The sequence below is a fragment of the Aulostomus chinensis genome, chromosome 2 (genome assembly GCF_037954235.1).
Source record: "Aulostomus chinensis isolate RoL2024-O1b breed Wild chromosome 2, RoL_Achi_v1.0, whole genome shotgun sequence".
Lineage (NCBI taxonomy): Eukaryota > Metazoa > Chordata > Actinopteri > Syngnathiformes > Aulostomidae > Aulostomus > Aulostomus chinensis.
The window spans coordinates 1,940,410-2,059,319 of NC_141321.1; the positions used below are offsets into that span (position 1 = coordinate 1,940,410).

Sequence of the window (118,910 nt, forward strand, 5' to 3'; positions counted from 1 at the left end):
ACACATCTAAAAAACAACATCAACCAGAGACGTCTTTGGTCCTGTGGACCGACCCAGAGTCCAAGTCAAGTTGATCCACTTCCTGTTCTGATCATGTGATTCTGAGAGGAACCAAACCCCAGTTTCTCCACTTGCTGACAGCAACATGTCCTGGAACGTCTGACCAAGAACTCATTTGCTGCTTCAAAGCCCATCTTTTCCTTCAAGTAGGAATTTCCAAACTCAATCCTAGTTTTTCCACTCACTTTGATCCAGACATGACAAACCAGGCTCAACAGCTCATCAAACCCTTCTTCAGAAACACAGCACATCAAGAGGAGCATCTTTGTTCAGAACCAAAAATCCTCTCAGAAAATGGATTCCTTTCTACCTGCACAACACCAGATGAAATCTATTGTTTCTTCCACGGCTCCTTTCTCTTTCCTCTAAACTGTTCAACATTTTTGTGAGTTTCAGATTTATTGATGACAACATCCAGTCAGTAAAGCTGAGCTTTTCTTTAATCCAACATGCAGCAGAAAACAGACCAGAGAACTGCAGCAATCAAAACTTGGAGCAACATCAAATCAGCAGCCATCAATGAAGAACCCAACCTGGAGGACCTCTGATGATGAAAAGATGGATCTCATCTTTATTGATTCACCCAGGAAATCTTTTTCTTCCCCTCAAACGGATAAGCAGCATAGAAAATGGAGGGATCTTTTTACTGCACATGAACGCAACACGAAGGACACCGGAAGCCAAGATTTTCAGCTGAGAAAAGCACTTTTACAAACTTCCAAGTTTTAAGTTGCTGGAGTTCCTTCATTGGAGGCATTCAAAGTGGAGGTTTTGAAGATTCCAGGTTTTGTTTCTGTCCTGCGTCTGCTTGGTTTATAGATGGAGTTGAAATGACAACAGACTGAGAGCTTCTGCTCCTGTAGGTAGCAGCTGCTGAGGTTCATTGGTTTAATTTAGGCCTTTTAATGATTAGGAAGGGTTTTCAATGCAGCATCAAATATTATCAGACAAACAAATCCTAAACCTTCTCAAACTGAAGCTGATTTTCTGACCAATATCAAGCCTGAGCGGATTCACTTTGATTCAAATTTGACATCATTCACTCAGTGGCGGCCGCACTCAGATGGACTCAGATGGGAGGACCGGTGCACTACGGGCCCCCCATCATCTTCATAAAAACCCATTACTGGGTTGTTGTTTTTTTGTTTATCAGTGTGTGTTGTCAAAGTCACACACACACACACACACACACACACACACACACACACACACACACACAAACAGACACAGAGACACAAGTGAAGGACAGGAACTGGTAAGAGAAGGTTTACGACGTTTCTTTAGCAACAAGTCTGAGCCATGTGTAGTAGCATGGCTACTAAACCAGTCAGGTTTTGTGTCAGGTTGGATTTATTGGACCAGAATTGCTCCTCTGTGTGACTCCACATGGCCCCGGCCCTGAGTTAGTGAGTGTGGTCCATTCTAATCTGATGTGCAAGCTGCAGCGAACAGTAAACACTTCATTAAAATGTGGCAAAGCCTGACAGGAGCTCTTCCTGTTTGTTGTAATCCTGAGAATAAATGCAGGATTACTCAACAACAAGGAGGCTCAAAATGATCATCAGAAAGCTGCACCAGTTACATAATGTGTTCCAGGGGTGAAGGGGGTATCAGGTCAAGTGCCTTCCACTTCTAACGCGCTGATGGTGTCTGTCTCAATGTGGAACACACATGAGGGGAGGGAGAGAACAGAGGAAAACAACGGGGAAAACAAAAATGTAAACTTGTGGTTGTTTCTGATCAAAATCCTGTAAATCTGTGTAAACCCCTTTGTATTCTGGTGCCGTCCTCCAAACTGGACATATTTTATCTTTTGGATCTGATCTGAACTAATACAATATACAGTACAACAGTGGCAGTGAAGGAGAGCTGCTCAGGGTTGGCGTGAAGTCAGGACAGTCATAAAATGGTCCCCTGCCTCCACCTTGTGGATGCCAGCTGGAACTGCAGTCAAAGGTTCTGACAGAGGGAGACGATTGTACACCAACCCTCACTCTGTCACTGGAGGAAGCCATCGATCCCGATTAATGCAGATGACATGATGCTAATGCTTGTAAAGGTTGAAGGTCGGCAGTGACCATGGCAGATGATGGGATGGTTGAAAACCTGCAAAGACAAAGTGGAGACGACCAAACACATCATAAGAGCCCGTAAACATCAGAAGAAACCAAATATACAAAGACAAACCCCAAGATTAGATTCTGAACTCATTCACGTAGTGATGAGGAGACACAAACGCAGAAATAACTTCTCCACATGACAGGCGACTGCAGATTTCAATCAGACTGTCATCACGCAGAGGAAAGACGCGTTTCCTCGTTGCCAAGCGCAGACGCAACTTCTCTGTGTCCAGGATTCACTTCTGTCATTGCTGTTTGTTCACTGTTTAGGATTTCTTCCTCCATCAACCTGCTTCTGTTGGGAAAGGAACAAATCAGCAGACAGCTGCAGGTCAGCTGATCCGGTGCTTGGACACGGCTGAATGAAGCTGGGCTTTATTTTCTTCTCCATCGGATCACCGTCAGGCTGCAGATCGATAGAAACGTAGACCAGGTGCTTCCTTCAAAGTCACAGCAAGAACTGCAGCGTCCCCAGATCACCAGTCCCACTGTCAGGTCATTCAAACAGGAATCAACTAAACCCAACCGTCATCGGGCCTCAAAGAAATACCACTCTTAGAAGAATTAGGATTCTATTGTGATGAGATGTCTCAGAATCAGACTGAGTGTGTGCTTCTTCACAGCCATGATGAAGGTTCTGGTTCGTCCTGCAGTTTGCATAGACAGTAAGAACAGATAAGATTCATGGTGGGAGGCCAGCATTGCATCAGTTAGTGGGGTCATAAGGGAATAAAGGGTCTAGAGACGGTCTGGAAGATGTCACCTTGATTCAAAGACCTGAAGCTGGCCGTTACTGGGAGGACTGGAAAGATGTGTGATGATGTCTGTGGAGTGTGTGAGGAAACAGGAGGAGGCAGAAACGCCCAGGTGTGAGGGACATAAACTCAACTGTTAGCGCTCCAAAGTCAGCCTTTTCTTTGAAAACTTCACGTGTGTGTTGCATTGTAAAACACTCCCTCTTTACAAGAAAATACATTCAACTTCAATTCTTCAGATCCAGTCTCTATCATTAAAAGGTCTTTAAGAAGAAATTCTTGTGACAAACACTCCCCCTTCATGTCTGTCCTACGCAGACGTCTGTCTGATGACGTCACCTGCACACACACACACACACACACACTCTCTCTCTCTCTCTCTCTCTCTTCTTGTCTTTTCATTTGATCTGGAACTCTTCTCTACTCAGGACAACGAGTGATTCAGAGTGTAACTTGTGTGACAGTGACTCCAACCAGCAGTCAGCTGCTCTACATTCCAGTCAGCCAGCATCAAGTCAGTGGCACTAGAAGCTCAATCTGACACTGTTATGGAAAAAGTTCATTTAGTCTTCTGATCAAAACATCTGAAGCTGAACCCGAGGGTTTTGAAACAATTTTCAAAGAAACAATAAATGCAGCAACTTCTGATCAGTGACTTCATTTCTTGAAAGCAATTCAACAAATAACACATTCCTCCATGTTAAGCTGCACCCACATCTGGTTTAACTCCCACCCATTTCCAGGTGAAGCCCCGCCCCCTCCAGGTGCAGGTATGGATACAGATCATTCTGGTGGTTGTACAGATACAGACAGTGTTGGACTCGCTCATCCCTACTAATTATTCAGGCTCCTGAAGATATGATCTTGGAAAGTGCAGAGAAAAGTTCAGCAGTTGGCTGAAGAGCCAGTGAGGGAGGAGCAGATGACTTTGGCTGGAACTCTTCTTTTACTGGTTTACTGGTTTGACTGGTGGAGCCTTCAGGCTGCGTCTCATGACTGAGGCTTGGTGGAGCAGAGATGTTGTTGGTGTCCAGAACCATGAGGATCCAAACCACAGGCCTGTCACTCACTTGTTTCAGGCAAGGTTGAGTCAGGAGTAGAGCTTCATGCTCCTCAGCATTAGAAGAACTAACGGTCTCCATATGTGGGACTTCCAGAATTCTGTCCACCAAACCACTGTCACTTTTCAACTCCGAGACGTGGAAGGACACGATGAGGACGAGGACCCAGCAGCCCAACCAAGTGCAACAATCCATAAGACAGCAGCCAGCAGCAGAAGAGCAGCAAGAAGGAACAGCAATAGAAGATTCTCTTTGGAAAGGTGTTTCAGTCTGTTTCCACTGACCCCTGGATGCCAGCAGGTCTGAGGAGACCTGCACTCAGGTGACCCATCTTCTCGGAGCCCCTGACCTCCATGGATGGGGTCGTTCTCATGGCGTACACTTGTTCTGCTAGCTCGTCCTTGATCTTCTTGATGTGAGTCGGAGGCCCCCTCCTCTGTTCAAAGATGGACGTTCTAGTTTGACACGAACGGCTTCTTTCACTCCTCTTTCAAACCATCTGTCCTCCCTGGCTAGAACACACACCTTGTGGTCTTCAAAGGAGTGCCCCTTCTCCTTGAGGTGGAGGTGGACTGCTGAGTCCTGGCCTGTGGTTGAGGCTCTCCTGTGTTGCGCCATGTTTCTGCAACTGTATCACAGAACTATGAGGTCCTTTGTGTCTTTGTTATGAAATCAAGAGAAAAATCTCTTTGAAGGGCAAGACTTTCCTCACTGCAATCATGTTTTTATTGCATATAAAATTGGAATGTGATGATCTCAAAGGTTTGTTTGCACATAGTTTGCAAATTCAAAACCTTTGCAGGAGTCCACCATGTTTTGTTTGTGTCTCGGTCCGTGTCTTGATTTCCTGTTTTATTTTGTGGTTTGTGTCCTGTCTTCCCGTGCGTTCCCTTTTTTCTTGGTCTGCCTTTAGTTCCTGTTTTAATCTGAAGTTCAGGACTTGTCTTCCTGTGTGCTCCCTGCTGTGACCGCCTCATTGTCTCACCTGTATGATTGCACCACCTGTGTCCTTACTTCATGTATTTCACCTCTGTGTTTCCTGTTGTCTCTGCTGGCTTCATTGTCTTAGTCGGCGTCATGGTCGTTCTCCACGTCTCCCCTAAGGCCTTAGTTTTCAGTCCTGTGTAGAACTTTGTTTGGTTTGTCCTTTGAACTCGTCCAGGACTTCAGCCTGTTGACCCTTTTTGTTGATACTTTGTTTTTTCCTTCCTTTGAACTCCCAGTGTTGTGTTGTACTTCACCATTTTGAATTAAAGACTTTTGTTGTCCTCCCCTTGGCTGCTTTTGGGTCGCGTTCCCACATAAATCTGAGACAGTTTGCTATTTGAAAGGGTTTGCTTCCCCAGACACTGAGCTATTTTATCTGATCACTTTTTTTTTTTAAATTGCAGGTCAAATGAATTTCTAACAATCTTAAAGTTTTATTTGCAAATCCAACGGTTTTCTGGACCAAGCATGGATTCAGTCACGACGGTGGTCACCAACTCTGACATCGAGCTGGTGTCTCCTCTCTTGTGAGAGGTCATCCACCTGTGTGCCGCTGTCTCTGCACCGACACAGCAACCTGGGCTGCAGTGGCACCAAGAGTGGGTCAACAATAAAAGCAGGTTGCCCATGGACAGTGCATCTGCTGCCACCTCGACCGCCAATACCGTTTCAGATGTCATAAGAAAACAGATCATTGAGGCTCCTGTAGTTGTTGTTTATCACTCTTCATTGTGCCCATGGTGTACGTTGACTGGGAGGGCCGGGGGTGACCTTCTGAAGTGGTTCTTGTGTGTGATCCATCATTTTAGAGTGAGAGGTGACCAAGGAGTGGAAAATGAGGGAAGAGTGCGATGCAGGTTTACTAGAAGAGGCTGTGGACGGGGAAGTTTCCTGTCAGGAAAGAGTGTGCAGAATCACAGGGATACATTTTTAAAATAATATTCAATAGAATTAATCATGTCAGATGTTCCTTCCACAGAGTCACAAGGTCCAAATATACTGGACAAACTTGAGGGGATTTTGATGGGTTTTTAACAGAATAGAGACGTTGGGATGGCAGTTTCAAACCTGTACCACCAGGTTCTTCATAGCCTTGGGGATGAAGGTCTACTAGATCCTTCTGACAGCATCCACCTGTTCTGTGCCCAGCATGTATGTCTTCCACGTCTGCAGAGGGATCTCCATGGCTTCAGGGGGGTTGGGATCATCACCCTCTCAGAACAGAGCAAAATATGTCCCCACAACAACGGTGGACAATGGGACTCCTCCACAATGCTGTTGATGCTCCAGACCTGGCAGAGGTGCTAATTACAGTTTTTTTTTAATTAGGTAGGTGATGCTTCAAATGACTAAAATGCAATATATTCACAGCATATAACTACCAGCACTTTGAACATGGTGACTTCTACATAATATATTTGATAGAGAGTTGAAAAGTTTTGGCTTGCATCTCTTTGGCCACGTTGGGGGAAAACAGAAGAGCCGATACTTCATGCATCAGCATAGCATCAGCTCTGTTCACATGGAGGAAGCTCAGAAGCTGCTGGCCTTAGTAGTTTGACTTCATGTCCTCCGATTTTATAACCGATTTTTAAATCTGCTTTTTTTTAACGTAGGAAGTGGAGGATCTTGATTTCAACACTGCCAGTGAGCCAGACACCACCAGTTCTGGAGGGATTCTTCCACTTGTTCATTGGGCCCTCAGTGAGCAGGATACGGCAGGCCTTAGGGCCGCTGTTGATGTTACAAAACCATCACGGACGAGACATTTATTTTACTGCGTCGACCTATAGACTAAATCATCCATCCTACATGCTAACGTTGTGGGTTTAACCGGTTGAACACCAACAAATTTGACAAATGGGTTTTAAATGTTTATTTGTTGAGGCCAATTACTTCCAAACCTGAATTTTTGTCTTGTATGTTCAGGAGTACAGTTATGACAAGCTCTTAGAATGCACATGCAGTACTACTAAGAGGCAGTAGTAGTTTTTAAAAAGAGAAGGGAGTCACAGTAGCAGTTGGAGCTAAACTTCTAAGTTGAACTTCAACCCTGAAAACAGAGGCAGTTCATGGAATTTAACATTGTTGAATTCATGGCCGAGATGAAAAGCTTCCTTCAGAAGCTCTTTGAATTGGTCCTCGGACCTCAAATGCCTCACAGGTCGCACAACAGTCTTGGTACATGCTGACACAACAGGGGAACAGACTTTGTGATGCCCAAAGCCTGCATTGCAGACATGGTGAAACTTGACTGTTCCAGCAAAATCCTTCTTCTCTGATGGAAGGAGTGGGATGTGACCTTGGCCTGTGGTCCACTGCAGAATAGGGCTGCAACGATTAGTCGACGTTGTCGACAAAAATCAATAATCGAAATAGTCGACAATGGAATTCATCGTCGACTATTGTCGCCAGACGCGTTTTTCCAACAGAGTACGGTATCTCACTTGATTATAATCTCTGCCGAGAGTCGCGCATGCGCAATAGCGTCTCTGTCTCTGAGCGGGAACATATAGGAACAGCAATTCTGTGTGCACAGATGGCCATTGATAACCATTCTATGGTAGCAGCCAGTAATAAGGAGGCCACAGGCATTTACACCCAGGGCCTCCAACCTGGAGCCCACAGTGTTTATCTGCTCACAGCAGAGGGAGGGCAATCACAAGCAGCCGTATCAAGGAGGAACACGTCCGGGTAAAAGCACGAGTCCATCAAATGAATGTCTTCTGGAGAATATGGGTCCTGGGTTTGAGTCGGTGATGGAGATTCTGAACTGTAATCCTGGTGACAGACGGTCACCATTTTCCCACGGTGTCAGTTGGAATGAGTCGGCAGCAACGTTGGCCCCTTGGCGCTGTTTTCTAGAATCAGACTGTTGATGCTGCCTGGGGGCTGGCTTGATTTTGTCTCTACCCATTTCCCTTTTCCTTTGACTCACCAGCAATTTCTCCACACATTTCTTCTTCAGATCCTGCTTCATTTTTTCATCTCTGGCTTTCTCCTTCACTTGCCTGCAACATGCAAAACTACCATGACTTTGTGGTGCTGGGTCTCTCAGAGCTTAACCTTTCCCAATCAAAATATCTGTCTGAATGCAACAGGAAAAACTCGGCCTCACATGGGTCACTCCCAGGCCACTCGGCCTCTGGTCATGGGTACATTCATATTTGACTGTATCATCCTGACCTGATTGCAGCAGCCTTTGCCTCTTCTCTCTTGCAGGCATCGAGGGCCCTCTTTTTGATGCTCTTCTGCTGCTGCTGCTGCTGCTGCTGCTTCTCTTTCTGCAGCTTCTGCTTCATCGCTTCCTCTCTGGCTTTCTCCTCCACTTTCCTGGAACATGCGAAACAACCATGACTTTGTGGTGCTGGATCTCTCAGAGCTCACCCTCTTCAAATGAAAGCATCTGACACATTGCAATCAGAACAGCTCTTCCTCATATGGGTCCCTCCCAGCCCACATGGGCTCTGACCCTAGGAATGGCGATATTCATGTTCCATGTTATTATCCTGACCTGGCTGGAGCAGCCTTTGCCACTTCTCTCTTGCGCGTCATATTCTTCAACCTCTCCTGCTCCTGCTGCTTTTCTTTCTTCAGCTTCTGCCTGAGACGCTCGTTTTTCTCTATCTCATCTTTTTTCTGTTGTTCCTTCAGGTGGAACAGCCGCTTCCGCAGCTCGGACAGGGACATCTCTTCCATGAGATCCTGGCCTGCAGGCTGGCATGGGACACAAGGGAAAACCATGACACATGGAAGGAAGTGTGTGAACTGTGAGAAGACACCAATCCTTTCTTTCACTTACCTCAGTGCCATCAAGAGCCTTCAGTCTCTTCTGGGGAAGTGAACTAATAGTGAGGATTTCACCAATTACTCTAAATTTCAGGATGAGCTCTGCTTGTGCCTCCTCCAGTGCTTGACGAAGTAGCTCTTGATTTTTCTTAGTGACTTCTTTCACTGTGGTATTTGCATAGAAATTCTTTGAATGAAAAGGATCTCTTCAACAAATGATCATACTTGTTCATACTACGTGAAGTCTAGCAGCTTACCAATACTTTGCTTTGATTTTGTCAACTTCTCCTCTGCCACTCTGTAGTTCTTTTGGCGCTCTGCCACCTGTCGCACCAAGTCTCTCATTCCTCTTTCCTCCTGCAGCCTCTTCTTTGCGTATTTCTGCATCAACTGAGCAGCCAAAAAGATACAAACACAAGGAGCACATTTTTACATGAAAATCCCTTGTTTTAAAAAGGTGTTCAGAGAGCAGAAATGTTCTGGCTAATCCTCCTTGTGTTTGTGTTGTGTAACCTTCATTTTCACCAACTGTCTACTGGTCTTTACCCACCTCTTTTTCCTGGAGTTGAGGAGCCTTCTGGTCCCTAAATGGCTCCTTGGTGGTGATGTGCCCTCAATTATGATCACCTGCCCCCTCCAACAGGCACTGAATTCTGGGTCAACACACAGAGAAATTACTCTTAACACAGAGTGGTTTACAGAAATCTCAAAACCAGACAATTCAGTTCCACATAGCAGCATCCACACTGGCCATCCCATCCATTACTGGTATTATTGGACCAGCCAGCATGTAGAATTCCCTCAGACAAATCACAGGCTTCAGCTCAGTCCAGCAGTGTCCTGTAGAGAACTCTGATCATATTGAGGAGCCTCCTCAAACAGGTTGAAGGTAAACTACATGCCATACCTCTGGAATTCCTCTTCTGCCTGACGGTTCTCGATCACCTCTTTTCTCAGGGTGTCTGCTTTGGTGGTCTTTAAGGTGTTGCTGCCTCTCTAAAGGAATCAGACCTTTTTGGTTAACTGATGCATGGGAACAGTTATCATACTGAGGAAAGAAATTACGTAGTGGGAGCAGGTATGAGGAGAGTCCAAGCCCTGCACAATACAAACCCAGCAACCAGTGGACCTGCAGGCCCACAGGTAGAAATATAACCAATGCCAATATGGTTGCTTGAGGCTCAACCTGTCACCTTTACCTGTCAGACTACAATTTTCTTTTTTTTTTTACTTCTTCCTTCATCTCTTTGAACATTAAATCCATTTTTCACTTTTTCAGAATTACTGGTTTTTGATTTGCTTGAGCTTTGGCAAGGATGTAGTTTTTTTTGCCTGTTCATATATGTACATGTTCTCATTTTGGTGTTTTCAAATATTTTCAAAATAAACTACTTAACCAAAATGAACTAAAAACCCAACTGATATTGACATATTAATAAGGTCTTCATCAGAAAATGCTAAATTACCAAAGAGGTCAAACTCATTCCAACCACAATTTGTCAATTGCATGACTCTGATCTGACCTGTCCAGGGTGAAACCCGCCTCAGCCCTGAAAGCTGCTGGGATAGGCTCCAGCCCCCTCCCCCGTGACCCTTAACAGGATAAGTGGAAGAAGATGGATGGATGGATGGATGAATGACCCTGACGCAGTTCAGAATCTGGTCATTTGTGAATCAAGAGCGAGCGTGAAAGCACAGTGATTGACGCAGTGACTCTGATGTCAAAGCACACGTGCGTGTATGTACATATTTCAGCTCTTGAGCTCCATGTTTCTGTCTCACAGGATCTCTTGACAATCATTCAAGCCTTTCAGATATCATAATTTTTGTAGGGGATAATAAAAGGGGATGATAATAAGCTGAGTTGTACTTTCTTCTTTTGACAGTTGTGCTTGTTGATCTTCTGTAGCATCTCAAGCTCGTTTGAAACATTGTTCTGGCTTTTTAGTATCTAGGAAACCCAAATCTTTTGAATGGTGTATCAAATACAGCGTCTACTAATATACAGTCTCATGCAGGCTCTTTTACCGTATGACTGGCATTTTTACCCATGAAAAGCAACACACTGTAAAAACGTAGAATTCCTAAACAACCCACACAATGGTGAGCGAGGAGAAAGGACACTTTCAGCCATTCATGAAATGGTGAAATCCTGAGCCCTCAATAGGAGGTGAACACATGAGTGCTGGGTTTCCTCCCTGCACAGCTGTGGCTGCTGACTGGACAGCTGGAGAATGACACTGATAACTGTGCTTCACCTTTCAGAATCTAGCATGTGGTCATGGCATGTACGTGTTGGCTGAGCAATGAGAGAGAAGTACATGTACACATCTAATTGGATGGAAATATTCAAAGGCAATAAATGGGTCTTACTGGTCTGGGATTTTGCCGCAGTGGGATGAGATTTGGCACTGGTTTGGGATGGGTGAGAGGGACCCCCTGGGGCTCAGTGGGGGTTTTTGGCTTCAATGTAACCCAGCTAAAAGCTGGTGGAAGAACTAAACAAGAAAAAAGAGAATATGAAAGTCATTTACTTTGGGAAATAAATATATGTTGTAATAAAGCAGAGCTCCACTCTCAAGAGAAGAATAAATTCATGGAATTCCAACTTGAATGAGACGATCTTTATCTTGAGAGCTCAGGGAGCCTTCATCAGATCAAGAGCCAAGTGCATTGAAGCAGGAGAAAACAATTCCTCATGTTTTTGTCATCTGGAACAAAGCAGACAGCAGAGAAATTCTCTTCCAAGTCTAATGATTAATGGGACAGAAAACCAAGATTTGAGGAGTACAGAAAAAGAGGTCTTCTCCTTTTCTTGCCATCTGTATTCTCTAGTTCCTCTGCAGTCGATGCTGATATCCTGTTTGATAAGATGGAGAACTTTCTCCCTTGTGTTGACGACTCCTTTAGAGATCTGTGTGAGTTGGACCTCACAATGGAGGAGCTGGACACAGTTCTTTGGAAAATGGCCTTCAACAAACCCCAGGGACAGATGGGCTCACAACCAACTGTTAGCAATGCTTTTGGAGGGATGTAAGATGTCGACTATTTGAAGCCTTAAAAGAATGTTTAGAGAAAAACACTTCATGTCAACCATGAAACAGGGGTTCATCACTTTGACCCCTAAACCTGGAAAAGACAAACCAAGATGAGATCATCTTCGACCGATCCCTCTGCTTCATACAGACTATAAGATTCTTCAAGGTGCTGCTGCTGCTGGCTGGAAGAAGGCATCTCTTCTAGAATGAGTGAGACCCAATCCAGCTTCCTGAAAGGCAGCTTCATTCACAAGAACATCAGACTTGAACTGGAGCTGCTTGATGACAGTCACATGGTTCAAGACAGGGGCTTTATTTGATTTGAGGATTTTGATGAAGCGCTTGATTCTGTTGAGCACACATTTATTTTAAAAGCATGATCTCATTTGGGTTTTGGAAGAAGATTTCTAGATATGATTGGGATGTTACATCATGGAATCAACAGTTCTGTAGCTTGAGGTCATGGCACTTGTCCCAGATTTGAGATTAAGAGGGGCATCCGGCAGGGGTGCGGCAGCTCCCCATGATTGTTCATAATGGTTGCTGAAATATTCTCTCTTCTCATCAAAAGTAGTCCCACTGAAGGGTTGAGTGGTATGGACGGACAAACTGGAACAAGTCAACTGGCAGATGACACAACTTTGTTTCTACAAAATGAAGATCAACTTCCCTCAGCACTGCAGTCCATCAATCAATTCTCAAAAGCCTCTGGCTGACAGTTGAATCTGAACAAAATGTGAGGATACTGACTTGTCTGAGCTCAATCACATGAGTACAATAAAATAGGCTATTAAAAAGTACACTTTACTCAGACTTCATAATGAATGTAAAGAAAAGACACGTTTCAGTAACACAAATTCAGTTTGTTTGAGTAGAAACTATTGATAGGACTTGAAAATACATGAAGAGGTTAATGTATACATTAAATGCTGCAGGCATGACAGTAGAGCCGCTGTCTTCACACACGGTAACCACTTATAATGACTGCTCCTCCTGGTGGACTGATAAAGCAGTGCAGGTAATTTCCACAAACGGCACTTAGGGGCGTTACGACTCGGCCCCGCGCCAATGACGTCATCGCGGGGGATCTCATTACAGTCACGGACCTGCCTACTGCCGAGCAGGGACCGTCACGGACCGGTCAGGGCCCCAGCACGAGATTGCGCCAAATTAGAGGCGGCCAGATCTGTATAACATAAAGATTAAAAAAGAGAGTCAATATTTGGGGATCGCTGTCTCTGAGGATAAAACAACAACTGAAAATATGAATATTTGCAGCAACGTGGCCAAGTGTGAGGCAATTCTGAACAGGTGGCTGCAGAGAGACGTCTCAATTTTTGGGAGAGTTTTATCATCCAGAATGGATCGTCTGTCCAGACTCATTTACCCTGCTTTTTCCAGCATGGGCAGCATGGTTCAGGGGTAGCGTGGCCGTCCAGAACCAAAGGGTCGCTGGTTCGATCCCCGACCCCGGTGACCATGTCGAAGTGTCCTTGAGCAAGATACTGAACCCATAATTGCTCCTGATGAGTAGGTTGGCGCCTTGCATGGCAGCCTCCACCATCAGTGTGTGAGTGTGTGTGTGTGAATGGGTGAATGAGATGACACTGTAAAGTGCTTTGAGTGCTGCTGAGGTAGAAAAGTGTGATATAAAATTGAGTCCATTTACCATTTAACCATTTCCTTCCCCATCTCAGCAAGAAGAATTAAGAAGAGAAATACTGTTAATTTGAAGTTCAAAGAAAAGAGAGCCCTTAAATTATTTTCTTAATAGAAACATTTCAGTTATTATGAGATGGCCCCTGAGATTTATTGATTTTATTTTAGTTGTCTTTGTTTATGAGTATCATTTTAAGTTTGAGATGTACATTGAAAATGCTCAACCCCAGGCAAAATGTATGTGACGTTGAGTGACACTTTGTGCCTCGTTTGTTTGTATATTTCAATAAAGGAAAAAAAAAAACTCTGATGACACCGGAAGATATTGTTGCCTCTTCCGGGTCATCCGGGTGTCACAGGTGACGTTGTTGGTGTTAGTGCTCGGATTGCGCGTGCGTGAAGGGAACATGCAGTGCTTTAAGCACCGCCCTCTGGCGGTCAGCAGGGACGAAACAGAACTGCAGCACCGGATAAAACAACATGCAAGCTAATTGGCGCTTATGTCCGCGATTCTACTTCAAAAGTCAACGCCCATGGAAGCCCTCGTAGCGTTAGCTTCCATGAGTCAACATCATGTCTCTACACAAGGATGATATTCAAACATATCAAAAGAGCGCCAGACCCCGACCACACATTCAAGTTAATTAGCTTAACTGTACCTGAGGGCGCCGTCATCCTGATTATCCAGCAGCAGACTTCGCTCGGCTCCGGGACCTGTTCAGACACGTGTGCGCATGCGCTCCTCAGGTATCTGTGGCGTTTCACGTGGGTTCCCCACTCAACTCAGAAAATCTGCTCAAACCTGAAAAACCTTTGCTGTGTGACATAGAAAATCCTATTTGGGACAACAATGGGAAACATTTGTTGGGCAGACCAGTGTTTGTAGATTGTAGATGGAAAGCTTTATTTCTGAGTCTGTTTACTTTGAAAAGTCTCATTAGATCGAAGCGAAGTAAAATCTGGTCAACTGGACGTAAGTTTATCTTGAAGACGTTTCACCTCTCATCCGAGAGGCTTCTTCAGTTCTAGTGAAGAGTGTGGAAACTCCAGCTTATAAACCTATGTGGGAGTGGTCAGTGCTATTGTGGTGGAAACGACCCTCCCGAGACTCACCTGGCCTCCCCAAATGACAGTCGTTGTGAGGTGTCAGGGAGTTTCAGGGGTGGTCGGTAGGGAGTTTCACCGACCACTCAGATGCTAATGGGCTGTGCTGGCATCAGCCGTTCCACATGGGTCTTTCAGCTGAGCTCTTTGGGGAAGTTTTGAAAGGACTTGGTTGTAAATAGGTGAAAGGAAATGTCGCAGTCCACCTCCTCTGTTCAAAGATGGTTTCTCTATCCTGACGTGGATGGCTTCTTTAACTCCTCTTTCAAACCATCTGTCCTCTCTGTCGAGTATTTGGACATGGTCGTCCTGGAAGGAGTGGCTTTCCTCCTTGAGGTGGAGGAAAACCGCTGAGTCCTGTCCTCCAGAGTTGGCTCTTCTATGTTGGGCCATGCGCTTGTTGAGGGGCTGTTTGGTTTCCCCTATGTAGAGATCCGTGCAGGCCTCACTGCATCTGACAGCGTATACCAGATTGCTTTTCTGGCTGTGAGGGGTGGGATCTTTGGGGTGAACCAGTCTTTGTCTCAGAGTGTTGTCTGGTTTAAAAGACACAGGGATGTGGTGCTTATTATAGATTCTCCTTAATTTCTCAGAAACCCCTGCCACATAGGGGATCGCTATGTTTTTTCTCCTGCCTTCTTCATCTTCCCTCCTCCTGGAGCTCTCCTCCTTTCTGGACCTGGAAGAGGATTTTACAAAGGTCCAGTCTGGGAAGCCACAAGTTTTAAGTGCTCTTTTCAGATGCTGCTGTTCTTTTTTCCGGCCTTGGACGCTGGTGGGGATGGTCTCCGCTCGGTGTTGCAGCGTCCTGATGACACCTAACTTGTGCTCCAGAGGATGGTGAGAGTCAAAAAGCAAGTATTGGTCAGTGTGGGTGGGTTTCCTGTACACATCCACCCTCAGGCTCCTGTCCTCTTGAATGTAGACGTCGCAGTCCAAAAAGGGCAGATGGTTGTCTTTCACATCCTCTCTGGTGAACTTGATGTTGACGTCTACCGAGTTGATGTGTGCTGTAAACGGTTGTACCTCCTGAACCTTGATCTTCACCCAGGTGTCATCAACGTATCGGAACCAGTGGGTGGGGGAGGGTCCACTGAAGGAAGTCAGGGCCCTCTGTTCCACCTCTTCCATGTATAGGTTGGCCACGATAGGAGATACGGGAGAACCCATGGCACAGCCGTGTTTTTGCCTGAAAAACTTCCCTCTGTACTGGAAGTAGGTTGTGTTCAGGCAAAGGTCCAGAAGTTGGCAGATTTGGTCCGGATTGAGGTTGGTCCTGTTGCTGAGGGTGTTGTCCAGCTGTAGGCGTTTCTTCACTGTTTCCACAGCCTCCACGGTAGGGACGCAGGTGAACAAGGAGGTCACATCGTAGGACACCATGGTCTCATCTGGGTCCAGCTTGAGTTCTCTAACCTTGTTCACGAAGTCCATGGAATTCTGGACGTGGTGGGGGGTTTTCCCTACCAAGGGGGCTAAGATGATGGCGACGTGTTTGGCGATGTTGTACGTCACGGAGTTTATGCTGCTGACAATGGGTCGGAGCGGGGCACCTTCCTTGTGGATTTTGGGGAGGCCGTAAATCTGTGGAACTGCGTCTCCGGGGTACAGGCGGTGATACTCCAAGCGGTTGATGATTTCCCCCTTTTGCAGCTTCTGTAGGTGTTCCACCACTTTCTTCTTATAGCTGCTGGTGGGGTTGCGTTTTAAGGTCTCATATGTGTGAATGTCACTGAGAAGAGAACTGATCTTATTCTGGTAGTCAGTTGTGTCAAGGACCACCGTGCATCTTCCTTTGTCAGCCGGAAGGATGGTGATGTTCTCATCTTTGCTCAGTGCATTCAAGGCCTTCCTTTCCTGGACCGAGAGGTTGGCAGAGGGGACCTTCGCTTCGGAGAGGGCCGCTGTGACCTTGAGTCGTAGTTCATCTGCTTCTGTGGTGGAGAGGTTGTTCTTCTTGATGGCGGATTCTGTGGCAGTGATGAGGTCCACAGTCGGGAGATAGTTGGGCTGTCCCCAGGTCACCTCCTTCGTTGGGACAGCCCAACTATCTCAACATCAGAAGAGCAAGGAGAGGCAGAAAAGGAAATTCGCGCGCCTCCAGTCTCGCCTCGACCGGGAACGAGAAGCAGAAGGCCCAACCCCAGCGGACTCACAGGACAGGTGGATAAGGAACTTATCCAACAGGGAGCTCACCAGTCCTGAGAAACGCGTCCTTGCCAAAGGAATGAACTTTGCTGTCACCCCGAAACATCTCCCGATGGTGGACCTCATCACTGCCACAGAATCCGCCATCAAGAAGAACAACCTCTCCACCACAGAAGCAGATGAACTATGACTCAAGGTCACAGCGGCCCTCTCCGAAGCGAAGGTCCCCTCTGCCAACCTCTCGGTCCAGGAAAGGAAGGCCTTGAATGCACTGAGCAAAGATGAGAACATCACCATCCTTCCGGCTGACAAAGGAAGATGCACGGTGGTCCTTGACACAACTGACTACCAGGACAAGATCATTTCTCTTCTCAGTGACATTCACACATATGAGACCTTAAAACGCGACCCCACCAGCAGCTATAAGAAGAAAGTGGTGGAACACCTACAGAAGCTGCTAAAGGGGGAAATCATCAACCGCTTGGAGTATCACCGCCTGTACCCCGGAGACGCAGTTCCACGGATTTACGGCCTCCCCAAAATCCACAAGGAAGGTGCCCCGCTCCAACCCATTGTCAGCAGCATAAACTCCGTGACGTACAACATCGCCAAACACGTCGCCACCATCTTAGCCCCTTTGGTAGGGAAAACCCCCCACCACGTCCAGAATTCCATGGACTTCGTGAACAAGATTAGAGAACTCAAGCTGGACCCAGATGAGACCGTGGTGTCCTACGATGTGACCTCCTTGTTCACCTGCGTCCCTACCGTGGAGGCTGTGGAAACAGTGAAGAAACGCCTACAGCTGGACAACACCCTCAGCAACAGGACCAACCTCAATCCGGACCAAATCTGCCAACTTCTGGACCTTTGCCTGAACACAACTTACTTCCAGTACAGAGGGAAGTTTTTCAGGCAAAAACACGGCTGTGCCATGGGTTCTCCCGTATCTCCTATCGTGGCCAACCTATACATGGAAGAGGTGGAACAGAGGGCCCTGACTTCCTTCAGTGGACCCTCCCCCACCCACTGGTTCCGATACGTTGATGACACCTGGGTGAAGATTAAGGTTCAGGAGGTACAACCGTTTACAGCACACATCAACTCGGTAGACATCAACATCAAGTTCACCAGAGAGGATGTGAAAGACAACCATCTGCCCTTTTTGGACTGCGACGTCTACATTCAAGAGGACAGGAGCCTGAGGGTGGATGTGTACAGGAAACCCACCCACACTGACCAATACTTGCTTTTTGACTCTCACCATCCTCTGGAGCACAAGTTAGGTGTCATCAGGACGCTGCAACACCGAGCGGAGACCATCCCCACCAGCGTCCAAGGCCGGAAAAAAAAGAACAGCAGCATCTGAAAAGAGCACTTAAAACTTGTGGCTTCCCTGACTGGACCTTTGTAAAATCCTCTTCCAGGTCCAGAAAGGAGGAGAGCTCCAGGAGGAGGGAAGATGAAGAAGGCAGGAGAAAAAACATAGTGATCCCCTATGTGGCAGGGGTTTCTGAGAAATTAAGGAGAATCTATAATAAGCACCGCATCCCTGTGTCTTTTAAACCAGACAACACTCTGAGACAAAGACTGGTTCACCCCAAAGATCCCACCCCTCACAGCCAGAAAAGCAATCTGGTACACGCTGTCAGATGCAGTGAGGCCTGCACGGATCTCTACATAGGGGAAACCAAACAGCCCCTCAACAAGCGCATGGCCCAACATAGAAGAGCCAACTCTGGAGGACAGGACTCAGCGGTTTTCCTCCACCTCAAGGAAGAAAGCCACTCTTTCCAGGACGACCGTGTCCAAATCCTCGACAGAGAGGACAGATGGTTTGAAAGAGGAGTTAAAGAAGCCATCCACGTCAGGATAGAGAAACCATCTTTGAACAGAGGAGGTGGACTGCGACATTTCCTTTCACCTATTTACAACCAAGTCCTTTCAAAGCTTCCCCAAAGAGTTCAGCTGAAAGACCTATGTGGAACGGCTGATGCCAGCACAGCCCATTAGCATCTGAGTGGTCGGTGAAACTCCCTAACGACCACCCCTGAAACTCCCTGACACCGCACAACGACTGTCGTTTGGGGAGGCCAGGTGAGTCTCGGGAGGGTCGTTTCCACCACAATAGCACTGACCACTCCCACATAGGTTTATAAGCTGGAGCTTCCACACTCTTCACTAGAACTGAAGAAGCCTCTCGGATGAGAGGTGAAACGTCTTCAAGATAAACTTACGTCCAGTTGACCAGATTTTACTTCGCTTCGATCAACAAGGGGAAAAGTGACAAACTGTTTTTGCTTTTTTTTTTTTTTACTCGGGCCTGAGCCTGGAGGTACTCTGGGGTGAAGACCCTATTATTGGGGCCTGAGCCTGGAGGTACTCTGGGGCGAAGACCCTATTATTGGGGCCTGAGCCTGGAGGTACTCTGGGGCGAAGACCCTCTTATTGGGGCCTGAGCCTGGAGGTACTCTGGGGCGAAGACCCTATTATTGGGGCCTGAGCCTGGAGGTACTCTGGGGCGAAGACCCTCTTATTGGGGCCTGAGCCTGGAGGTACTCTGGGGCGAAGACCCTATTATTGGGGCCTGAGCCTGGAGGTACTCCGGGGTGAAGACCCTATTATTGGGGCCTGAGCCTGGAGGTACTCCGGGGCGAGGACCCTCTTGTTGGGGCCTGAGCCTGGAGGGACTCCGGGAACTCTGGCAAATCAGTAAGTGATTCAAATCATTGGAACACGTGCATTTTTTTAGAGACGTGCATTTTTATTTTCTAAAGCTTGAACGTTGAATCATGCTGAGTGTTTTTACAAATCTCTGTATTTTTAAATACACGCATTTTGACACGTGAAGCTTGGAACATTGAAGAAAGCTGAATAGAACTCAGACATTTCTGAGCTCTGATGAACCTTTTATACTTTTGTCTTGTGCTTCAGGATTCAACCGAATATCCAGAGGTCCCAGTCGAGTGAAACGACTGTCCAGACCCTGATAACCAAAGACAGAGTACAGAAAGGAGGACAGCAGACGCCTCACCAGAGACAGGTCATGAGAGCCAGATGTCCCTCTCATCATCTGGGTCTAGGGAACCACCCAGACCTGTTGAGGAACACCGGCAGCCCAGATTTATCCGCAAGTACATCTTCAGAGATGTTGATGTTAACCTGCACTGTGGGAGACCTGCCTACTGGAACCTGGACAAGGAGACAGAGTAAAATAATCTTCATTCACATTGTAAGTTGGCAGTTTGGTATCATGACACGGTTCATGATCGCCTGGTACGGTATCAAAGAGTTCATCAAGCAATGACCTCTGTCTTTGTCTCTGTCTATTTTTGTATTTTACATTTTGTTTATATTTATTTTTGATCATTAAAAATGGATCCTGTAAAATGATGGCCTCCAGTCCTGTTTCATGGTTCTGTATCAGAAGTGATTTGGGTCTTGATTGTGTTTTATTTACATTTCTAGAGGAATTATCTGAATGACTTTGGTTTTTATTGTCTTAAATACATTTCCAGGTTAATGATCTTGTTCATTTTTTTACTCCATGGAACCCCCAGTCCATGGGGACTCGTTCTTCCCCTCACTAGAAGAGGTCCAGATGTATGAACATGATGATCAACAAAACTGGTGATGAAGGGAACTTCAGCCAATCTCAGGTCCCACCACTGTTTTTTCATCTCCGCGGGGGTCCAGCCCTTCAAGGTCTTCTGGATGGCCTGTTGTTTTTCTTGTTCCCTGATTCCCATGTGATTGTCAGCCTCAGCTGGACGAGGCGAATGCAGCATTCAAAGAAATTGGAACTTTATTGAATCCAGACGTTGGACTTAAAACTGCCACTCTTGACAGTTGAGCTGAGAAAATTGTTGAGTGCTGTAAGGCAGCAGTTGCTTCCTCTAAACTGTGCAGGTACCGGTGCCAATGTACGTATCCGATACCATAATTACATAGGAGACATGTGCTCCTTTTAGTGAATTGATGTGTGACTGAACTTTAAGTGGACATTTCATTGTTTTCCTCCGAGATGTGTTTAACCATGCACTCATTGTTCTGATGGTTTTGTTAGTAGTTGTGTGGATCGGACTGAGCAGGAAAAGTGGTTTGAAAACATCTCAAGAATTCTAAATGCACTGAAGCTGGAAATGTAAAGAAGTTCTGTCATATTAAGACCTCAGTGAAGAAGGGTTGAGTAGAAAGTTGTTGAAGTAAACAAAGGCTGTCCCTCCATGACAGTTCTGTTCTGTATGTTTCATGTTTTGGGGAGAAATCAAAGTTGTTCTGAACCCAACTCATGCAGGTGGTGTTGATGAACAAGACAAACATTTCCAGTGTTTTCAGTTGGGAGTCCAAAGTTGTAAGAAAGTTCCATCTGGACTTGATCCTAGAAACGGTGGAACAGGAACACAAATACAGGGTGTTGATCCAACATGTTTGTCCCAAGTTGGAAGGACATTCTGCTAATATGCTACATGGAGCCTTCAAAATGGAGCTGGACGTCATCCTGGTAACTGAGGAGCAGTGACACTCATTCATCATGTTAATTCAACAGATTTACATTCAGGTCACTCCGCAGAGTTGTTTCTTGTGAAATGAGATCATTTTATTGAGCTGGAAATCATTTCCAGAAGTTTATTCATTCTGAGAACAAGTTCTTTGTTGAGTGAACAGATACAAAGTACGGTGTGTTGTTGAAGCGTCTTAGATCTCAAGAAAGGATGCGTCTTCTGAAGTCTGGTCTTCAGACGATGTGTCTTGTAGGTTGATGTGGGGAGTCCCTCCCTTTGTCTTCCAGCCTCTTTAAAAAGCAGATTCAGCCTATGAAGTTGTAGCACCTGTGCTCTTCTCAAAAGCCTCTCCTCAATCCCAGTCTCACAGAAACACTTGGACCCATTTTCATACAGGTGTCACTCTGTGGTGTCCTTCATCTTTTTAGAAAGCTACTGAGTAGAGTTTCAGAAGCAGGTGCAGTGACATCTTGCTTCACTGGCCACCAAGTCCCTGTCCCCAATGTGCAGAAGCAGACTCTCCTCTTTTCTTCCTTCGGCTGCAAGAAGCAACTTCCCAGCTGTGAGTGTTTCACCATGACTCTGTTTTTCTTCAATCCTTTTGCAGGTGTATGATTCATGTTTGTATTTCTCACTCTGTAGATGAAGCATTGTACTGGCAGAAGGTGTGGTGCCGCTTGGATATGCGGAGGTCAGAGGTGTGGGATCTTAGAGCCCAGTCTTTGCTGCAGTTTCCTCACCAGCCTCTGTTTCTACCCCCGGCACTAAAAAACAAGAAGCAGACAACACACTTAGGCTTGGCTTCCATTGGTAACAGATTCAGTGGCAGCTCAGTTGCATTCTGGCCCCATCTTGGATGGAAATCACAAACACCTCTCAAAACAATGCAGTCTGGTTCAACACCACTGCAAACTTCGTACACTCCCAACAATGAACATGATTAAATCACTACTTGTGACAGTGTCAATCAAACATCAACTTTATTGTCTTGACAAAGGCAGAATTGATGGCAGCGCTAAAGGGATCAGGTTAGATGGTCCAGGTGGACCTGATGGGGTGGCCAGTGAGTGGTGATTGAACAGTGGGAAGCAACTGGAAAAGAAGACAAAATGACAGATTTTCAATAGAATAAATGATCTGATGTGGGAAATCTGTTTGCTGCAGGGGGCTGAAGGGGAAACATCCAGCAAGACAGTTGCTATGACGCCCCCCCGCCCCCACACACACACACAAATGTAATATGCATGATGTTACTGTGTTTTGATGCTGATTTCTGTTCTCCTCCCTCTCAGATTAACAGCTGAAGTTGAAGATCTACATTGACGTGAGCTTCTTTTCTTCCCTCTTTCTTCTCCTCTTGTTCAGCCTCTTTCTGAAATAAAGGCTCCTTTCCACGTCTTTTCTGGCCTCCTTTTCTGTCTGTTCCATTTGGAAAGTGGCTGTAGCGTCTCTGTGACAGCCACTGTTTGCTGGAATCACAGCAGCTTCCTGAACTGGGAGGTTCACAGTGATGACAGTCAGTGACTTCAAAAGACAACCAATGAACACATTTAGTCAAAGCTAATTTCCATTTTCAGTCTCTTGGCAAGTTCAAGTCATCCACATCATCCATTGGTTATATAGTGGGACAACAAACCCTGGTTGTTAGCTTCAATCTCTGCACTGCCTCTTCTGCCTCAACAGCCTCTCTAGTCCCAAGGTCTTTCCACCAAAAAACAGCAGAAATCAATCCCTCCATCCTGTGGATGTAAACGGGGTTCAGGACCATGGCTTTCTAAAATCTGCTTCCAGCACTCCACTGTTGTGGATCTGCTAGCAAACACTTCCAACCACACAGGGGCCATGGATGTGCTCATTTTTTGCGAGGTCATGCTCATTTTTGTCATGATTGACAGGTGAAAGAAAAACTCACCAGACCTCAAATGTTGGAAATCAGGGATATTTATTGAGTGGAAAATTCCCAATGACATTGAGGACAGCGTTGATGTTCCAGAAGACTGAGGTTTCCAAAGAAGGGATGACAAGACTCCATCTACATGCTACATTTCCCTCCTTCCCTCCAGCTTCATGACCAAGTTTGTAGACCCTTTGATTCATTTGACTTCATCCTACAGAGACATGAACACATGAATGTCTCTGTTTGATGCTGTACTCCTGTATCGCTGGCTGCAGTGGCTGGGCTAAGACAGGAAAAAAAGCTGGCAAATTTCGAGGCTTGTCATTGGACAGTAACTACAATGACGTTATCCATGTAGGACCCCGAGTAGAGCTGCCCGCTCGGTTTGCCAGGCCCAGCAACTCAGACAAAGTTACTGATAAACATAAAATGTGCAAGAGGTAAGAGTGCCAACAATTTTTTGCTTCATTTGTTGAAAAATGAAGACGTTGTCCACAAAAATGAGCTTCTCCCTCGGTGGGGATCGTCTAAATACACAAAACCTGCCCTCGGCCCACCGCCTCTCTGGCTGGACCTCAGAGTTCTCACTTGGGCTTCTCTTATCTGATTTGAATCTCTGTCTCATACCCAGTGCTAATTTGGGGGTTCTGACTTTGAGCTCTAGCTTCTGACTTTAGTCTCTGACTGCTTCCATCACCACGTGTGGAGGGGGTGTGGCCATGGGTTGTGCGATGATTGGCAAACGGCAAGTTTGACACAGATGGCATGAATGGTTGAGACCTTTGAGAAAACCCATGAAGAAATCCCTTGCTTTTAGAGACAGAGATCTTAAGCCCAGTTCTCCAATTGTGGCTCAGTTCCAGTGACAGTTTTCTAACAGTGTTCTTGTTGTTCCCAGGTCCAAGCCAGGCACCACAACGAGGTGGAGGGGGAGCTGGAGTCTATCCCCGCTACCCTCAGCAAGAGGCGGGGTTCACCCTGGATGGGTCGCCATCAATCAATTTGATTGGCTCGGCTGTTGATGACGCTGCTGTGGTTTTAACTACATCAGCTGTGCACCAATGATTTATCTTTTTTTTTTAATTAGAATTTTAATCGAGGGCGGCACGGCGACACAATACTTGCAAAGTGTACCTGAGTGGCTGATCTGTATGTATGAAGGAGTGAACAAGTGAACAATCAGTGTTTAAAAGAAGTTTGAAACTTGTTTCTTGTCACAAAAACAACAGAAAAACACATCCTGATTGAGTTTGTGGTCATTCATGCGTGAAAGGGTTAATCTGGAACTGCTGAAGTGAGTCAACTCACCAGCTGATGTCCTAGTGGACAGGGTGGATGTTGAATTGAAGCAACAGTGTGAGGGTGGTCCTCCACCTTAAGAAGGCAGTTTGAAAACTTGGTTTTGGGTCAGAGTTAGAATTCAGTTGTGGTCGGGGTCAGGTAAGCAGTCGTGGTGGTGAGAGTGAGAGACGAGGGGAGGCACATCAATGCAGGTCCTCATAAAGATACAAGGGTCATTGTGTGTGTGTGTGTGTGTGTGTGTGTGTGTGTGTGTGTGTGTGTGTGTGTGTGTGTGTGTGTGTGTGCGCGCGCACCAGTGATATAGACACAACAGATGGTCGTGGCGTGCTCATGGTGTCACTTGGTGGCTTCAGCTGTTCCTGTGCTTTTGTGATCACATGACAATGTCAGCAGCCAGGTGACACTGGAGTCATGTCACTCTCAAAATGAGCAAAAAAAACCCAAAACAAGTCGATCAGGAGAAGAAAGAACTGAACATGGACGAATGTATTTTTTCTCCTGTCTGTCCAGCTCCAAGCCAGCATGAAGGAGATGCTCTGAAACCATGACATCATCCACTATGATGGGAACAGTAGAACCCTCAGAACTCAGAGGTGCCTGAGAGAGCAAATGTAGGACCACTCAGAGCCCAGCACAGTTTTAGGAAGAACAAGAGCCTTTTTGAAACGATGCTGAAGGAGAGAAAGAACTGAGGTTTTGTTGAGGAGGAACATTTGACTCCCTCATCAAACTCCACTGAGCAGAAGTGAACCCCTGATTAAAGCTTTGGTGAGACAGCTGACAAATGACAGCAGACATGCAGAGAGCATCTCACTGGCTGCTGCTGATCACTGCTGCACTGACAAAGCCCAGCTGGGAGTCGTCTGATGTCTGACCTTCAGCTTCAGACCCTCCATGGCCACAGAGCTGAGGTGAGGTGGCACCACCTGGTCCATGGTCTGAGGGGACACGCCCGGTCCAGGGTCTGAGGGGACCCGCTGAGATCAATGACAGTGTTCTGTGTCACTGACATCAGTGAACACTCAGCATGTAAAAGACTTCAGGGCCTCTTTAGACTCCACCCATCTACCACCGTGTTTACTCTGCAGAGGACAATGGCTTCACCTTCCGATTCTCTCCTGAAATATGATCGTAAATTTAAGATTGATAGGAAATCAGGAAGCAGATCTTCCCAGGTGTCTGTGGACTCGACCGAAGAGAACCTCAACTTCATCTTTCCTCCCAAGGAATGGATGGACGGAGGGCAGCTGCTGGTGCAGCAAGTGTCCGCTGACCCCAGCACGGAGGCAGAGGTGGTGAACCTCCAGGAACGACTGGACAGGAAGCTGAAGGAAGGGGAGGCCTCTCAAACAGGCATCTGCCCTGTCCGCAGGGAGCTGTACAGCCAGCTGTTTGATGAGCTGATCAGGCAGGTGACCATCAGCTGTGTTGAGAGGGGTCTCTTGCTGGCACGGGTCAGAGAGGAGAACAAGAAAACCGTGGACTCCTACCAGAAGCTGCACAAGAGCTTGGTGAGCTTTGGAGTCAGGAGACAACTGCAGGCTCACCAAGAAAACACTGACCTGGAGAAAAGAATCTCTGAGCTCCGGAAGGAGAAACAGGACCTGACAGAGCAACTAAAGACACTCAGAGCTCAGTCCTCTGAAAATGAGAAGAGGGAAAATGAAAGACGTCTGGGAGAAGCAGAGAGGCGTGCAAAGGAGATTCAGCTCCTGAAGGAGTCCAATGAGCAGATCAAGGCCCAACTGTTCAAGATCATTCTTCCAAAGAAGTCACTCTGACAAATCGATGATGTCACAGAGCGTCAAAGAGCTCCCAAGAACCAGAGCTGTGCTCCATATTTGATGTTGAAATTCACATGAAATAAGGAGGCGCTGGAGACGCTGTAACGTCAGAATCAGACACCTGGTGAGGGTCTCTACCTGCTGGTCCAGCTGTCAAGCTGATACACAACAAGGGGATTTCCCAAGAAGTCGGTGTGTTCCTTTAAGTATGTTCCTGGGGCCCTGCCGCTCCCCCAGGGGGTCGCACCCACATATGGGTGGGGTTTGCTAACCTCGGCCCATCCTCGGGCGGGCTGGGCCCTGGCACAGTGTCCTGGACTGTCGCCACTCCGGACAAAGGGAGGATGCTGGGGGACGTCTGAGGGATGGGGGCTGACCTCCTTGATACTGATCAAACTGGGGCCCTGACCACGGGCTGCTGGCTGGGGGTTCCGCTGTGCACTGGGGGCCTGAGCCCTCCCTGCCCTCGCACAGCACGGTGGTGGGCCCTCTGCCCGGATCTCCAGACAGTGCCCCTTGGTGCTCCAATCTGACACCTGGATCAGAGAGGCTAGACTCCCTGTCGGCTGGTTGCAATGGTGACGGGGTGGTCAGCGGGGCCAGTCTGGAAGTTGGCCCCCTGCATGTCTGGCCCATTCCTCAGCCCCTCTCATTGCCTCTCTGTCCCATCACATCACATCTTATGTGTCACTAGGCCTTGAGGGGCTGGACCCCCTCATTTTAATCACATCGTAGACATTTAGGCTTTGGGGGAGTGCATGAGGATGTACTGGGAGACTGCTGTCTGCAACCGGCGGGGCTCCCATGCCCTGGGTGCCTCCGCCAATTTTAACTACATTCTAGTCATCCACATCATCACATCTACATTCCCATGCACGACACGCACCCTGCACACATGTTGGGATGGGGGGGGGGGGGCAGCTGGGACAGGGAGTGGGTCCAGTGCTGCCTCCTTTGCTAACTGCACCATTGCAGGCCTGGGGGCCAGGCCGGGGCTCTTTTGGGGGGGGGGGGTGTTGGTCCTCTTCCCGGCGTGGTGGTTGGGCTGGGGTTGGTCACGGGCCCTGCTGTTGTGCAGTGGATCGCTCGCTGGCAGTTTCACTAAGTCTGAGGTGCCCTGGACCGTATCAGCATCTATGGACTACTCACCCCCTGTATGGAGGAAGATGAGAGTATGATTGTTTTGTCCGGGGGTGGCGGTCCTGGGCGTGCGTCCCTTCGACTCACCCCGGCGGGTGGGCTGGGCCTCTCGGGGGAGTGGAGGGTCCCGGCTGGGTGGCTGGTGGTGCCCTATAGCCTGAAGCCCGCCTGCTCTGGGGGGAGGGGGAGAGCAGGGGATGAGTAGAGGGGATGGGGATCGTGGGTTGGGGGGGGGGGTAGCTCTGTTCGGGGGCGGTGGGCCGGGTCGTTGTGGTGGGCTGTGGCTGCCCCGCCTGGGTGTGGGGTGTGGGTGGGTGTCAGCCTTGCCGCTGGCGGACCTCTTGGGGGGCTCTGGTCGGATCTCGGGCCAGGGGGGCCCTGTGCCCCTGGGCTCTGCTCATGCTGTGAGCATGCTGCTTTGTCTCCCCCCTCCCCCTTGTCTTCCCTATCCTGTCCTTGTTCTCTCTTCCTATCCACTCCTGAGCCTCAGTCCGGTCGCTTCATCAATGAACCAGTACCATTCCTAATAAAGTTAAACACAAATGGCAATAGGAGGAGTTTATCAGATTCCTCCTATGCAGGATAAAACTGCTTCAGTACAACAAGGCACCAGGAACATTGATGCTGCTTGCCCCAGCTGCTGAACAGGACAGGTTTAAAAAAATAAATAAATCAATAAATAATTCTGCACTAAGGAGGGGTAGATTTTTCATGTTTGTTTCAATCCAATTAAAAGACCGTCTGCCAATCACTGAAATGTCTTTTGTTGTTTACCTGGATTGCTCTGACACCTGCAACCTTGACTCTTCCCTGCCAAGGGCTCTGGTGCCTGTACTTTGAAGAATCCTGACTCTATGCTGCATCACGTCGTCCCACATTCACCATTGAATGCTTTTATTCTTTTTGCCACAGGATTCAGGCATTTTGTGATTAGAAAACTCTTTAAATGCTTGTTTTTAATATCTGCTTCCTGCTTTTTCTCTGTACTATATAGCAAGAATGTCCTCATTTCTTTTTCCTAGATACAGCAAGGTTAACACCATCTTTTTCTGGTGTTTGTTTTTGAAGGGAGGCACCACTACGTTATTTGCCAATGCCGTTTGTACGGTTTCTTTCTTCTTCTCTTATTTTGAAAGTGTTTCTCCTGCTGTCAGAAGCAGATTCGTCTCTTAGGCGCTAACTCCTCTCCAGCTAAGATGTGTTTCTGCTGGGTGTTTGGTGATCTGATGCCTCACCTTGACATAATTCACATGGTTTACACCTTAAAGCAATGATTAACAACGGTTTCATTATTAAACGCACGGCTACAAAAACAACCTTCTCACTTCCATCCATTGTCTTCCGCTCATTCTTGTTAAGGGTCGCGGGGGGTGGAGCCTATCCCAGCGGCAACGGGTGAGAGGGAGGGTTCACCCTGGACAGGTCACCAGTCCATGGCAGGGCCAACACATAGAGACAGACAACCATTCACACCTACGGTTAATTTAGAGAATCAATCAGCCTCGTCCCCTTTTGATGTCTTTGGACTGTGGGAGGAAGCTGGAGTACCAGAGAGAACCCACACAGAAACAGGGAGAACATGGAGACTCACACAGAAAGATCCTGTGCCCAATCCGGGACTCGAACTCAGAGCCTTCTTGCTGTGAGGCCACAGTGCTGACCACTGCACCACCGTGCAGCCGATCTTCTAACTTGAGAGGGAAAAATAGCTTCTCACCTTTGTCCAGGTAGTTCAAGTCAACTCTGTAAGCTAATAGTGATTCCCGCCGAGCGCAGCGATGTGCAAGAAGATGAGGCAGAACGTCTCACCAGGCACCCTGGAACCTCCTGTACTGATGGAGAAAAAAACGGGACCTTTGTAGTCGTTCAGAAGATGAGGAGATCCTGGTTCATGGAGTTGCATTGAGGTTTTAAACCTTTGGCTGCAAGAAGAACCACAACGTGGCATCCATCAAGGATGAAGCCACCCTCATGGGTGGTGGTTTAAAATGACATTAAACTGCTCAGATAATGTTGGACATCAGTTCTGTGGTCCACATGGAAAATCCTGTGAGCCTCAAGTGTTTCTGTGTTCAGAACAAAATACCAGCCTAACACAGCAGTGGAGAGTTCAGAGAACAAATGGACTGCATTCACACTGCAGAGCTGAAAACGTATTCACTGCCAAGCATCAATGCGGTGGCAGCATTCACCCATGCAGTCACTGAATCACAAAGGTTTCTCTCTGTTTTGATCATTTAGAAATCGTCATTGTTGACGCTCCAGTTTTTGCTTCTCTAAAAGAAAAACCAGCGTCACAAATGGGATTCATGTTGTAGCCTGACTGTTGCTGTTTGCCTGAAGGTTTTCTTCTCTGCTTCCTCTTCATCAACTGTTCCTGTTTGCACATCCGTTCATTTTTCTACAAAAGGGAAACTCACCATGAAGTTCCATCCTCCTACAGGCTGCTAGCATGGATGCTGTCCACAGGAACGTCACATTTTTGCCAACAATCAGTGTTTAGTTCGTTTTGTTGTCATTAGTACATTTCTTTTCAACTGAATATACAAAACTGTGTCATTGCAGCTCCAGAAACTCCATGCTGTTGGCTACAAACCAATACGTCTTCTTGGAAAGAAGAAGAAGGAGCAAACCAAGTGTGAGATCCTGACCCCTCGCTGCAGACGTGCTGCCTTTGCCAAGTAAAAATAAAGTAAGAAGAGTAAAGAAGAGTAAAAATAGGCTCATTTTATGAGTACCTTAGTGTGTATAGATGTGTGTGTGTGTGTGTGTGTGTATCCACAATATCCACCCATGTATGTCAGTCCCAGTTTAATAATCTCATGTATGTGGCACCATTCACATGTAAATGATGTCTAGAATCCATTGGAGTGTCCAGTTAAAGGACTCAGCTCAGGCTTTCAGGGCAAATGTCCATTCACTCACATCAGAAACACCAGGACATGAAAGCGTCCATCACAAACCTGGGGGTAAAGATGGACCCTGACCTCAACTTGGCAGCCAGATCGCTTCTGTCATTAAATCCAGTTTCTACCACTGGAGGCAGCTAAAATAAAACCGGTTCTCTCTAGGCAGCATTTGGAGAGAACGGAAGCTCAGAGGGGATCGTGCCTTTGCTGTTGCAGCCCCAAACTCTCAGCAGTAACGACTTCCTTTCTTTCTTTACTGAAAAGATTGTGAATATTAGAACGAAGATTGCCAGTAATGGAGGACAGACTACAGTCCCCATAGAAGCACCTCCCAGACTTGGTGCATACTTGGACAGCTTCGCCCCCATTGACCTGTCAGAATTAACTTCTGCAGTCGGTTCCTCCAAGTCAGCCACTTGTCTGCTGGATCCCATCCCAACAAGCCTCCTTAAGGATGCCTTCCCTCTAGTCAACACTTCTATATTAAATCAAATTAATCTTTCCTTAGTCACAGGTTATGTGCCACAGGCCTTTAAGGTGGCTGTCATCAACCCTTTACTTAAAAAACCTTCTCTTGACCCAGATGTGTTAGCCAACTATAGACCGATATCCAACCTCCCCTACATCTCCAAGATCCTTGAGAAGGTTGTCCTGGAGCAGTTACATGAACATCTGCACAGCAACGAGCTCTTTGAAGCCTTCCAATCTGGATTCAGGGAACACCATAGCACTGAAACGTCACTGGTCAGAGTCTCGAATGATCTTCTTATAGCTTCAGACAGAGGTCTTGTCTCTGTGCTTGTCCTTTTGGACCTCAGTGCTGCATTTGACACCATCGACCACAGCATCCTGCTACAGAGACTAGACCATGACATTGGGATTAAAGGAACTGCCCTAAAATGGTTTAAGTCCTACTTATCTGACAGGTTTCAGTTTGTTAATGTTAATAATGACCATTCGGAGTATAGCAGAGTTACATATGGTGTACCACAGGGTTCAGTTTTAGGACCGATTCTCTTCACTCTTTACATGCTCCCATTAGGTGACATAATCCGGAAGCACTCGATCAACTTCCACTGTTATGCAGATGACACACAACTTTACTTGTCGATGGAGCCAGACGACACAAGCCAGTTTACTCATCTGCAAGACTGCCTGAAAGACATTAAATCCTGGATGTCTTCTAACTTCTTAATGCTCAATTCAGATAAAACTGAGGTAATCATTTTTGGACCTAAACACCACAGGGACACACTCTTGAATCGGATCTCTACTCTAGATGGCATCACCCTAACTTCGAGTACATCTGCTAGGAACCTTGGGGTCATTTTTGACCAGGACCTTTCCTTCAGCTCCCACATAAAGCATGTGACTAGGACCGCCTTCTTCCATCTGCGAAGTATCGCTAAGATTAGGAATATCCTTTCCCAGAGTGATGCTGAAAAACTGGTGCATGCATTTATCACTTCTCGGCTGGACTTCTGCAACTCTCTCTTGTCAGGATGTCCTAAATACTCTCTAAAGAGTCTCCAGCTGGTCCAGAACGCTGCAGCGAGGGTTTTGACGGGAGTTAAGAAGAGAGAACACATCTCTCCCACTTTAGCTTCTCTCCACTGGCTTCCTGTAGGATCTAGAATCGACTTCAAAGTCCTTCTGCTAACTTATAAGGCTCTCAATGATAAAGCTCCATCCTATTTGAAAGAGCTCATTAGTCCCTACTGTCCGACCAGAGCACTCCGCTCCCAGAATGCAGGTCTTTTAGTGACTCCCAGTATCAATACAAACAGACTGGGAGGTAGAGCTTTTAGTTACCGGGCTCCTTTACTGTGGAACCAGCATCTCTCCATGGGTCAGAGAGGCAGACACTTTAACTACGTTTAAGTCCAGGCTTAAGACCTTCCTCTATGACAGAGCCTTCAGTTAGGACTGGTTCAGGTAGCTCTGAACCATTGATAGCTATGCTGCTATAGGCTTAGACTGCTGGGGGACACATCAGGTTACATGGAGCCCTTCCCTCCTCTCCTCTCCTCTCCCCCTCTCTCCTCCTCTCCTCCCTGCACATTTTTGGAACTGTCATTACCATTACTTGTTGCACTTTGTAGTTTGGCCTTGGTGTCTCGCAGTCTCTCTGTGTTTCCACAGATCCACCAGAGCCCCAACCGCCGCCTGCATCGCCCCCCCCCCCTCTTATTCCCTACTGTTACACCGGCCTGCGCTCCCCTTCCATGAACAAGTCTGCCATCCAGTCCCCCATCAAGCTGGCTTGCTCTCCCTGCCTCCCCTACCAGAAGCTTCCTTCTTCAGCTGTTATTAACATTTCCGTGTTTCCCACATTTTGTATTGTAAACTGTTTTCTTGTCTGTAACAACATCTACTGCACGTCTGTCCGTCCTGGGTGAGGGATCCCTCCTCTGTTGCTCACCCTGAGGTTTCTCAGATTTTTCCCTGTTAAAAGGGTTTTCTATGGAGTTTTTCCTCAGTCGATGTGAGGGTCTAAGGGCAGAGGATGTTGTTATGATGCCATGTGAAGCCCTTTGAGACAAACTGTTTGGGAAAACGGGCTATACAAATAAAATTGCCTTGCCTTGCCTTGCCTTGCCCAAACTCTGGAATAAGCTGACTCAGCATATCAGACAGGCCTCTTCTCTGTCTGTTCTTCAATCCCATCTAAAGACCCACCTCTTCTCCTTGGCTTTTAACACTCAGGAGGAGGTTGACTTCCTTTTAGTTTATGGATTCTATTTGCTTTTATTTGATTGTACAGTGTTTTCTCTCTCTTTATTTTTATCTCATCGATTTGACTTTTTGTTTGATCTTCTTTCATTCTGTTTCATCCTACTGACTTCATTGTTTTATTGTGCTTCCGTTGTGTTACTTCATGTATTTTTATCTGGCTGTACTGCACTTTGGAACCCTTGTGTTTGTTTCAGTCGTGCTGCTTCAATCAAATGGATTGGATTTGAACAGGGAAGACAACTGATTAGATGAGGAATTTCCAGCTGCTCATCATAATATGAGCCCAGCTGATGTCACATCCCATCAGCTTCCCATCTTTGCTGTCACAGCTGCTGATGTTGTCCTACATGACAACAACATTTATTACCTGGTGCTTGTTGTGAGCCCCAATTATTCCATCATTTCCTTGAACTTTGAGATGATGGAGTCCAACCCTCCTGATAAAGTCTGCTGAATATTTCATCAGGTCTTTCTCACCATCACACGTAGCATCAGAGAATGGGATTCACCAGGATGGCTGCTTGTGGATGTGGCACCTTGAGAGTTTCATCACTGGAACGACTGGTTAAGATGTAGAAATTGTTAGTTCTCACTGATCAAGTTGGAACCTGATCAAATGTGTAGATTTTTCTAAGAGTAGAAACGTGAGCCAACACTGGAGTCAGTAACAGTTGGTACAATGATGAAGGGGAACTGTGCTCTTTCATGTCAATGCCAAACAGCCAGCAGGACACTGTAGGGAATCGAACCCCATCCCAGTAAACCAGGAGCACCATGACCAGTGTCTGTTTTTGCTTTTTGACACCACATGGAAGGGAAAGCAAAACCTGCAGTCGCAACAGCATCTGAGTGGTAGTGTGTTCTATTATGATGGAGGTGGAAGAAATGTTGGTCAGTGAGGATCATCTTAGAATCAGAGTTGGAGGTTGGAGTTTGGGGAGAGCAACATGTTTGATTGAAATGCTGTTGGACTGCAGGAAACGAAACCTAGAGAACAGAAATAGAGAGAGGAAAGGGAGAAGCTGCAGGAGGAGAGAGAAGGAGAAGCTGGAAGAGGGGGAGTGGGAAGAGGTGGATGAGAAGGAAGAATGGGAGGAGGAGGAGAAAGGAGATGATGAACAGGAGGAGGAGGAAGAATGGGAGGATTAGGAGCTGGAGGAAGAAGGGGAAAAGGAGGATGGAGCGTAGTGAGGAGACGAGAGAAGAAGAGGAGCTGAAAGTGATGAAGAGGGAGGGGAAAAGGGGGGCTGAGTTGAGCAGGAGGAGGAAGAGTCAGAGGAAAGGGAGAAGGAGGAGGAAGGGGAGGAAAGAGGATGAGTTGAGCAGTGGGGAGGACAGAGGAGAATATTAGTGGAGCAGAAGAGGTAGAGAAGGAGGTCAGAGGAGGAGGAGGAAATAGGAAGCAGGGGAAGTGGGATGGGGAGGAAGATTAGGAGGAGAAAAAAGTGGAGGACAATTGGAGGAGGTGGAAGAATGGGAGGAGGAAAAAATAGATATAGAGTGTAAGGAGTTGGAGGGACATAATGAGGAAGAATGGGTGGAGGAGAAAGAAGGATGATAAACTGGAGGAGGGGGTGGAAGAAGGGCAGGAGGGAGAGGATGAGGAGACAGAAGAATGAGGAGGAGGAGAAATAGAATGAAAAGTGGGAGGAGGGGGAAGTGGAAGGAGAGCAGTGGACAGGTATTGAGCAGGAGGGTGGGAAGAAGAGAGGGAGGGAAGAGGAGGAGATGAGAGGAGCAGAAGAGTCGGGAAAGGGAAAGATGGGAGGAGGTGGAAGAAAGGAAGCAGGGGGAATGGGATGAGGAGGAAGATTGGGAGGAGAACAAGGAGGATAAGTGGGTAGGTGGTGGAAGAATGGGAGGAGGAAAAAAATAGATGAAGAGTAGGAGGAGGTGGAGGGGTAGGACGAGGGAGAACAGGTGATGGAGAAAGGATAATGAATGGGAGGTGGGGATGAAAGAATGGTAGGAGGGAGATGAAGTGGATGAGTGGGAGGAGTGGAAAATAGACAAGGAGTGGGAGGAAGAATGAGTGGAGGAAAAAGAGGATGATGAATGAGAGGAGGGGGAGGAAGAAGAGGAGGATGCATGAGGGGAGAAGAAATAGTAGGGTGAAGAGTGGGAGGAAGGGGAGGAGAAAGAGTGTTGAACAGGTGTTGAACAGGACGGAGATAAGAAATGAGGGGGAAGGAGGGAGGGGAGAGAAGTAGATGAGTGGAGCAGCAGAGACGGGAAAGGGAAAGGTTGGAGGAGGAGGAGGAAAGGAAGCAGGGGGATGAAGGGATGAAGAAGACTGGGAGGAGAAGGAGAAAGATAAGTAGGAGCAAGAGGATGATGAATGGGGGGAGGAGAAAAAAGATGAAGAGTGGGAGGAGGTGGAGGGGTAGAAGGAGGAAGAATGGGTGGAGGAGAAAGAGGGCAATGAATGGGAGGAGGTGGAAGAATCATAGGGGGGTGAGGAAGAGGAGGAGTAAGAATGGGAGGAGGAGAAAATAGGTGAAGAGTGGGAGGACGTGGAAGAATGGGAGGAGGAGAAAATAGATGAGGAGTGGGAGGAGGTGGAGGGGTAGAACGAGGAAGAATGGATGGAGGAGAAAGAGGACGATGAGGAGGTGGAAGAATTAAACAGTTGTGAGAAAGAGGAGGAGGAAGAATGGGAGGAGGAGACAATAGGTGAGGAGTGGGAGGACGTGGAAGAATGAGAGGAGGAGAAAACAAAAGATGAGTTGGAGGGGTAGAACGAGGAAGAATGGATGGAGAAGACAGAGGATGATAAATTGGACAAGGGGGTGGAAGAATGGAAGCAGGGGGAGGAGGAAGAAAAATTAGAGGAGAAGGACAAATAGGAGTGAACGGGAGGAGTGGAGCAGGAGTGATGGGAGTAACAGTGAGGGGAGGAGGGAGGGGAGAGGACGAGAGGAGTGGAGCAGAACTGAGGGGAGAAATGGCGAGGGGAGGAGGGAGGGGAGAGGACGAGAGGTGTGGAGCAGAATGGAGGGGAGAAACGATGAGGGGAGGAGGGAGGGGAGAGGACGAGAGGAGTGGAGCAGAACTGAGGGGAGAAATGGCGAGGGGAGGAGGGAGGGGAGAGGACGAGAGGTGTGGAACAGAACTGGGGGGAGAAATGGCGAGGGGAGGAGGGAGGGGAGAAGACGAGAGGTGTGGAGTGGCAGAGACGGGAAAGGGAAAGGTCGGAGGAGGAGGAAGAAAGGAAGCAGGGGGAATGGGATGAAGAAGACTGGGAGGAGAAGGAGGAGGAGAAGTAGGAGCAGGAGGATGATGAATGGGAGGTGGAGAAAAAAGATGAAGAGTGGGAGGAGGTGGAAGAATAATAGGGGGGTGAGGAAGAGGAGGAGGAAGAATGGGAGGAGGAGAAAATAGGTGAAGAGTGGGAGGACGTGGAAGAATGGGAGGAGGAGAAAATAGATGAGGAGTGGGAGGACGTGGAGGGGTAGAACGAGGAAGAATGGATGGAGGAGAAAGAGGATGATGAATTGGACAAGGGGGTGAAAGAATGGAAGCCGGGGGAGGAGGGCGAAGAATGAGAGGAGGAGGAGAAATGAGAGTGAATGGTAGGAGTGGAGCAGGAGTGATGGGTGTAACAGAGAGGGGAGGAGGGAGGGGAGAGAACGAGAGGTGTGGAGCAGAATGGAGGGGAGAAACGGCGAGGGGAGGAGGGAGGGGAGAGGACGAGAGGTGTGGAGCAGAATGGAGGGGAGAAACGGAGAGTAGAGGAGGGAGGGGAGAGGACCAGAGGAGTGGAGCAGAACTGGGGGGAGAAATGGCGAGGGGAGGAGGGAGGGGAGAGGACGAGAGGAGTGGAGCAGAATGGAGGGGAGAAACGGCGAGGGGAGGAGGGAGGGGAGAGGACGAGAGGAGTGGAGCAGAACGGAGGGGAGAAACGGCGAGGGGAGGAGGGAGGGGAGAGGACGAGAGGTGTGGAGCAGAACTGAGGGGAGAAACGGCGAGGGGAGGAGGGAGGGGAGAGGACGAGAGGTGTGGAGCAGAAAGGAGGGGAGAAACGGCGAGGGGAGGAGGGAGGGGAGAGGACGAGAGGAGTGGAGCAGAACTGAGGGGAGAAACGGCGAGGGGAGGAGGGAGGGGAGAGGACCAGAGGTGTGGAGCAGAAAGGAGGGGAGAAACGGCGAGGGGAGGAGGGAGGGGAGAGGACGAGAGGAGTGGAGCAGAACTGAGGGGAGAAACGGCGAGGGGAGGAGGGAGGGGAGAGGACGAGAGGTGTGGAACAGAAAGGAGGGGAGAAACGGCGAGGGGAGGAGGGAGGGGAGAGGACGAGAGGTGTGGAGCAGAACTGAGGGGAGAAACGGCGAGGGGAGGAGGGAGGGGAGAGGACGAGAGGTGTGGAGCAGGCTGGAGGGTCAAAGGAAGGACAGGAAGGGGGCGATCTCACCTGGGATCCTTCAGGTGCCGCCCTCCTGAGCCTCCGACGCTGTGAAGATGGAAACAAAGTGAACATCAGACTAGAGCTGAACATCCAGGACACATGAAGACTATGGAGACATTTAGAGCAACAAGAGGAAGTCTGATGATGACATGAAGAACAATAATAATAATAATAAAAATCACAATCATAATCCTAATCATCATAATAATGATAAGCCGTTTCAATAAAAGTTTTAAGTTGCTGGAGTTCCTTCATTGGAGGCATTCAAAGTGGAGGTTTTGAAGATTCCAGGTTTTGTTTCTGTCCTGCGTCTGCTTGGTTTATAGATGGAGTTGAAATGACAACAGACTGAGAGCTTCTGCTCCTGTAGGTAGCAGCTGCTGAGGTTCATTGGTTTAATTTAGGCCTTTTAATGATTAGGAAGGGTTTTCAATGCAGCATCAAATATTATCAGACAAACAAATCCTAAACCTTCTCAAACTGAAGCTGATTTTCTGACCAATATCAAGCCTGAGCGGATTCACTTGGACTGGTCTACCAACAAGTGAGCTGCTAGCTTGAATGAAGCACTTCAACGGTAGGTTCCACTCATTCAGCAGAAACTGAACTCCTTATTTCGACAATAACTTTCACATTCAAGAATTTCATGTTTTATCAGAAAACTTGAGTTTCAAACAAAAAAAGCCTTCATATTCCAAGGAAAGCGCATCGGCGAATATGAACAATTTCGAAGCCTCGACAGTGACACAGAGAAACAAACCACAAAAACAACGAATCAACATAAAAACACAGAATTTCATCAAAACATGATCAAGCTCACCGGTGCCATGTTGGAAGCCACGAAATTCCTCTCAAAGTCGTTCTGTTCGCTTGAAAAAGTGAGGTTTGTGTAAAGATGTCTGTCAGCAGCTGAGAGCGAACTGACGCACCTGCGACTTTGCTCACGTGACGACGTTTGTTAACGGTCGTGTCGTATCGCGAATGACGCGCTTGGAGACCGAACATAGCAACCAGAGTTCGTCATCCTCTTCTTCTTCTTCTACGCATGTAAAAGTTGTAGTCTCGCGTTGACTGCGTCTGATAGGCAAATAAAGCTCAACAAATACCTGAGAATCACGGAAGAATATCTGACGTTCCTCAAGTGTTACATTTAGGATTCACTCGCTTTTCCAATCACCAGATGCTTTAAATAGCTATTTTATTGAATCACATGGAAAGTAGGAAGCTTTTTTGGGAAAGAAGCAAACACAACTTAACACAACTTGTTTCAGGTGCAAGAGGCAGCACCTGAAACAAAGTGGCTGTGCAGGGGGAGTTGTTAGGAGGAGTCAGACTGTAAGGCTCTATTTGTTTGGTGAGTGATGATGGAAATAAGAAGACAAGATTTTCAGGTTTGTTTTTAGACCCAAACTCCTTGATAACACAAAATAAATTGCTTTTATCTTCCATATTAGGAGCTGTGTTTTTACAGTGACCTTGTGACCTTTAGTGTGTCTGTTACTGGGCTCCATGTAGAGAGTCACTGCACTGAACTTGTGCTGGAGGTCTGAGTCCCTTTAAGTCAGGATCATAATTTCTATCTGGCCTCACAAAGTCCCTGTTACTAATGAAAACCCTTGGGTGGGAATCTTTCATCAGTTGAGGTCAATAATCTCAGCTGAACCACATCTTCCACCATCTCTCACTGTCTGTCTGATTGTGAGAGTCTGAGTGTCACGTACCACGGTTGGTGAAGCCTCCAGATATCAACCTACTGGAGTTCATTCTCTGTCTGGATTCGTCCACATGTATGACTTGATATTCAAAGCTAGCATGATCCCATGTTAATGAGCTCTGACTCAATGGAAAGGTGAAGTCTGACCTTTCCAGAGACACCAAGCTTGGTAATGTTGGACTTTCTGGGCCCAAACAGCCCTGGGAGAGTTGCCTCAGCTTTCAGCTGAATTCAGGGAGCAAAAAGCAGCAAAAACCTTCCTAAATCTGAACCTGGAGCAAACACAAGTCTCTGGTGCTTTCTCCCTGGACCAAGAGCAGAGAGAAAGTTCACAACTGAGAGATAAAACTGGAATAAATAGGAGGAGAAACTGAATGAACAATTAAGAGGGATAAAGAGGGGAGAATACGTCGTTAAATGAAGAACATTTATTTAAAGAAACATTTTGTATAAAAAACATTGATATTAAAAACATACATTAAACCATTACACTACAAATTCAACATTTTATTACCAATTAGCACTGAAAATGTTTTTATTATTTAAAACCAACAACAAAAAGCACTTTGGAATGAAAGGATAAAAAGTCAACTAATAAAACAAACAAACAACTGAAGGAACTTTCAAAATAAAAAAAAGGAAAAAAAAAACTAAATCTCAGTGAGATTCAATAAAAAAAAAACAACCAAAGAAAGTGAGTCAACTTTTCCCTTCCAGTTTGTTTTGAAATAAAGTTCATCTTAATTCTGTCTCCTCTCTTCTAATGGGGAACAAAAGGAGAACTTCAGAAAATAGACCTCTGGTTGTGGACCCTCCAGGGGCAGACCACATAGGGACAGCAGGCCAACAGAGCCACACATCAACAGTTCAAATAAGCAACTGGACTGAAAATGACATCAGACACATTAAACCACTGAATATAGAAAGCTCAGCCTAGACAGTCAGCGTGTGGTGGTCTTTAACCTCCTGGTTCAAAACCCTTGATCCTGCGTGACCATCATACACAGCTAAGAAGGACCAGTCGGTCCCACCAGGACCAGGTAGTCCCAGCATCATCTCTACCCACCATCCCTGCACAGAGCTCAGTCCATGGGGGGGTCAGGTTTAGGGTGAGGGTCCATCCTGGGGTCCCGGTCCACCACCTGAAGGTCAACTTAACCCTCCGTGATCCTCTGGACCTCCCCTCCTGGGGTTGAACTGGCCCAGCTGGCTCATGTCACTGTGTATCCTGGAGAGCCGATCACACTGGCCATTCACGCCACCTTGGCCACTGGAGCAAGAGACAGGCAGCTGGGTGAGATGGGGAGGAAGTGGCTCAAACTGCCTTCTGGCCAGTTCCTGCTTGTCAGGCGTCACCATGTGGTCGCCAGCCAAGTCCACATCAAGACCTCCCCTGCAGATGATTGAGAGATCCAGATGTCATCATGGGGTAGGGTTAGGATGTTAGGAGTCCAGGGTTACAACATGGGACCCCTGCCATCTCCTCCAGTGTCCACAGCAATGTCCCTGCTCTCAGGAGAGAAAAGGCTGCATGGTCCTTCCAGCCCTGGAGCCCCAAATCCTCCCAGTCCCAAAGAGGCTGGTGAGTGTGACAGCACCTTTGTGGCTCCACAGTCCAACCATGATTCTCCACTGAAGCTTCATATTTGCTGGTCTTTTCATTTCTTTTTTAATATTTGAAGCAAACAAAACAAACTAAGGGCTCTTTCAAATGAAAGGATCAAAATGTGCAATGAAAATAACATCAGAACAAGATTCAACAAGTCAACAAAAGATGGTGCGCCAACTGAACATAAAAAGGAAAAGCAACCTTTCAACCTGAGAGGGCCAAGAAAACCTAGGAGCTGAAGGAACAGTTTATGGAGCAAATGACAACAAATAACAAGACACTGTGTTCTTGACCCAAGGGTCAACAAAGGCGGACCTATTCAAACACAGACCAGGCCTACAGTTCTCAGTGAGAGCCTTCATGCTGGTTTTAATATCCTACCTGCATGTTCCTGTCAAACCAAAAGGCTGAGCCCCATTGACAAAGGCCTGAACAGGGGGGTCTTCTTTTGCATGGAAACTATTTGGAGTTCCAGATTTCAACTTTCTTCCAATTCAAACTTTCTGCTTTCACAAAAGAGTAAAGTTTCCATTCTTCTGTCCTACCAGAGTGCACCGGCCAGCCTGTGGGGCTGTGACAGGGGAATAACCCAGGTTCAAGACTGGAAGCTGAGCTGTGGCTGAATGCATCAGTCGGTCCTGAACACTGCAGTCTGATGAAGACCATTCAGTCAGGAGCACTTCTGAGCTTCTTGGCCCTGCTGGTCCTCACTGGAAGAAAACTCCTATTAAATGTATTCGCTGATGGGTTTTGCCATTTTGACAAACGCTCAAAGGAATGTTTCCTAGCAACAATATGACAATACTATTGGTTGGCAATGCATCCTGGGAAATAGAAGTCTTTCAAACCAAAAGTGCTGAATCCCAACTTCAACCCTGTTTGTACAGGATTCCTATCACCTGGGACCTCTAGGATTGTAGTCATTGCAGGGGAGGCCTGCGATCTTCATCTGGTGCCAATGCGCCGTGTCTGGAATTTGGAAAGTAAAAATTCCAAATTCCTGCCATATTTTGCCAAACACAGACGTCCTGTGCTGATCTGCATCTCAGTGTTTGTTGTTGGAATTGCACGCCTTCTCTCTCTCTTTCCAGATGGAAACTTTGATTTGCAGTTTTGACAGCTTTTTAGGAGCAATTTGTAAATTACCAGATGTCCCCAGGTAGAGAGAGAGAGAGACAGAGAGAGAGAGAGAGAGCAGTACTTTACTGAGGCCTGGTTCAGGTTTCAAACACAGTGTTGAAGGAGGAGTTTTGGCCTCTCCTTCTGCCCAGGATGGTTCCACCTCAGTGGACAGGTTAACAAAACACTCATCAACTTAGTGTCCAGGTCGTGATGGCGACTGTCCAAAAATACTTTCAAAGGCTCAGAGCTCAGCACCGATTAATACCATCAACATCGTTCCTGCAGCTTTAAATGAGCCACATCGCTGACGTTCCTGCACTTTGATGTTTTGGAAATCTGCAAACCTCCTGAAATATTTGTTGACAGCTTCTGTGTTGTACTTCTACCTCTACAAGAGGACCTCGGAGTATCTGGGGGACCCTGGCCTCTACGAGGACTCACCGTGGCTGCGGGACATCTTCGCCCAGAGCACACAGTGATGTCACTACCACACAGAAGCATGAGTCCAATATATGTGTAGTACCACAGGCACAACAAGTACATTTGGTGAGTACATCCTAGTTTTATGGTACTGGAGATGTAGAGGGAAGTATCAATTACTACAAATTCATTCATACATTGATGTATTTGATGTTAGAAACACTGTTCGACAGAAGATACTTTCCATGTCTCAGCACGTTACAAATCCTATCAAATCAAACATGAACACAGGAAATAAGGACCCATCAAATCCACAGTAAAATCCTCCTCCCTTCTGGAGAGGATGGTGACAAATTCTGGAGAGACCTTGTCACGTACGGGGTGTTTGGTGGGAAGATGAGACCCAAGTGCAGACAGTAGGGATGGTGCAAAAAGAGGTTTATTAGGAGCCGGAGGCTTGAGGCCGGAGGCTTGACGTGAGGCAGGAGGCTTTGACGAGACGAGACAAAACTGTGACTGTGACGACGACAAATGATGACAAATGAAAACAGCAAACACCGACAAATGCAGACAATGACCCAACCAGGAACTAAGGAGACACACAGGTTAAATACAAGAGGGGAAACGAGACACAGGTGGTGCAATCACCCAGGTGAGACACATGAGGTAATCACAGGAGGGAGGTCAGGAAGACAGGACATGACTACAAAATAAAGCAGGAAGCACGAGACAGGGATCGTGACAGACCTTTTATCACCTCAAAGTTGGAACTTCATGATTGAAGGTTTTAGTTTGGACCCCAGAGGAAACACACCATTGATCTTTTTCAGTTATTTTTTATTCAAGCCCCTGCTGTTCTGAGCCCTGGTTCTGAGCCGAGCCCTGAGGTGACGGCGGTGGACCTGATCCTGCAGCTCTCTCACCTCCTCCACAAGTGAACTGTTCTGCAGGTTGAACTGTAAACCAAGAAAACACATCAAATGTTCCCTTCACACAGGAGCGGATGAAGAATGATGACACCTCAACAATGGGGCTCATCAGAACTCATGTTGTCCAGATGTCAGTTGTGTTTGTGTGGCTGACGAGTTTGTGGTCAGGGACGTTGGAGATGAAGGGCCAGGTAAGGCCAGCAATCTGGATCAGAACAGCTCCAAGTCAGACTGCACCTTCAACATTTCTTGAATGCAGAGCCAATGTGGTTGTTCCTGAACCAAACCTTTTGCTTCTCAAAATAATCTGATGCCTCAAGAACAGAGACACACTCTAATTATCAATGAAGGATAAAATGGTCCCTGAGCGTGCAGAGTCTGATGCAGTCATGACGTCAGGCCAACTCACCCTTTTGGCGCGTTTGAAGAACAGGTCTGCTTCTTCCTGTCTGTCAGACTGAAACATAAAAGAGCAAACAGTGTCATCATGAGCTTCTCTCTGCTCTGGGACCACTGCCACTGGACCGCTGCTGCTGGCCTCTGATCTGAGAGTTCCACTGAAGCTGGATTTCATCCAAAAACACAAAAGTCTCTGAAATCAAACGACTGGTGACTGTGGACAGATTCTGTCTCAGGTCAGGGTCCACTGAAGACCACTGACCATGCAGGACCCAGACTGCCACCGTTTAGTCACGCTTGACCTCCACCACTGGAGCCAGAGAACTACATTTAATAACTAGAAGACAACCAGACAGCACAGATTGTCCCTCCAACAAGACCAGCCAGACCCAAAGTAAATCAGGCAGTGTTGAGCAGAGCCTCACGACTCCCGTGTGGTTCCTCTGAGTGACGAGGGGCACGAGTGGGCTTGGTTTTTTCAGTCATTCCATATATTTTTAATATCTCATGCTATATCAGCTGTGACATGCAAAACAACAGGTGGGAGTGACGACTGCAGGACTAATCCTTATTTTCTGGATCACTTATGTCCATCATTTGACATCAATGTCCTTCTAGAATTGTGGACATGTTTGATGTTGTGTTTGTGTTCAGGAACGCTGGTCATTCTGAGAACTGGAGAGGACGTAGTGGGGGTCAGACATGTGAGTGCCTGCCATGTTTGTGTGACTCTGGCAGCCACAGAGGAGTGAAGACCTGAAGCTCTGTCCCCAGATTTGCTGCAAAACTGACTTTATTTGGAACATTTTGTTCTATTTTTCATTTTTTGCAGTGGAATGTTGAGGAGCTGCTCTACTGGTCTGGAAGCTCATCATCACTCACCCTGAGGCAGAGGAGAGACAAGTGAGCACAGACTTCTGCATTCTGGTTGTTCAAACGGTTGGCCTCCATCAAAGCTTCCTCAGCTACACACAGCTCCCCCAGCTACGCACACACAAACACACACACACACACACACACACACACACACACACACACACACACACCAGGTTTACCAACAAAAATCCTTCATCTCCCTGGGCACTATGGTAATCATTTCCATCGTCATGGTGCAGGAGGGGTGGTTACCCGGTAACAGGTGATGCCCAGGCCCAGCCAGGTCAGACAGGATGGAGACTGTTGACAAGCCTGCAGGTAGGTGGCAGTGGCTTGATCAGACTGAAAGTTATCAGAACAGAAAGATCCAAATGATCATATGGTTTCACTTGAAGCCTGCTGTTACACTCATCCACACAGTTACAGTGCTTCATACACACGCACAAACACACAGACACAAACACACAGACACACACAGGCGCGCGCACACACACAAACACACACACATATACATATATACATACATCCACATATATACATTTTTACATCCATCCATCGTCATCTTCCGCTTATTCCTACACATTAAGGGTCGCGGGGGGGCTGGAGCCTATCCCAGCGTCAACGGGCGAGAGGCGGGGTTCACCCTGGACAGGTCGCCAGTCCATCGCAGGGCCAACATAGAGAGACGAACAATCATTCACACTCACATTCATACCTACGGTCAATTTAGAGTATTCAATCAGCCTAGTCCCCAATTGCATGTCTTTGGATGGTGGGAGGAAGCCGGAGTACCAGAGAGAACCCACACAGACATGGGGAGAACATGGAGACTCCACACAGAAAGATCCCGTGCCTGAGCTGGGACTCGAACCCGGAACCTTCTTGCTGTGAGGCCACAGTGCTAACCACTGCACCACCGTGCAGCTACATTTTTACAATTTGTTTTTATTTTTGTATGCTACTGCAAAGTTTCAGATGCTTTTTGGCATGAAAAAGCCAAAAATAACCATCACTGTGACCTGGGAGGCCAGGAAGTCCGGCCCCAAGAGGCTTCAAGTTTTCTTAGGCATGAGCAGCCAAAAGCGTCATGTAATGGCATGTTTAACACATGTATATACCAGATTTCTTTCATAAAACCTCACTTTATTGCCTCAAAATGGTGTAACAAAGACAAAGAATGTCATTTACTGTCTATTCTTTCACAAAATTCTAAAATATTCATGAAATTGTTTTTTTTTCCCACAAAAACCTCATATTTTCAAGTATTTCAAACCTAATTTGAGAGACCTGAACAAGTTTGTGATCTCTGCTTGGACAACAAGAAGGAACAGGATGCTGGCCAGGTACCATATCAGCGAGGAGTACATGGCAGCCTTTTGTGAGGACCCTCCACAGCATGCTGCTCTTCACTGGGATGGCAAGATGTTTCCAGACATCCTGGGCAGTGAGCCTGGGACTACATCAGAGACTTTTGCTGTGCTGGTTTCCGGGCCACCAGATCATATTGAAGGAAAACTACTGGGAGTGCCAATAATAGACAGCTCAAGGGGAACAGCGCAGGCAGAGGACTCCATGGACTTGCTGGAGACGTGGGGACTTACTGGAGTGACTGCTGCCCTCCTATTTGACACCACGTCCAGGAACAGTGGAGGACACCGTCGTGCTGCCAAGCTTCTGGAGGAACAACTGGACAGACAGGTGTTCTACCTGGCATGTAGGCACCACATCCTGGAAGTGCTGGTTGGTGCTGTCTGGGAGAAGCTGTTTGGTCAGGTCAAGAGCCCAGAAAACCCCTGGTTTAAGCTATTCAGGGAGGCATGGACTGGCCTGAGCACCGATTCCCCTAAAATCCTGACCATCAGAGGGAAATGGCTCAGTGACAAGAGAGTGTACTGTTTGGAGCTACAGGAGATGCTGAGATGGGAGAGGCCACCCAGAGCTGATTACCGGGAGATGGCTGAGCTGACAATGGTAGTTCTTGGGGACACACCTCCTCCTGGGATCCATGGGAGTCGGCCAGGAGCCATCCACCAGGCCAGGTGGATGGCCAGAAACATCTACTCTATGAAAATGGTGATGTTTTCTGGGCAGCTAGCATGTGATAAAGAGACTGGGACAAAGTTAGAACAGCTCATCAAATTTCTGTCATTGTTCTACACACCAATGTGGATGAACTCAACATTCACCCCTGATGCTCCGGTAGAGGATCTGCAGTTCTTCAAGGACATGCTGCACTTCAAGAAAACTGATCCTGACATTGCTCAAGCAGTCCTGGTGAAACTAGACAACCACAGGTGGTGCCTTCCTCAGGAAGAAGGTCAGCATGTTTTATTTGATCTACAACTGGATGTTTGTAAATTATTTGTATTCCTGGTTTGTGGCTCAAGAGTGATTAAAATGCTTCATATTGCTACCAAATATGTTCCTCTGTCTTGTATATCAGCAGTTATCATGAAAAATGGTCTTGAAAAAAGCTGTTTTCATGACGCTTTTGGCTGCTCATGCCTAAGAAAACTTGAAGCCTCTTGGGGCCGGACTGCCTGGCCTCCCGGGTCAAAGTGATGCTTATTTTTGACTTTTTCATGACAAAAGGAATCTGAAACTTTGCAGTCGCATACAAAAATAGAAAAATGTCATTTTTTTGAAGAACCCTAATATACATACATATACATACATACATATATACATACACACACATATATATATATATATACATCCAAACACACACACACACACACACACACATATTTATGTACATCTGTCTGACCTTCCCCTCCTGGAGGCAGATGGAGCCAAGGCGGAGGAGAACAAGGTGAGAGTCTGACGGCTGCTGCTGGAAGCTCAGGCTCCTCTCGTAACTCTCCCTGGCCTCAGTGAACAGCCCGGCCAGGTAGTGGCAGTGGCCGTTCAGAGCCCACACGTCTGCATCCTGCTCACAGGTCCACACCACATGAGTTTCAGCAGGTTTGGTAGAGCCTGGTTTACCATACGGTTGCATGGCTGCTCACATTCTCAGTACCAGGACCAAAGAAACTAACAGGGTTGTGTCTCATTCATTAACGTCCACCAGGACTCACTGAGAGAACGTTTGCCTTCAAAGACACCACGTCTAAGATACAAGCAAGTTAGCATCAATAGAAACGCTCCTGCTGTCACTCAGGGACCTGGACTAACGACCTTCTTATTATTTGGAGGGTTGGGTAATTACGTCATCTAATTACAGTAAATGAGCAGGAATTATAAAAGTATGTGTTTGGTGAGCATCATTATCAATAGTCTAACAGTTCAGAGTACAAATACAGGAACAAGGAATCCTGCAGCTTGCAGTCACCACTGGGAGTACCTGGTCTTTGGAAAGCAGCGCCTCTCTGAGGCTGGCAATGGCACTGCAATAGTCAGCTTTCAGCATCTTCAGATGGGCCCGATGAAGCAGGTAGCAAACACTTGGACCACCATCTGAACTCTGCAGCTCATGGGACAAGGCCTTCTCCACCATCTGACAACACAATGGAGCAAGTTCATTACCAACCAAGACACATTGGAACTGTTTTGTTTTTGTTGGAACATGTAGATATTTATCTAAGAATGAAGAAGTTGCTGTGTTTTAAACGGTCTTGCATCTGAGAATCGTCTGTCTGCTCAGTTGGACACCAGACTTCATTGATAGGATTTTTCATTTCCATGATGAATCATTGACTGAAATGGATGTGTTTTCCTCAGTAGAAGCAACTCTTAGTCACTGAGGACTTCTGCCCTCCGGCTCACTTCATATGGGACCAGTGTGAGTCCAGCAGGTTGGTGAGCAGCTGACATGGGTTTGGTTACCTGCAGGGCGTTGTTCTGCAGCAGGAACTGGAGGGTCTCTGCATAAATAGAGGAAGTGTAGCTCTTCTGTGCTTGAGGCTCTGGGGCGTCCAGGTCTCCACCCTCTGGGTCTGGGACACACAGACTGTAACACCAATGGCTCCAGGGACAAATTCACAGGCCTTCAGGTCGACCCTCGCAAATAACAACAACACTTCCAGATGACTTGAACAAGTCAGTTCATGTTCAGTTTGAGGAGAGTTCCCAAGTGAACTTGATGATGACAGCACACTCATTTACACTCATTTATGAGCCTCTAACTTAAACCCATCTTGTGGATGACCTCGTCCCACTTGAAAGAGATGCTTCACTCAAAATCTGTCTTTTGCATTTCATGTACATTTAGATTGAAGCCAATGGTGACTAAAGGCTAACGGCAGCAAGACGGTCCAGAAACATCAGATTACAAACTCTCCAGTGCATCGTCCAGTAGAATCCACGTCTTTATCCACCCGTCTGCTCAGTAATCCACTAACAATGAGTTGAGTGACAGTTTTACTGCTGTAGGTGTTGGTAGCAGCCAGCCGCTATCAGTTTGAAGCTAACTATACATGGCTGGCTCTTTCTGGATCCACAATGTAGAAATGCAGCTGGGGAAAAACATCTACGATGACCTCGTAACACCTACAGTATTTGTGTGTACTTGACCAGCATGGATCAGCTTTGGGGTGAAGTATTGTTGAAAAAAAAGAATACTTAATACTCCAAATGCCTATAAGGAGTGAATCAGGTCAAAGTTTTAATTTTGGAAATCAAAAGCACTGCGAGCCACTCTGGGTCCCTAAACAGAGCTCTAAACTAGGACCAAAGGGTTCGTTGGTTTGTTTGGTGAGTGAAATTTCCACAGGTTCACATGTAGTACAAGTACACAGTTGTTTGTTCTGGTGTGCCTCTTTGGTTGGTTAGCCATGAAGCTTTCGAGTACTTTTACTTGTCTGACTCAGAAACTGGGCAGCAGCCTTGAGAGAAGTCAGGGGCGACTTACTGACTGATTGAGTGACTGACTGACTGATTGAGTGACTGATTGAGTGACTGACTGATTGAGTGACTGATTGACTGAGTGACTGACTGACTAATTGAGTGACTGACTGACTGACTGATTGAGTGACTGACTGACTGACTGAGTGACTGACTGACTGATTGATTGAGTGACTGACTGATTGAGTGACTGACTGACTGATTGAGTGACTGATTGACTGACTGAGTGATTGACTGACTGACTGACTGACTGATTGACTGACTGACTGACTGACTGACTGACTGACTGATTGAGTGACTGACTGACTGATTGAGTGACTGATTGACTGACTGACTGATTGAGTGACTGACTGACTGATTGATTGAGTGACTGACTGATTGAGTGACTGACTGACTGATTGAGTGACTGATTGACTGACTGATTGACTGACTGAGTGACTGACTGACTGATTGAGTGACTGACTAACTGATTGAGTGACTGACTGACTGACTGATTGACTGACTGACTGACTGAGTGACTGACTGACTGACTGACTGACTGACTGACTGACTGATTGACTGACTGACTGACTGATTGAGTGACTGACTGGCTGACTGACTGATTGAGTGACTGACTGACTGATTGAGTGAGTGACTGACTTACTGACTGATTGAGTGACTGACTGACTGATTGACTGACTGACTGATTGAGTGAGTGACTGACTGACTGACTGACTGACTGATTGAGTAAGTGACTGACTGGCTGACTGACTGACTGATTGAGTGACTGACTGACTGACTGACTGACTGACTGACTGACTCCGTCACAGGTCAGGGTCCACTGAAGACCACTGACTCCCTGTTGCTGCTAATGCTAACAACACAGCTGGTCCTGTAACACAGCAGCGTGGGAGCAGGAAAGATAAAATGGGAGGGAGGCCAGGACGTCCCATGTAACAGTGGAGACATTTCAACAATGCCTCTTGAATTGAAATGTTAACGAGGTAATTAGCTGATTCTCTACTTATTCCAGCTAATTACCTCCTAATGAGCGTATGCAGTCATTAGTAGAAGAGGAGCCCTCTCTCTTTCACTGCTGCATGTCCATTGGGACAAAGGAAAACTGGAACCAGAAAGAAAAAGATGTCTGTTTGTTTGAGGTTTTTCTGTTCCCTTGTGACCAGACTAGTAGGAGGAGCCAGAACATGTTTCTACTCTTCTTCCTCCCTTGTTCACTTTGCCTCCAGGTAAATCATCACCTTCTTCATTGGTGGGAGACCGACGTGCTGACGGGGCCAACTCCTCCCGCTCCTCCTGGTCTCTGGTCTTTTTTGTCATCCTCTTCTCCTCCTTTCTTTCCTCCTCCTTCTGTGTTTCTTCTGCCCTTCTTAGGCGTCGGGCCTCGAGGAAAGCCCTCTCAGCCAGGATGGATTTATCCTGGCTCTCATGGAACAAACCTGGAGAGCAGATGCATAAATGTACAATGAGGTATTTCCAGATTGTACTGCACTCATTTGAATGCTCACATGAATTTTTATTCATTTTAGCTTGAAAAACAAATAGAAGTTGAAGTAATTTAGACTCACGAGTTGTAAATTGACAAAAAAGGAGCAGTCAATCTGACCTCACGTCGTCCCGACCTGCGTCCAGTTTCTGGGCGTTTGAGGACATAAATGATCACGTTGAATAATTAGACGTTAGCACAGGTGAGCCTTGCTGGAAGGCTGATATTAATGTTGAGTGAACCCAATATTGGAGACTGATTTTCCTCATCAGCTTTGGGTCAACAGTTGTAATGTGTGTGATGCTGGAATACGGAGGAATCCTTCAGTAACTTCATGTGTTGTTCATCAAACAGGATCGAGACAGAGAGCTGGAACGGAGGAATATTTACTTGCAGAAATTCCCCAAACCTTCCACCAACAGAGGTATCAAACATAATCTCCTGAGTGACTCAGCTGTTCTGGATCTTCTCAGTTGACACTGATGGCTCATTATCTGAGTCCTTTCTCTTTGACAGGGAGAAAAAACAAGGGGCTTCAAACAGAGGAATCACTCTTGATCCCTCTTTCACATGTTTACTCACGACAACAGGAGCCTTTGGCAAGTGGATATCCTTCTGCAGGTCAGCACACAGTTCACGTTCCCTCATTCATTCATTCATTCATTCATTCATTCATGCACTCAAAGGTGAATCTACAGAAGGATTTGACAGTGACAGTGATGTCATCGCTGTAGTCCACCTCACCCATTCCTTCAGTGTTAATGAAGAGGATGTATCTGCCCCATGGTGCAGACTGGTTCTATACTGGGTTCTACCTCGGTCCGTGCTCCTCCCCTGCACCAGCTTCCACTGTAACACTCACTCATGGTCGTGTCTGATTCACAGGAACAGAGACCAAGATGGTTCAGACAGAAGAGGAATTCCCTTCAGCCACAGAGGCTGGTAGTCTGGTGCCACTGCTGGAGGAGCAGAGGAGCTCTGGCAAATCAGTAAGTGATTCAGATCATTGGAACACGTGCATTTTTTTAGAGACATGCATTTTTATTTTCTAAAGCTTGAACGTTGAATCATGCTGAGTGTTTTTACAAATCTCTGTGTTTTTAAATACATGCATTTTGACACGTGAAGCTTGGAACATTGAAGAAAGCTGAATAGAACTCAGACATTTCTGATCTCTGATGAACCTTTTATACTTTTGTCTTGTGCTTCAGGATTCAACCGAATATCCAGAGGTCCCAGTCGAGGGAAACGACTGTCCAGACCCTGGTAACCAAAGACAGAGTACAGAAAGGAGGACAGCAGACGCCTCACCAGAGACAGATCACGAGAGCCAGACGTCCCTCTCATCATCTGGGTCCAGGGAACCACCCAGACCTGTTGAGGAACACCGGCGGCCCAGATTTATCCACAAGTACATCTTCAGAGATGTTGATGTAAACCTGCACTGTGGGAGACCTGCCTACTGGAACCTGGACTCAGAGACAGCAAGAGTAACAAAGTCTTCATTCACATTGTAAGTTCAGCCAGAAAGAGAGTGTGTGTGTGTGTGTGTGTGTGTGTGTGTGTGTGTGTGTGTGTGTGTGTGTGTGTGTGTGCGTGCAGGTGACGTCATCAGACAGACGTCTGCGTAGGACAGACATGAAGGGGGAGTGTTTGTCACAAGAATTTCTTCTTAAAGACCTTTTAATGATAGAGACTGGATCTGAAGAATTGAAGTTGAATGTATTTTCTTGTAAAGAGGGAGTGTTTTACAATGCAACACACACGTGAAGTTCTCAAAGAAAAGGCTGACTTTGGAGCGCTAACAGTTGAGTTTATGTCCCTCACACCTGGGCGTTTCTGCCTCCTCCTGTTTCCTCACACACTCCACAGACATCATCACACATCTTTCCAGTCCTCCCAGTAACGGCCAGCTTCAGGTCTTTGAATCAAGGTGACATCTTCCAGACCGTCTCTAGACCCTTTATTCCCTTATGACCCCACTAACTGATGCAATGCTGGCCTCCCACCATGAATCTTATCTGTTCTTACTGTCTATGCAAACTGCAGGACGAACCAGAACCTTCATCATGGCTGTGAAGAAGCACACACTCAGTCTGATTCTGAGACATCTCATCACAATAGAATCCTAATTCTTCTAAGAGTGGTATTTCTTTGAGGCCCGATGACGGTTGGGTTTAGTTGATTCCTGTTTGAATGACCTGACAGTGGGACTGGTGATCTGGGGACGCTGCAGTTCTTGCTGTGACTTTGAAGGAAGCACCTGGTCTACGTTTCTATCGATCTGCAGCCTGACGGTGATCCGATGGAGAAGAAAATAAAGCCCAGCTTCATTCAGCCGTGTCCAAGCACCGGATCAGCTGACCTGCAGCTGTCTGCTGATTTGTTCCTTTCCCAACAGAAGCAGGTTGATGGAGGAAGAAATCCTAAACAGTGAACAAACAGCAAAGACAGAAGTGAATCCTGGACACAGAGAAGTTGCGTCTGCGCTTGGCAACGAGGAAACGCGTCTTTCCTCTGCGTGATGACAGTCTGATTGAAATCTGCAGTCGCCTGTCATGTGGAGAAGTTATTTCTGCGTTTGTGTCTCCTCATCACTACGTGAATGAGTTCAGAATCTAATCTTGGGGTTTGTCTTTGTATATTTGGTTTCTTCTGATGTTTACGGGCTCTTATGATGTGTTTGGTCGTCTCCACTTTGTCTTTGCAGGTTTTCAACCATCCCATCATCTGCCATGGTCACTGCCGACCTTCAACCTTTACAAGCATTAGCGTCATGTCATCTGCATTAATCGGGATCGATGGCTTCCTCCAGTGACAGAGTGAGGGTTGGTGTACAATCGTCTCCCTCTGTCAGAACCTTTGACTGCAGTTCCAGCTGGCATCCACAAGGTGGAGGCAGGGGACCATTTTATGACTGTCCTGACTTCACGCCAACCCTGAGCAGCTCTCCTTCACTGCCACTGTTGTACTGTATATTGTATTAGTTCAGATCAGATCCAAAAGATAAAATATGTCCAGTTTGGAGGACGGCACCAGAATACAAAGGGGTTTACACAGATTTACAGGATTTTGATCAGAAACAACCACAAGTTTACATTTTTGTTTTCCCCGTTGTTTTCCTCTGTTCTCTCCCTCCCCTCATGTGTGTTCCACATTGAGACAGACACCATCAGCGCGTTAGAAGTGGAAGGCACTTGACCTGATACCCCCTTCACCCCTGGAACACATTATGTAACTGGTGCAGCTTTCTGATGATCATTTTGAGCCTCCTTGTTGTTGAGTAATCCTGCATTTATTCTCAGGATTACAACAAACAGGAAGAGCTCCTGTCAGGCTTTGCCACATTTTAATGAAGTGTTTACTGTTCGCTGCAGCTTGCACATCAGATTAGAATGGACCACACTCACTAACTCAGGGCCGGGGCCATGTGGAGTCACACGGAGGAGCAATTCTGGTCCAATAAATCCAACCTGACACAAAACCTGACTGGTTTAGTAGCCATGCTACTACACATGGCTCAGACTTGTTGCTAAAGAAACGTCGTAAACCTTCTCTTACCAGTTCCTGTCCTTCACTTGTGTCTCTGTGTCTGTTTGTGTGTGTGTGTGTGTGTGTGTGTGTGTGTGTGTGTGTGACTTTGACAACACACACTGATAAACAAAAAAACAACAACCCAGTAATGGGTTTTTATGAAGATGATGGGGGGCCCGTAGTGCACCGGTCCTCCCATCTGAGTCCATCTGAGTGCGGCCGCCACTGAGTGAATGATGTCAAATTTGAATCAAAGTGAATCCGCTCAGGCTTGATATTGGTCAGAAAATCAGCTTCAGTTTGAGAAGGTTTAGGATTTGTTTGTCTGATAATATTTGATGCTGCATTGAAAACCCTTCATAATCATTAAAAGGCCTAAATTAAACCAATGAACCTCAGCAGCTGCTACCTACAGGAGCAGAAGCTCTCAGTCTGTTGTCATTTCAACTCCATCTATAAACCAAGCAGACGCAGGACAGAAACAAAACCTGGAATCTTCAAAACCTCCACTTTGAATGCCTCCAATGAAGGAACTCCAGCAACTTAAAACTTGGAAGTTTGTAAAAGTGCTTTTCTCAGCTGAAAATCTTGGCTTCCGGTGTCCTTCGTGTTGCGTTCATGTGCAGTAAAAAGATCCCTCCATTTTCTATGCTGCTTATCCGTTTGAGGGGAAGAAAAAGATTTCCTGGGTGAATCAATAAAGATGAGATCCATCTTTTCATCATCAGAGGTCCTCCAGGTTGGGTTCTTCATTGATGGCTGCTGATTTGATGTTGCTCCAAGTTTTGATTGCTGCAGTTCTCTGGTCTGTTTTCTGCTGCATGTTGGATTAAAGAAAAGCTCAGCTTTACTGACTGGATGTTGTCATCAATAAATCTGAAACTCACAAAAATGTTGAACAGTTTAGAGGAAAGAGAAAGGAGCCGTGGAAGAAACAATAGATTTCATCTGGTGTTGTGCAGGTAGAAAGGAATCCATTTTCTGAGAGGATTTTTGGTTCTGAACAAAGATGCTCCTCTTGATGTGCTGTGTTTCTGAAGAAGGGTTTGATGAGCTGTTGAGCCTGGTTTGTCATGTCTGCATCAAAGTGAGTGGAAAAACTAGGACTGAGTTTGGAAATTCCTACTTGAAGGAAAAGATGGGCTTTGAAGCAGCAAATGAGTTCTTGGTCAGACGTTCCAGGACATGTTGCTGTCAGCAAGTGGAGAAACTGGGGTTTGGTTCCTCTCAGAATCACATGATCAGAACAGGAAGTGGATCAACTTGACTTGGACTCTGGGTCGGTCCACAGGACCAAAGACATCTCTGGTTGATGTTGTTCTTTAGATGTGTTGATTCTCTACCAAGTCAATAAAAACAGGATCTCCGTTCTCCACCAATCAAGACTTTTCTTTCTTAGGATTTCCAGTCTTGAACCACTGATCATTACTCACATTGTCTGGTGCAGGCAAGACTGATGTTCCCAGTTTAACTGACATTTGATCACATTATTATTACTATTATTATTATTAATAATAATAATAGTAATAATATTGTTATTATTATTGTTATTATTAATAATATTGCTATTATTATTATTGATATTGTTGTTGTTATTATTATTGCTATTACTATTATTATTACTACTACTATTATTATTATTATTATTATTATTAATGTCATCATTAGAATTCCTGTTGTATTTGTCTAAATGTCTCCATAGTCGTTTATGGATTATTACCATTATTATTATTCTTCCTCCCACTCCTTGTCTATTTTCCACTCCTCCCACTCTTCCTCCTCTTCATCTCCCTCCTGCCATTCTTCCATCCCCACCTCCCATTCATTATCATTTCTCCATCACCCGTTCTTCCTCCTCCGAACCCTCCACCTCCTCCCACTCTTCATCTATTTTTTCCTCCTCCCAATCTTCCTCCTCATCCCATTCCCCCTGCTTCCTTTCTTCCACCTCCTCCCATCTTTCCCTTTCCTCTTCTGCTCCTCTCATCTCCTCCTCTTCCCTCTCTCTCTTCTTCCCACCCTCCTGCTCAATACCTGTCCACTGCTCTCCTTCCACTTCCCCCTCCTCCCACTCTTCATTCTGTTTTTCCTCCTCCCCATTCTTCTGTCCTCATCCTCTCCCTTCTGCCCTTCTTCCACCCCCTCCTCCAGTTTATCATCCTTCTTTCTCCTCCCCATTCTTCCTCATTATATCCCTCCAACTCCCTACACTCTTCATCTATTTTTTTCCTCCTCCCATTCTTCCACCACCTACCCACTTATCCTCCTTGTTCTCCTCCCAATCTTCCTCCTCATCCCATCCCCCTGCTTCCTTTCTTCCACCTCCTCCCATCTTTCCCTTTCCTGACTCTTCTGCTCCTCTCATCTCCTCCTCTTCCTTCTCTCTCTTCTTCCCACCCTCCTGCTCAATACCTGTCCACTGCTCTCCTTCCACTTCCCCCTCCTCCCACTCTTCATTCTATTTCTCCTCCTCCTCATTCTTCTGTCTCCTCATCCTCTCCCTCCTGCCCTTCTTCCACCCCCTCCTCCAATTTATCATCCTTCTTTCTCCTCCACCCATTCTTCCTCATTATGTCCCTCCAACTGCTTACACTCATTTATTTTCTCCTCCTTCCATCCATGCATTGGGATTAAAGGAACTGCCCTAAAATGGTTTAAGTCCTACTTATCTGACAGGTTTCAGTTTGTTAATGTTAATAATGACTATTCAGAGTATAGCAGAGTTACATATGGTGTACCACAGGGTTCAGTTTTAGGACCGATTCTCTTCACTCTTTACATGCTCCCATTAGGTGACATAATCCGGAAGCACTCGATCAACTTCCACTGTTATGCAGATGACACACAACTTTACTTGTCGATGGAGCCAGACGACACAAGCCAGTTTACTCATCTGCAAGACTGCCTGAAAGACATTAAATCCTGGATGTCCTCTAACTTCTTAATGCTAAATTCAGATAAAACTGAGGTAATCATTTTTGGACCTAAACACCACAGGGATACACTCTTGAATCGGATCTCTACTCTAGATGGCGTCACCCTAACTCCGAGTACAACTGCAAGGAACCTTGGGGTCATTTTTGACCAGGACCTTTCCTTCAGCTCCCACATAAAGCATGTGACTAGGACTGCCTTCTTCGCTAAGATTAGGAATATCCTTTCCCAGAGTGATGCTGAAAAACTGGTGCATGCATTTATCACTTCTCGGCTGGACCACTGCAACTCTCTCCTGTCAGGATGTCCTAAATACTCCCTAAAGAGTCTCCAGCTGGTCCAGAACGCTGCAGCGAGGGTTTTGACGGGAGTTAAGAAGAGAGAACACATCTCTCCCACTTTAGCTTCTTTCCACTGGCTTCCTGTAGGATCTAGAATCGACTTCAAAGTCCTTCTGCTGACTTATAAGGCTCTCAATGATAAAGCTCCATCCTATTTGAAAGAGCTCATTAGTCCCTACTGTCCGACCAGAGCACTCCGCTCCCAGAATGCAGGTCTTTTAGTGATTCCCAGTATCAATAAAAACAGACTGGGAGGTAGAGCCTTTAGTTACCGGGCTCCTCTACTGTGGAACCAGCATCTCTCCATGGGTCAGAGAGGCAGACACTTTAACTACGTTTAAGTCCAGGCTTAAGATTTTCCTTTATGACAGAGCCTTCAGTTAGGACTGGTTCAGGTAGCTCTGAACCATTGATAGCTATGCTGCTACAGGCTTAGACTGCTGGGGGACACATCAGGTTACATGGAGCCATTCCCTCCTCCCCTCTCCTCTCCTCTCCTCTCCTCTCCCCCTCTCTCCTCCTCTCCTCCCTGCACATTTTTGGAACTGTCATTACCATTACTTGTTGCACTTTGTAGTTTGGCCTTGGTGTCTCGCATTCTCTCTGTGTTTCCACAGATCCACCAGAGCCCCAACCGCCGCCTGCATCGCCCCCCCCCCCCCTTTATTCCCTACTGTTACACCGGCCTGCGCTCCCCTTCCATGAACCAGTCTGCCATCCAGTCCCCCATCAAGCTGGCTTGCTCTCCCTGCCTCCCCTTCCAGAAGCTTCCTTCTTCAACTGTTAACATTTCCATGTTTCATTTTGTATTGTAAACTGTTTTCTTGTCTGTAACAACATCTACTGCACGTCTGTCCGTCCTGGGTGAGGGATCCCTCCTCTGTTGCTCACCCTGAGGTTTCTCAGATTTTTCCCTGTTAAAAGGGTTTTCTATGGAGTTTTTCCTCAGTCGATGTGAGGGTCTCAGGACAGAGGATGTTGTTATGATGCCGTGTGAAGCCTTTGAGACAAACTGTTTGGGAAAACGGGCTCTACAAATAAAATTGCCTTGCCTTGCCTTGCCTCCTCCTCTCAGCAAATCTGGCATGGACCGTTCATGCATACATGACTAATACAACTCTTAGTATTAACAGCAAAAACACTTTTCAATAAAGATGTGAAAAGACTCTGACCTGACTGGAGCCGCCTTTGCACACTCTTAAACTTCACGGAAGAACGTCATGCATTGCATATTCATGACATGCAATTTGCTGTTCAACTTGATAGTTAGTTGAAGCACACATTGTTGTGATATTACTTTGCACAACGTTCTGCTCATTTCATTTCAGTGTACACTGAAGCGTGCCTTGTCAACTAGCACTGAACTTCTCTGGGAACGGTGGAATGTTACTGCAGTTGTATCGCGGTCAGTGTAAATCCCTCCGTTCCAAAATATTTGGTTCCTATCATCAATCTTTGGTTCAGGTGTTGGTGCAACCGGGCCCTGAAGATGTAACCAAGGTCTGAGTGTGCCTACGTAGGAATTAGGAAAGTGTGTGAAACGGGAGATCAAAATGACCTTGTTTGCTCCTTTCCGCCATTTCATCTGAGTGAGCGCGAGAAAAAAATCCATGGCTTCAAATCCATCGCGTATGGAAGACGTGCACTTTTAATTGGTTGTCAGTTCCCTGTGAGTCCTGTGTATCGTAGCAACGAGCACAAGACTGCTGTGGTGAATCCAGTGGGGAAGTAGATCTCCTGTATCCTTATTGGTTATTATTTCCTGTGAGTCTGTGTGTCTCCATGTGATCCAGTTATTATTTGATGCAAATTCTAACCGGCTCAGCCAAAGCTGAAAGGCGGCTCAATTTGGCTTACAAAATTATTGGCTGGCTGCGGCTGAAATTCTTAATGGTGCAAATGGCGGCGCCTGGCGGGGTCTAACTGAAGCTGTCAGGTGAGGCTTGCTATGAGCACCAGCTGCCCGATAATGTTTTGCAGCTTTTTGGCACATCAGCTGCTTTCTCACTTCAGTCAGCTCCCTCAGTTGCTGAACCTGCCATTGACAGCCTTGACCAAAAGGATGATGACCCACTCTTTCTGTGAGCCAGCGAAGGCTGTGTGTGTGTGGATGGAGGTCTGGGAAAACAACAAAACACTGAACCTGCGTGAGGGCCAGACGAACACCACTGTCTCACATTGCCGCTGACAGCTTTTTCTTTTGTCTCTTTTTGGTCCATTTAGATTTCGATTGTACAAAATGTTTAAAATGTTAGAGTTAAAATGGTTTTACTGGGATTTGCTGTTGTTTAAAACCTCACAAAACTTTAAAAAAACAAACAAACAAACAAAACCAACCCCCATGGTTGGTAGGTGGTCAAGTTGAAGAGGTTCTCACTGGCAGTTTGTTTGTGTAAACATTGACAGTGACAAAAATGCAGCACAGGAACAGAATCTTTGGCATGGCACAGAGGTAGAGAGGCCATCTAGCAACTGAAGGGGATCAGACTTCTCATGGAGTATCAGAAAGATCACTCGTTTTACTTTGTGCTTCTTCCAAAGTTGGAAAACTGCAGTTGGAGATGTGACATGGTGGAACTTCTGAGACTCCATACAACAATTTCAGATTTTCTACAACTGACACATTCACGTTGCAGGAATATTTTGCTGGAACATCCTGCAGTTTTGTTGTGTAGCATTGATCTGAACCAGCTTTTAGCTTGGTTACATTTGTCTTTGCATCGGTGCTGGAAAGTCCGTGTCTTTCATCTGCTATGAAAAGTCTTTCTCTTCATTGATCATTCTCTCACTGCAGGTAAAAATAGAATGGCAACTATGTATGGAGCACTTGTCAAAGAGGCCATTAAGGTCTTTGATAAGTTCACCCCAGGCAAACATCAAGTGGAGAACTTCCTGAAAGATGCTTCAGAGGACCTGAAGGTACACCAGAGGGATTAAATAGCTGCTAGCAAGCTCAGATGCTGATCGTCCACCATATCAACTCAGCAATATCACGTTGGTTTTTGTTGTAGAAAAGGGGAACCCAGCAGCAGAAGTTTGTGCTTGATGTCATTTCTGGATGTATTGAGCACAAAACCCTGGTGGACCTGGTGATCGATGACTTCTATGGCCAAAATGGAAAGATACCCAAAAGTCATCGCAGCCAGCTCGCCAGTAAGTAAACGGCACTTTTTCATTTCAGTCAGAAAGAAACAAAATGGCGACTGACGTACTTCTATTGTTTTGTCAGTTATCTGTTACCTGGCCACATTTGCCTTGGATGAGATTGGACTTCGACGCTTTGACATCATTGTCAAGGCATTGGACTGCAAAAACATGCATGCTGTAAGAACATCAATTTGATCAAGAATACATTTTTCCATCAATAAGACTGTACTACTTTAATGTACAAAAACTTGGTCCTTCATCCGATAGTACCAGTGATGGTGCATTTCATGGATGAGGCACTGGAAAGAAGGAACTGTCTCGTGCTCTTTCATGGAGAATGGTTTTGTTCATGTGTTCTGTTCTAGTTCCTGAGTTTCTTTTCCTCATACCTCACCACATGCATCCAAGAGAAGTGGAGCAGTGTGAGTGATGCTGCCCATGTGGAGGAGAAGTTAATTGGTCCCCTGTTGAGGTGAACTAAACTGTCTGTGACCATTTTGAAGAAATCAGTTGTTTTAAAGGCAAGATAGAGTATGAGGCAACACGTTTATTTTCTCCTTCAGATGGCGACCTGAGATTAATAAAATTGTAGTCCAGCTTGCAAAGCAGTTTCCCAAAGGGCATCAGGTCAAGAAGGTGCCAAAAAACCCCACTGAGCCCCAGGGGGTCCCTCTCACCCATCCCAAACCAGTAAGACCCATTTATTTCCTTTGAATATTTACAATTAGATGTGTACATGCATTAGATTGCATATTAATAGAGGGTGTATTGGATGTATCACTAAAATGATTGTGGTTTGCTAGATATCAAAAAGCACTTACAAGGCTCCAAAAGAGTTTGAGATACTCCAGCGGATCAAGCAGCAGAACCGTAAAAAGACGGAGGTACGATGTCAGCTAATTATCATCCCCTGACAAAACTGTGATATCTGAAAGGCCTAAATGATCGTCAAGAGATTCTGTGTCACGAAGCAGCTGACACATGTACACATGGACGTGTGCTTTCATTTGGTAGTCATTGTATCAGTCCCTGTGCTTCTACCTCCAGTAGATATTCAATGATTCCTTCTTCCATGGCGCTGTATTGATATCCAATCTGTTCCTCACTAAAGGAGCTGCTGCATCAGGCAAATGTGAAACAAGTCAGATGTGCAAATCCAATCCTGTGGATCGCAAAAAGGTAGAGACGTCTAAAAACATTCCTTTACTGGCAGTTACATCCAACATATTTTCTTATACATCAAATCACCTCCAAACAGGTCACTTTACAGCTTTTATTTACATATCTGCTTCATTGTCTTTCATCCCTCAGAAAGTGGAGTCCCAGATCAAGGAAGAACTGAGTGAAGAGCAGAAATTCAAGAGATTTTATAAAGAACCTCCTCCCAGTGATAAGGTGACGTCTACGATCAGTTCTTTTTCTGTCTCCAGGATGATTTCTTTCCACGTGCATCAGTTAACAGAACTGTTGATTCTTTCAGAGAGACAGCAACACCTTTAAGCCCACCAAAGCAGGCACGCTGAGAAAAGAGGCCATGGAGGTCCGTCAGGATGAAGGGGAACTGCAGAGGTACGGCATGGTGCTTATTTTCAGCCTGTTAGAGGAGGGTTCTCAGTACGACCAGTGTCTGGAACAGGACACTGCTGGATACGACAGAACTGAAAACTGTGATTTCTCAGTGGGAATTCTTCCCGCTGGCTGGTCCAATAATACCTGGAATGGATGTGATGCTCAACACTACTGTGTGTTACTGAATGGTCTGGTTTGGTGAATTCTTTGAACCACATGAAGTGAAGAGTAATTTCTCTGTGTGTTGACCCAGAATTCAGTGCCTGTTGGAGGGGGCAGGTGATCGTAATCGAGGGCACATCACCACCAAGGAGCCAGTTAGGGACCAGAAGGCTCCTCAACTCCAGGAAAAAGAGGTGGGTAAAGACCAGTAGACAGTTGGTGAAAATGAAGGTTACACAACACAAACACAAGGAGGATTAGCCAGAACATTTCTGCTCTCTGAACACCTTTTTCAGGCAATTGAGTTTTGTGTAAAAATGTGCTCCTTGTGTTGAGAAAAGAGGGGGAAGAGGAAGAGGAGAAAAAAGAGCGTCTCAGGCAGAAGCTGCTGAAAGAGAAGCAGCAGGAGGAGGAGAGGTTGGAGAGGGAGACCCTAAAGAGGAACATGGCAAAGGCTGCTACGTATGGTGCCACAAGTGGGAGGACTGGCCATGGGGTCGCTGAGCTGTGTGGTGGAACTGGAGAGGGACAGTGTAGGATGGAGGAGGGGCATCTGTTGCGCCTGGGCGTGGTTCTCAAAGGGCAGGGTGGTGGGACTGATGGTTGTCAGCACAGTTTCTTGTGCGTCTAACCAATGTAACTCAAATGCTGATGACTTCTTAAGTGTTGTGGATTCATTTAACTTGGTTCATTTCGTCGATGGCCCAACTCATTGCCGTGTCCACACTTTGGACTTTATTGCCACAACTGGTTTGACTGTCACTTCTCTGGTCAGAGAGAGATGGGAATCTCACTTCACCTCTGTGTCCAAGTTCTTCCACCGACCTACAAACTGCTCCCAAACCTCAGTTATCTGATGAGCCCCCGGACTGATTCATTTTAGAGATGAAAAAAAATGAAGTAGATCAAAATGGCTTTGAACAAGGTAGGCATGGCTTCCATGATGTAAGCATAATTCTAAATATATTGATGGAGGAAAGGGGGGCAGCAGATGACGCATTACTGATGTTAGACACTGAAAAAGCTTGAGCTCTCGATTGTGCACTCCACGAATTCATCAATTGACCGTCAACACCACTTTGTCTGTCCAGGCTCAAGAGGAGTGAGGGTGACATCTGAAACCAGCAGCCTGCACCAGGGGCAGCTGAGGGTGCCCAGCAGCCCCTCATCAGCTGGGAACCAAGGCACCGTGTCACGGTCTACCACAAGGTTTACCGAGCACTGACCTCTCTCTCTCTATGTATATATTGTTTGTATTTATCTTTTGATAATTAAAAAAATGGCCTCCAGTCCTGTTTCATGGTTATTAGGGCCAAAGCTCAAAGTTACTTAGGTTTGCTGGACACACTCAAACACTAAGAACACAAAATTGACACACAAAACAGTATCCCACACTAAAAATAAAACACATGGGGGGGAGGGGGGGTCCAACCATTAAATACAAGGGGAAAAGTGACAAACTGTTTTTGCTTTGTTTTTTTTTACTAGGGCCTGAGCCTGGAGGTACTCTGGGGTGAAGACCCTATTATTGGGGCCTGAGCCTGGAGGTCCTCCGGGGCGAAAACCCTCTTATTGGGGCCTGAGCCTGGAGGTACTCTGGGGCGAAGACCCTATTATTGGGGCCTGAGCCTGGAGGTACTCCGGGGTGAAGACCCTATTATTGGGGCCTGAGCCTGGAGGTACTCTGGGGCGAAGACCCTCTAATTGGGGCCTGAGCCTGGAGGTACTCTGGGGCGAAGACCCTCTTATTGGGGCCTGAGCCTGGAGGTACTCCGGGGTGAAGACCCTATTATTGGGGCCTGAGCCTGGAGGTACTCTGGGGCGAAGACCCTCTTATTGGGGCCTGAGCCTGGAGGTACTCCGAGAACTCTGGCAAATAAGTAAGTGATTCAGATCATTGGAACACATGCATTTTTTTAGAGACATGCATTTTTATTTTCTAAAGCTTGAACGTTGAATCGTGCTGAGTGTTTTTACAAATCTCTGTATTTTTAAATACACACATTTTGACACGTGAAGCTTGGAACATTGAAAAAAGCTGAATAGAACTCAGACATTTCTGATCTCTGATGAACCTTTTATACTTTTGTCTTGTGCTTCAGGATTCAACCGAATATCCAGAGGTTCCAGTCGAGGGAAACGACTGTCCAGACCCTGATAACCAAAGACAGAGTACAGAAAGGAGGACAGCAGACGCCTCACCAGAGACAGGTCATGAGAGCCAGATGTCCCTCTCATCATCTGGGTCTAGGGAACCACCCAGACCTGTTGAGGAACACCGGCGGCCCAGATTTAGCTGCAAGTACATCTTCAGAGATGTTGATGTTAACCTGCACTGTGGGAGACCTGCCTACTGGAACCTGGACAAGGAGACAGAGTAAAATAATCTTCATTCACATTGTAAGTTGGCAGTTTGGTATCATGACACGGTTCATGATCGCCTGGTACGGTATCAAAGAGATCATCAAGCATTGACCTCTGTCTTTGTCTCTGTCTATTTTTGTATTTTACATTTTGTTTATATTTATTTTTGATCATTAAAGATGGATCCTGTAAAATGATGGCCTCCAGTCCTGTTTCATGGTTCTGTATCAGAAGTGATTTGGGTCTTGATTGTGTTTTATTTACATTTCTAGGGGAATTATCTAAATGACTTTGGTTTTTATTGTCTTAAATACATTTCCAGGTTAATGATCTTGTTCATATTTTTACTCCATGGAACCCCCAGTCCATGGGGACTTGTTCTTCCCCTCACTAGAAGAGGTCCAGATGTATGAACATGATGATCAACAACACTGGTGATGAAGGGAACTTCAGCCAATCTCAGGTCCCACCACTGTTTTTTCATCTCCGCGGGGGTGCGACATTCTTGCACAGCAAGACATTCTTCTTCGTTGGTCTTCTGCTGAGTCCAGCCCTTCAAGGTCTTCTGGATGGCCTGTTGTTTTTCTTGTTCCCTGATTCCCATGTGATTGTCAGCCTCAGCTGGACGAGGCGAATGCAGCATTCAAAGAAATTGGAACTTTATTGAATCCAGATGTTGGACTTAAAACTGCCACTCTTGACAGTTGAGCTGAGAAAATTGTTGAGTGCTGTAAGGCAGCAGTTGCTTCTTCTAAACTGTGCAGGTACCGGTGCCAATGTACGTATCCGATACCATAATTACATAGGAGACATGTGCTCCTTTTAGTGAATTGATATGTGACTGAACTTTAAGTGGACATTTCATTGTTTTCCTCCGAGATGTGTTTAACCATGCACTCATTGTTCTGATGGTTTTGTTAGTAGTTGTGTGGATCGGACTGAGCAGAAAAAGTGGTTTGAAAACATCTCAAGAATTCTAAATGCACTGAAGCTGGAAATGTAAAGAAGTTCTGTCATATTAAGACCTCAGTGAAGAAGGGTTGAGTAGAAAGTTGTTGAAGTAAACAAAGGCTGTCCCTCCATGACAGTTCTGTTCTGTATGTTTCATGTTTTGGGGAGAAATCAAAGTTGTTCTGAACCCAACTCATGCAAGTGGTGTTGATGAACAAGACAAACATTTCCAGTGTTTTCAGTTGGGAGTCCAAAGTTGTAAGAAAATTCCATCTGGACTTGATCCTAGAAACGGTGGAACAGGAACACAAATACAGGGTGTTGATCCAACATGTTTGTCCCAAGTTGGAAGGACATTCTGCTAATATGCTACATGGAGCCTTCAAAATGGAGCTGGACGTCATCCTGGGAACTGAGGAGCAGCGACACTCATTCATCATGTTAATTCAACAGATTTACATTCAGGTCACTCCACAGAGTTGTTTCTTGTGAAATGAGATCATTTTATTGAGCTGGAAATCATTTCCAGAAGTTTATTCGTTCTGAGAACAAGTTCTTTGTTGAGTGAACAGATACAAAGTACGGTGTGTTGTTGAAGCTTCTGAGATCTCAAGAAAGGATGCGTCTTCTGAAGTCTGGCCTTCAGACGATGTGTCTTGTAGGTTGATGTGGGGAGTCCCTCCCTTTGTCTTCCAGCCTCTTTAAAAAGCAGATTCAGCCTATGAAGTGGTAGCACCTGTGCTCTTCTCAAAAGCCAGGCACCACAACGAGGTGGAGGGGGAGCTGGAGTCTATCCCCGCTACCCTCAGCAAGAGGCGGGGTTCACCCTGGATGGGTCGCCATCAATCAATTTGATTGGCTCGGCTGTTGATGACGCTGCTGTGGTTTTAACTACATCAGCTGTGCACCAATGATTTATCTTTTTTTTTTAATTAGAATTTTAATTGAGGGCGGCACGGCGACACTGGGGGCCTGAGCCCTCCCTGCCCTCGCACAGCGCGGTGGTGGGCCCTCAGCCCGGATCTCCGGACAGTGCCCCTTGGTGCTCCAATCTGACACCTGGATCAGAGAGGCTAGACTCCCTTTCAGCTGGTTGCAGTGGTGACGGGGTGGTCAGCGGGGCCAGTCTGGAAGTTGGCCCCCTGCATGTCTGGCCCATTCCTCAGCCCCTCTCATTGCCTCTCTGTCCCATCACATCACATCTTATGTGTCACTAGGCCTTGAGGGGCTGGACCCCCTCATTTTAATCACATCGTAGACATTTAGGCTTTGGGGGAGTGCATGAGGATGTACTGGGAGACTCTGCCGTCTGCAACCGGCGGGGCTCCCATGCCCTGGGTGCCTCCGCCAATTTGAACTACATTCTAGTCATCCACATCATCACATCTACATTCCCATGCACGACACGCACCCTGCACACATGTTGGGATGGGGGGTGCAGCTGGGGCAGGGAGTGGGTCCAGTGCTGCCTCCTTTGCTAACTGCACCATTGCAGGCCTGGGGGCCTGGCTGGGGCTCTTTTGGAGGGGGGGGGGGGTTGGTCCTCTTCCCGGCGTGGTGGTTGGGCTGGGGTTGGTCACGGGCCCTGCTGTTGTGCAGTGGATCGCTCGCTGGCGGTTTCACTAAGTCTGAGGTGCCCTGGACCGTATCAGTATCTATGGACTACTCAGCCCCTGTATGGAGGAAGATGAGAGTATGATTGTTTTGTCCGGGAATGGTGGTCCTGGGCGTACGTGCCTTCGACTCACCCCGGCGGGTGGGCTGGGCCTCTCAGGGGAGTGGAGGGTCCCAGCTGGGTGGCTGGTGGTGCCCTATAGCCTGAAGCCCGCCTGCTCTGGGGGGAGGGGGAGAGCAGGGGATGAGTAGAGGGGATGGGGATCGTGGGTTGGGGGGGGGGGTAGCTCTGTTCGGGGGCGGTGGGCCGGGTCGTTGTGGTGGGCTGTGGCTGCCCCGCCTGGGTGTGGGGTGTGGGTGGGTGTAAGACTCGCCGCTGGCGGACCTCTTGGGGGGCTCTGGTCGGATCTCAGGCCAGAGGGGCCCTGTGCCCCTGGGCTCTGCTCATGCTGTGAGCATGCTGCTTTGTCTCCCCCCTCCCCCTTGTCTTCCCTATCCTGTCCTTGTTCTCTCTTCCTATCCACTCCTGAGCCTCAGTCCGGTCGCTTCATCAATGAACCAGTACCATTCCTAATAAAGTTAAACACAAATGGCAATAGGAGGAGTTTATCAGATTCCTCCTATGCAGAATAAAACTGCTTCAGTACAACAAGGCACCAGGAACATTGATGCTGCTTGCCCCAGCTGCTGAACAGGACAGGTTTAAAAAAATAAATAAATCAATAAATAATTCTGCACTAAGGAGGGGTAGATTGTTCATGTTTGTTTCAATCCAATTAAAGACCGTCTGCCAATCACTGAAATGTCTTTTGTTGTTTACCTGGATTGCTCTGACACCTGCAACCTTGACTCTTCCCTCTGCTGCCTGTGCGTTGAAGAATCCTGACTCTATGCTGCATCACATTGTCCCACATTCACCATTGAATGCTTTTATTCTTTTTGCCACAGGATTCAGGCATTTTGTGATTAGAAAACTCTTTAATGCTTGTTTTTAATATCTGCTTCCTGCTTTTTCTCTGTACTATATAGCAAGAATGTCCTCATTTCTTTTTCCTAGATACAGCAAGGTTAACACCATCTTTTTCTGGTGTTTGTTTTTGAAGGGAGGCACCACTACGTTATTTGCCAATGCCGTTCGTATGGTTTCTTTCTTCTTCTCTTATTTTGAAAGTGTTTCTCCTGCTGTCAGAAGCAGATTTGTCTCTAAGGCGCTAACTCCTCTCCAGCTAAGATGTGTTTCTGCTGGGTGTTTGGTGATCTGATGCCTCACCTTGACATTATTCACATGGTTTACACCTTAAAGCAATGATTAACAACGGTTTCATTATTAAACGCACGGCTACAAAAACAACCTTCTCACTTCCATCCATTGTCTTCCGCTCATTCTTGTTAAGGGTCGCGGGGGGTGGAGCCTATCCCAGCGGCAACGGGTGAGAGGGAGGGTTCACCCTGGACAGGTCACCAGTCCATGGCAGGGCCAACACATAGAGACAGACAACCATTCACACCTACGGTCAATTTAGAGAATCAATCAGCCTCGTCCCCTCTTGATGTCTTTGGACTGTGGGAGGAAGCTGGAGTACCAGAGAGAACCCACACAGGAACAGGGAGAACATGGAGACTCACACAGAAAGATCCTGTGCCCAATCGGGGACTCGAAACTCAGAACCTTCTTGCTGTGAGGCCACAGTGCTGACCACTGCACCACCGTGCAGCCGATCTTCTAACTTGAGAGGGAAAAATAGCTTCTCACCTTTGTCCAGGTAGTTCAAGTCAACTCTGTAAGCTAATAGTGATTCCCGCCGAGCGCAGCGATGTGCAAGAAGATGAGGCAGAACGTCTCACCAGGCACCCTGGAACCTCCTGTACTGATGGAGAAAAAAACGGGACCTTTGTAGTCGTTCAGAAGATGAGGAGATCCTGGTTCATGGAGTTGCATTGAGGTTTTAAACCTTTGGCTGCAAGAGGATGAATCAAGGATGAAGCCACCCTCATGGGTGGTGGTTTAAAATGACATTAAACTGCTCAGATAATGTTGGACATCAGTTCTGTGGTCCACATGGAAAATCCTGTGAGCCTCAAGTGTTTCTGTGTTCAGAACAAAATACCAGCCTAACACAGCAGTGGAGAGTTCAGAGAACAAATGGACTGCATTCACACTGCAGAGCTGAAAACGTATTCACTGCCAAGCATCAATGCGGTGGCAGCATTCACCCATGCAGTCACTGAATCACAAAGGTTTCTCTCTGTTTTGATCATTTAGAAATCGTCATTGTTGACGCTCCAGTTTTTGCTTCTCTAAAAGAAAAACCAGCGTCACAAATGGGATTCATGTTGTAGCCTGACTGTTGCTGTTTGCCTGAAGGTTTTCTTCTCTGCTTCCTCTTCATCAACTGTTCCTGTTTGCACATCCGTTCATTTTTCTACAAAAGGGAAACTCACCATGAAGTTCCATCCTCCTACAGGCTGCTAGCATGGATGCTGTCCACAGGAACGTCACATTTTTGCCAACAATCAGTGTTTAGTTCGTTTTGTTGTCATTAGTACATTTCTTTTCAACTGAATATACAAAACTGTGTCATTGCAGCTCCAGAAACTCCATGCTGTTGGCTACAAACCAATACGTCTTCTTGGAAAGAAGAAGAAGGAGCAAACCAAGTGTGAGATCCTGACCCCTCGCTGCAGACGTGCTGCCTTTGCCAAGACTGCCTGCAAAAAATAGGCTCATTTTATGAGTACCTTAGTGTGTATAGATGTGGTTGTGTGTGTGTGTGTGTGTATCCACAATATCCACCCATGTATGTCAGTCCCAGTTTAATAATCTCATGTCTGTGGCACCATTCACATGTAAATGATGTCTAGAATCCATTGGAGTGTCCAGTTAAAGGACTCAGCTCAGGCTTTCAGGGCAAATGTCCATTCACTCACATCAGAGACACCAGGACATGAAAGCGTCCATCACAAACCTGGGGGTAAAGATGGACCCTGACCTCAACTTGGCAGCCAGATCGCTTCTGTCATTAAATCCAGTTTCTACCACTGGAGGCAGCTAAAATAAAACCGGTTCTCTCTAGGCAGCATTTGGAGAGAACGGAAGCTCAGAGGGGATCGTGCCTTTGCTGTTGCAGCCCCAAACTCTGGAATAAGCTGACTCAGCATATCAGACAGGCCTGTTCTCTGTCTGTTCTTCAATCCCATCTAAAGACCCACCTCTTCTCCTTGGCTTTTAACACTCAGGAGGAGGTTGACTACCTTTTAGTTTATGGATTCTATTTGCTTTTATTTGATTGTACAGTGTTTTCTCTCTCTTTATTTTTATCTCATCGATTTGACTTTTTGTTTGATCTTATTTCATTCTGTTTCATCCTACTGACTTCATTGTTTTATTGTGCTTCCGTTGTGTTACTTCATGTATTTTTATCTGGCTGTACTGCACTTTGGAACCCTTGTGTTTGTTTCAGTCGTGCTGCTTCAATCAAATGGATTGGATTTGAACAGGGAAGACAACTGATTAGATGAGGAATTTCCAGCTGCTCATCATAATATGAGCCCAGCTGATGTCACATCCCATCAGCTTCCCATCTTTGCTGTCACAGCTGCTGATGTTGTCCTACATGACAACAACATTTATTACCTGGTGCTTGTTGTGAGCCCCAATTATTCCATCATTTCCTTGAACTTTGAGACGATGGAGTCCAACCCTCCTGATAAAGTCTGCTGAATATTTCATCAGGTCTTTCTCACCATCACACGTAGCATCAGAGAATGGGATTCACCAGGATGGCTGCTTGTGGATGTGGCACCTTGAGAGTTTCATCACTGGAACGACTGGTTAAGATGTAGAAATTGTTAGTTCTCACTGATCAAGTTGGAACCTGATCAAATGTGTAGATTTTGCTAAGAGTAGAAACATTAGTCAGTAACACAGGCGCGTAGCTTTCACTTGAGTATGAGGGGGAACTCAAAATGAGGCGGGGAAAATTTTGAGTTTCATACATTTAATTTCCTGCATTCTGGTGGATTCTTAGACACCCGTTTTCCCTTTTATCAGGCGCGCCGCCAGGATTCAATCCTGCCACTCCCGGTATGCGCACACAAATCTACCGTATCGTACGTGCACACTCACTGTTACCATTTGGAGGTCAATTGAAAAAAAGACAAATTGCCAGTAGGAACAGTAGCTAGACGTTAGAAGATAGCCGTCGGTGGTAAACTCAGGCAGTTACCACCAACGGCTTGTGACAAGGTAGCCCAGGCAATGCACTGACAGGGCTACCCAAAACCGGGCTAAGCTAGTTAATGTTAGTCTAGCTAGCTAACTTAGCTATGTTACTCCAACACAGAGGGGACCCAAGTCTGATCACTTTGAAGCAAAAATCCTTCCGATTTATTACATCGGATTTTGTAAACACTCAAATAAGTACCGGTGACTTTACTGTAGCAGGCTAACGTTCGGTCCATCTGTTTCAGTGAGTCAGTGAGTGTTTACAGAATTGCCATTATTAAAATTGGGTTATAACAAAAAAATGGAAGGTCTAATCCTTCCATGGATGGTTGCAAATGATTCCTGGTGCAATTTTATACAAAGGAGAGTCGGATTTATGGACTTTTTGAAGGATTTCTGAGGGAATTCAGAACTTACATCATCAGATGGGGAGCTCTGGCTCCTACTCCATAGTAGCCAGACGTGACTGCTAGCGAAAGCGAAGTGCAGGGGGAGATTGGAAAAGGCGGGCCAAGCGACAAAAATGGTTTGTTCCAAAAGAGGGGTGTATGAATTTTCTGAAAACCACTTAAGCTATATCTAACGCATAATATGACTGTTCAGAGCCTTTGTGCTATTATAAAAGCCTATTTTGGTGAAGTAGTTATCATTCATGGTATTTTGGGGGAGGGGGGGGCAAATTCACCTTTTGTAAATATTGTGGGGGACTTGTACCCTGTAACCCCCCCTGAATCTACGCCCTTGCAGTAACAGTTGTTACAATCATGAAGGAGAACTGTGCTCTTTCATGTCAATGCCAAACAGCCAGCAGGACACTGTAGGGAATCGAACCCCATCCCAGTAAACCAGGAGCACCATGACCAGTGTCTGTTTTTGCTTTTTGACACCACATGGAAGGGAAAGCAAAACCTGCAGTCGCAACAGCATCTGAGTGGTAGTGTGTTCTATTATGATGGAGGTGGAAGAAATGTTGGTCAGTGAGGATCATCTTAGAATCAGAGTTGGAGGTTGGAGTTTGGGGAGAGCAACATGTTTGATTGAAATGCTGTTGGACTGCAGGAAACGAAACCTAGAGAACAGAAATAGAGAGAGGAAAGGGAGAAGCTGCAGGAGGAGAGAGAAGGAGAAGCTGGAAGAGGGGGAGTGGGAAGAGGTGGATGAGAAGGAAGAATGGGAGGAGGAGGAGAAAGGAGATGATGAACAGGAGGAGGAGGAAGAATGGGAGGATTAGGAGCTGCAGGAGGAAGAAGGGGAAAAGGAAGATGGGGCGTAGTGAGGAGATGAGAGAAGGAGAGGAGCTGAAAGTGATGAAGAGGGAGGGGAAAAGGGGGGCTGAGTTGAGCAGGAGGAGGAAGAGTCAGAGGAAAGGGAGAAGGAGGAGGAAGGGGAGGAAAGAGGATGAGTTGAGCAGTGGGGAGGACAGAGGAGAATATTAGTGGAGCAGAAGAGGTAGAGAAGGAGGTCAGAGGAGGAGGAGGAAATAGGAAGCAGGGGAAGTGGGATGGGGAGGAAGATTAGGAGGAGAAAAAAGTGGAGGACAATTGGAAGAGGTGGAAGAATGGGAGGAGGATAAAATAGATGAAGAGTGTAAGGAGTTGGAGGGACATAATGAGGAAGAATGGGTGGAGGAGAAAGAAGGATGATAAACTGGAGGAGGGGGTGGAAGAAGGGCAGGAGGGAGAGGATGAGGAGACAGAAGAATGGGGAGGAGGAGAAATAGAATGAAAAGTGGGAGGAGGGGGAAGTGGAAGCAGAGCAGTGGACAGGTATTGAGCAGGAGGGTGGGAAGAAGAGAGAGAGGGAAGAGGAGGAGATGAGAGGAGCAGAAGAGTCGGGAAAGGGAAAGATGGGAGGAGGTGGAAGAAAGGAAGCAGGGGGAATGGGATGAGGAGGAAGATTGGGAGGAGAACAAGGAGGATAAGTGGGTAGGTGGTGGAAGAATGGGAGGAGGAAAAAAATAGATGAAGAGTAGGAGGAGGTGGAGGGGTAGGACGAGGGAGAACAGGTGATGGAGAAAGGATAATGAATGGGAGGTGGGGATGGAAGAATGGTAGGACGGAGATGAAGTGGATGAGTGGGAGGAGTGGAAAATAGACAAGGAGTGGGAGGAAGAATGAGTGGAGGAAAAAGAGGATGATGAATGAGAGGAGGGGGAGGAAGAAGAGGAGGATGCATGAGGGGAGAAGAAATAGTAGGATGAAGAGTGGGAGGAAGGGGAGGAGAAAGAGTGTTGAACAGGTGTTGAACAGGACGGAGATAAGAAATGAGGGGGAAGGAGGGAGGGGAGAGAAGTAGATGAGTGGAGCAGCAGAGACGGGAAAGGGAAAGGTTGGAGGAGGAGGAGGAAAGGAAGCAGGGGGATGAAGGGATGAAGAAGACTGGGAGGAGAAGGAGAAAGATAAGTAGGAGCAAGAGGATGATGAATGGGGGGAGGAGAAAAAAGATGAAGAGTGGGAGGAGGTGGAGGGGTAGAAGGAGGAAGAATGGGTGGAGGAGAAAGAGGGCAATGAATGGGAGGAGGTGGAAGAATCATAGGGGGGTGAGGAAGAGGAGGAGTAAGAATGGGAGGAGGAGAAAATAGGTGAAGAGTGGGAGGACGTGGAAGAATGGGAGGAGGAGAAAATAGATGAGGAGTGGGAGGACGTGGAGGGGTAGAACGAGGAAGAATGGATGGAGGAGAAAGAGGACGATGAGGAGGTGGAAGAATTAAACAGTTGTGAGAAAGAGGAGGAGGAAGAATGGGAGGAGGAGACAATAGGTGAGAAGTGGGAGGACGTGGAAGAATGAGAGGAGGAGAAAACAAAAGATGAGTTGGAGGGGTAGAACGAGGAAGAATGGATGGAGAAGACAGAGGATGATAAATTGGACAAGGGGGTGGAAGAATGGAAGCAGGGGGAGGAGGAAGAAAAATTAGAGGAGAAGGACAAATAGGAGTGAACGGGAGGAGTGGAGCAGGAGTGATGGGAGTAACAGTGAGGGGAGGAGGGAGGGGAGAGGACCAGAGGAGTGGAGCAGAACTGAGGGGAGAAATGGCGAGGGGAGGAGGGAGGGGAGAGGACGAGAGGTGTGGAGCAGAAAGGAGGGGAGAAACGGCGAGGGGAGGAGGGAGGGGAGAGGACCAGAGGAGTGGAGCAGAACTGAGGGGAGAAATGGCGAGGGGAGGAGGGAGGGGAGAGGACGAGAGGTGTGGAGCAGAAAGGAGGGGAGAAACGGCGAGGGGAGGAGGGAGGGGAGAGGACGAGAGGTGTGGAGCAGAAAGGAGGGGAGAAACGGCGAGGGGAGGAGGGAGGGGAGAAGACGAGAGGTGTGGAGTGGCAGAGACGGGAAAGGGAAAGGTCGGAGGAGGAGGAGGAAGAAAGGAAGCAGGGGGAATGGGATGAAGAAGACTGGGAGGAGAAGGAGGAGGAGAAGTAGGAGCAGGAGGATGATGAATGGGAGGTGGAGAAAAAAGATGAAGAGTGGGAGGAGGTGGAGGGGTAGAAGGAGGAAGAATGGGTGGAGGTGGAAGAATTGAACAGTTGTGAGAAAGAGGAGGAGGAAGAATGGGAGGAGGAGACAATAGGTGAGGAGTGGGAGGACGTGGAAGAATGAGAGGAGGAGAAAACAAAAGATGAGTTGGAGGGGTAGAACGAGCAAGAATGGATGGAGAAGACAGAGGATGATAAATTGGACAAGGGGGTGGAAGAATGGAAGCAGGGGGAGGAGGAAGAAAAATTAGAGAAGGACAAATAGGAGTGAATGGGAGGAGTGGAGCAGGAGTGATGGGAGTAACAGTGAGGGGAGGAGGGAGGGGAGAGGACGAGAGGAGTGGAGCAGACTGGAGGGGAGAAATGGCGAGGGGAGGAGGGAGGGGAGAGGACGAGAGGAGTGGAGCAGAACTGAGGGGAGAAATGGCGAGGGGAGGAGGGAGGGGAGAGGACGAGAGGTGTGGAACAGAACTGGGGGGAGAAATGGCGAGGGGAGGAGGGAGGGGAGAGGACGAGAGGTGTGGAACAGAACTGGGGGGAGAAATGGCGAGGGGAGGAGGGAGGGGAGAGGACGAGAGGTGTGGAGCAGAAAGGAGGGGAGAAACGGCGAGGGGAGGAGGGAGGGGAGAGGACGAGAGGTGTGGAGTGGCAGAGACGGGAAAGGGAAAGGTCGGAGGAGGAGGAAGAAAGGAAGCAGGGGGAATGGGATGAAGAAGACTGGGAGGAGAAGGAGGAGGAGAAGTAGGAGCAGGAGGATGATGAATGGGAGGTGGAGAAAAAAGATGAAGAGTGGGAGGAGGTGGAAGAATAATAGGGGAGTGAGGAAGAGGAGGAGGAAGAATGGGAGGAGGAGAAAATAGGTGAAGAGTGGGAGGACGTGGAAGAATGGGAGGAGGAGAAAATAGATGAGGAGTGGGAGGACGTGGAGGGGTAGAACGAGGAAGAATGGATGGAGGAGAAAGAGGATGATGAATTGGACAAGGGGGTGAAAGAATGGAAGCAGGGGGAGGAGGGGGAAGAATGAGAGGAGGAGGAGAAATGAGAGTGAATGGTAGGAGTGGAGCAGGAGTGATGGGTGTAACAGAGAGGGGAGGAGGGAGGGGAGAGAACGAGAGGTGTGGAGCAGAATGGAGGGGAGAAACGGCGAGGGGAGGACGGAGGGGAGAGGACGAGAGGTGTGGAGCAGAAAGGAGGGGAGAAACGGCGAGGGGAGGAGGGAGGGGAGAGGACGAGAGGTGTGGAGCAGAAAGGAGGGGAGAAACGGCGAGGGGAGGAGGGAGGGGAGAGGACGAGAGGTGTGGAGCAGAAAGGAGGGGAGAAACGGCGAGGGGAGGAGGGAGGGGAGAGGACGAGAGGTGTGGAGCAGAACGGAGGGGAGAAACGGCGAGGGGAGGAGGGAGGGGAGAGGACGAGAGGTGTGGAGCAGGCTGGAGGGTCAAAGGAAGGACAGGAAGGGGGCGATCTCACCTGGGATCCTTCAGGTGCCGCCCTCCTGAGCCTCCGACGCTGTGAAGATGGAAACAAAGTGAACATCAGACTACAGCTGAACATCCAGGACACATGAAGACTATGGAGACATTTAGAGCAACAAGAGGAAGTCTGATGATGACATGAATAACAATAATAATAAAAATAACAATCATAATCCTAATCATCATAATAATGATAAGCCGTTTCAATAAAAGTTTTAAGTTGCTGGAGTTCCTTCATTGGAGGCATTCAAAGTGGAGGTTTTGAAGATTCCAGGTTTTGTTTCTGTCCTGCGTCTGCTTGGTTTATAGATGGAGTTGAAATGACAACAGACTGAGAGCTTCTGCTCCTGTAGGTAGCAGCTGCTGAGGTTCATTGGTTTAATTTAGGCCTTTTAATGATTATGAAGGGTTTTCAATGCAGCATCAAATATTATCAGACAAACAAATCCTAAACCTTCTCAAACTGAAGCTGATTTTCTGACCAATATCAAGCCTGAGCGGATTCACTTGGACTGGTCTACCAACAAGTGAGCTGCTAGCTTGAATGAAGCACTTCAACGGTAGGTTCCACTCATTCAGCAGAAACTGAACTCCTTATTTCGACAATAACTTTCACATTCAAGAATTTCATGTTTTATCAGAAAACTTGAGTTTCAAACAAAAAAAGCCTTCATATTCCAAGGAAAGCGCATCGGCGAATATGAACAATTTCGAAGCCTCGACAGTGACACAGAGAAACAAACCACAGAAACAACGAATCAACATAAAAACACAGAATTTCATCAAAACATGATCAAGCTTACCGGTGCCATGTTGGAAGCCACGAAATTCCTCTCAAAGTCGTTCTGTTCGCTTGAAAAAGTGAGGTTTGTGTAAAGATGTCTGTCAGCAGCTGAGAGCGAACTGACGCACCTGCGAGTTTGGTCACGTGACGACGTTTGTTAACGGTCGTGTCGTATCGCGAATGACGCGCTTGGAGACCGAACATAGCAACCAGAGTTCGTCATCCTCTTCTTCTTCTTCTACGCATGTAAAAGTTGTAGTCTCGCGTTGACTGCGTCTGATAGGCAAATAAAGCTCAACAAATACCTGAGAATCACGGAAGAATATCTGACGTTCCTCAAGTGTTACATTTAGGATTCACTCGCTTTTCCAATCACCAGATGCTTTAAATAGCTATTTTATTGAATCACATGGAAAGTAGGAAGCTTTTTTGAGAAAGAAGCAAACACAACTTAACGTATCGTAAAGGCTCACTTTAAAATGAGATGTTGTGAATTTGTGGTGCAAGTGGCAGCACCTGAAACAAAGTGGCTGTGCAGGGGGAGTTGTTAGGAGGAGTCAGACTGTAAGGCTCTATTTGTTTGGTGAGTGATGATGGAAATAAGAAGACAAGATTTTCAGGCTTGTTTTTAGACCCAAACTCCTTGATAACACAAAATAAATTGCTTTTATCTTCCATATTAGGAGCTGTGTTTTTACAGTGACCTTGTGACCTTTAGTGTGTCTGTTACTGGGCTCCATGTGCAGAGTCACTGCACTGAACTTGTGCTGGAGGTCTGAGTCCCTTTAAGTCAGGATCATAATTTCTATCTGGCCTCACAAAGTCCCTGTTACTAATGAAAACCCTTGGGTGGGAATCTTTCATCAGTTGAGGTCAATAATCTCAGCTGAACCACATCTTCCACCATCTCTCACTGTCTGTCTGATTGTGAGAGTCTGAGTGTCACGTACCACGGTTGGTGAAGCCTCCAGATATCAACCTACTGGAGTTCATTCTCTGTGTCTGGATTCCTCCACATGTATGACTTGATATTCAAAGCTAGCATGATCCCATGTCAATGAGCTCTGACTCAATGGAAAGGTGAAGTCTGACCTTTCCAGAGACACCAAGCTTGGTAATGTTGGACTTTCTGGGCCCAAACAGCCCTGGGAGAGTTGCCTCAGCTTTCAGCTGAATTCAGGGAGCAAAACGCAGCAAAAACCTTCCTAAATCTGAACCTGGAGCAAACACAAGTCTCTGGTGCTTTCTCCCTGGACCAAGAGCAGAGAGAAAGTTCACAACTGAGAGATAAAACTGGAATAAATAGGAGGAGAAACTGAATGAACAATTAAGAGGGATAAAAAGGGGAGAATACGTCGTTAAATGAAGAACATTTATTTAAAGAAACATTTTGTATAAAAAACATTGATATTAAAAACATACATTAAACCATTACACTACAAATTCAACATTTTATTACCAATTAGCACTGAAAATGTTTTTATTATTTAAAACCAACAACAAAAAGCACTTTGGAATGAAAGGATAAAAAGTCAACTAATAAAACAAACAAACAACTGAAGGAACTTTCAAAATAAAAAAAGGAAAAAAAAAACTAAATCTCAGTGAGATTCAATAAAAAAAAAACAACCAAAGAAAGTGAGTCAACTTTTCCCTTCCAGTTTGTTTTGAAATAAAGTTCATCTTAATTCTGTCTCCTCTCTTCTAATGGGGAACAAAAGGAGAACTTCAGAAAATAGACCTCTGGTTGTGGACCCTCCAGGGGCAGACCACATAGGGACAGCAGGCCAACAGAGCCACACATCAACAGTTCAAATAAGCAACTGGACTGAAAATGACATCAGACACATTAAACCACTGAATATAGAAAGCTGAATATAGAAAGCTCAGCCTAGACAGTCAGCGTGTGGTGGTCTTTAACCTCCTGGTTCAAAACCCTTGATCCTGCGTGACCATCATACACAGCTAAGAAGGACCAGTCGGTCCCACCAGGACCAGGTAGTCCCAGCACAGCTGTGTGTGCATCTTCATCTCTACCCACCATCCCTGCACAGAGCTCAGTCCATGGGGGGGTCAGGTTTAGGGTGAGGGTCCATCCTGGGGTCCCGGTCCACCACCTGAAGGTCAACTTAACCCTCCGTGATCCTCTGGACCTCCCCTCCTGGGGTTGAACTGGCCCAGCTGGCTCATGTCACTGTGTATCCTGGAGAGCCGATCACACTGGCCATTCACGCCACCTTGGCCACTGGAGCAAGAGACAGGCAGCTGGGTGAGATGGGGAGGAAGTGGCTCAAACTGCCTTCTGGCCAGTTCCTGCTTGTCAGGCGTCACCATGTGGTCGCCAGCCAAGTCCACATCAAGACCTCCCCTGCAGATGATTGAGAGATCCAGATGTCATCATGGGGTAGGGTTAGGATTTTAGGAGTCCAGGGTTACAACATGGGACCCCTGCCATCTCCTCCAGTGTCCACAGCAATGTCCCTGCTCTCAGGAGAGAAAAGGCTGCATGGTCCTTCCAGCCCTGGAGCCCCAAATCCTTCCAGTCCCAAAGAGGCTGGTGAGTGTGACAGCGCCTTTGTGGCTCCACAGTCCAACCATGATTCTCCACTGAAGCTTCATATTTGCTGGTCTTTTCATTTCTTTTTTAATATTTGAAGCAAACAAAACAAACTAAGGGCTCTTTCAAATGAAAGGATCAAAATGTGCAACGAAAATAACATCAGAACAAGATTCAACAAGTCAACAAAAGATGGTGCGCCAACTGAACATAAAAAGGAAAAGCAACCTTTCAACCTGAGAGGGCCAAGAAAACCTAGGAGCTGAAGGAACAGTTTATGGAGCAAATGACAACAAATAACAAGACACTGTGTTCTTGACCCAAGGGTCAACAAAGGCGGACCTATTCAAACACAGACCAGGCCTACAGTTCTCAGTGAGAGCCTTCATGCTGGTTTTAATATCCTACCTGCATGTTCCTGTCAAACCAAAAGGCTGAGCCCCATTGACAAAGGCCTGAACAGGGGGGTCTTCTTTTGCATGGAAACTATTTGGAGTTCCAGATTTCAACTTTCTTCCAATTCAAACTTTCTGCTTTCACAAAAGAGTAAAGTTTCCATTCTTCTGTCCTACCAGAGTGCACCGGCCAGCCTGTGGGGCTGTGACAGAGGAATAACCCAGGTTCAAGACTGGAAGCTGAGCTGTGGCTAAATGCATCAGTCGGTCCTGAACACTGCAGTCTGATTAAGACCATTCAGTCAGGAGCACTTCTGAGCTTCTTGGCCCTGCTGGTCCTCACTGGAAGAAAACTCCTATTAAATGTATTGGCTGATGGGTTTTGCCATTTTGACAAACGCTCAAAGGAATGTTTCCTAGCAACAATATGACAATACTATTGGTTGGCAATGCATCCTGGGAAATAGAAGTCTTTCAAACCAAAAGTGCTGAATCCCAACTTCAACCCTGTTTGTACAGGATTCCTATCACCTGGGACCTCTAGGATTGTAGTCATTGCAGGGGAGGCCTGCGATCTTCATCTGATGCCAATGCGCCGTGTCTGGACTTTGGAAAGTAAAAATTCCAAATTCCTGCCATATTTTGCCAAACACAGACATCCTGTGCTGATCTGCATCTCAGTGTTTGTTGTTGGAATTGCACGCCTTCTCTCTCTCTTTCCAGATGGAAACTTTGATTTGCAGTTTTGACAGCTTTTTAGGAGCAATTTGTAAATTACCAGATGTCCCCAGGTAGAGAGAGAGAGAGAGAGAGAGAGAGAGAGAGAGAGAGCAGTACTTTACTGAGGCCTGGTTCAGGTTTCAAACACAGTGTTGAAGGAGGAGTTTTGGCCTCTCCTTCTGCCCAGGATGGTTCCACCTCAGTGGACAGGTTAACAAAACACTCATCAACTTAGTGTCCAGGTCGTGATGGCGACTGTCCAAAAATACTTTCAAAGGCTCAGAGCTCAGCACCGATTAATACCATCAACATCGTTCCTGCAGCTTTAAATGAGCCACATCGCTGACTTTCCTGCACTTTGATGTTTTGGAAATCTGCAAACCTCCTGAAATATTTGTTGACAGCTTCTGTGTTGTACTTCTACCTCTACAAGAGGACCTCGGAGTATCTGGGGGACCCTGGCCTCTACGAGGACTCACCGTGGCTGCGGGACATCTTCGCCCAGAGCACACAGTGATGTCACTACCACACAGAAGCACGAGTCCAATATATGCGTAGTACCACAGGCACAACAAGTACATTTGGTGAGTACATCCTAGTTTTATGGTACTGGAGATGTAGAGGGAAGTATCAATTACTACAAATTCATTCATACATTGATGTATTTGATGTTAGAAACACTGTTCGACAGAAGATACTTTCCATGTCTCAGCACGTTACAAATCCTATCAAATCAAACATGAACACAGGAAATAAGGACCCATCAAATCCACAGTAAAATCCTCCTCCCTTCTGGAGAGGATGGTGACAAATTCTGGAGAGACCTTGTCACGTACGGGGTGTTTGGTGGGAAGATGAGACCCAAGTGCAGACAGTAGGGATGGTGCAAAAAGAGGTTTATTAGGAGCCGGAGGCTTGAGGCCGGAGGCTTGACGTGAGGCAGGAGGCTTTGACGTGAGGCAGGAGGCTTTGACGAGACGAGACGAGACGAGACAAAACTGTGACTGTGACGACGACAAATGATGACAAATGAAAACAGCAAACACCGACAAATGCAGACAATGACCCAACCAGGAACTAAGGAGACACACAGGTTAAATACAAGAGGGGAAACGAGACACAGGTGGTGCAATCACCCAGGTGAGACACATGAGGTAATCACAGGAGGGAGGTCAGGAAGACAGGACATGACTACAAAATAAAGCAGGAAGCACGAGACAGGGATCGTGACAGACCTTTTATCACCTCAAAGTTGGAACTTCATGATTGAAGGTTTTAGTTTGGACCCCAGAGGAAACACACCATTGATCTTTTTCAGTTATTTTTTATTCAAGCCCCTGCTGTTCTGAGCCCTGGTTCTGAGCCGAGCCCTGAGGTGACGGCGGTGGACCTGATCCTGCAGCTCTCTCACCTCCTCCACAAGTGAACTGTTCTGCAGGTTGAACTGTAAACCAAGAAAACACATCAAATGTTCCCTTCACACAGGAGCGGATGAAGAACGATGACACCTCAACAATGGGGCTCATCAGAACTCATGTTGTCCAGATGTCAGTTGTGTTTGTGTGGCTGACGAGTTTGTGGTCAGGGACGTTGGAGATGAAGGGCCAGGTAAGGCCAGCAATCTGGATCAGAACAGCTCCAAGTCAGACTGCACCTTCAACATTTCTTGAATGCAGAGCCAATGTGGTTGTTCCTGAACCAAACCTTTTGCTTCTCAAAATAATCTGATGCCTCAAGAACAGAGACACACTCTAATTATCAATGAAGGATAAAATGGTCCCTGAGCGTGCAGAGTCTGATGCAGTCATGACGTCAGGCCAACTCACCCTTTTGTCGCGTTTGAAGAACAGGTCTGCTTCTTCCTGTCTGTCAGACTGAAACATAAAAGAGCAAACAGTGTCATCATGAGCTTCTCTCTGCTCTGGGACCACTGCCACTGGACCGCTGCTGCTGGCCTCTGATCTGAGAGTTCCACTGAAGCTGGATTTCATCCAAAAACACAAAAGTCCCTGAAATCAAACGACTGGTGACTGTGGACAGATTCTGTCTCAGGTCAGGGTCCACTGAAGACCACTGACCATGCAGGACCCAGACTGCCACCGTTTAGTCACGCTTGACCTCCACCACTGGGGCCAGAGAACTACATTCAATAACTAGAAGACAACCAGACAGCACAGATTGTCCCTCCAACAAGACCAGCCAGACCCAAAGTAAATCAGGCAGTGTTGAGCAGAGCCTCACGACTCCCGTGTGGTTCCTCTGAGTGACGAGGGGCACGAGTGGGCTTGGTTTTTTCAGTCATTCCATATATTTTTAATATCTCATGCTATATCAGCTGTGACATGCAAAACAACAGGTGGGAGTGACGACTGCAGGACTAATCCTTATTTTCTGGATCACTTCTGTCCATCATTTGACATCAATGTCCTTCTAGAATTGTGGACATGTTTGATGTTGTGTTTGTGTTCAGGAACGCTGGTCATTCTGAGAACTGGAGAGGACGTAGTGGGTGTCAGACATGTGAGTGCCTGCCATGTTTGTGTGACTCTGGCAGCCACAGAGGAGTGAAGACCTGAAGCTCTGTCCCCAGATTTGCTGCAAAACTGACTTTATTTGGAACATTTTGTTCTATTTTTCATTTTTTGCAGTGGAATGTTGAGGAGCTGCTCTACTGGTCTGGAAGCTCATCATCACTCACCCTGAGGCAGAGGAGAGACAAGTGAGCACAGACTTCTGCATTCTGGTTGTTCAAACGGTTGGCCTCCATCAAAGCTTCCTCAGCTACACACAGCTCCCCCAGCTACGCACACACAAACACACACACACACACACACACACACACACACACACACACACACACACACACACACACACACACACCAGGTTTACCAACAAAAATCCTTCATCTCCCTGGGCACTATGGTAATCATTTCCATCGTCATGGTGCAGGAGGGGTGGTTACCCGGTAACAGGTGATGCCCAGGCCCAGCCAGGTCAGACAGGATGGAGACTGTTGACAAGCCTGCAGGTAGGTGGCTGTGGCTTGATCAGACTGAAAGTTATCAGAACAGAAAGATCCAAATGATCATATGGTTTCACTTGAAGCCTGCTGTTACACTCATCCACACAGTTACAGTGCTTCATACACACGCACAAACACACAGACACACACAGGCACGCGCACACACACAAACACACACACATATACATACATCCACATATATACATTTTTACATCCATCCATCCATCGTCATCTTCCGCTTATTCCTACACATTAAGGGTCGCGGGGGGGCTGGAGCCTATCCCAGCGTCAATGGGCGAGAGGCGGGGTTCACCCTGGACAGGTCGCCAGTCCATCGCAGGGCCAACATAGAGAGACGAACATACCTACGGTCAATTTAGAGTATCAATCAGCCTAGTCCCCAATTGCATGTTTTTGTACAGTGGGAGGAAGCCGGAGTACCGGAGAGAACCCACACAGACATGGGGAGAACATGGAGACTCCACACAGAAAGATCCCGTGCCTGAGCCGGGACTCGAACCCGGAACCTTCTTCCTGTGAGGCCACAGTGCTAACCACTGCACCACCGTGCAACTACATTTTTACAATTTGTTTTTATTTTTGTATGCTACTGCAAAGTTTCAGATGCTTTTTGGCATGAAAAAGCCAAAAATAACCATCACTGTGACCTGGGAGGCCAGGAAATCCGGCCCCAAGAGGCTTCAAGTTTTCTTAGGCATGAGCAGCCAAAAGCGTCATGTAATGGCATGTTTAACACATGTATATACCAGATTTCTTTCATAAAACCTCACTTTATTGCCTCAAAATGGTGTAACAAAGACAAGGAATGTCATTTACTGTCTATTCTTTCACAAAATTCTAAAATATTCATGAAATTGTTTTTTTTCCCACAAAAACCTCATATTTTCAAGTATTTCAAACCTAATTTGAGAGACCTGAACAAGTTTGTGATCTCTGCTTTGACAACAAGAAGGAACAGGATGCTGGCCAGGTACCATATCAGCAAGGAGTACATGGCAGCCTTTTGTGAGGACCCTCCACAGCATGCTGCTCTTCACTGGGATGGCAAGATGTTACCAGACATCCTGGGCAGTGAGCCTGGGACTACATCAGAGACTTTTGCTGTGCTGGTTTCCGGGCCACCAGATCATATTGAAGGAAAACTACTGGGAGTGCCAATAATAGACAGCTCAAGGGGAACAGCGCAGGCAGAGGACTCCATGGACTTGCTGGAGACGTGGGGACTTACTGGAGTGACTGCTGCCCTCCTATTTGACACCACGTCCAGGAACAGTGGAGGACACCGTCGTGCTGCCAAGCTTCTGGAGCAACAACTGGACAGACAGGTGTTCTACCTGGCATGTAGGCACCACATCCTGGAAGTGCTGGTTGGTGCTGTCTGGGAGAAGCTGTTTGGTCAGGTCAAGAGCCCAGAAAACCCCTGGTTTAAGCTATTCAGGGAGGCATGGACTGGCCTGAGCACCGATTCCCCTAAAATCCTGACCATCAGAGGGAAATGGCTCAGTGACAAGAGAGTGTACTGTTTGGAGCTACAGGAGATGCTGAGATGGGAGAGGCCACCCAGAGCTGATTACCGGGAGATGGCTTAGCTGACAATGGTAGTTCTTGGGGACACACCTCCTCCTGGGATCCATGGGAGTCGGCCAGGAGCCATCCACCAGGCCAGGTGGATGGCCAGAAACATCTACTCTATGAAAATGGTGATGTTTTCTGGGCAGCTAGCATGTGATAAAGAGACTGGGACAAAGTTAGAACAGCTCATCAAATTTCTGTCATTGTTCTACACACCAATGTGGATGAACTCAACATTCACCCCTGATGCTCCGGTAGAGGATCTGCAGTTCTTCAAGGACATGCTGCACTTCAAGAAAACTGATCCTGACATTGCTCAAGCAGTCCTGGTGAAACTAGACAACCACAGGTGGTGCCTTCCTCAGGAAGAAGGTCAGCATGTTTTATTTGACCTACAACTGGATGTTTGTAAATTATTTGTATTCCTGGTTTGTGGCTCAAGAGTGATTAAAATGCTTCATATTGCTACCAAATATGTTCCTCTGTCTTGTATATCAGCAGTTATCATGAAAAATGGTCTTGAAAAAAGCTGTTTTCATGACGCTTTTGGCTGCTCATGCCTAAGAAAACTTGAAGCCTCTTGGGGCCGGACTGCCTGGCCTCCCGGGTCAAAGTGATGCTTATTTTTGACTTTTTCATGACAAAAGGAATCTGACACTTTGCAGTCGCATACAAAAATAGAAAAATGTAATTTTTTTGAAGAACCCTAATATACATACATATATACATACACACATATATATATATACATCCAAACACACACACACACACACACACACACACACACACACACACACATATTTATGTACATCTGTCTGACCTTCCCCGCCTGGAGGCAGATGGAGCCAAGACGGAGGAGAACAAGGTGAGAGTCTGACGGCTGCTGCTGGAAGCTCAGGCTCCTCTCGTAACTCTCCCTGGCCTCAGTGAACAGCCCGGCCAGGTAGTGGCAGTGGCCGTTCAGAGCCCACACGTCTGCATCCTGCTCACAGGTCCACACCACATGAGTTTCAGCAGGTTTGGTAGAGCCTGGTTTACCATACGGTTGCATGGCTGCTCACATTCTCAGTACCAGGACCAAAGAAACTAACAGGGTTGTGTCTCATTCATTAACGTCCACCAGGACTCACTGAGAGAACGTTTGCCTTCAAAGACACCACGTCTAAGATACAAGCAAGTTAGCATCAATAGAAACGCTCCTGCTGTCACTCAGGGACCTGGACTAACGACCTTCTTATTTTTTGGAGGGTTGGGTAATTACGTCATCTAATTACAGTAAATGAGCAGGAATTATAAAAGTATGTGTTTGGTGAGCATCATTATCAATAGTCTAACAGTTCAGAGTACAAATACAGGAACAAGGAATCCTGCAGCTTGCAGTCACCACTGGGAGTACCTGGTCTTTGGAAAGCAGCGCCTCTCTGAGGCTGGCAATGGCACTGCAATAGTCAGCTTTCAGCATCTTCAGATGGGCCCAATGAAGCAGGTAGCAAACACTTGGACCACCATCTGAACTCTGCAGCTCATGGGACAAGGCCTTCTCCACCATCTGACAACACAATGGAGCAAGTTCATTACCAACCAAGACACATTGGAACTGTTTTGTTTTTGTTGGAACATGTAGATATTTATCTAAGAATGAAGAAGTTGCTGTGTTTTAAACGGTCTTGCATCTGAGAATCGTCTGTCTGCTCAGTTGGACACCAGACTTCATTGATAGGATTTTTCATTTCCATGATGAATCATTGACTGAAATGGATGTGTTTTCCTCAGTAGAAGCAACTCTTAGTCACTGAGGACTTCTGCCCTCTGGCTCACTTCATATGGGACCAGTGTGAGTCCAGCAGGTTGGTGAGCAGCTGACATGGGTTTGGTTACCTGCAGGGCGTTGTTCTGCAGCAGGAACTGGAGGGTCTCTGCATGAATAGAGGAAGTGTAGCTCTTCTGTGCTTGAGGCTCTGGGGCGTCCAGGTCTCCACCCTCTGGGTCTGGGACACACAGACTGTAACACCAACGGCTCCAGGGACAAATTCACAGGCCTTCAGGTCGACCCTCGCAAATAACAACTTGAACAAGTCAGTTCATGTTCAGTTTGAGGAGAGTTCCCAAGTGAACTTGATGATGACAGCACACTCATTTACACTCATTTATGAGCCTCTAACTTAAACCCATCTTGTGGATGACCTCGTCCCACTTGAAAGAGATGCTTCACTCAAAATCTGTCTTTTGCATTTCATGTACATTTAGATTGAAGCCAATGGTGACTAAAGGCTAACGGCAGCAAGACGGTCCAGAAACATCAGATTATAACTCTCCAGTGCATCATCCAGTAGAATCCACGTCTTTATCCACCCGTCTGCTCAGTAATCCACTAACAATGAGTTGAGTGACAGTTTTACTGCTGTAGGTGTTGGTAGCAGCCAGCCGCTATCAGTTTGAAGCTAACTATACATGGCTGGCTCTTTCTGGATCCACAATGTAGAAATGCAGCTGGGGAAAAACATCTACGATGACCTCGTAACACCTACAGTATTTGTGTGTGCTTGACCAGCATGGGTCAGCTTTGGGGTGAAGTATTGTTGAAAAAAAAGAATATTTAATACTCCAAATTCCTATAAGGAGTGAATCAGGTCAAAGTTTTAATTTTGTAAATCAAAAGCACTGCGAGCCACTCTGGGTCCCTAAACAGAGCTCTAAACTAGGACCAAAGGGTTCGTTGGTTTGTTTGGTGAGTGAAATTTCCACAGGTTCACATGTAGTACAAGTACACAGTTGTTTGTTCTGGTGTGCCTCTTTGGTTGGTTAGCCATGAAGCTTTCGAGTACTTTTACTTGTCTGACTCAGAAACTGGGCAGCAGCCTTGAGAGAAGTCAGGGGCGACTTACTGACTGATTGAGTGACTGACTGACTGATTGACTGACTGATTGAGTGACTGATTGAGTGACTGATTGACTGAGTGACTGACTGACTAATTGAGTGACTGAGTGACTGACTGACTGACTGACTGAGTGACTGACTGACTGATTGACTGATTGACTGACTGACTGACTGACTCCGTCACAGGTCAGGGTCCACTGAAGACCACTGACTCCCTGTTGCTGCTAATGCTAACAACACAGCTGGTCCTGTAACACAGCAGCGTGGGAGCAGGAAAGATAAAATGGGAGGGAGGCCAGGACGTCCCATGTAACAGTGGAGACATTTCAACAATGCCTCTTGAATTGAAATGTTACCGAGGTAATTAGCTGATTCTCTACTTATTCCAGCTAATTACCTCCTAATGAGCGTATGCAGTCATTAGTAGAAGAGGAGCCCTCTCTCTTTCACTGCTGCATGTCCATTGGGACAAAGGAAAACTGGAACCAGAAAGAAAAAGATGTCTGTTTGTTTGAGGTTTTTCTGTTCCCTTGTGACCAGACTAGTAGGAGGAGCCAGAACATGTTTCTACTCTTCTTCCTCCCTTGTTCACTTTGCCTCCAGGTAAATCATCACCTTCTTCATTGGTGGGAGACCGACGTGCTGACGGGGCCAACTCCTCCCGCTCCTCCTGGTCTCTGGTCTTTTTTGTCATCCTCTTCTCCTCCTTTCTTTCCTCCTCCTTCTGTGTTTCTTCTGCCCTTCTTAGGCGTCGGGCCTCGAGGAAAGCCCTCTCAGCCAGGATGGATTCATCCTGGCTCTCATGGAACAAACCTGGAGAGCAGATGCATAAATGTACAATGAGGTATTTCCAGATTGTACTGCACTCATTTGAATGCTCACATGAATTTTTATTCATTTTAGCTTGAAAAACAAATAGAAGTTGAAGTAATTTAGACTCACGAGTTGTAAATTGACAAAAAAGGAGCAGTCAATCTGACTGGAAAACAAATAGAAGTTGAAGTAATTTAGACTCACGAGTTGTAAATTGACAAAAACTCTGCGATTATTACTGTTTTTGAAAGGACATTAAAAGAAAATACATCCTTAACAGTGCATCAATGAAGAAACCCCAGGAAGATGTTCACAACATGGACTGTCTGAAATCAAATTTGGATTGAAATTAAACAAAAAAAGGTGTGTTGGGGTCTGAATGGCAGACTTTCATCTCACCCAGCAATGTCCAGGCCACCACACTGGGCGGCTCTATGCTGGTGGCTCGCTCCAAGAAGGTGGCCGCCTGCTCAGAATGCTGGGACATCGCTGCCACTACCCCACACATCATCAGGCTGAAGAGACACAATCATTCAGGGGCTGAGTCTCACTTCACATTTTGCAAACTAAACATAACAAATTCCAAAGTCTCCATGATGGGTATTTAATATAAATATCCCAGTATTTAGTGGAGACAGGAAGCTGCAGCGACACTTGAGGCGGACGTGCAGCAGCACCAGCATGAAGAAGATGACACTGAAAACTTTCCAGCGTGAAAGAGCATGACTATGAACAACCCATCTGCTTCACTTGAGGGAGCTTTGGAGGAATCCTGCTGCTCCTCTAGATGGTCTGCAGCGACCCCCCACAGCAGGTCTGATCAGCAGCAGCATGACTTTGACGATGACTTCAGTCTCCAAAAGGATCAAAGGGTCAGGAACTTTCCAGTGATTTCTTTATGGTGTCTTTAACAAGGACTTTGAAAGAGTAGATCAGCTGCAGTCAGTAGCTTTCACCAGCTCATGTGCACAGCAGCATCAGCAGATCCAGTAAATACAGAAGGACATTTAACCAGCAACTCTCAAACCTGTTGACATGTGAGAGGACACATGAGGAAGAAGACAGAGAGCTCAACACTGAGCTTGTGACATATTTGAAACCAGACACAAACGTGGAAAGTGGTTCCTCATCAGAGAACTACCTGTCACTCCAAAATGCTGGACACGTCCCTTATATAAGGATACGCCTCCTGGAGGATGGCGCCATGTCTGATCTTCAAATGTCCTTGAAGTGATAACTGTTTGTTCTCAGATCAATAATCCTGATTCACAGCCATAATAATCATCACTTTAGACAAACTCTATTTCTAGTAAATAAACTTGTTGTGACTGACCCGGGCCGGTGCGTCTGCTGGATGGACACGGCCTCATGGAAACACTCTTTAGCCTTCATGTGGTCTCTAGTCAGCATGTAGAGGTTTCCCCTCTCAAACCTGTGGGACGCCTCATTGGGATGCCTCTCTACCAGCTGACGGACAAACATTTGACTTTTTGTTCATTTCACCATTTCTTGCATAGAGAGGATCATCATTTCTGACTTCAGAAGTGAAAAATGGGAATTACTGGTTACTACGGGTTGGTTTTAATTCCACAGACACAACAAAATCAATTTAAAGAGTGCGATTTTAGACCCAGTCTATTGGTGAAGTGTCATGAGTTCACTTGTGTTGCCATTTGACGCTGTATCAATAGCTCAGTTTGCAGAAACTGACAAAACAGAAGGATTCAGAAAACACAGTCTACTTAGGGCTTCGTAAAATAAATGTCAATCTTGTCAGAACATATTCTCTCCTTTCATTTGGAGCACGGAGCAGGAATTGTACCAAGTGAGCGTTGTACCTCCTGGTAGTAGCGAGCGGCCAGCTGATAATCCCCTGTAAACTGAGCCTCTCTTGCAAAATGTCTGAGCTGTTCAGAACTCAGCTGGATCTCCTCAGGGGAATCATCCTCAACCTCATCTGAATAAACCTGAAGAGGTGGAAAAGCTCACAGTGAAAACCTCATTCTGCAGGTGTATTTCATCCATTCAAGTTTTCTTTTATCAGGATGATGTCATTAAATACAGCACCGATACAAGCATGAAACAGCAGGCTTCAAGTTCACACCTCAGATTTTCATGAGGACAAATGTGTGACTGCTGGCAATGTGCAGGCAGGTCTGACACTGGCCGGGTCACATGGGTGGAGCTAGACACTGTACTGTTACCATAACAACAACACTCAGCTGCTTCCACTGCATGAGTGACAACAGCCACAGTGAGTAACTTCCTACAGCAACAGTTGTGGGACTGATAAAACAGAGTACACAGTAAAAACACAGTAAAAAAAGAGGGGAGGAAAACATGCACTATAACACAAGTGTTGTGTAACCAGCCTCTGGAGATTTGACAGGCTGAGTCTCAGGCGGAGCCACCAGTCGGCCTGAGTTGAGCTGCCACTTCCCCTGCGAGGCGTTTAGTCTGGTCTTGAATCTTTGGTGTAAACGGCTCTTTCCATGGACAGTGTGTGCTTACCTTGTTGAGAGCAAGGTGCATCTCATCTACCAGGTAGACATAGAGCTTGCTGACAAAAGCCTGCAGGTCCCGCTGGTCAGTGAACGGCTCTGTCCGCTGCATCTTGTCCCGCACAACCCTCACCACTGCGTGCTATACATCAGAAGCAACCGTCACTGGAGGAGGCATCTAATTTCAGGGTTCTTGAGTGTCAAGAGTCTACCAGACCTTCATCTGTTCCTTGAAGGTAAAATATCTCCCAGAGATGTTGAGCGCTCCCATCAGCTGAGCCAGCATTTGCTCTCCAGTGTCAGGCAGCTGGCCTCCAGAGCCAAACAATTCCTGGTACTGCTCGGAAACATGGCTCACCACGTTACTCACCTGATTGTGGAAGTCCTGCACCGCCTACGAGAAAACACACGGGGGGAGAGAGTTCAATAGCGCGCAGTCCATCGTGATTGTGTGTTTATGTGTGTGTCACTGTTCTCAGATGCCGTTTCAGTGTGTTTTACTCTTTCTGCTCTGCTGGGACCGGCCGGTCTGATGGGGATCAATTCTTTGACCCTGCAGGAAGTAAAGACATTTTCACTCATCCTACCGCCAGGCAAAAGGACTCCCATCATGTTCCACAGTCCCAGTCAGAAACAGAACATAGAACAACAGGGGGTGAAGTACTCTGATCTACAACAGACCAGACAGCTGCGGGGTGTTAGACCTGCACCTCCAGTTGACTCATAAATCCCATCAACAGAGTCCACAAAACATTTTACTTCAGAGGGATTTCTGTTGTCATTCTCATACAGAGCACCCACAGGAATGACTTTGTGCCACAGGAATGACATCGTTTTTGTGGCCCAACCTGGAAGTCAGCGTCACATGGGTTTCTTCCATCAAGAGCCAGTGGGATGTTAGGATTGGATCATTGCTGGAAAGAAAGGCTGTGGTGAGCAAACCTTTCTGAGATGTAAGGTTTGATTTGCAAGGCAGTCTCTGCAAATGAACACCATGTTTAGGATTTTTAAAGCCTCCTGCAAATGCAGTCTTTCATGAAAAATGTACAGCACAGACCCATGACTTCTTTACCCCGTATGACTTCATGATGACTCCGTGTGGGACAGCCTCTGTAGTCTCACAGCCCTCTCTTAGCAACTGGTTTTAAGACACCAAGAAGGCTTTGAAATTCAAATGTGTGTTATTTACCACCAAACCTTGAATATCTTGAGCTCCTGTTAGCCACAGGCCTTATTTCAGCCATTTACCCAGACTCAGAAGACCTGGAAACATTTTACCTCCGCGCCAGCTCCTCTGGAGAGGGTCTGGGCACCAGCGGCTTCTCCAAGGTGATTTCAATCACAATATAAGTTCTGGCGTCTGCGTACATCTGGAATTGAGGGGATACGATGAGAGCCTGCTGGGATCCATAGTGCACTATTCAGTACTGAGCTGCACTGGAGGTTGACACCCATTGTACAGTTCCTAAAGTCTGTGTTTCTTATCAACTTCAACAGGAGCAGATTTACAACACTTACATGTCCATCATTACTGTTGTGAGGCTTAGATTTGTTCACAGTGACGGCCTCACTGCCGGCTGCAGCTGTCCTGTTCTGAACGGCAGGTTGCTGACACAGCAAAGATACATCAACATTTTGAATTCATTATTGTGATTTAATATACAAGATTTTGTGTAAAAGTAGCAGCAGTAGAAAAAAGCAACCACTTCTTTCTGCTATGGCTGGTAAGGAGGTTGAAGCTCTGCTGGAAGGCCCGTCTGAGGATGCCACACAAATGCCTGGATATTTAGCAGTGGCTATCGAGTGGCTCTGAACTCACCTCCCTCTAAAGCTGCCAGACTGAGCACGGGCAACACTAATCCATCACAGAATTTATCACAGTGTTGTCATAGAAACAAAACCCTTATGTAGAGCTTCATCTAAAACTTGCCCAGCACCGTGCAGACGCTTTAAGGACAAGCAGCCTTCCAAACCTTCTTGGCCGGCTTCTTGGCTCCCTTTTTGTCTCCTTTCCAGTTCCCCCCTGCACCTCTGCCACAGCTTGCAGCCGAGACTCCACGAGCTACGATCTGGCTGGCAACAGCCTTTAACACACTGGTGCTTCGCTTGGTCTTTGAGGAGAAGATCAGTGACAAAGACAGTTGAAGGAGCACCATGACAGCAACACTCCTCCACTGAGACTCTTCATCAGGTTATCACAACAGAGTTACTGAGACACGTCCAGAGACTTTGCTCCAAAGACAATATTGCTCATCCTAGGCTCTTGGTAAGACAGCTAATAAACACATTTTCAAAACTGTTCCAACATAAATCAACAAGGAAGCATTCGTGCGAGTCCGTCTTTTCAAATGTGTGTTTCTCTTACCTTATTTAATAATTCCATTTCAGAGAAGGGCTGAATGCTGTACGCTCCTCGGATGCGGGTAACTTCAGGAAGCAGCAACCGCCCCATATCCACAAATGCCACACCATGGAAGGGGATATGTGGGTCTTCCTCATCCAGCTGGACACACACACACACACACACACACACACACACACACATACACACACACACACACACACACACAGCTATGTGTGTTTGGTCACCTGAGTGCAGGTCTCCTCAGACCTGCTGGCATCCAGGGGTCAGTGGAAACAGACTGAAACACCTTTCCAAAGAGAATCTTTTATTGCTGTTCCTTCTTGCTGCTCTGCTGCTGCTGGCTGCTGTCATATGGATTGTTGCACTTGGTTGGGCTGCTGGGTCCTCGTCCTCATCGTGTCCTTCCACGTCTCAGAGTTGAAAAGTGACAGTGGTTTGGTGGACGGAATTCTGGAAGTCCCACATATGGAGACCGTTAGTTCTTCTAATGCTGAGGAGCATGAAGCTCTACTCCTGACTCAACCTTGCCTGAAACAAGTGAGTGACAGGCCTGTGGTTTGGATCCTCATGGTTCTGGACACCAAAAACATCTCTGCTCCACCAAGCCTCAGTCATGAGACGCAGCCTGAAGGCTCCACCAGTCAAACCAGTAAACCAGTAAAAGAAGAGTCCCAGCCAAAGTCATCTGCTCCTCCCTCACTGGCTCTTCAGCCAACTGCTGAACTTTTCTCTGCACTTCCAAGATCATATATTCAGGAGCCTGAATAATCAGTAGGGATGAGCGAGTCCAACACTGTCTGTATCTGTACAACCACCAGAATGATCTGTATCCATACCTGCACCTGGAGGGGGCGGGGCTTCACCTGGAAATGGGTGGGAGTTAAACCAGATGTGGGTGCAGCTTAACATGGAGGAATGTGTTATTTGTTGAATTGCTTTCAAGAAATGAAGTCACTGATCAGAAGTTGCTGCATTTATTGTTTCTTTGAAAATTGTTTCAAAACCCTTGGGTTCAGCTTCAGATGTTTTGATCAGAAGACTAAATGAACTTTTTCCATAACAGTGTCAGATTGAGCTTCTAGTGCCACTGACTTGATGCTGGCTGACTGGAACGTAGAGCAGCTGACTGCTGGTTGGAGTCACTGTCACACAAGTTACACTCTGAATCACTCGTTGTCCTGAGTAGAGAAGAGTTCCAGATCAAATGAAACGACAAGAAGAGAGAGAGAGAGAGAGAGAGAGAGTGTGTGTGTGTGTGTGTGTGTGTGTGTGTGTGTGTGTGTCTGTGTGCAGGTGACGTCAACAGACAGACGTCTGCATAGGACAGACATTAAGGGGGAGTGTTTGTCACAAGAATTTCTTCTTAAAGACCTTTTAATGATAGAGACTGGATCTGAAGAATTGAAGTTGAATGTATTTTCTTGTAAAGAGGGAGTGTTTTACAATGCAACACACACATGAAGTTCTCAAAGAAAAGGCTGACTTTGAAGCGCTAACAGTTGAGTTTATGTCCCTCACACCTGGGCGTTTCTGCTTCCTCCTGTTTCCTCACACACTCCACAGACATCATCACACATCTTTCCAGTCCTCCCAGTAACGGCCAGCTTCAGGTCTTTGAATCAAGGTGACATCTTCCAGACCGTCTCTAGACCCTTTATTCCCTTATGACCTCCACTAACTGATGCAATGCTGGCCTCCCACCATCACTCTTCACTGCAGCTTGCACATCAGATTAGAATGGACCACACTCACTAACTCAGGGCTGGGGCCATGTGGAGTCACACGGAGGAGCAATTCTGGTCAAATAAATCCAACGTGACACAAAACCTGACCAGTCTGGGGGGTTCATCTCTGACCTGACACAGTTGGTCGGAGGGCTTTGTTTTCTTCAAGAGAGAGAAAAGGCCTTTTTTTCCATTGACCCTGATGCTCTCCTGGGGGAACTGCTCCAATTGCGCTGTGTCCATGATGTCATGTCCACCAGGATGGGTGCAGTCCAGCATCAACTTCAGGACCAGCTTCTTCTTTTTACCACCTTTGCTGGTGTTCTGCTTCTTCTGAGTCGCTTCCATGGGTTTGCCATAAAGGAGGCCATTCGCTGTCTCCAATCGTCGATGTATGACTTGATATTCAAAGCTAGCATGATCCCATGTCAATGAGCTCTGACTCAATGGAAAGGTGAAGTCTGACCTTTCCAGAGACACCAAGCTTGTTAATTTTTGACTTTCTGGGCCCAAACAGCCCTGGGAGAGTTTCTTCAGCTTTCAGCTGAATTCTGGGGAGCAAGAAGCAGCAAAAACCTTCCTCCTGCTGCCTTGTGACTTTCCCTGTCCTTCCTTCAAATTAAACTCATCCCACATCAAATGAAAGCTTCCCCACCTTTTTTTCCATGCATGTTTCCTGGTTGCTGGATGTCTTGGTCACAACCTTCCCAAGCTCCAGACCCAGGTGGTCAGCTATCTTCTGAGTCAGGTCCGGTAGTTCCAGGTCCAGGTCTTCACGCCCATATCAGAACGCACGGATGAGTGTGACAAAGTCTCACTGCACCTGTCCTTTGGATATTCAGGGTCGACAAGGTTCACTCCATTTCCTGGGTCAACCTGGTCCACGAAGTCTGGCTTTCCCAGGTAAAGGTCTCCTTACAGTTAGGACTCGACTTCTTGGAAACTCTGGTGCCCGCCAGGTCCATGAAGACCAGTCCTGGCCTTGCATTTGGGGTCAGAGGTCAAATGTTTGCTGACAGGAGCAACACCTTCACCCGTAGCTTCTTTCCCCCTAAAATAGGTATTTCTATTGCCTCCTCCCAGGCAAGGTGGAAGATGAAGGGAGTTGAATCACAAAGTACAAATCAAAACCACTCTGATGAAGGAAAAAGCCGAAACTACAAAAACTCAAAATCACTTTGCAGAGGAAAACCTGGTTTGACAAAGTAACAAAGAAACTCAAAGTTAAATTAGTTAAGGAGCATGGCATGGACTAAAAACCTGACTAGACAAAGAATCGACAAAAATTCAAACTTGGATGAGGCATGGAATGAGGCCTGGAATGAGGCCTGGAATGAGGCCTGGAATGAGGCTTGGAATGAGGCCTGGAATGAGACCTGGAATGAGGCTTGGAATGAGGCCTGGAATGAGGCCTGGAATGAGGCCTGGAATGAGGCTTGGAATGAGGCATGGAATGATGCCTGGAATGAGGCCTGGAATGGCGTAAGTTTTTTGACATGAAGGACAAGACGAACTGATATGACACGAACTGTGACAGAGGAGCAGTGGTCCTCACTGTGGCCCCCCAGCAAGAAGGTTGTGGGTGGAGCCCCGGCTGGAGCACGGGGTCTTTCTGGGTGGAGTCCATATTCATTAGTTTTTCTACGGTAGACATTTCAGGGATGCACAATGTTTGGTTTTGTTGTGTTCCAATGAAATTTTTTTACTGCAGGTATTTAAAAAAGCGATTACCAGGTATGTTACATTTATCAACTTTTTCTTCAAATGTCATCAGCACCTTTTGTGAGTTGTTATGATCTCCAATTTTTTTCCAGGCCCCTCGTAGCCCAGATTTAAAATCCAACGTCTGCTTTTCCTGGAGGGAAGGAGACATTTCTCCATATTGAGCTGAGATACTGTTTGACTTGACGCCACACGACAATCTTTTTTTTTTTTGCCCTTCTTTTAAGGATTGCGCTGCATGCTGAATACAGGTGTGTAGGGAGGGGCAGACTCAGCTGGAGCTCCTCCATTTCCTTCCAGAGAGGTCCATCCCTTCCAGTGCAGCAGAACAGCAATGTTCTTAGCTGTGCTGCCCAGTGATGCCAGAGTGGACTGGGACAGTTCAGCCCCCTCCGTCAAAGGGTCAGTACAGTCTTGAGAGCCGTGTCCAGGAACTTCTAATATCCCAGAGACATCCAACAAACAATGTTTTAAGTTGCATGAACAGGTTATTTGGAGGAGGAAGTGGAAGATTTTGAAACAGGTGCAGTAATTTAGGCAGTATATTCATTTTACGACATTTATTTTGCCTATTAGTGACGCTGGTATCCAGAGATATTTGAATGTGTTCCATTGATGGTGCATAGTCACTGGTTGAAGTATGTTTAAGTTTGAGGACAATTTGGATACCCAGATATGGGAAGCGGTCCACAATTTTCAGAGGAAAGACAAGAAAAGAAATGAAAAGATGAACCTTTATTCGTCCCTCAGAGGGGAAACAGGCACTGTTACAGCAGCAGAAACAGAGAAGTAGCAGCAGAAAAAATACAAAAGCAATAAATAGCAGAAACTCTAATAAACTACAAGAAACAATAATAAACTACAAGAAAGGCTTTTGTAGGAGGTTTGTACTTCCTAATTGGTTTAGGAACATTATTGATGGTTTGTTTAAGTTGTATCCTGAGATTTTTCAAATCTACCAATGAGTTTTCATAATTCAGGAATTGATTTTTCCATCTTTTCCAGAAAGATGATTACATCATCCACAAACAGAGCCAGACGGTGTTCCTGTTGTGCAACTCTTAATATGCCTGTTTGTTTATGTGCTCTTACAGCTGTTGCCAGTGGTTTGATAGCCATTATAAACAGAAAAGGGGATAGGGGATCTGCCTGTTGACATCCTCTTTGTATTTTCATGGTTTTGGATATGTTACGATTAGTCGTGATTTCAGCATGTAGTTCTGCATGAAGTAGTTTTATCCATTTATTAAAGTTTTCTCCAAAAGCAAAACATGTAAGGATTTCAGATAAATATGTCCATTCCACTCTGCTTTTTCAAGCTTTTTCAGCGTCTAACATCAGTAATGCTGCATCTGCTGCCCCCCTTTCCTCCATCAATATATTCAGAATTATGCTTACATCATGGAAGCCATGCCTACCTTGTTCAAAGCCATTTTGATCTTTATCTATAATATTTGGGGGGAAAAATGTCACTTTACTTGACTTCAAACCAGTTGTGGCAATAAAGTCCAAAGTGTGGACACGGCAATGAGTAGGCCTTCGACGAAATGAACCAAGTTAAATGAATCCACAACACTTAAGAAGTCATCAGCATTTGAGTTACATTGGTTAGATGCACAAGAAACTGTGCTGACAACCATCAGTCCCACCAACCTGCCCTTTGAGAACCACGCCCAGGCGCTACAGATGCCCCTCCTCCATCCTACACTGTCCATCTCCAGTTCCACCACACAGCTCAGTGACCCCATGGCCAGTCCTCCCACTTGTGGAACCATACGTAGCAGACTCAGGTGGTAGTCACCCCACCCCGGATTCAAAATTTGGTCTGCAGGGAACCAAATATTCTCACTGACCGCAAGGTCAAGGAGCCTTGCTCGTTGGTGTGGCAGTCAGAAAGCATATTTCACAATGCTGATGGTGATCCGTTGCAGCACGTATCAGGTGCAGTGGTATTTCCCATTTTTTTCTTGGGGGTGTAAAAGCTTTATGATCCGTTGCAGCACGTATCAGGTGCAGTGGTTTTTCCCATTTTTTTCTTGGGAGTGTAAAAGCTTTCTGATCCGTTGCAGCATGTATCAGGTGCAGAGGTTTTTCCCATTTGTTTCTTGGGGGTGTAAAAGCTTTCTGATCCGTTGCAGCACGTATCAGGTGCAGTGGTTTTTCCCATTTTTTTCTTGGGAGTGTAAAAGCTTTCTGATCCGTTGAAGCATGTATCAGGTGCAGTGGTTTTTCCCATTTTTTTCTTGGGGGTGTCAAAGCTTTCTGGTCCGTTGCAGCACGTATCAGGTGCAGTGGTATTTCCCATTTTTTTCTTGGGGGTGTCAAAGCTTTCCGATCCGTTGCAGCACGTATCAGGTGCAGTGGTTTTTCCCATTTTTTTCTTGAGGGTGGAAAAGCTTTCTGATCCGTTGCAGCACGTATCAGGTGCAGTGGTTTTTCCCATTTTTTTCTTGGGGGTGGAAAAGCTTTCTGATCCGTTGCAGCACGTATCAGGTGCAGTGTTTTTTCCCATTTTTTTCTTGGGGGTGGAAAAGCTTTATGATCCGTTGCAGCATGTATCAGGTGCAGTGGTTTTTCCCATTTTTTTCTTGGGGGTGGAAAAGCTTTCTGATCTGTTGCAGCACGTATGAGGTGCAATGGTTTTTCCCATTTTTTTCTTGGGGGTGGAAAAGCTTTCTGATCCGTTGCAGCACGTATCAGGTGCAGTGGTTTTTCCCATTTTTTTCTTGGGGGTGGAAAAGCTTTCTGATCCGTTGCAGCACGTACCAGGTGCAGTGGTTTTTCCCATTTTTTTCTTGGGGGTGGAAAAGCTTTCTGATCCATTGCAGCACGTATCAGGTGCAGTGGTTTTTCCCATTTTTTTCTTGGGAGTGGAAAAGCTTTCTGATCCGTTGCAGCACGTATCAGGTGCAGTGGTTTTTCCCATTTGTTTCTTGGGGGTGGAAAAGCTTTCTGATCCGTTGCAGCACGTATCAGGTGCAGTGGTTTTTCCCATTTTTTTCTCGGGAGTGGAAAAGCTTTCTGATCCGTTGTAGCACGTATCAGGTGCAGTGGTTTTTCCCATTTTTTTCTCGGGAGTGGAAAAGCTTTCTGATCCGTTGCAGCACGTATCAGGTGCAGTGGTTTTTCCCATTTTTTTCTTGGGAGTGGAAAAGCTCTCTGATCCGTTGTAGCACGTATCAGGTGCAGTGGTTTTTCCCATTTTTTTCTTGGGGGTGTAAAAGCTTTATGATCCGTTGCAGCACGTAACAGGTGCAGTGGTTTTTCCCATTTTTTTCTTGGGAGTGTAAAAGCTTTCTGATCCGTTGCAGCACGTATCAGGTGCAGTGGTTTTTCCCATTTTTTTCTTGGGGGTGTAAAAGCTTTCTGATCCGTTGCAGCACGTAACAGGTGCAGTGGTTTTTCCCATTTTTTTCTTGGGAGTGTAAAAGCTTTATGATCCGTTGCAGCACGTAACAGGTGCAGTGGTTTTTCCCATTTTTTTCTTGGGAGTGTAAAAGCTTTATGATCCGTTGCAGCACGTATCAGGTGCAGTGGTTTTTCCCATTTTTTTCTTGGGGATGGAAAAGCTTTCTGATCCGTTGCAGCATGTATCAGGTGCAGTGGTTTTTCCCATTTCTTTCTTGGGAGTGGAAAAGCTTTCTGAGCTGTTGCAGCACGTATCAGGTGTAGTGGTTTTTCACATTTTTTTCTTGGGAGTGTAAAAGCTTTCTGATCCGTTGCAGCATGTATCAGGTGCAGTGGTTTTTCCCATTTTTTTCTTGGGAGTGGAAAAGCTTTCTGAGCTGTTGCAGCACGTATCAGGTGCAGTGGTTTTTCCCATTTTTTTCTTGGGGGTGTCAAAGCTTTATGATCCGTTGCAGCACGTATCAGGTGCAGTGGTTTTTCCCATTTTTTTCTTGAGGGTGGAAAAGCTTTCTGATCCGTTGCAGCACGTATCAGGTGCAGTGGTTTTTCCCATTTTTTTCTTGAGGATGGAAAAGCTTTCTGATCCGTTGCAGCACGTATCAGGTGCAGTGGTTTTTCCCATTTTTTTCTTGGGGGTGGAAAAGCTTTATGATCCGTTGCAGCATGTATCAGATGCAGTGGTTTTTCCCATTTTTTTCTTGGGGGTGGAAAAGCTTTCTGATCTGTTGCAGCACGTATGAGGTGCAATGGTTTTTCCCATTTTTTTCTTGGGGGTGGAAAAGCTTTCTGATCCGTTGCAGCACGTATCAGGTGCAGTGGTTTTTCCCATTTTTTTCTTGGGGGTGGAAAAGCTTTCTGATCCGTTGCAGCACGTACCAGGTGCAGTGGTTTTTCCCATTTTTTTCTTGGGGGTGGAAAAGCTTTCTGATCCGTTGCAGCACGTATCAGGTGCAGTGGTTTTTCCCATTTTTTTCTTGGGAGTGGAAAAGCTTTCTGATCCGTTGCAGCACGTATCAGGTGCAGTGGTTTTTCCCATTTGTTTCTTGGGGGTGGAAAAGCTTTATGATCCGTTGCAGCATGTATCAGATGCAGTGGTTTTTCCCATTTTTTTCTTGGGGGTGGAAAAGCTTTCTGATCTGTTGCAGCACGTATGAGGTGCAATGGTTTTTCCCATTTTTTTCTTGGGGGTGGAAAAGCTTTCTGATCCGTTGCAGCACGTATCAGGTGCAGTGGTTTTTCCCATTTTTTTCTTGGGGGTGGAAAAGCTTTCTGATCCGTTGCAGCACGTACCAGGTGCAGTGGTTTTTCCCATTTTTTTCTTGGGGGTGGAAAAGCTTTCTGATCCGTTGCAGCACGTATCAGGTGCAGTGGTTTTTCCCATTTTTTTCTTGGGAGTGGAAAAGCTTTCTGATCCGTTGCAGCACGTATCAGGTGCAGTGGTTTTTCCCATTTGTTTCTTGGGGGTGGAAAAGCTTTCTGATCCGTTGCAGCACGTATCAGGTGCAGTGGTTTTTCCCATTTTTTTCTCGGGAGTGGAAAAGCTTTCTGATCCGTTGTAGCACGTATCAGGTGCAGTGGTTTTTCCCATTTTTTTCTTGGGAGTGGAAAAGCTTTCTGATCCGTTGCAGCACGTATCAGGTGCAGTGGTTTTTCCCATTTTTTTCTTGGGAGTGGAAAAGCTTTCTGATCCGTTGTAGCACTTATCAGGTGCAGTGGTTTTTCCCATTTTTTTCTTGGGGGTGTAAAAGCTTTATGATCCGTTGCAGCACGTATCAGGTGCAGTGGTTTTTCCCATTTTTTTCTTGGGGGTGGAAAAGCTTTCTGATCCGTTGCAGCACGTACCAGGTGCAGTGGTTTTTCCCATTTTTTTCTTGGGGGTGGAAAAGCTTTCTGATCCGTTGCAGCACGTATCAGGTGCAGTGGTTTTTCCCATTTTTTTCTTGGGAGTGGAAAAGCTTTCTGATCCGTTGCAGCACGTATCAGGTGCAGTGGTTTTTCCCATTTGTTTCTTGGGGGTGGAAAAGCTTTCTGATCCGTTGCAGCACGTATCAGGTGCAGTGGTTTTTCCCATTTTTTTCTCGGGAGTGGAAAAGCTTTCTGATCCGTTGTAGCACGTATCAGGTGCAGTGGTTTTTCCCATTTTTTTCTTGGGAGTGGAAAAGCTTTCTGATCCGTTGCAGCACGTATCAGGTGCAGTGGTTTTTCCCATTTTTTTCTTGGGAGTGGAAAAGCTTTCTGATCCGTTGTAGCACTTATCAGGTGCAGTGGTTTTTCCCATTTTTTTCTTGGGGGTGTAAAAGCTTTATGATCCGTTGCAGCACGTATCAGGTGCAGTGGTTTTTCCCATTTTTTTCTTGGGAGTGGAAAAGCTTTCTGATCCGTTGTAGCACTTATCAGGTGCAGTGGTTTTTCCCATTTTTTTCTTGGGGGTGTAAAAGCTTTCTGATCCGTTGCAGCACGTATCAGGTGCAGTGGTTTTTCCCATTTTTTTCTTGGGAGTGTCAAAGCTTTCTGATCCGTTGCAGCACGTATCAGGTGCAGTGGTTTTTCCCATTTTTTTCTTGGGGATGGAAAAGCTTTCTGATCCGTTGCAGCATGTATCAGGTGCAGTGGTTTTTCCCATTTCTTTCTTGGGAGTGGAAAAGCTTTCTTCACCATCCCTTCTTCCTGCTGCTGCTCTTGCTTTTCTCTTTCTAACTCTTCCATCTCTCTCTGCTGCTGTTGTCTCTTCTCCACTCGGGCCTTGTCTTTCACTTTCCTGCAACATCAAAAACGACCATGACTTTGTGTTGTGGGTCTATCAGAACTCAACCTTTTCATGTAAAACTGCTGATTCATTGCAAAAGTAAATATGCAGCTTCACATGGGTCACTGAAAATAAGCACCATGCCGTACCTCTGCAGTTCCCCTTCATCCTGACGGACCTCCATGGCCTCTTTTCTCAGCATGCCTGCTTTGGTGGGCTTAAAGGTGTTGCTGTCTCTCTGAAAGAATCAACAGTTCTGTTAACTGATGCACGTGGAAAGAAATCATCCTGGAGACAGAAAAAGAACTGATCGTAGACGTCACCTTATCACTGGGAGGAGGTTCTTTATAAAATCTCTTGAATTTCTGCTCTTCACTCAGTTCTTCCTTGATCTGGGACTCCACTTTCTGAGGGATGAAAGACAATGAAGCAGATATGTAAATAAAAGCTGTAAAGTGACCTGTTTGGAGGTGATTTGATGTATAAGAAAATATGTTGGATGTAACTGCCAGTAAAGGAATGTTTTTAGACGTCTCTACCTTTTTGCGATCCCACAGGATTGGATTTGCACATCTGACTTGTTTCACATTTGCCTGATGCAGCAGCTCCTTTAGTGAGGAACAGATTGGATATCAATACAGCGCCATGGAAGAAGGAATCATTGAATATCTACTGGAGGTAGAAGCACAGGGACTGATACAATGACTACCAAATGAAAGCACACGTCCATGTGTACATGTGTCAGCTGCTTCGTGACACAGAATCTCTTGACGATCATTCAGGCCTTTCAGATATCACATTTTTGTCAGGGGATGATAATTAGCTGACATCGTACCTCCGTCTTTTTACGGTTCTGCTGCTTCATCTGCTGGAGTATCTCAAACTCTTTTGGAGCCTTGTTCGTGCTTTTTGGTATCTAGGAAACCACAATCATTTTAGTGATACATGCAATAAAACCTCTATTAATATGCAATCTAATGCATGTACACATCTAATTGTAAATATTCAAAGGAAATAAATGGGTCTTACTGGTTTGGGATGGGTGAGAGGGACCCCCTGGGGCTCAGTGGGGTTTTTTGGCACCTTCTTGACCTGATGCCCTTTGGGAAACTGCTTTGCAAGCTGGACTACAATTTTATTAATCTCAGGTCGCCATCTGAAGGGGAAAATAAACGTGTTGCCTCCTACTGTATCTTGCCTTTAAAACAACTGATTTCTTCAAAATGGTCACAGACAGTTTAGTTCACCTCAACAGGGGACCAATTAACTTCTCCTCCACATGGGCAGCATCACTCACACTGTTCCACTTCTCTTGGATGCATGTGGTGAGGTTTGAGGAAAAGAAACTCAGGAACTAGAACAGAACACATGAACAAAACCATTCTCCATGAAAGAGCACGAGACAGTTCCTTCTTTCCAGTGCCTCATCCATGAAATGCACCATCACTGGTACTATCGGATGAAGGACCAAGTTTTTGTACATTAAAGTAGTACAGTCTTATTGATGGAAAAATGTATTCTTGATCAAATTGATGTTCTTACAGCATGCATGTTTTTGCAGTCCAGTGCCTTGACAATGATGTCAAAGCGTCGAAGTCCAATCTCATCCAAGGCAAATGTGGCCAGGTAACAGATAACTGACAAAACAATAGAAGTACATCAGTCGCCATTTTGTTTCTTTCTGACTGAAATGAAAAAGTGCCGTTTACTTACTGGCGAGCTGGCTGCGATGACTTTTGGGTATCTTTCCATTTTGGCCATAGAAGTCATCGATCACCAGGTCCACCAGGGTTTTGTGCTCAATACATCCAGAAATGACATCAAGCACAAACTTCTGCTGCTGGGTTCCCCTTTTCTACAACAAAAACCAACGTGATATTGCTGAGTTGATATGGTGGACGATCAGCATCTGAGCTTGCTAGCAGCTATTTAATCCCTCTGGTGTACCTTCAGGTCCTTTGAAGCATCTTTCAGGAAGTTCTCCACTTGATGTTTGCCTGGGGTGAACTTATCAAAGACCTTAATGGCCTCTTTGACAAGTGCTCCATACATAGTTGCCATTCTATTTTTACCTGCAGTGAGAGAATGATCAATGAAGAGAAAGACTTTTCATAGCAGATGAAAGACACGGACTTTCCAGCACCGATGCAAAGACAAATGTAACCAAGCTAAAAGCTGGTTCAGATCAATGCTACACAACAAAACTGCAGGATGTTCCAGCAAAATATTCCTGCAACGTGAATGTGTCAGTTGTAGAAAATCTGAAATTGTTGTATGGAGTCTCAGAAGTTCCACCAAGTGCAGTTTTAGAAATGTACTGCTTTGCTTGTTGGATGTGTGGCAACATGAGCGCTACATGTCACTTGACTGATTCTTTAGAACAGTGGCAGCTACCGAGAACCTCTGCCAAAAAGTTTTTGTCAACTTACCAAAAAAGACTTGTCTGGTATTCAACGTTCGCTGTTCAGTGTGTGTTTGTCTTTGGGATGAGACGCCTTATAAGTCATTTTCTATTGTGAGTGGCAAAATTACCCAGTGTTGTCCTTGATAAGTTCAGTGATGTCACTGAGATCAACCAATCAAAGCCACTGATGTGTGTGTGTCAGTTAACATGGCTGACTGAGTGAAGGTGACTGATCAGCTGACATCACAGGTTTGATTCTGCCTGGACAGCTTTGATCCTCGGTGACATCATCTGGCTGGTCAGGTCACAGCAGAGGAGCAGATGTTCAGAGCCCCAAGACCAAAGTGATGTCAAGCAGCTGATGGTCTTCCTCCTCAAGCCTTCCTCACCACCATTCCACTCAGACTCTTGCAACACTGACCTGATACGACAACACTTTACTAACACTTTGTAACTTTTCAAGTAATTATTGGCTACCAGGTTTAGTGCTGGAGAATCAGATACCCTCCTCTTCCTCTTGGCCATGATTGATAGCAGCAGGTTCTCTCCCATGGGTGGAAAGTAACTTGGTAATTTCACTCAAGCGCTTCATCTAAGTACAATGTAGAGGTACTCCAATATTTGCATTTTAAGAGACATACTTTTAGGTCATTACCTTTCCCAGGAATACTGTGCTTCTTCCTTCACTACATTTTGCTGATCCCATCCATTACTAGTTACTTAAAGGAAAAATATTTTTGCATCCATCCATTTTCTTCCGCTTCATCTGAATAAGGTTTTTGTGGGGGGTGGAGCCTATGCCAGCGGCTTTTGGGCGAGAGGCGGGGTTCACCCTGGACAGGTCGCCAGTCCATCGCAGCGCCAACACATAGAGACAGACAACCATTAGCACCTACGGTCAATTTAGAGTATTCAATTAACCTCGTCCTCATTTGCATGTCTGTGGACTGTGGGAGGAAGCCAGAGGACCGGAGAGAACCCACACAGGTACAGGGAGAACATGCAGACTCCACACAGAAAGACCCCATGCCCAAGCCGGGACTTGAACCCGGAACCTTCTTGCTGTGAGGCGACAGTGCTGACCACTGCACCATAGTGCCACCTTTTTTCTTTTTTTGCATACAAAACACTGCAAAACCTGATGATGATTGTGTATTCCAATTTTAAAGACTGGCAACTCCAAGAGGACAAAATCAGAGCAGCATAACTGGAACACACAACTTTAACACAACCTTTTAAGGGTAGTTGTTTGACAGTGGAACACACAAAAACACTGGAATACACAAATGCCGCTATGTAAAATTTATACCTTTGATTGGCAACCATTGTGTCACAGGATGAGATGTGGTCTTGATGTAAATCATGTCACTGTAACCTATGTGATGCTACGCTCCAGCACAATATTAGTGCTGGGATGAAGACACAAAATTCTGGCTAGTATCAGAAGAGGGATTCGACTCTAGGAGCGGAGGGAAAAAACTGAAACGGACCCCAGGGTGAATGGCACCAAGTTATTTTATGGCAAAATAGTTTAAATAATACAACCTTTAATTATATATATATTTTAAAACAAATCCCTGAATACAAGACAGGGTAAAATTCAGCACATGTATGAGACCCAGTGGCACACAGTTCAGACCCAGAATTTGACTGTCAAAGGGATTCGGGAGTGTTGGGGCGTGAGAGGATGTGCTTAGTTGATACTGGGCAGTGGGTGAATATGATTGAATGAATGTAGAGTTGCGAGGGGAGGGGAAGAGTCAGTTGGCTGCCAAAGGAGCCTCCTACCAGCCCGACCGAGTGGAGGAGGTTCAGTTCCAAACACGAGCTCGGTGAAGTTTAGTTCAGTTCCAGACACAAGCTCGTTGTGATTCAGTTCAGTTCCAGACACACGTTCATCACCTCATTGGGACTAGCTCGCCATCAAACCTGGCCAATTCAGTCTTTGTCTCGCATAACGCTCCGTCCGGCGCACGGCAGCTCGACAGTCGGCTCCTTTGCAGCAGCGTCTCCCCAGCGTGCCCGCTCGCAAACGCTGGCAGCGCGTCACTACCGGATCTTAAATAGCGCGATAGGTTGACCTTAATCACGAGACCATGACGTAACGACGTGACGACGTCAGATGTAGCGAGAGGACCGATTTCCGATTGAATCTCTCAACTGGGTTTCCCCGAGGATGGTAAGGGGTTGTTCGTGTTTTAATAATTCCTGCAAGACGACAAAGCTCTTTGATCAGTTTCGACTCAAAGTCAGGTCCTTGATCTGTGTGATGGCGTGCCGGTATCCCATAGCAGACGATGATGTTATCCCACAGGCATTTTACCACAGTCCTCGCCTTCTGGTTTGCTGTAGGTATAGCTACTGCAAACTTTGTGAAATGATCCGTGAAAACCAGAATGTCTTTGGTATTACTTTGATCAGGTTCGAGCGACAAATAGTCCATGCAGAGCAAATCCAGGGGACGAGTGGTCTTGATGTTAACAAGCGGTGCAGATTTTTCTGGGAGTGCCTTGCGTCTTACACACCGGTTGCAGGTTTTGATCTTTGTCTCGACATCAGCGGCCATACGAGGCCAGAAGAACCGGGAGCGAACAAGGTCCAACGTCCTCTCAATGCCCATGTGTCCCATGTCATCGTGCAAACTCGTGAGAACCGTTGACTTTAACTCCTCCGGTAACACCAGCTGGAATGAGACTTTATCTCCATCATGCCTTCTTCGATACAAAACATCCTCTTTTAACTCGAGGCGATTCAGCTCCCTCAAAAGCAGGACAAGATCCGGGAGCTCCTGCCTTGCCGTCGGGGGAACCTTTTCTCCAGTTTCAATCTGATGAATGACCTCTCTGATCACAGGATCAGCCCGTTGCTTATCTTTGAGGTCTAGGAGTGACAGGGAGGGCACAACAGGGAGTCCATGGCAAGCCTCACTGGCGTAACAGTCAGGGATTGCCTTAGCTGACAGACTCAGGGACTCAACTGAGGCAATGGAACTCTCCAATGAACAGCGAAACTGGCTGGTTACAAGACAACGGTGGCAGATGGCAGAAACAACGTCGAGATCAAGTTCCTCCATGTCACCAGGTTCAATCACTCGTTCCTCTGTAAACTTGTTGAGCAGATCCCAGTCTCCCTGTACTGGTTCGTCAGTAGGCTGGCTGTGAGGGCGGCGAGATAGGGCGTCTGCATCGAGATTCTGCTTCCCTGCTCGATACTGTAACTTGAAAGTGTAGGTGGACAGGGCGGCAAGCCACCTGTGACTGGCAGCATCCAACTTTGCCGTTGTTAAGAGGTAAGTGAGTGGGTTGTTGTCCGTCACCACCACAAAGTTGGCCCCATACAGGTAGTCATGAAACTTTTCGCACACACTCCACTTCAGTGCCAGAAATTCAAGCTTATGTGCAGGATATCTCGACTCGCTTGCAGACAGGCCACGGCTGGCGTAAGCGATCACCCTCAGCTGGCCCTCCTGCTCTTGGTATATTGCTGCTCCAAGCCCAGTAGTACTGGCATCGGTATGCAGAATATAGGGCAGCTTCGGGTCAGCAAAGCCAAGGACTGGGGAAGTTGTCAACTTCTCTATGAGCTTTTCAAATGCTAGCTGACAGGCTGGTGACCATCGCTCTCCGAAGGGCTGCTTTGCATCCCAGATCTTGGCTGGACTGGATTTCTTTTGGGTTTTGGAGGTGGGTGTATAGCCACGCGTCAGATCATTGAGGGGCTTTGCGATGGCAGAGTAACTTTTTATAAACCTCCGGTAGTATCCAGCAAAGCCTAAGAATGACTTGAGCTCCTTCAGGGTTCTCGGAATTGGACAGGATTTTAAAACAAGGATCTTATCAGGATCTGTCTCAACTCCCTTTTCCGAAACAATGTGTCCCAAATACTTCACAGATGTCTGGAAAAATTTACATTTCTCGAGAGAGAGCTTGAGACCAAATTCCTTCAACCGATGTAAAACCCGCAGCAGCCTCTGCTCATGCTCCTCCAGTGAATCTGAGAAGACAATAAGGTCGTCCAGGAAAACCAGGACTTCTTTTAAATGGAGGTCTCCCATGCTTTTCTCCATTAACCGCTGGAATGTCGCTGGAGCGTTCGTCACGCCTTGGGGCATCCGATTGAATTCCCAAAATCCAATGGGTGTCACAAAAGCCGTCTTAGCCTTACTGGCTTCATCCATTTCGATCTGATAGTATCCGGACTTTAAATCGAGGACGCTAAACCACTTGGACCCCGACAAAGCAGAAAGTGACTCCTCCAGATTGGGTAAAGGATAGGCGTCCTTAACCGTTTGAAGGTTTAACTTCCTGTAGTCAATGCACAGGCGTATATCTCCATTCTTTTTCCGGACCACAACGATGGGAGACGAGAATGGGGACTCTGATTGCCTGATCACACCAGCTTCCAGCAAGTCCCTCAGATGTTGTCGGACTGCTTAAATATCACGAGGGTGAACAGGTCTGGCTCTGTGTTTAAAAGGGGTTTCATCATGCAGCTTTATGTGATGTTTCACCTTACTCGTGCACCCAAAATCCATATCACTGAGTGAGAAGACTTCCGGAATCTGGTTGAGTTTCTCAGTAATTCTTGCCTTCCACTCAGGCGGGATAGGCGACTCTCCAAAATCCAATCTTGGGGCAACAGAGGGTTGGTCTGATGCTGACTGATTGGTTGACACACCGTGTGAAAGGATCTGGGGTGATACTGCAAGTTCTGCAACAATGGAGAGAGATGGGATGGTCACGTCTTGGTCCGTCTCATTACTGAGGATGACTGGAATCCTTTCGTGGGGTTGGCTGGGAAGCATAACCAGTGTATTTCTGACACACAACCCTCCAGGCAGTGGAGAGGCTGGATGCTCCACCAGCGCCCAATGACCAAAAGACTGTAAACTGTTGTGGATGGAGCCATTGATAACAGTGGTGCAACCAGCAGGGATATGAACCGGAGACCGGCTGGCTAGCCTTACAACCCCATCGCCGCCCACCTGTTGTTGCTGGTGATGTATCTGTAATAGATGGAGCACTGCTTTGTAGCCCCGGGCTGATGGCTGGAAATTGAAACAATCACTTTCCACATACTGGCTGTACAGTGGCTCCAAAGTATTCATGCCGATCAGCACTGGTGACTGATTGCCTCATCAGGAACGACAAGTGCTAAGGTAACAACATCAAAGTCGGCTCCCAAGAACTCACTCGGAAATGTGACCAGCATCTCCACATATCCCAGGTAAGGAACGGCTTGTCCTGCAGCTCCTTCAACTTGCAATAGGTCACAGAGGGATTTCACATGTTGGTCTGAAAAATGCTGGTTGTAGACCGAGACTGGAATCGTTGTAACTTGCGACCCAGTGTCTAACAGACAACTAAAACTCTCACCAGAAATCTTAACATTGGCGGTGCAACGAGATCCAACCAAGCCTTCTGGTAACCGAGTGGGGAAAGTAGAAGTAGTCTGGGTAATTTCTTGGCACTTAGTCTTCTTTTTGTTGGGACGGTGTGAGTCCACAAAAGTTCCGGTTTGCCCCACAACTGGAACTGGCATCAGTTTAAAGACTGTCTGATGGAAGTGTTGGGTCTTTGCCATCTCTGTTGCTTATCTGCAAACTGCTTTTTCTTGACTGCGACCAGTGCAGAGTTTGGGGGGTTATCACAGTGAGGCTTAATATGGCCATCTTCACCACACCGATAGCAGTAGCCAGGCTTTGGAACAGAAGACAGGTTCTTTGGTGACTTGCCCGCCCTCTGCCCCTCACCCGACTTACTACTTGGTGTGGCCCTGGAAGCAGTGGACCGGCTGAAGCTTGACTGGGCAGCAGTGAGGGATGCAAGTTGCCTCTGGATATCAGCCAACTGTTGAGCGAGTTGCTGTGTAACGTTAGCAAGAGCAGCAATCTCTCCTTTCTCTGCACTGTCAGTGTAGGCATACTGCATATGAGTTGCAGCTTTGGGTCGCGAGGAGCCAACATGTTGTTTCATGCGAATGGCTTTGGCAGTTTCACGATCTTCCTCTGTTCGCAGTAAAAGCAAAAGTTCAGCAAATGATGGGGGATTCCTTTTCCGCTGTTTCAGTTGTAATTCAATGAGAAGGGAATTATCCCAACAGCCACGGCAAAATTGGGTCAATAACAGGTCATCAAAGTCCTTATTTAGAACACCTCCTCGTTTCATAGCTTGACTGAGCGCCAACTGCAAACGTTGCAAATAATTGGACGGCTTCTCATCCGCATTCTGGAGCATGTCCATGAATTTGGCATATAACTCATCACCATCCTGGACTGTCCCATTTGCTGAATCGAGTGTCTGTAAGTACACTGTTGGAGGACTGTCAGGGTTCAGATGCTTAACCAAATCTGCAGCCGGGGGTAGCAGGCTGTCAAAAATCCTACGTGAACGCCGTAGATCTGACACTGTGGGATCTTTCAGGAGCAACTCTACTCCAGAACGCCAAGTGTCGTAATCAGACACTACTTGGGGTCTGGGCAATCTCCCAGAGAAGGCTCGGAGACGCTGGCTGACTGAGTTCATAGCGTTGTCATCACTCTTAACGACATGCTCCACCACATATCGTTGAATTTCAGGTGGGTTCAGGTTGGCAGGTGAGATAGCTGGTGAGGATGATCTTGCGCGGTGTTGCGCAGCGAAATCTACCGGATGACCAGAGGGAACAGCAGAGGCCAGCGGAGGAGGTGGCGATCTGGCAGATGCAGCAGCAGTTGTTGACTCACTCTCAACGTCCTCTGCCGGAGCATTATCTTCGGTGGTATTAGAGTGGAGCCCGGCAACAGTCTGACCAAGCAGGGACATCACCCCGTTCAGAACGACCACAAAATCCTGACCAGTGAGCTTCGCAACTCTTTCAAGCTCGGACAGATAACTTTTGGTCTGCAACTTTCCTACCTGGTCCGCGCAGACTGAAGAAAGGTCACAAATGTCATATTTACTCGTCCGGTCATCGCACACAAAAACATACGGCAAAAGCGGACGCAATATGTTTAAAGCGGCACCAGATCTGTATTCCACAATCAACGAATGATTAAATGTGGAATCAGGCTCATCACTTATGTCAAATGTGGAAAAAGATCCGTATTGCTTCAGAAAATCGATTACTTCGTCATCCGTTTCTGTTTTAGTTACACCCCGTATGAGTACTGCATTTGGTATCTTAATGCCATACTTCTCAAATATCTCCATTGTGAACAACAAATAAGTGAACAGAAAACAACCAAGGGGGGAAAAAAAAAAAATTCAGTTCTTCACTCCGCTCCTGGCAAGCTTGCCACTTATGTAACCTATGTGATGCTACGCTCCAGCACAATATTAGTGCTGGGATGAAGACACAAAATTCTGGCTGGTATCAGAAGAGGGATTCGACTCTAGGAGCGGAGGGAAAAAACTGAAACGGACCCCAGGGTGAATGGCACCAAGTTATTTTATGGCAAAATAGTTTTGCGCTGGCAGCGCGTCACTACCGGATCTTAAATAGCGCGATAGGTTGACCTTAATCACGAGACCATGACGTAACGACGTGACGACGTCAGATGTAGCGAGAGGACGTTAAGTGACGGAAATTAACAGGGGTTGTTTCACCCGGGTTACATCACTCTTCATGAAATAACAAACCAGCGAGGTGTACAGGCCTGTGGGCAACATCTTTAAAGCAGTTACTGTCTAGCTGTAGATTCAGGCCCACATGACACTGCTCACACTGCCAGGCAGTGCCTCTTTTGTCCAGGATGAATCTGCTTCGTTGTCTACTCTGGATGTTCTCAGAAAATCTAGAAAACAACAACTCCAACACTCAAATCATGGAAGAAAACAACACAAATCCTGTCTACTCCTCTCCTCTACAAAAAAAAAGGTCACTTCATCTGTGTCTCTGATATTAGATCAAAAACATTGGATTTGCAATTCTCCACTCTTGGTTCTAAAATGTGCCCTCCAATAAAATGTCGTGCTATGATGATTGTGGAAACCATCTCCCCATCAGAAGTTTCTTCCAGAGCACCAGGCGTTTCTCAAAGTGGATTTCAGTGGAGTCGCTACTGTCCAAGGTGGTGATGATGGGATGTGCCTCAGTTCACGCCATAGCATTGGGTTAGCCCACCCAGAAGTCCACCACACTTGATTTAACCCCACTACAACATGTACACGGTCCTAAAATCTTGGCATGTATTGTGTGTTGGCCAATATTGTAATGTCGAATCATGTTGTGAAGCTCCCGATACTCAGACACCAACAATATGAGCTCCATTTTTGTTTCCGCCTACAAGGTCTCCTTTGCCCCGCCCCTTGCATTTCATTTGCTGCCTCCACAAACTTTGACACTGAATCTCTGTGTGGCAGAGCTAAATCTGAAGAATCACATGAGCTGCAACTCATCAACAAGCCTCCCTTCTCCATCCTTCTCCAATCCCAGCACGAACCACGGTCCATGAGGCGGAGGCTTTGGAGGCCGTCCTCCCACCTGTTCGTTGGAGAGGTATCGTACATCGATTGGAACAATCCAGCTGAGAACGTAAGCCGGTTACGTTGGTTTCTGTGCTGTTGCAGTAACAAAGATCAGTGCTGCCTCTATTCAGGCCTCAGCCTCTCTAACTGCCAAACTCTGCCTCACTCTGCCTCACAAACTCAGATCACCTGACCGTCCACCTTATTCCTACATATAAAACTGTACTTAAGTCCAGCGAGCCACAACGAAAAACTGTGTTGCAGTGGACGGATGGCAGCCTTGAGACCTTACGTGGATGTTTTGACTGTACTAACTGGAGGATTTTTCATGATTTGGAGCTTTATGAGGCCACAGAGACTATTACTGACGATATCAAATTTTGCGTTGAGACTGTTCCTAAAAAAGAGGTGATTCACTTTCCCAACAACAAACCTTACATCACCAAGGAGGTCAAAGCCTGCATTTACAAAAAGAAACTGGCTTTTAAACAGAAGGACCGTGCAGGTGCAGCTGCGGCACAGAAAGACTTAAATTTGGTCCTACGGAAGGCCAGAGAGAATCATAGAAATGCTATCGAACAGAGCTGTAGCTCTATGGACAATAAAAAACTTTGGGACTCCTTGAAGAAGGTAACAAATATGACATCTTTTAAAAAAGTCATTGCTACCTCAAACGAAGCTGATAAGGCAAATGCACTGAATGACTTCTCTTTAAGATTTGATTCTAAACCTTTTTTATCATTTGAATTGCCTGATCTGAACTATCTTTGCTCCTCCTCTAACTGTGTGATAATCCACCCTTCTGCGATTCAGTCAATATTTAGTAAAGTGTGCAATAAGAAATCTGTAGGACCCTTTTATATAAACACTGCTCTTCTGAATTAACTAAAGCTCGGTGCCCTGTTTTTCAAATGTCCTTAAATAATCACACAGTTCCCTCTCTTTGGAAAAAGTCCACAGTCATTCTTGTGCCAAAAATATCATGTCCCTTAGAAAATAAGGATTATCGACCGATAACTCTAATGTGTGGTAATGAAATGTTTTGAAAAATTCATAGTGAATCTAATTAAACCTGGGCTATCTCCATTCCTCGATCCTCTTCAGTTCGCTTACAGACAGGGCCGTAGCACTGAGGATGCGATTGTAAGTGTTACCCATCTAGTCAGTAAGCTTCTTCAAAAGCCCAAGGCTTATGCACGTATTTTATTTGCTGAATTTATTTCTGCTTTTGACGCTGTCTGTCCAAATCTTCTAATCCAGAAATTTCAACCTACAAGTTAATCCCTTGACTGTTAAATGGTTTTATTTTCTGTTCATTGACAGAACGCAACAAGTTGATGTAAATGGAACACTCTGAAGCAAAAAGTTGCAGTACAGGGATTCCCCAAGGAGCTGTTAGTTCTCCTCTTTTATTTACCCTGTACACAAACGAATGCCGCAGCAGTCAGCCCAACAACTTTACCATCAAATTTTCTGATGACACAATGATTTTAAGTCTCTTGAATGTCGGTGACTGTGCTTCTGTTTATTTTAATGAGATCGCTTCCTTTAAGGTCTGGTGTGAGAGGCACCATCTTATCTTATACACGAATAAAACCAAAGAGATGATCCTGGATCCGAGGGAATGTGAACGTCACAGCTGTGCTGTTATCGGTGACTGTGATACTGAGCAGGTTGATTCATACAAATATCTGGGTGTAATGATGGATAACGCACTGAAATGGAGCGCACATGTTGATCTCTTATGTTCTAAAGTGTCTCAGAGACTGCACTTTCTACGCAGGCTTAGCTTGTTTGGCATCAGCCCCAAAATTATGTTGACTTTTTATAACTTTCTTCTGTTGATGCTTGTTTTTTTTAATGTCACAATACCAACCCTCCTCCTTTATCCAGGGTTGGCACCGGGAAATGTGTCCCAATTGAGACAATTTGACAGAGTTACTGAGGTTTTCTTTGTTTTGTTTTAAAGTTTTGTGAGGTTTTAAACAACAACAAATCCCAGTAAAACCATTTTAACTCTAACATTTTAAACATTTTGTACAGTCGAAATCTAAATTGACCAAAAAGAGACAAAAGAAAAAGCTGTCAGCAGCAATGTGAGACAGTGGTGTTTGTCTGGCCCTCACGCAGGTTCAGTGTTTTGTTGTTTTCCCAGACCTCCATCCACACACACACAGGCTGCGCTGGCTCACAGAAAGAGTGGGTCATCACCCCTTTGGTCAAGGCTGTCAATGGCAGGTTCAGCAACTGAGGGAGCTGACTGAAGTGAGAAAGCAGCTGATGTGCCAAAAAGCTGCAAAACATTATCGGGCAGCTGGTGCTCATAGCAAGCCTCACCTGACAGCTTCAGTCCATATCGGATGTACAGGATGGAGTGAAGGGTCTGCAAGGACATCAAAGTCTGAGTTTACTTTTTACCACACTTATCTGGCTAAATACTCTCTCGACTTCAGCATTCGAGTGTGGCAACGACAACACGGACGCAGCAGCCATGGCAAGTTCTTGGAACAGGTTGGTATCAGCTGCATCCCTGAACTTCCAAATCTCACTCCAGAAGCCCAGTGTGTGTTTGTCTCATTCCATTTACAAAGATGGATGACACGCCATTGCTGGACAATCTTGTCTGTCTCTGCAGGGCTCTTATTGTGCTTCAGTGTTTCCTCCACATTGACGTGTACTGCAATGCTTCCATGTTGTCTAGCAGACTCCCCCTCAACTCATTAGTGAGCGAGATGGTGAAAGCAACACACCACTTTCTGACATTGTTCTCATCCTCTGGCGCAAGGTGGAGCTCAGCTGCCTTGGACTCAAAGAGGTAACCAAGGAATGGTTTGGGGCTGATGTGTCCATCCATTGGCCCTTTGAGCACATCAACATTTGCCAGTGGATACAGCACCCTGCTGCTCACACACTTTATCAGGCTCACCAAGCTGTCAAGTAGCTGAAGAGGATCAACCTGCTTTCCCTCAAAAGCCTTGATGGCCAGCTGTACCTCACCCAGCACTGACTTTAAAAATGTTAGAGACAAGATGTTCTGAGGATGCTTGTTCATGTAGCGATGTTCACTGGACTTTGTGACTGAGAAATGCAGCCTTAGCTCCTCCCACTGGTCCAAAATGCCTGAAACCACAGGTTCAGTGGAGAGCCAACATGTGGCACACGCCTTAGTTGTCTGGAAGGGTTTCTCACCACAGTTGATAGTCTCATATATGGCCTTGTAGGCCTCCCTTATCAGCCCTTTGGAGACACTGGAAACCAATTGTAAGTCTCTCATACCAAGTATTCCACACTACGAGGGATGGTGTCATTTGAAGCATGACTAACAGCGAGCTGCTGAGAGTGACACACTCAACCAATAAGCACAAGATCTTTGAGGCCATATTCCACCTTCAGCACTTCATGGACCCCAATGTTAACCCCCATCATAGCAGAGGCATTGTCAGTCCCTATTCCCAGGAGTTTTTCTTTTTTAAGGCTACACTTCTCGAGGAAAGCAACAACAGCACGGGCTATAGATCTGGCATCTCCTCCCTCCAACTCAACAAGCCCCAGAAATGTAGACACAGTTGTGTGCTTGCTGTCGCTAAAGTACCTTATTACAACCCCCAGGTACTTCGAAAAACTGACATCCATAGATTCATCAAGGAGGAGGCTGACCCACATCTGCAACCAACTTTTTCAGAAAGTGAGGTGCTAGAACACCATTGATCATTCTGTGCACTTTGTCCTGTGCATTTTGAAGTGGGTAGCAGCAGTTGAGTCTGAGAAAGCCACTCTACATGCTTCTCCAAGGTGGTCACATCCCAGCATTGAACAGTGTTTAGCGATAGCTAATGCCATGGTGGCCTCAGCCTTCAGAATCTGTTTTTTTAACCATAAATTTGTGTGGAAGTGGAACGCTTTGCCTTTTGAATGTGTTTTTGTGTTGTCATGTTTTGTTGTTTTTTTTACATCGCACAGTTTGGCATAGAAATCAGCCTTACAGTACATACAGAACGCCCGTGGATCATCACCAATGAATGGCTTCAACCAGGCTTTGAACTCTGGGTTTGATTCCCACTCCTTCCTGTATTTTTGACTGTACAGTTTAGACTGAGACATGTTCAGTTTCACAGAGAGGCACACACACAGTGGACAAGGTGAATAAGTGACTGAGGCTGTGTGAGTGAAATGCAGTGATTTATTTTACTGCAGTGCTTTTTTTTTGACAAAGAAAGTTTTACATTTACTTCCCACCCTGATTCAACCTACGGGTTCAACCAGCC

At 46.5% G+C, this 118,910-nt stretch overlaps 7 protein-coding genes and 1 pseudogene across 11 annotated transcripts; 2 read left to right on the top strand and 6 right to left on the bottom strand.

Annotated features, from left to right (window-relative positions):
- Window positions 1-8,159: 8,159 nt before the first annotated feature.
- LOC147268755 (cilia- and flagella-associated protein 99-like) lies at window positions 8,160-10,043 on the bottom strand. Its single transcript, XM_086192170.1, has 6 exons — window positions 9,680-10,043; window positions 9,323-9,425; window positions 9,030-9,162; window positions 8,786-8,937; window positions 8,498-8,700; window positions 8,160-8,316 (listed from the first exon to the last, which is right to left on the bottom strand). Exons 3-6 carry the CDS (start codon window positions 9,157-9,159, stop codon window positions 8,160-8,162), a joined length of 642 nt encoding a protein of 213 aa, XP_086048296.1. The 5' UTR covers window positions 9,160-9,162; window positions 9,323-9,425; window positions 9,680-10,043.
- Window positions 10,044-25,500: 15,457 nt separating this feature from the next.
- On the top strand, window positions 25,501-29,951 carry LOC147268756 (axonemal dynein light intermediate polypeptide 1 pseudogene; annotated as a pseudogene).
- A 3,942-nt stretch (window positions 29,952-33,893) lies between these two features.
- Window positions 33,894-38,333, bottom strand: LOC147268757 (uncharacterized). The gene is made up of 3 exons (XM_086192179.1): window positions 38,214-38,333; window positions 36,105-37,438; window positions 33,894-33,978 (listed from the first exon to the last, which is right to left on the bottom strand). The coding sequence occupies exons 1-3, from the start codon at window positions 38,220-38,222 to the stop codon at window positions 33,894-33,896; spliced, it is 1,428 nt and encodes a 475-aa protein (XP_086048305.1). The 5' UTR covers window positions 38,223-38,333.
- Window positions 38,334-43,031: 4,698 nt separating this feature from the next.
- Window positions 43,032-51,535, bottom strand: LOC147268758 (cilia- and flagella-associated protein 70-like). Its single transcript, XM_086192192.1, has 9 exons — window positions 51,484-51,535; window positions 50,543-50,740; window positions 48,288-48,397; window positions 47,806-47,958; window positions 47,230-47,391; window positions 44,715-44,804; window positions 44,469-44,570; window positions 43,597-43,644; window positions 43,032-43,214 (listed from the first exon to the last, which is right to left on the bottom strand). The coding sequence occupies exons 1-9, from the start codon at window positions 51,533-51,535 to the stop codon at window positions 43,089-43,091; spliced, it is 1,041 nt and encodes a 346-aa protein (XP_086048318.1). The 3' UTR covers window positions 43,032-43,088.
- Window positions 51,536-60,060: 8,525 nt separating this feature from the next.
- Window positions 60,061-61,219, top strand: LOC147268759 (cilia- and flagella-associated protein 99-like). Its single transcript, XM_086192205.1, has 4 exons — window positions 60,061-60,515; window positions 60,608-60,749; window positions 60,826-60,920; window positions 61,109-61,219. The coding sequence occupies exons 1-4, from the start codon at window positions 60,402-60,404 to the stop codon at window positions 61,217-61,219; spliced, it is 462 nt and encodes a 153-aa protein (XP_086048331.1). The 5' UTR covers window positions 60,061-60,401.
- Window positions 61,220-64,711: 3,492 nt separating this feature from the next.
- Window positions 64,712-77,492, bottom strand: LOC147268760 (uncharacterized). Its single transcript, XM_086192215.1, has 3 exons — window positions 77,371-77,492; window positions 75,549-76,601; window positions 64,712-64,834 (listed from the first exon to the last, which is right to left on the bottom strand). The coding sequence occupies exons 1-3, from the start codon at window positions 77,377-77,379 to the stop codon at window positions 64,712-64,714; spliced, it is 1,185 nt and encodes a 394-aa protein (XP_086048341.1). The 5' UTR covers window positions 77,380-77,492.
- Window positions 77,493-79,475: 1,983 nt separating this feature from the next.
- On the bottom strand, window positions 79,476-94,688 carry LOC147268761 (cilia- and flagella-associated protein 70-like). Its single transcript, XM_086192228.1, has 20 exons — window positions 94,195-94,688; window positions 93,803-93,940; window positions 93,348-93,437; window positions 93,108-93,199; window positions 92,331-92,382; window positions 92,047-92,223; window positions 91,840-91,971; window positions 91,167-91,295; window positions 90,662-90,795; window positions 89,728-89,843; window positions 89,131-89,328; window positions 87,517-87,626; window positions 87,035-87,187; window positions 86,459-86,620; window positions 83,986-84,075; window positions 83,722-83,823; window positions 82,850-82,897; window positions 82,414-82,467; window positions 80,481-80,506; window positions 79,476-79,719 (listed from the first exon to the last, which is right to left on the bottom strand). Exons 1-20 carry the CDS (start codon window positions 94,372-94,374, stop codon window positions 79,476-79,478), a joined length of 2,427 nt encoding a protein of 808 aa, XP_086048354.1. The 5' UTR covers window positions 94,375-94,688.
- Window positions 94,689-98,177: 3,489 nt separating this feature from the next.
- On the bottom strand, window positions 98,178-106,277 carry LOC147268762 (cilia- and flagella-associated protein 99-like). 5 transcript variants are annotated; one of them, XR_015119025.1, is made up of 10 exons: window positions 105,742-106,277; window positions 105,508-105,649; window positions 105,337-105,431; window positions 105,042-105,148; window positions 104,824-104,950; window positions 104,630-104,710; window positions 104,334-104,463; window positions 104,118-104,201; window positions 103,944-104,032; window positions 98,178-103,806 (listed from the first exon to the last, which is right to left on the bottom strand). XR_015119025.1 is itself a non-coding variant. In XM_086222569.1 (10 exons), the coding sequence occupies exons 1-10, from the start codon at window positions 105,853-105,855 to the stop codon at window positions 99,501-99,503; spliced, it is 5,214 nt and encodes a 1,737-aa protein (XP_086078695.1). In that variant the 5' UTR covers window positions 105,856-106,277; the 3' UTR covers window positions 98,181-99,500. The 5 variants fall into 5 exon arrangements, 3 of the variants coding, with proteins under 3 accessions (XP_086078695.1, XP_086078704.1, XP_086078720.1); XM_086222569.1 differs by having other exon boundaries at window positions 98,181-103,806; window positions 104,334-104,402; XR_015119024.1 differs by having other exon boundaries at window positions 98,179-103,806; window positions 103,944-104,201; window positions 104,334-104,402.
- Between the last annotated feature and the right edge of the window lie 12,633 nt (window positions 106,278-118,910).

Coding starts and splice junctions, on each gene's coding strand:
- LOC147268755 (XM_086192170.1), bottom strand. CDS start 9,159: ATGCAGAAATACGCAAAGAAGAGGCTGCAGGAGGAAAGAGGAATGAGA. Junction 8,701..8,785: donor AGGCTCTTGATGGCACTGAG/GTAAGTGAAAGA, acceptor GTCCCATGCCAG/CCTGCAGGCCAGGATCTCAT. Junction 8,317..8,497: donor GCAAAGGCTGCTCCAGCCAG/GTCAGGATAATA, acceptor CGCATGTTCCAG/GAAAGTGGAGGAGAAAGCCA.
- LOC147268757 (XM_086192179.1), bottom strand. Junction 33,979..36,104: donor CCTCGCCATTTCTCCCCCCA/GTTCTGTTCCAC, acceptor TCTGTTCTCTAG/GTTTCGTTTCCTGCAGTCCA.
- LOC147268758 (XM_086192192.1), bottom strand. CDS start 51,535: ATGGGTGAGGTGGACTACAGCGATGACATCACTGTCACTGTCAAATCC. Junction 43,645..44,468: donor TGTCTCTCCTCTGCCTCAGG/GTGAGTGATGAT, acceptor TTTATGTTTCAG/TCTGACAGACAGGAAGAAGC. Junction 43,215..43,596: donor TCTTCAAACGCGCCAAAAGG/GTGAGTTGGCCT, acceptor CTTGGTTTACAG/TTCAACCTGCAGAACAGTTC.
- LOC147268759 (XM_086192205.1), top strand. CDS start 60,402: ATGGCAACTATGTATGGAGCACTTGTCAAAGAGGCCATTAAGGTCTTT. Junction 60,750..60,825: donor TCATCGCAGCCAGCTCGCCA/GTAAGTAAACGG, acceptor TTGTTTTGTCAG/TTATCTGTTACCTGGCCACA. Junction 60,921..61,108: donor ACTGCAAAAACATGCATGCT/GTAAGAACATCA, acceptor GTTCTGTTCTAG/TTCCTGAGTTTCTTTTCCTC.
- LOC147268760 (XM_086192215.1), bottom strand. Junction 64,835..75,548: donor AGTTCTGTTCCACACCTCTC/GTCCTCTCCCCT, acceptor CTCCTTGTCCAG/GTTCCAGTAGGCAGGTCTCC.
- LOC147268761 (XM_086192228.1), bottom strand. CDS start 94,374: ATGTGTGTGTGTGTGTGTGTGTGTGTGTGTGTGTGTGTCCAGCTGGAT. Junction 87,627..89,130: donor GTCTCCCACCAATGAAGAAG/GTGATGATTTAC, acceptor TGTGTGTCCCAG/ACCCAGAGGGTGGAGACCTG. Junction 84,076..86,458: donor TCTGCCTCCAGGCGGGGAAG/GTCAGACAGATG, acceptor GATAACTTTCAG/TCTGATCAAGCCACAGCCAC.
- LOC147268762 (XM_086222569.1), bottom strand. CDS start 105,855: ATGGCAACTATGTATGGAGCACTTGTCAAAGAGGCCATTAAGGTCTTT. Junction 104,711..104,823: donor CTCTCACCCATCCCAAACCA/GTAAGACCCATT, acceptor GTGGTTTCCTAG/ATACCAAAAAGCACGAACAA. Junction 103,807..103,943: donor GATGAAGGGGAACTGCAGAG/GTACGGCATGGT, acceptor TTGATGTTGCAG/GAAAGTGAAAGACAAGGCCC.